Below are 144179 nucleotides of genomic sequence, written 5' to 3'. Positions count from 1 at the left end.
ACTTGCAAAAGAGATTCTCAGAAGTGTAAAAAGCCAAACCTCCAACTACGGATGAGTGAGAAGTGTTCATTTCCAGAATTAGAACATGAAGTGGAAAATGTTTTGATGTCAACATATCTGCACTTTCCCAAAGACTGTGACGCAGTTCACAAGCACACTCTAGAAAATGTATATATTTTGGAAGGTGTGAGACAAAAAGGGTATGCGTATGTGTTGATAAGGGGAAAAACATATGAAATATCTCGGTTCTTAGTTTGGTGAGAAAAATGCTTACGGAACATTTAAAAAATATATAGACATTTGTATTTGCAAAGCATAGACAAAAACATGCATGTGACAAAGCATTGTGCAGAATAACTAAAACAAACCCAGCAATTTAATGAGGGAAGAATATGAAATGAATTTCACATTGGAAAAAGAAGACGGTGAGCAAAATCAAGCATGACAGATTCAGCCATCTCTGCCCTCAACTTGGATGTTTCTTAGTTCTTTGGAATAACAAGATAGCAAACAAAGAGAACAAGTGTGGTGTATTGCTGGATTTAGATCAAGGAACTCTAGGAATAAATCGTCCTTCAGCCATTAAGCCCACTATCTGATTTTTGTGTTATTTACCATGGTCCTATTTGCATGACAGTTCTGTACTGGCTTTAAATGTCATGGATTCTCTAATGACATGCTGACAGCTATAGGAAGATAAGATCAATGAAAACTATTTGTCAGATCCTTAGTCTATCTAGCAGGACTAACACAAAGGGAATAGATAATATGTCGTCATAGACCTGCATGTGTCTGTGCAAAAGGAAGTTCAATAAAGTTCAATGACACTCCTCCCCAGAAAAGTGTATTTGGCACCATAAACTGTGATCCTTAACACACCTACTTTAGAACAAATCCCATCAGGCTTAAAAGGATTGCTGCTATCTATATATATAAAAGAGTGATGGCATCAGGGCAGCGGACAAAACAACAAAACTACAGGCCCCCCAACCTCGAAATTTGACAACACAACCCATCACTCACGGCTCTAGGTTGATACAACAAAAAGAGAAGAAAAATAAAGTCCTAATTACAGGGAGAGGAATAATAGTTTTTATCCAATTGCTGCCAGTTAGAAGGCTAAGCTCCGCCCACTTGGTCTCCTAGCAAATCTACTCAGCCCAGGGGACAGGCATAGTTAGGCCTCACTTAGGCCTTTCCCACAGATTATCAGATTTTAACTGGATTATTTGGCAGTGTAGACTCAAGGCCCTTCCACATCTATATAATCCATTTAGAATCTTATATTATCTGCTTTGAACTGGATTATCTTGACTCCACACTGCCATATAATCCACTTCAGTGTGCATACTAAACATAAAGACAACCATACAATAGACATTCAATACCACCACTACCTCAACAATTTCTCACCAACACCACCAGACAACGCCACAGCAACGCGTGGCCAGGTACAGCTAGTGATACCATATTTCTGTTGTGTATATATGTGCTAGTTCTCAATCTCACCGCCATCAAAGGGATGTTGTGAAGCATTGGGCAACCACATACATATATCAGAACTGGGGAATGTGTATTCCTCTAAACATCATTTGACTACATTGCCCATCACCCATACCTGATATAGTTCAGTTAACATGACAGATGGGAGGATTTACAGTCCAACTAAATCCCAACAAACATACTATCCCTATCAGCATTACATATGTTACCTCAGGCATCCTGAAAGCAGCCACCAGACACCAAGTGTCACAAAATAAAGAAATGTACGCACTGAAGAACTTGGAAGAAGAACAAAATACAAATGGAACAGAAACACATTCTCATTCATTGAAAATTACAGCCAGTTTTGGATCAACAGCTACGTTTTTTCAATGCTTTGAAAGGGACCGGATTCTTTTAAAATGCTTTGAAAAGGACTGGATCCAGAGTATATACAGTAGAGTCTCACTTATTCAAGCCTTGCTTATCCAAGCTTCTGGATTATCCAAGCCATTTTTGTAGTCCATGTTTTCAATATATTGTGATATTTTGGTGCTAAATTCGTAAATACAGTAATTACAACATATTTATAACATTACTGCGTACTGAACTACTTTTTCTGTCAAATTTGTTGTATAACATGATGTTTTGGTGCTTAATTTGTAAAACCATAACCTAATTTGATGTTTAATAGGCTTTTTCCTTAATCCCTCCTTATTATCCAAGATATTCACTTATCCAAGCATCTGCTGGCCCGTTTAGCTTGGATAAGTGAGACTCTACTGTATATTTTCCCCTGTAAGGAACTTTTATACTCTTGCTACCATCAGGCATCACCCTATTCCTCCATGTGAAAGATTTGAGAGCTCCATTTGCCATGGTCACTTTAAAACATGATTTATTCTCTGTTGTCGCAATTCTCAGATGAATGGAAACTGGGGGTTGGCAGGTCTCCAAAGCTAATTAAAGCTCCCAATTTGAATATAAGAGCTTCCTTTGCATTTCCCCTTTGAATACACAGCCACAACACACACAAAAAATAGAGTATACAACATGCTTATGTATTATTCTGACTTGTTTAACATCTGACTTAGAATGCTTAATAATCAGAAAAGAAAACGTATCTAAACCTTCAGGAACAATTACCCCCCTCATTGGGATACATCCTGGCAAATGAAAATCCATACTGAGTTTCCTTGAGGTTTCACCTCCAAATGCAGAACACCGTATTATTACTTGTTCAGTGCCGTGACTATTTATGTAAAGTGTGTTTTTGTTCAGTCTGGAGTCTCATTTTAACTGTGTGTATCTACATCAATTTATCTATGCCTGCAGCTTCTATTTGAAACAGGTAGATTCATTTTTATTTTTTCCCAAGTAATTACTCAGTATACGAATCAGTATGAGTGAGTGTTGATGTTATAATTACAGTAGGGAAACACTACTGTTATTTACATTGCTGGGTCTCTTATTCATTTAGTTCAAATATGTATCCACAGCCGCTTCTTTCCCTCCATGATATCAAACAAAAATCCATGCAGAAGCTAGATTCACACATTCACTGGATAAATCTTTTCTTTTAATTCAATGAAGTCAGTGCCCAGATATTTATGGTATAAGCAATATAACAAAACTTGATTCCTATATCTTTTCTTATTTAAATACCATCTCAGTTTCCATAAATGTAACAAATGACATAATAAAGTGATGGAAAATAAATTATTCTATAATTCTGATTCTATAAAGAGGACATTTGGGAAACCTGAATTTAGACCTTAGATCTGTCCTGGACTTGTCACAATCCTTGTCTGTAGGTACACAAGTTTTAAATGTTTACTACAGTGTATTTTGACCACAGTCACTCAATCATTTTTAAGCTGCCATTTGCTTAGTCCTATTTTTCCATCCAAAAAGCGGAGACAGTAATGACATGCGTCATGAATGAATCAAAGGTCAGTTAATACAATACGGATGAATTAGCTACAACTGCCAAACCTCTTTGTCCATGAAATACATTAAAATACATTTATAAAAGCTAATAACACAACAATCATCATAGTCATCAATCAAAAGATAGTTATATAAGTTTAGCATTCACATATCCAACATTTGCTCTAACATATAATATTTGATGTATATGCCTGTACACCTGATCTATCTATCTGTCACACACACCCATATACACAACTTCTGCACACGCACTAAGTTGGCATATTTTCTTCATTTCTTTTTAAAGTCATTTACTAAATTTGAATTTACCATTCAAGCAACTATTTTACATCACTTCTTGCAAAACCAACCCAGCTTTGGATATAAACCAATCCTAAGCCATTGAAATAGCAAGTAGTTCAGACAAAAGTAACAGCTTGGTTCAGACAGCCTAGTAAGAAGTGCAATTCCACTTAGCTCCATTAAACAACATTAAGAGACGACCTGATCCATCATATAAAAGGAACTGCCTTTCAAAATCTATCCAAAACAAGCTAACCATTCAAGCACAATTTTCAAAACCCATACACGTTCCAAAAGCAGACAACTTTACCATGTTTATGATAATAGGTGACTTCCACTTTCCTCTCTTCTGACCCAAGCAAGGCCTGGGCTATTTGGGCAATGTGATGCCGTTTGGTTTCTGGTCCATGAAGAAAGTCACAGGTACATGGTTTCTGCATGACATCTGGCCTGGAGAACCCGGTCATCTCACAGAACCCATCGTTGCAGTAGATGATGGCGCAGTTCTGTACGCGAGCATTAGCAATGATGAATTTTTTATCTGCAATAAAAGATAATGCATTTTTCAGTCATCTTACAACATTTCATAAAGTCTCACAGCGGCAGCCTTGATGGGAGCTATTTCTGCATCGGATTTCTGTGGGTACAATGTGCTTTGATAGAAGTCTAATATCATTCAGGTGCATAAGAGCTCTTGAAGAATGGCTATAAAAAGGAGATTTAAAAAACAAAACAAAGATAGACCAGCCTAGAAAGTTGTGTTGCTAAGCTTCTCACTTTGTGTAGCTATAGTTTTATTGCACGGGAAATGCCCAACAGGCAGTGGACTGGCCAGAACTGATTGCCAAGTCGCTGAGGGGCTTAATTTTAGCTGCACCAGCTTGCCAAAGCATATGAAATAAGTTTCATAACACAGGTCCTGAACTTTGTGGAACAGCTCCAGCTCGAGTGAATACGTGGGTGAAAATAAAGGGTAGTGGCAAAAACAGAATCAGGAACTTCAACTAATAATTAAATTGGACCTTTCAAATTGGTCTGCTCAATAACTAGTATATTAAACCCTCACTAGCCTTTTTTGCTTCTGTGATAATTAAACTGGTCATGAACTTGTTCAGTTATATGAAGAGTACGAATGGCCTTTAAAAGGTTTTCATATTTAGAGATAAATATAAATGTCCCCGTCAGTTAACTATAGGGCTCTGCTTGGGAGTGAAGAAGTTGCTTTATTTGTTGTTGTTACGTTCCATCAAGTTGACTCCAACATATGAAGATCACATCAATTTTTTGCTAAGGCTTTTTTTGTGTGTGTGTCAGGAGCAACTTGAGAAACTGCAAGTCGCTTCTGGTGTGAGAGAATTGGCTTTCTGCAAGGACGTTGCCCAGGGGACGCCCAGATGTTTTGATGTTTTTACTATCCTTGTGGGAGGCTTCTCTCATGTCCCTGCATGGAGCTGGAGCTGATAGAGGGAGCTCATCCGCACTCTCCCTGGGTTGGATTCGAACCTGGCAGCCTTCAGGTCAGCAACCCAACCTTCAAGCTACAAGGCTTTAACCCACTATGCCACCGGGGGCTCCATTTTGCTGAGGCTGGGAGAATGCAACTCACCCAAGATCATCCAGTACGTACAAAGTCTAGTCTATTTTTATAAATAGGGCGCAGCCTGTCGCGCAGGCTGTTGAGCAGCCAGCTGTAACAAATCACTCTGACCAAGAGGTCATGAGTTCGAGGCCAGCTCGTAGCCCCGCGTTTGTCTTTGTTCTATGTTAAGGCATTGAATGTTTGCCTTATATGTATAATGTGATCTGCCCTGAGTCCCCTTCGGGGTGAGAAGGGCAGAATATAAATACTGTAAATAAAATAAATAAATAAATAAATAAATAAATCCTAGTAAAATACACAAACCACTACTCAATACTGAGATACGTTCACTTCTACCAGGTCTTTAACTTGCCAGGTATTAGGCAGACACTTTTCTGATAATCAGATGACCAAACCTTTTATCTGGAGCAACCTTGGTTTCAATCTGGGACCTTCCATGTATAAAACACATATTCTTCAGGTTCACAGTAAGCTATGGGCCAATCTAAGAATGAACGTTACCAGTCAATGCTAGGCACGTACATGTCAGTTGAGAAGCCAGATTTTTCCCTTCTTTATTTGACATGCTGTTAGGTTTTACACAGGAGAGCAACTGAGTTGTGAGAATATAGGGTTCCTAGTAGGATCATTCCTGGCCCCTGGTGCCTGCCTACATTATAATGCCAGATCACTATGAGGCTTTCTGTATACATTGATTGCTGCAGGGGTCCCCAAACTAAGGCCCGGGGGCCGGATGCGGCCCATCAAAGCTGTTTATCCGGCCCCCATGGCACAAGGGCAGAAGGGGGTTGGACTAAATGACCCAAGGGGTCTCTTCTTCTCTTACAACATTATTATTATTATTATTATTATTATTATTATTATTATTATTATTATTATTATTAGCAACATTGAGGCTGGGTGGCCATCTGCCAGGGGTGCTTTGCTTGTGCTTTCGGTGCACAAAGGCAGAAGGGGATTGAACTCAATGGCCCAAGGGGTCTCTTCCAACCCTCTTTATTATTATTATTATTATTATTATTATTATTATTATTATTATTATTAACATTGAGGCTGGGTGGCCATCTGTCAGGGGTGCTTTGCTTGTGCTTTTGGTGCGCAAAGGCAGAAGGGGGTTGGACTCAATGGCTCAAGGGGTCTCTTCCAACCCTCTTTATTATTATTATTATTATTATTATTATTATTATTATTATTATTATTATTATTGCTCAGTGGCCAAATATAGTCCGGCCCTCCAACGGTCCAAAGGATCGTGAACTGGCCCCCTGTTTAAAAAGTTTGGGGACCCCTGGATTGCTGTATAACAAAAGAATCATAGAATCATAGAGTTGGAAGAGACCTCATGGGCCATCCAGTCGAACCCCCTGCCAAGAAGCAGGAATGATGCCTCAATGCTCACAACCAGGTCAAGACATTTTGTAGCCTAAGGCGCTCCCTTCCCATTACCTGCACAAAGCCCATCTGGACTGGCAGCTGAACCTTACATCAGCACTGGCAAAAGCAGCAGGCTATCCTAGGGCACACAGTGACAGATGGAGAGCATACAGTTATCTGAATTTTCCTTCAACACTATGCTGCCACCTCTCTGTTTCTGCTGTCTGAGATGACTGTGTCGCTTTGCCTAATGGTATGTGCATGTCCTGGTTGTCAACTTATGGTGACCCCGAGTATTTCACAGGATTTTCATAAGTGGTTTTGCCAGTTTCTTTCTCTGAAATATAGCATACAGTCCCTGGTATCCCTTGGCAGTCTCCATCCTATTCGTAACCAGGGATTATTAGGTTTAGCTCTCAAGATCAGAGACAGGATCTGGTGCCTTAGGGTATTTAGAGTCTTTGCCTAACAGCAGGGCTGGCCAAATAGTAATAATGGTTGCAAATGGTGATTGGTGGCTTACATGTCAATGGGCTGGCAAACTTTTAAATCTGAACATTAGAGAAGATACCTAGAGTACTAGATCTAGTACTCTAGTTTTAGCCATATGGTTTCAGCACCTTGGAGAGCACTTTTGACATCACAGCCCCACTGAAGCACCCAGTGGCCTCTGTCTGTGCAATTCTTGTTTCATAACAATCAAAATACAAGATTCAAACACTGTCCACTGATGGGTCTATGGACTGTAATAAATATTGTTGTTGATGTTGTTAAAAAAACACTTTGTATTTCCCTACCCTGAACAGCCGACCATGAAGCAAGTTTCCTAGAATTGACAGCTACTATATCAACTCCACTATATCTAAAGAAGGTAAATAGAAATGCAGAACCACAAGAAGTTTTCTCACTGGAGAGCAGCCTGTGGTCGTGTCCTTCTATTATTACTAAACAACCCAGGTGTAACAATATGAAATAGAAATGGTTTTTCTCTCGAAAAGGTTCTCACTCTACCAAAGACGCTTTGCTTGCTTATTTCTGATGAGTTTCTTATTTTTAGTCTTAGTGCATAATAAGGGGCCACGATGGCGCAATGAGTTAAACCCTTGTGCCGGCTGAACTGCTGACCTGAAAGTAGGCAGTTTGAATCCGTGAGACAGGGTGAGCTCCCATCTGTCAGCCCTAACTTCCATGTGGGGACATGAGAGAAGACTCCCAGCAGGATGGTAACACATTTGGGCATCCTTTGGGCAACGTCTTTGTAGACGGCCTATTCTCTCACACCAGAAGAGACTTGAGGTATGTTCTCAATTCACTTCTGACACTATAAAAATAATAAATTCATAATACGTCATATTATGAATTAAGATGAGACCCACATGGTTCACAATTTGCCTCCAAGCTTCGGTTTGGCATCATTCTTTCCACTGATGAAGAGATTGACATATTTGGTTAGGTCTTGCCAAAAAAATAATTGAACAAAATCCTTGGTCATCTACAAGTCACATTAAAAAGACAACTATTCCCAGCATGGAGAAAACTATGTTGTGCCTGCCTGCCTCATAACTGTTAAAGACCTGGATCTTCTTATGGGAGGAATATTGGAGATAATAACACTCTCAGTCCCAGAAAAACAGTATGATAGGTTGGCCTTAGTGTTGCCGTAAGTCAGAAATTACTTGAGGGGAAAAACAACAAAGAGCGCAAATCATTACGGCAATGTGGTTTATACACCAACCCTCAAAGCTGACTAAGATATAAGTACCGTATATACTCGAGTATAAGCCGACCCAAATATAAGCCGAGGCACCTACTTTTACCACAAAAAAACCTGGGAAAACATTGACTCTAGTATAAGCCGAGGGTGGTAAATTTCAGAAATAAAAATAGATGCCAATAAAATTACATTAATTGAGGCATCAGTAGGTTAAATTTTTTGAATATTTACATAAAGCTCAAATTTAAGATAAGACTGTCCAGCTCTGATCAAATCATTATTCTCATCTTCTTCAATGTAAATGTGCTTATGTATCCTTTTAATAATAATAGAGTAAAATAATACATGTAATAATAATAATAATAAATACAGGAAAATAATACAAGTAATAATAAATAGAGTAAAATAATAAATGCAATAATAAGACCAGAGTGAAATAATAAATGTATTAATAATAATAATAAAAATAGAGTAAAACAAATGTAATAGTAGCAACAATAATAGAGAAAAATAATAAATGCAATAATACCAATAATAATAGAGAAAAATAATAAATGTACCATATATTCTCGAGTATAAGCTGATCCAAATATAAGCCAACCAGGACCCTCACCCGAGTATAAGCCAAGGGGGGCTTTTTCAGTCTTAAAAAAGGGGCTGAAAAACTAGGCTTATACTCAAGTATATACAGTACATAAAGTCTTCTTCCTGAAACACGATCATTTTGTTTCCTTTCCCAAACTGTTTTGTTTTCTCCTACTTCTTTCTTCAATCTCAAATTATTTCTGTTGAATTAATGAAAAAATCAACCATTTCTCAAAAGATTTAAAAAGAAAAACATCCGAAACAAACCAAATTTTTCACTCTACAAGTGCCACAAAAACGCCACATGAAGGCATGATCTGGGAAATCTATGCAGTCGCCTACAGACTGTGTAATGCCTTCCGGGATTCCCATCGCCACTTTCACATCCTTCCAAATGTTCATTTTTATTTAATGCTCCTCAAAGGGAAGAGGAGCCTGATTATTTCCAAACTAACTTTGCAGCGCCAGTGTTTCTGGTGCAAGTCAAGGGCTTCCTTATACACTCTCTTCGGGAGGTAAATAAGTCTTTCATGAGCAACTTGCATCTCAAAAGGCAGCATGATCTGACCCTCATGTATCTGCTGGGAACTAGATGGAGAGAAATGGTATCTACCCATGAAGACAGAATGGCATTTTGATTTAAGAAACAACCTTATTCTGAGATTATTTGTCAACACATTCAGATTGTAGTAAGTACTTAAGGGAACACATTCAACATCGTACTCGACTGTATGTTTTTCATATCCACGCAAGGCCACGTCTGCTTTTCTTACAATCTTCATACTATCCCTCTATACTGCCTTGGACAAACCACAACTGGAATACTGTGTTCAATTCTGGGCACCACATTTTGAGGGAAATGTAGACAAGCTGTAATGTGTCCAGAGGAGGGTGGCAAAAATGATCAAGCCCTATGAGGAGCGGCTTAAAGAACTGTGCTTGTTTAAACTGCAGAAGAGAAGGCTGAGAGGAGACATGATGTAAGGATAAGTCACAGGGAGGTCGGAGCAAGCTTGTTTTCTGCTGCCCTGGAGACTAAATGCAGAACAATGGCTTCAAACTACAGGAAAGGAGATTCCATCTGAACATTAGGAAGAACTTCTCCTGAACTGTGAGAGCTGTTCAGCAGTGGAACTCTCTGCCCCAGAGGCTCCTTCTTTGGAGGCTTTTAAGCAGAGGCTGGATGTCCATCTGTCGGGGCGCTTTGAATATGACTTTCCTGCTTCTTGGCAAGGGGTTGGACTGGATGGCCCATGAGGTCTCTTCCAACTCTATGATTCTATGATTCCACTAGTATCCAAAAGATAGCAAGGTTGTGTTGCCAAGCACTCTTCCCCAAAGAACACAACATGACTTGCGCCCAAGAAAGCCATGCCTAAAACTATCTCTTTAAACACAAGGATGGATCTAAATTGTAGAACGAATGCAGCTTGGCATCACTTGAACTGCCATGGCCACTCTGAGCCAACCAGCTACAAAGACATTAAGAAGGCTTTTGGCAAATCAGAAAGCAAACTAATGCCAGGTTCAGTAATATTATCCTCATGTTGTCGAAGCCTTTTATGGCCGGAATCAATGGGTTGCTGTGGGTTTTCCGGGCTGTATGGCCATGTTCCAGAAGCATTCTCTCCTGACATTTCACCCACATCTATGGCAGGCATCCCAAGAGGATGTGGGGTATATTTGAAACTAGGCAAGGGGTGTTTATATATCTGTGAAAGGTCCAGGGTGGGAGAAAGAACTCTTGTCTGTTTGGGGCAAGTGTGAATGTTGCAATTAATCACTTTGCTTAGCATTAAAAAGCCTTGCAGCTTCAAGGCCGGGCTGCATCCTGCCTGGGGGAATCCTTTGTTGGGAGGTGTTGACATCCACAATAATGTGGACAATGTCACATTATTGTCCCTGCAGGCATGTGGCGGGGTGGGGGGCTGGGGGGGCTTGAGGGGCTTCAGCCCCCCCCCCCCCCGAAATTCTCACGGCGGTCCACGAGAAGGCCTTACATTTATTATTTAAACTGTTATGTCTATTCATATCATGAGCTGATCACCATGCTCAATATATCCCATATGCATGGGGGCAGGACCGTAGCCAGAAAAAAATTTCGGGGGGAAGGGGGGTTGAACCCCTAACCCACCCACCTCCCTTACAGGCCTGTCAATATCTGCTTGAGTTAGTGCCTGGAGAGACTCTTAATTTTTTGCATCTCATAGACTTAGCATGGGGATTTGGTTAGGTAAAGGTAAAGGTTTTCCCCTGATGTTAAGTCCAGTCATGTCTGACTCTGGGGGTTGGTGCTCATCTCCATTTCTAAGCTGAAGAGCCGGCGTTGTCTGTAGACACCTCCAAGGTCATGTGGCCAGCATGACTGCATGGAGCACCATTACCTTCTGTACGCAGCGTTTTGGCGATGATGCACAGCTGCGGGAAGGGGTGACCGGCTGGTTGAGGATGCAAGCGGCAGAGTTTTGTGGGGGAGGAGTTACCAAACTCATTCATCGCTATGATAAGTGCCTAGATTTGAATGGTGACTATGTTGAGAAGTGGCATTTGGGTGTGGCTTTCAACTGCATATGGTAAATGCTTTCTCCTATACTTTGTTCATTTTTAATTCCAAAACTGGATAACACTCATACTTGGATGGGAGACAGCCAACAAATATCAGATGCTGCAAGCTGTGTTTCAGAGAGGAACTAAACCCTCATCCCACTAGAGTTTGGATCCACTTTAAATCCACTTTAGGAGGGGCCTTTAAACAGCTCAGCCAGACGGATCTTGGGCTTCATCAAACTACAAACCCCAGAATTCTACTGGAGGCAGAAACCGGATTTAAAGTGTGATGAGGCCCTGAGTATTCCTTGACCTACCCTGTTTTCCCCAAAAGAAGACATACCCATAAAAAAAGCCGTAGCAGGATTTCTGAGCATTTCTAATCATACCCCGAAAATAAGACACATTTCATAAGGTCGCCATAAGTAAACATGTGACTTGAACATAATAGGTGTCTATTGTAATAGACAATATGCTATGCTACATATACATACTAACATATGTTAGGCAGCACAATAGTTGACTAGTTCAGTCTGTAAAACTCTGTAAACTGGCAACATGGTTGAAATACACTATTAGATATCTATCAAACCAATCTGTTTCATAAGAAGACTTCATCAGGTGCAAGCTGCCACAATATGGCCTAAGCCCACAAAATACCCAAGCCCACACAACATTGTTCAATTGGGAAGCTAAGGTGCTCCATACCAATTAATTAAGAACCATCTGCTTTTGTTTGTCTATCAAACGTCACTACTACCTGCATTTTCATAAATTTATTTCTATCTTACCATTCCTTGAATATTTCTATCTTACCATTTCTCTAATATCCAGTTGAGAAGCCAGACTTGGCCATCATAGTCCATGCTCTTGTTACATCTCAAATAGACCACTGCAATGTGCTCTATGTGGGGTTGCCTTTGAAGACTGTTCAGAAGCTCCAAGTGGTTCAACAGGCAGCATCCAGATTCCTCACCAGAGCGGGGTACAGGGAGCATACAACCTCCCTGTTACGTCAGCTCCACTGGCTGCCAGTCTGCTACTGAGCACAATTCAAAGTGCTAGCTTTAGCTTATAAAGCTCTAAATGGTTCTGGCCCAGCCTACCTGTCTGAATGTATTTCCCTCTATGAACCACCTTGGAAGTTAAGACCTGCTGCGGAGGCCCTGCTCTCATTCCCACCCCTGTTGTAAGCTTGACTGGTAGGAATGAGAGACAGGGGCTTCTTAGTGGTAGCCCCTTGGCTGTGAAACTCCCCAGTGAAATTAGATCAGTCCCCTTCCTCCTGAAACTAAAAGTGTGGCTTTGGGACCAAGCTTTTAGACAGCAAACTTCAGTGCAATAAGTGATACAGAATAACTGCAATTACGGCAGGAATGGCTCCTGGATTATGAGTTTGGATTGTGTGGTTTTGAGAATTGTTTTAATGGTATATGTTTTAATGTTATGGCTTTTAATGTATACGTTTATTTTATTTTTATGTCTGTTTACATGGCATTGAATGGCCTACTGGTAAGCCGCTCTGAGTCCCCTTCAGGATGAGAAGGGTGGGGTATGTAAAAGTAAAGGTTTTCCCCTGACATTAAGTCCAGTCGTGTCCGACTCTGGAGGTTGGTGCTCATCTCCATTTCTAAGCCGAAGAACCGGCGTTGTCCGTAGACACCTCCAAGGTCATGTGGCCGGCATGACTGCATGGAGTGCCGTTACCTTCCTGCCAGAGCAGTACCTATTGATCTACTGACATTTGCATGTTTTCAAAGTGCTAGGTTGGCAGGAGCTGGGGCTAACAGCGGGCGCTCAATCCGCTCCCGGGGTTTGAACCTGGGACCTTTTGGTTCACAAGTTCAGCAGCTCAGTGCTTTAACACACTGTGCCACAGTGTGTTTACATGGCATTAAATTGTTGCCTACTTGTAAGCTGCTCTGAGTCCCCAGCGGGGTGAGAAGGATGGGGTATAAATACTGTAAATAAATAAATAAATATTGTTGCTCACAAAATATAAAACATATGCAGTTAAAAATAGTTACTAGAAGTAAAAACATATTGAAAGTCATGGCTAAAATACAAAGAAAATACCTAACAATAAAATAGGAGTATCAAAGTCTGGGAGCAGCCACTGAGAAGGTTCTCTCCCATGTTCCCACAAAATGAATCTAAGAAAGGGATGGGACTGAAAGTACAGCATCCCCTGAAGATCTTAAAACTTGAGTAGGTTTGTAGACAGGATCGATAACACCTAACTTGACAACAGTAGATGTGAAAGCGCTCTAGGAGACCACAAGCTGGATATGAGTCAAAAGCTAAAAAAGCCAATGCTGCAGCAATAGAAGTTTAGTGTCTAGACTGATAGAAGTGATACTCTATTCTGCTTTGCTCAGACCTCACTTGGAATATTTTATCCAGTTCTGGGCACCACAATTCAAAGAGGATACTGGCAAGCTGGAACGTGTCCAGAGGTGGAAGACCAAAATAGGTCTGAAAAAAGGTCTGAAAGTCAAGCTCTATGAGAAGCTGGGTATGCTTAACTTGGAGAAAAGAAGGTTGCGAGAGGATATGATGGCCATTTTTAAAAATGTGAAATTTTGAGGAGTTTCCTAGGACATAAAACAATTGGTTCAAATTGCAGGAAAATATATTCCATCTAAATCAGGGGTCCCCAAACTTTGTAAACAGGGGGCCAGTTCACAATCCTTTGGACCATTGAAGGGCCGGACTATAGTTGGCCACCAAGTAGTAATAATAATAATAATAATAATAATAATAATAATAATAATAATAATAATAATAACAACAACAACAACAACAACAACCAGTACAGGTGGTCCCGGTGGTGATCGGCACATTGGGTGCCGTGCCAAAAGATCTCAGCAGGCATTTGGAAACAACAGACATTGACAAAATTACGATCTGCCAACTGCAAAAGACCACCCTACTGGGATCTGCGCGCATCATCTGAAAATACATCACACAGTCCTAAACACTTGGGAAGTGTTCGACTTGTGATTTTGTGATACAAAATCCATCATATCTGTTTTGTTTGCTGTGTCATACAATATTGTTATGTCAATAATAATAATAATAATAATAATAATAATAAAGAGGGTTGGGAGAGACCCTTTGGGCCATTGAGTCCAACCCCCTTCTGCCTTTGTGTACCAAAAGCACAAGCAAAGCACTCCTGACAGATGCCCCCCCGCCTCAATGTTAATAATAGTAATAGTAATAATAACAACAACAGTAATAAAGAAGGTTGGAAGAGACCCCTTGGGCCATTTAGTCCAACCCCCTTCTGCCTTTGTTCACCAAAAGCACAAGCAAAGCACCCCTGACAGATGGCCTCCCAGCCTCAATGTTAATAATAATAATAATAATAATAATAATAATAATAATAATAATAATAATAATAATAATAATAATAATAGAGAAGAGGAGAACTCTTGGGTCATTTAGCCCAACCCCCTTCTGCTTTTGTGCCGTGGGGGCCGGATAAATGGCTTCGATGGGCCGCATGTGGCCCCCGGGCCTTAGTTTGGAGACTCCTGATCTAAATGTTGTGACAAAAAAAACCCCAGTAAGATTGTTCCACAGTGGAAAATGCTGCCTTGGAATGTGGTGGAGTTTTCTTCTCTGGAGGTTTTAAAACAGGCTGGATGGCCATCCGTTGGTCTCTTCCAACTCTATGATTCTATGAAATGAGGAGGGATGGTGTTCCAGACAGCCTGGATCCAAGCTATATAAGGCTGTATAGCTCATCAGCAGCACCTTGAATTGCACCCATAAACAGTAGGGGAGCTGGTGTTAAAAGGCAGTTGTGTGCTCCCTGTAGCCAACCACAATTAACAATCTAGCTGCAGTTCCTTTCACCAGCTGAAGTTTCTGAACACTTTTCAAAAGCAACCCCATGCAGAGTGCATTACAGTAACTCAAGCAGGATGGAACAAAAGCAAAGATATACATGTAAGATATCAATCTTTTCAAATCCTGGTGATCTCATTCTTAGTCCCACACCAGGGATAGGAATCATGTGGCACTTTACAGATATTATTGACTATTTACCGTATATACTCGAGTATAAGCCGACCCGAATATAAGCCGAGGCACCTAATTTTACCACAAAAAACTGGGATAACTTATCGACTCGAGTATAAGCCGAGGGTGGGAAATGCAGCAGCTATGGGTAAATTTCAAAATAAAAATAGATACCAATAAAATTTCATTAATCGAGGCATCAGTAGGTTAAATATTTTTGAATATTTACCATATTTTAAGAAAAACAATAAACTAGCTCTATAAGTGGAAAAGTAGGGGCAACAAAAACAATATGGTATCAACAACAACAACAACAACAACAATAAAAACTTCATTTGGATCCCACCCTATCTCCCCATGGGGACTCAGGCCGGCTTCCAACATAGTAACAGGCAAACATTCAATGCTTATATAAACAATGCAGAGCTAGATATAGATCTATAATTATAGACACTAATTTCACATATGCATTTCCCCCTGAAGCGTTTGCAAATCCCCTCTGTGTGTGTGTATTCATATCTATCTAGACATGTCTATATATATTTGTGTATTCATTTCCCCCCTGTAATATTTGCAAGCCCTATATATAGGTAGGTAAGATTATATTCATATCTATCCAGACATCTCTCTTTATATAGATATTTGTAGAGACTTACAAACATATGAGGGTAAATTCATATATAAAAATAATGTGTATGTATGGCTACAGATACACAGGTACATGGATTATATGTATAAAGGATTTGCAAAGACCTGCAGACATATGAGGGGAAATTCATATATAAAATTAATGTATATAGATACACATATAAAGGTACATAGAGATGGCAAAAGCTTACAAGGGGTTAATGCCTATATATCTGTAGAAGAGTTTAATAAATATTTCAGGGGGAAATGCTTTCATAAGATTAATGAATATATATTTTTCTTCTTCCTGACTTGCAAGGGTGTCTTTCTCTTATCAAAACATTCCCTTGATTAAGAGGGAGGGAGGCTTTGCAGAAGAAAACACACAGATAAGGTAGAAGAAAGAAATAGATCACATATTGCAAGCAATATCATGCAGGCTCCTTGCTGGCCTTGACCTTGACCCAAGTATAAGCCGAGGGAGGCTTTTTCAGCTCATAAATAAGGGCTGAAAAACCCAGCTTATTTTTGAGTATATATAGTAATTCCCAGTCTTCCTTGCCACTGACATGCTGGCTATAGGGTTTCTGTGTACTGCTTTTTAACCATTGCTGGAAGGCTACATGATTGCTGGCCCAAACCTAATGTGTATTCAGGCTTTATCTAAGTTCTAGATAAATTCCAAACTTTACATCATACATAGTGGGTCTTTTAATGTGTACCTACATTGTAGAATTTATGTAATTAGACACCACTTTAATTGCTATGGAATCATAGAAGTTATAATTTTACAAGATCTTTAGCCTTCTCTGCATAAGAAAGCTGGTGTTTCGTCAAGGTATTAAGCCTAGGATCCCAAAGCTTTCAACTATGGCAGTTAAGTAGTGTCAAATTACCGTATATACTCAAGTATAAGCCGACCCGAATATAAGCCGAGGCACCTAATTTTACCACAAAAACTGGGAAAACTTATTGACTTGAGTATAAGACGAGGGTGAGAAATGCACCAGCTATGGGTCAAATTCAAAAATAAAAATAAATATTAATAAAATTGCATTATTTGAGGCATCAGTAGATTAAATGTTCTTGAATACTTATATAAAACTGTAATTTAAGATAATAATAAGACTTTAAAAAGATAAGACTGTCCAACTCTGAATACCTATATACTCAAGTATAAGCTGACCTGAAGAAATCTGTTATTAATCCCTGCACAGGCATATGAAGCATATCTTCTCCTAGGCAAGTCCCCAGGCTGTGTGTCCTCAGTGATACTTCAAATTACAGTTGGCCCTCCAAATTTGTAGGTTTAACTTTTGTAGATTTGATTATTCGTGAATTTGAATAATACGTTATCTCTAGGAATCCCTAGTGTAGATTATATAGTGTGGCTCTGTGGTTGGCTTCCACAAAAAGCCATGCTGATGGAACTAAAGATTTAGAGAGGGAACTCTTCTTTAGGCCAGAAAGATGTGTTTGATCACTCGTAACACCCAAATCCCATTTGATTTGACAAAGGATGGTGGCCTGGAGGGTAGCCATCACAAAGTTGATTCAATGCCTTTGATACTTAAAGCTTTCATGAATTCTCTGCCAGCTGAAGTGAGAAGTGCAAGAAAAAAATGTTTCATTGAATCTTCTTGGCAAGGAAAAATATGCCAGCCCTTCAAGATTTTGACTGATTCCAGAGGAAATCCATCTATGCTCATATTCTTAATCTCCTGGGAAGTGCTAGAGCATGTGTGAAAACATGCTCTAGCTGTGCAGAATCCCTGTAATACCTCAACATGGAATAATATAGGAGTAACATCAGCACCATCTTTAGTCCATAATATAATGCAATCCAGATATACTGGGTTAAGCGTTCATCATTACGAGAGTCCAAATGAGGTCATTCAACACATCTGGAGGGCACCAAGTTCAAGAACAACTCTGTGGAAAAAACTTAGTCAAAAATGTTGATTAATGGAGCCTAATGGCCCAAGCCAACAAAGAATTACATGGATTCATTAACATCCTTCATGGCAGTGAAGGAAATATTGGGGTATCAAGGCCTCTCTTTCCATATACAATCTTCTAAGTAGGTAAAGGTTTTCCCCTGACGTTAAGTCCAGTCATGTCTGACTCTGGGGGTTGGTGCTCATCTTCATTTCTAAGCCGAAGAGCCTGCATTGTCCATAGACATCTCCAAGGTTATGTGGCCAGCATGACTGCATGGAGCGCCGTTACCTTCCCGCCGGAGTGGTACCTATTGATGTACTCACATTTGCATGTTTTCCAACTGCTAGGTTGGCAGGAGCTGGAGCTAACAGCGGGCGCTTATTCCGCTCCTGGGATTTGAACCTAAGACCTTTCGGTCTGCAAGTTCAGCAGCTCAGCGCTTTAACACACTGTGCCACCAGAGGGTCACAATCTTCTGCATGACCCTAAACATACTGATTCATCAAAAGTGAGCTTCACTATTTTCAGTGAGAACTGGATCTTGTTGAAGTAAAGAAAGGGAAGCACTGATTTAAAAAAAAATGCTTTTAAAGGAAAAAGAAAGAATTCAGCATGTTTATAGTCCAACCACACTACACCAAAATGAGGCATTCTTCTTTCCTCATACATATATCATTTTAATGTGAACATTTTTCACATTCCAGCTGTACTATTCCCATTTCACAAATGTGGAATCAGAAACTGAAAATTTGTGTTCAGGATCTACAACTATTAGGATCCTAAATCAACATGGCCACTTTGGAGTAGATGGAGCTGGGAATTTTTCTGAGCTTCCAATGACCTGGTGAACTCATGACAGAGATCAAATATCTTCTCATGGTGGTGATGGATTCACCACCCAAAGGTAGGTTATCTACTTCTCAATTCATGGCTGCTAGCTTTATTTGTTCCTTAGCAATTTTTCTGATAGGTAACAGGGAAAGCTCTCAACTATATTATTTCCTCCCTCTCCCAGAAATCAAGAAATAAATAAACATTAAAAGAGGAATGTTGATTTGGGAGCTTGCTAAACCATTTACTTGGTTGATGAACAAGGTGCCTACAAGTCTTCCTGTGAGGAGGAGTTTGAGGGAGATCAAAAGACGCAGAAAGGATAAGAAACAAAAGAGAAGGAAGAAGACAGGGAGGAGGAAGAGGACAGTAAGAATGATGAAAGAGAATTAAAATATCCTTTGCAGATAATTGGCCAGAGACAGACCAACAGTGTCATCCTAGGGACCTTGGCACAGTTGCAGAGTTATTGTGCTGTAATTTCACTTTAAATGCTCATATGGAATTATACAGTTTATAGTTTGGTGAGGCACCAGAGCTGAGAATCCAAATTTGGGAGATTCTAAGAGGCTCCTTCCTTAATTGTAAATACTGGCATTCCATACGATGGTACCATAGCCATTATTATAGTGATATAACTATGTAGTGTGGAAGGTTTTTGTGGATTTGCCCAAGACAAAGGAATGGAAAAGAAAAGAGATCAGGGGTACAGAAAACTGAAAACTCCTACTTGCTTTTCTGTTTCCCCTGAGTAGAAGAAAATATCTCCTACAGGGGATTTCCTCATTCAAAATCACAATGTCTTCTTTTCACTCTTGCCAGTCCCATGACAGCACTATGATAGATTTGTCTTCGAAAGAGGGCGGAGAAATTTCATTTCTCAAAAGAGTAAAAAAGCAGTTGCTCAAAAGACATGAATAGAAAGATGAAATTTCAGAAATGTGTCCCATATCCCTATGATAAGGGACAGAGGGTGAGAGTGAACTAACTCTGGCTATCTCCTTTAATATTCTCCTTGCCTCTCTTCCACTTCAAACAAATTATTCTGCCACAATTTCCACCACTTTCCATTTGCTAGTGGAGATGGGAGATACTCCCTCCAGATGAAGTATCTTACAGCGGCTAGAGTGGGGAGGAGTGTGTCTAGTGGGGAGTACCTAAGGATACATACTCTGTCTGAGGTTGGAAGGTAAGTAGGGCCATCCCCGGTTAATATTTGGAGGGGAGACTGCCAAGAAATAAAACAGGCAATATTTTAGAAGAAAGAACTGGCAAAACTATCTACCCTGCAAAATGAATGCAATTGGTCAGCACTTGTAACTGTCATGACTCAATGCTACAGAACCTTGGGAGTAGTAGTTTTGTATGGTTTCAGTCTTCTCTACCAAACGGTGCTGGTACCTCACCAAAGGACAAGCCCCAGGATGGCATAGCATTGAGCCATGGCAGTTAAAGTGGTGTCAAATTGTATTAAATCATCAGTGTGCATGTTCCCTGAGTATCCCTTGCCTAAGGCAACCCCCATGACATTCACAGGGGACTTGGAAGCACAAACACACAAACAACTGATGGCTGAGTTGGTTAAAAAACACACCAAGCCAAAACAAACAAACATAGGCGACATGGGTAGAGTATAGGAATGGGCATAGAGTTGAGCCTAGGAGCTATCCCTTGTCCTGGGAGCTGTCCATGGTGCTGATGCACCAATCCCTACAGGAGATGGAGTTCGTTTTTTGCCTCAGCTACAGCATTTCTCCTTCAGCTGATCTAAACCGCCTCCACATGAAGCCAGATGAGTTTTCCTCCCTTTTCCTCCCTCTGGCCCAGTCACAGCTTTTCCCTCAAGAAAGAGAGACAGCCCTGGCTGTCATAGGGAAATGGGAAAGGGTGGGTTTAGATAGTCCAGGCTCTTGGAACCAGACTTCTCTATCTTTGGCTGCATCTACACTGTGGAATGAATGCAGTTTGACACCCTTTGAACGGCCATGGCTCAAAGCTATGGAACGATGGGAGTTGTGGTTTAGTGAGGCATCAGCCCTCATTGGCTGAGGCTGCTCAGTTGCATAGTCGTTTCCAACTCTTTGTGACCTCATGGACCACTCCACGCCAGAGCTCCCTGTCGGCCATCACCGCCCCCAGTTCCTTCAAGGTCAAGCCAGTCACTTCAAGGATACCGTCCGTCCATCTTGCCCTTGGTCGGCCTCTCTTCTTCCATTTTCCCCAGCATCGTGATCTTTTCCAAGCTTTTCTGTCTTTTCATGATGTGGCCAAAATAGTTCAACTTTGCCTCTAATATCCTTCCCCTCAGTGAGCAGCCGGGCATTATTTCCTGGAGGATGGACTGGTTGGATCTTCTTGCGGTCCAAGGCACTCTCAGGATTTTCCTCCAGCACCAAAGTTTAAAAGTGTCTTATCTTCCTTCGTTCAGCCTTCCTTATGGTCCAGCTCTCGCAACCATAGGTTACTATGGGGAATATCATTGCTTTGACTATGCGGACCTTTGTTGCCAGTGTGATGTCTCTGCTCTTCACTATTTTATCAAGATTGGCCATTGCTCTCCTCCCAAGAAACAAACATCTTCTGATTTCCTGGCTGCAGTCTGCATCTGCAGTGATCTTCATGCCTAGAAATATAAAGTCTGTCATTGCCTCCACGTTTTCTCCTTCTATTTTCCAGTTATCAATAGGTGTAGTTGCCATGATCTTGGTTTTCTTGACGTTTAACTGCAACCCAGCTTTTTCACTTTCTTCTTTCACCTTGGCGATAAGGCTCCTCAGCTCTTCCTCACTTTTGGCCATCAGAGTGGTATCATCTGCATACCTAAGGTTGTTAATATTTCTCCTCTAAATACTAAAAGTATTTATTAGGCTAAATACTTTTTCAGCTCTCACAATTCCATAGCATTGAGCCATGGCAGTTCAAGGGGTGTCAAACTGCATTCATTCCACAGTGCAGATGCACTCTCTGAGAAAAGAGTTTTTTCAGAGCACATATGTGTCTAAGGGGACTCGCTCTTTTTAATAGCAAGTGTGGTGCTCCTAAGCCACCAGCAACTTCTGCTTTCCACCTATTCTTTGGCAATCCCCACATGTGTTCCCTTGTGCTCAGGAGTTGCTTAGATTAACTGTTTTGTCATAATCAGCAGTGTTGGCTCGTGAATGATGGCTCTCTGTTATGCTTCGATTTACAATGGGAGGCATTTCCACAACCATATAGTGCATTGCTTTTTAAACTATGAATCCCAACCTCAAATTGGGTTCCCTTAGCTAAATGTTAGGGTCCTGAAAAGTTTGGCAACAATAAAGGTTTTCTGAATGTAAGCTAGTGGCTGCTTTAGACATTTACACACATCTGTTGTGCAGTGTTTACAGTGGACTTTGCAGAAAACGCTTCAGCTGTACTTCATAAAAAAGAAAATATAGCCTGTTTAGCAAGTCGTAAATGTTTGATTTTTTTATACCTATTTTATATAATAATACCTTAGTAATACGTTTTTTGTTACCTGCCTCTTCTCAAGGTTCATGTAAGGGTGCAACATTGTCAAAATACATAAATAAAAACACAAGATTAAAAACACAGATTCTAAAAGACATGGACCTAAAATTAAAAAGATATTGAAATAATTCATACCAATAAAATGTATGTAAGTTTAAATTCGGGTGTAAATTTTCTGTGGTGCGCTGACCACTAGAGGGCCCTCAAAAAGTCCTTTTTATTAGGACATCTGGTTCTCCAAAACATTCAGCCATTTGCAACCAATGAGTAGGAATGTCTTTAAGCCAGTGGTTCCCAAACTTTGATCATCCCAGTGTTTTGGAGTTCAACTCTCAGAAACCCAAGCAAGGTACATCAACTGCCAGAAATTATGGGAACTGAAGTCCAAAAGATTTGGTGGACTAAAGTTTGGGAAACATTGCTTTAGATAGACAGGCATTTTATATAGATTTGGCAGGGAAAGAGCAAGCCAAAAATAAGTCCAAGAGAACCAGTAAGTACGTTGGTATCAATTACTTTATTGGCTCCTTCTTTCTATGGATGAAAGATGTCAGTTAATATTTATCAATTTAATTTATTTCTTCTCTATGTTATTTATTTATTTACATTTATATCGCGCTCTTCTCACCCTGGAGGGGACTCAGAGTGGCTTACAAATCAAATGTACTTACAATATATTATTAGCATAGCACAAAGTAAGCATTAAATTACTATATTGTACTCTATCATTATATGGTAATACTATTAGCAATATTACATTTAATATATAATATAGAATTAATATTATTATATTATTAGTATAATATTGTATTACATTATAATATTATTATCAATATTGTAAGTATATATATTATATATTTATAAATTATTGTATATTATATGTGTGTGTGTGTGTAAAATTAGCATAGCATGTTAATTTAGACATTATGTTGTCCCACTACTGTGGTTATTTTCTGTGTTTTTTTACCTCTCTCTGTTTGTGGTTCTCTTTGATATATTTATTGAAGCATTAAATAAATCTGCATAGTGTTTTTTATTTTAAAAGGCAGGCAATAATAATGCTATTGTGTAGTTTTGGAATATGCATTTTGATGGGCAGATAGAAAAGTATTTATTTATTCATAGCCGAGTATCAAAAAAATTACCAGTAGCCATGTTGATTTGGAAATTCTAGTAATCAGAGTCCAAAAATAAATATTTTTCCAAGTTTTGAGCTACCAACAATTCCTTTCCATGCCCCTCTATGTGTGTTTTACATACATGAGCTATTGACTTCCTCTTGTACCATATTTCACATTATTCCCAAGAGCTTTTACAGTCCTCATATGCAGACATTCCAGGAGGGCAGTGGCTAGCAGGAAAGCTGTGTTTCCTCAATGTTACTCTGTGGCATCAACAAATTACGCTCCAAGTCATGCTCCTTATAACTAACAGGTGTCATACTAAATAAGCATAAAAACTGGTGCAAAAGTAGCAAGACCAGATTCTTATTTTTTTTTCAGAAATGTTCTATGTCAGAATGAGAAAATGTAGGAAGGGGAGAAAATGAGTGTGTTTATAAGATGACATTTTTTGCAAATAAGGTTGAGGTTCCAAAGATAAAATCCAGTTCTGCTCTAGAAACATGTACTCTAGAAGGGACGCATTCTACATATAAGGTAAAGGTAAAGATTTTCCCCTGACATCAAGTCCAATCATGTCCGACTCTGGGGGTTGGTGACCATCTCCATTTCTAAACTGAAGAGCTGGCGTTGTCCGTAGACACCTCCAAGGCCATGTGGCCAGCATGACTGCATGGAGCAATGTTACCTTCCCGCCGGAGCGGTACCTATTGATCTACTCACATTTGCATGTTTTCAACCAGCTAGCTTGACAGAAGCTGGGGCTTATAGCAGGAGCTCACTCTGCTCCCCGGATTCAAACTGCCAACCTTTTGGTCAGCAAGTTCAGCAGCTCAGCAGTTTAACCTGCTGTGCCATTGGGGGCTATAGCTTCATGGGAAACTTAATTACAAAAAAAGTGAGATACCAGTTGTTCCTGGGTGGAAGTCCAAAATGCCTGGAGGGCCGAAGTTTGTTCATGCCTGAATTCTAGCATTTAGGAGCCTCTGGTGGCTCAGTGTGTTAAAGCGCTGAGCTGCTGAACTTGCAGACCAAAAGGTCCCAGGTTCAAACCTGGGGAGTGGAGTGAGCGCCCGCTGTTAGCTCCAGCTTCTGCCAACCTAGCAGTTTGAAAAACATGCAAATGTGAGTAGATCAATAGGTACCGCTCCGGTGGGAAGGTAATGCCTTTCCATGCAGTCATGCCAGCCACATGACCTTGGAGGTGTCTATGGACAATGCCGGTTCTTCGGCTTAGAAACGGAGATGAGCACCAACCCCCAGAGTCGGACACGACTGGACTTAACGTCAGGGGAAACCTTTACCTTTACCTTTACCTACCAGTTGTTCCATCAGGAATGTGTATCAAGAGCATGATCCTGTAGACAGAATTATGTCCCATTAGTTCAAAGGGAGTTGCTTCTAGGTAAAGTCCCAAGGTTTGTTCATTTCAACTGAAAAATTCATGTGTGCGTGTGTGAGTGAATACACAGACTCACATAAAGACTACTCTGATGCTTCCTTTAAGCAACCAAGCCAAATTTCTATTTAAATACTGATTTTTCAGTACCACTGAAGAGAGAATTAATGCTCTCCTGTTAGCCAAGATAGCTTTGTTATACAACTGAAATTGTATAATTTCTTTGCAGTCTGGAGAACTCAGCCATTTCACACTTACAAATAGGACTTGCAACAAAGTGTCGCTGCATATTTTCCACCTTTCGAAAGGCATGCTTCTTGCCTCCTAGCAACTTTACAACTGTTCAGGCCTTGTAGGTGGAACTGAAGGCCCCTTTAATCTTCTATCGTGCTTTGTTTCCACGGAAAATGTCATGACTACATCCTAAGGAATCCTGGGTTTTATATTTTAGTGAGGGAATTGCCTGCCAAAGAACTCTAGTACAAATCCTAGAATTCTCTCGGAGGTAGCCATGGCAGTTACAGTGTGATTATAATACAGTAACTGTGTGGGTGAAAGGCCCACCTCCATATCTTTTCCTTGCCAAGCAATGTAACACCACAGTAGTCCATCATGTGTGTATTGGATTACATTTCCTAGTATTCCTCATCATTGGCTAGGCTGATTAGGGCTGCTGGAATCTATAGTCCAGTTACAACTACAGGGCTTCGAAGTTCCCAGCCCCGCTGTGTAGGGTTTATAATCCCAATCATGAATACATTTACATGATGGGGAGCACACAGTTGTGCAAATGGAAAAGACAACCCCAAACTTAATCTCCCACTTCCAAATAGTTATTATAAACTTATCTGCAACCTACCTTGAGCCACGGGGAGATGTGTGTAAGAAATAAAATATTATTATTATTATTATTATTATTATTGACACAACAACGTTGTATGACACAGCAAACAAGATAGATATGCTGGATTTCATATCACAAAATCACAAGTCGAACACTTCCCAAGTGTCTAGGACTGTGTGATGTATTTTCGGATGATGCGCGCAGATCCCAGTAGGGTGGCCTTTTGCAGTTGGCAGATCATAATTTTGTCAATGTCTATTGTTTCCAAATGCCGACTGAGATCTTTTGGCACGGCACCCAATGTGCTGATCACCACCGGGACCACCTGCACTGGTTTCTGCCAGAGTCTTTGAAGTTCAATCTTGAGGTCCTGATAGCGGCCGAGTTTATTATTATTATTATTATTATTATTATTATTATTATTATTATTGGTATCAGCAGGACTATTTTGATGTTTTCCCTACCCATCACCATAATCTCCTTCATTTCAAATGGACACATCGGAAAATCTACTGTTTAAAGCTGCTCTTTTAGTCACAAAGAGTATCCCTGACTTTGGGAGCTTGAAACCAGTGTTTTAAACCAGATATATTAGACTACAAGCTTCATCATGTCCAGCTAACAGGTCTGTGTTGGCCAGTGCTGAGAACTGAAGTCCAGCACACTGGGGTAGCAGAAGGCTGCTCTAGTAAAGGTAAAGGTAAAGATTTTCCCTGACATTAAGTCCAGTCATGTCCGACTGGGCATTGGTGCTCATCTCCATTTCTAAGCCGAAGAGCCGGTGTTGTCCACAGACACCTACAAGGTCATGTGGCTGGCATGACTTCATGGAGCGCTGTTACCTTCCCGCCAGAGCGGTACCTATTGATCTACTCACATTTACATGGTTTTGAACTGCTAGGTTGGCAGAAGCTGGAGTTAACAGCGCTCACTCCGCTCCCCGAATTCTTTCAGTCTGCAAGTTCAGCAGCTCAGTGCTTTAACACACTGCGCCACCGGGGACTCTGAAGGCTGCTTTAGATACCATTTACCTCCATCTCATGTTGGGTCAACTCTCCTCAATGTTCTAGAAGTACACAAATACTTCCTTGCTGTGTTGTCGAAGGCTTTCATCGCCAGAATCACAGCATTTTTGTGGGTTTTCTGGGCTGTATGGCCATGTTCCAGAAGTATTCTCTCCTGACGTTTTGCCCACATCTATGGCAGGCATCCTCAGAGGGTGTGAGGTATACACACACACACGCATCTCTCACAACCTCTGAGGATGCCTGCCATAGATGTGGGCAAACCGTCAGGAGAGAATACTTTGAAACATGGCCATACAGCCCAAAAAACACACAACGTCCTTGCTATTAGAGTGAATTATAATTATCCGTGCCTTGAGGAACCCAAATTTGACACACTTAGATAAGCAGTAAGCACTATAAAGCTTATAAAGCTGCTGAAGAGTTCAACAGTTGTACCGTATTGAATCACTCTTCAACAGTCAAAAGTGAAAGGAGTCGTGTTTCCATCTCCAATTTAGAAAATTGATTTCTGGATAGTAGAGGCGTTTCTGGCCTCTATCGTGACCAGGATCACAAGTCCAGTCACAAAGAAACTTGGAGTTTCATCCAACTCTGCTGATGAAAGATAGATGAGCTCTGATCTAGTGTTCATACTGAACTTTTGATTGGTATCACCTTATGACTTTCAGCTCATTTTCAGAAGCAATTTCAAGCATTGGCTATTCATTTGAAATAATGTGCACCCCTCACTCCCAAAGGAGGTCAGAGAGGCACAGATTAAAAGTGGTAAAGCGCAATAGCCAACAGTAAAATTCACATCAGCCAAAATATGTACTTACGTGGATTCAAAAACCTGCTTTAAAAAGAGAAAAAAAAGAAAAGCAATCTTCCTCCTGAAGGCACAGAAAGAGGTGCAAAAATCAGATGCTCCTAATGTGAACGATCTTTAAACAAATTTACCCAGAACTGGAGTTAGCTAAGAAGATTTACTGAATTTGAGGTCATTGTGATGATTGCTCAGTTGCATACATTTTTTTTTAATCTTCTTGAGCTCTGTTACTTGGAAGGCAATGGCTTTGGTAGCCATTATACCATCAAAATCACATAGAACAATCTTCTCCCAACTTGACACAGCCAGGTATATTGAGCATAAATTGGGAATGAGAAATTGGAAAGTAGTGCAGTAGTGCTAGAAAGTAGTGCTAGAATGCCTTTACGATGGCTCATATGGACCTAACTGCTCATGAAGATCTACCAGGGAGGGGTTTTCTTCTCCATTTCACATTGAAAGTTGAGCAGATGCACGTAAGAGGACTCTAGAGGTTAATTTAATTTCTCTATGGTCATATTGAGTGCATGCAACTTCCTACTTCGAATGGCTCATCTTGTCCCTGTTTCTCATGATGTTCTATCATTTCATTTGGTGCAGTTTCAGTCTGTAAATCGAATGGTCTCTTTGTTGAACCCTTGAATTTATGTCTGGCTTTAATCCACTCTCTTTTAATTTTGCAGTTTTAATTTATTATTGAGCTGCTGGTATTGTTTTATATACATTGCAAATCACCCTTGGCATTTATTAAGGAAAAGGTGCTCTGGCATTAATCCTTTAAATAAATTAATATGGTGGAGGGTTAAGGGAGAACACTGCACATTGTGAACAGTTGAAGATATGAATGATCTACAGTTCTGAGACTTTCATAATTCTTCAGTCTGCTTGTCCTTTCCTACCCCCTGATTTTTTTGTTAAATTGTAGAATACATTTTGCATGTAATTTTGGCTGAGGCATTCTAGCTTAATGCCACAAAAGATTAATTATGAATGGTAAGACTATAATTACTTAACTTTCTTTTGTTCATTCAAGCTCTGAAAGTGGAAAATAAAGAGTAACATCACATGGTAGGCTAGCTAAGCACCAGCTAGTATAATTTCTTTGGAAACGTCAAGTGGGATTAAAGGTTGTTATTGTACAGAATGCCAGCCAAACAGATTACTCTTGTTTCTTGTACACATCACAGGAGTGAGCTGCTAAAGGTTAGGGAGCAAAACCTAATTACTGTAGCTCTATTAGTGCATTTCATGCATGAACAGGGTTGTCCTTGGTGGGTGGTAGGATTGTAAAGGTGAACATTCTCAGTGGTAGTATCTTAACTTTGAAATGCTACCCTTTCCCCCTCAAAGAAAAGAGAGATTGGTTAGCACAATTCCTGCTTTCTTTTAGACCAAATGTATTTAACTCTACAGATGTGGGCAGGCTGCAAATTCCATCACTACCAGTTAGTAAAGTTGTAAATGAAAGATGAAGAGAGTTATCAACCAACACCTGGAAGGGCATACTTAGATCACCACTGGTTTACATTACAATTTGGGAGTGGTGTGTGTTAGTTCTCAGATCAATTGTTTGGAGGGAGTAATGTTGGGATGGAAATGTTCCTCTACTGGCAGAGAGAAACCTCTATAATAGTGGTTCCTATCCTTTGGGCCTCCAGGTGTTTTGGACTTCAGCTCCCACAGTTACTAATAGCTGGTAAGCTGGCTGGGATTTCTGGGAGTTGAATTCCAAAACACCTGGAGGCCCAAAGATTGGGAACCACTACTCTATAATGTGGCAGGGGCATAGCTCTGGTTGGTCTATTGGCAAAATAGCCACTTTGAGTCCCCTTTGGGGTATAAATAAATATAATAAAATATTATTATTATACTTATATTATAAATTTATTATATTATTATGCATCTGGCATAAATCTGCCCATGCGAATCAGGTGAATATAGCACTGAATGAGACATGTAGAATAATCACAGGTATTGCCTCCCTGATGTGCATTGGGAAATTTGATTTATTTATTTATTTATTGCAACATTTGTATCCTGCCCTTCTCACCCAAAAGGGGACTCAGGGCGGCTTACAATAAAACACATGTATATAAAAATATAAAATGCAATTCAAATCAATTAAAATAGTTAACTAATTAATTACAGCAACATTCATAAAATACAATACAGTAGAGTCTCACTTATCCAAGACTCGCTTATCCAATGTTCTGGATTATCCAATGCATTTTCCTAGTCAAATGTTTTCAGTACATCAAGATATGTACTGTGATATGCCCGGGCTGTGGTGCAGGCTGGAGAGCAAGCCAGCTGAAACCAGCTGCAATGAATCACTCTGACCAGGAGGTCATGAGTTTGAGGCCCGCTCGGAGCCTATGTTTGTCTTGTCTTTGTTCTATGTTAAAAGGCATTGAATATTTGCCTATATGTGTAATGTGATCCACCCTGAGTCCCCTTCGGGGTGAGAAGGGCGGAATATAAATGCTGTAAATAATAAATAAATAAATATTTTGGTGCTAAATTCGTAAATACAGTAATTACTACATAGAATTACTGTGTATTGAACTACTTTTTCTGTCAAATTTGTTGTATAACATAATGTTTTGGTGCTTAATTTGTAAAATCATAACCTAATTTGATGTTTAATAGGCGTTTCCTTAATCCCTCCTTATTATCCAAGATATTCGCTTATCCAACATTCTGCCGGCCCATTTATGTTGGATAAGTGAGACTCTACTGTACTAAATAGCAGATAGGCGCAATTGCGAGAGAAACAAGGCTGAACACTGTGAAAGCCACCTATTGTATGGCTATCAATCTCCTCCCAGCAGACTTCAATCCAGGAAAAGTTCCATGAGAACCACCAGTCCTCTAAATGTTCCTCCAGCAACAGCAAGAATATCCCCTTGGGCAGCAAAATCAGGCAATTCCAAAAGAATGCCCCTTCATAAGGGTCTTCCTCCAGGGGTAAACCAAGAATGGGCTACTTGAAAGCCCCTGAACTGACTCAGAAGTGGAGTTGGCAGATCAAAAGACAACCTGGCAAAGTGGCACTACCTTGAAGAATCCTCCACCTTGTGTGACTGTGGAGCAGAACAAACAACTCAGCATCTGTATGCTTGCCCACAATGCCCTGCCTCATGCACAGAGGAAGAACTGTTTAAGGCTACAGACAATGCAGCCGCTGTTGCCAATTTTTGGTGAAAAACAATTTAGCTGCCTGTGATCTCTTTATTTTATCAATTTTAAACTTATTTATTTATGCTTTTGACAAGAAATAAATAGTAGTAGCAATAATAATAATAATAATAAACTAGAGCTTACAGCTGGCACAACAAAGCATTGCATGGAAAGTTTCTTGACAAAACTGAAGGAAAAGCTGATAAGGAGAAGACCTGGCTATGGCTCACAAATGGGACCCTGAAGAAGGAGACAGAAGGCCTGATCCTTGCAGCCCAGGAGCAAGACATCAGGACAAATGCAATTAAGGCCAAGATTGAAAAATGAGCTGATGACCCAAAATGCGGACTCTGCAAGGAAGCTGACAAAACCATTGATCATATCCTCAGCTGCTGTAAGAAAATCGCACAGACGGAATACAAACAGAGGCACAACTATGTGGCCCAAATGATTCATTGGAACTTATGCCACAAGTACCACCTCCCTGCAGTAAAGAACTGGTGGGATCACAAACCTGCAAAGGTAATGGAAAATGAACACGCAAAGATACTGTGGGACTTCCGAATCCAGACTGACAAAGTTCTGCAATACAACACACCAGACCTCACAGTCATGGAAAAGAAAAAGGTTTGGATTATTGATGTCGCTATACCAGGTGCCAGTCGGATTGATGAAAAACAACAGGAAAAACTCAGCCGCTATCAGGATCTCATGATCGAACTTCAAAGACTCTGGCAGAAACCAGTATAGGTGGTCCCAGCGGTAATCGGCACAGTGGGTGCTGTGCCAAAAGATCTCAGCCGGCATTTGGAAACAGTAGACATTGACAAAATTACGATCTGTCAACTGCAAAAGGCCACCCTGCTGGGATCTGCACGCATCATCGAAAATACATCACACAGTCCTAGACACTTGGGAAGTGTTCGACTTGTGGTTTTGTGAAACGAAATCCAGCATATCTATCTTGTTTGCTGTGTCATAATATGTTGTTGTGTCAATAATAATAATAATAATAATAATATAGTGGGGGAAGAGGTAGTTTTGCATCTGCTGAATCTAAATACCTCCCCCAGTACCAGATTTCTTTTACAGAATGGCTCTACAGTTGCTTCTCTTAGAATTCTGTCACTTGCCCTGTCCTTTTTTTACCCTTCTAAATCCTTTTCTTGATTGAGCACTTGGGCCTCAGAGTGACATCTTATCTGTGCACTTCACTGCTGTGTTGTGGTGATGGGTTTATTATGGTTGGCATGACTAGTCCTCCATGAAATAAATTATACATAGACAGGGACTGTGGTAGAAACAAACAAACAATATTTATTAAGATACTAGCTTTGCCCGGCCACATGTTGCTGTGGCTTATGGGAATCATTTGTTGGCCAGGTGGAATAGCAGTGAATAGCCTTACAGCCTGAAAGCCTGGCCATTTTCTTCTTATGGGAATCCTTGTTTGGTGAGCTGGAATGCAGCAGAATAGGGTTGCTGTGCCTTGGCATTCTGGGTTATATAGCTGTGTGGAAGGGCCTTGAGTCTACACTGCCATATAATCCAGTTCAAATTAGATAATCTGTATTTTATAGACAGTGTGGATGAGGCCTAAGTGCACTCTGCCTGTCCCTTGGGTGACATTTTGGACTATTTTTCTAGGTTTTTTTCATTGAAAGACATATATTGGATGACCCAGCACCATCCAAGACAGCCAAAGAAGACCTTAAGATCATGATGGGAGGGAGGGGGAGGGGAGGGGGGCTAGTAGGGTGTATCTAGATGCTGTTTTAAGTTTTAATATATCAATGGTTTTAAATTGTGTTTATATGTTTATTGTTTCTATTATTTTATGTTTTTTTATTTTCTTTGTATAATGAGGCATTGAATTTTTGCCTAAATGTATATTGTATGCCGCTCTGAGTCCCCTACGGGGTGAGAAGAGCGGGATAGAAATGAAGATGATGATGATGATGATGATGATGATAATGATGATGACTATGTCTTTTGTGGCCAAATTTGGTGTGATTTGGTTCAGTGGTTTTGTTGTTTACTCCATGGGAAAAACGCACATTATATTTTTGTATATATAGATATAATTCATATATGAATCCTTGAATTTTCAATCAATCGCACCTCCCTAAACCCATGGCCAGTTCTCATATCCTTCTAACTTTCATATCTCTGTACCAACTGTTTCTTATTTCTCTCCAATCTAAATCCTATCTCTGACAATCCAATGTTTCTTAGGCTCCTACAGAGGCAAGCCTCTGTGTTTTTAGCATTGTTTTCTCATTCACAGCATTACTTCAGCAGTGATTGTCTGCTTTCATTCAGTCTTGCTCAATTCCTCTCTTGACATCACCATGCAACCCAAAGGTTCCAGGATTAGGCCCATGAGCTACGTAAACCCAAAAGTGGTGTAAACAACGTTCTTCCATACTGAAATAAACGGGAATAACTCAGCCTGCTGAAAAAATTGGGACTCTGCACACCCATGTTGGTTTGAACCATCAGAGCTTGGGAGATGCTGGATCATTTACTATATAAACTTTCTCAAACATGATCATACACACACACATACAGCTTCTGAAATTTTTCTATAGTCCTACTGTTTCTTGATTGTTTTTTTTTCTCCAGTCAAGGTCTGTTGTACAAATCCATTGCTGGTTACATTTTTAGATATTTGGATTGGTTAATATTTTATGGTGTTATGATTCCATGCAAGCCACTTAGAGCACTGAGAAATGAAAAAAGTCAAGACATTAATGTTTAAAACAAAATAAGCAGTCATTACATATGTTCTACTCTACAAAAGAGAGGATCTATGCTGGATCAGACTAAAGGTCTGTCATCAGCTAGCTATAGCATTCTTTCACACAGTAGCCGCCAGCTGGCTATAGGAAATCTCTAAAACATAACACAGGAGGACAATATATGTATATGTAGAGCCAAGCATGATGTATGAGAGCCATTGTCATATAGTGGTTCAAGCATTGGACTATGACTCTGAAGACCAGGGTTCAAATCCCTTTTCAGTCATGGAAACCCACTAGGTGAATTTGGCCAAGTTTTAGAGGGAAGCAAAAACAAAGACCCTTCTGAACAGATCATGCAACCCAAAACCCTGGGAAGGTTTTACTTTGGAGTCACCATAAGTCAGAAGGCCGTCGCCAACAACAACAACAACAGCAGCAACAACAACTCTCACTCATGTTCCCAGCAACATAATGGAATATTTTGCATACAATACACATCCATATCAAGAAGAGATCTGCGCTATACTCTTATCCCCAAAGTGCTAGATTTTTTACAAACCACTCTATCAACTCATTATGTGTAACTGTTAGACATGCTTGTATTAATTTCTGGGTTCATCTATTGCAGTTTGATACCTCTTTAATTGTAATATCTCAATGCTATGGAATCATGGGAGTTGTCACTTTACAAGGTCTTAGCCTTCTAAGCTACCTATACTGCAATATAATCCAATTTGAAGCAGGTAATCTGGATTCAGAAAGTGGATTTTATGGCACTCACCGAACCAAAACTGCATAATGTTAACTAACCCATAGCAGTTAAAGTGGTGCCAAACTGCATTAATTAGACAGTGTAGATGAACCTCAAGTCTGGATTAGAGCTTGGAAAAGGGAGTTATTTGAACTACAGGTTGTAGAATTCCTCAGCCAATTTGGCCTATGCAAGGAACTTGAGTAGTTCCTTTTTAATTTTTTATTAATTTATCAATCAAAATGTATAAGTTTACATTCTTTTCTCAATTTACAATATCTTAAACATATCATATTGTATACAATCCAACAGTAAAAAAAATCAAGAATATCTTTAAGCATGTTTATCAGTTTTCAACTTTTCCATTACAACTTTACTACATATTTCTCTACTACATACCTTTTATCTACTTATACATTTAATAATAATAATAATAATAATAATAATAATAATAATATATCAATCAAATGTATAAGTATACATTCTTTCCCCATTTTAAAGTATCTAGACATATATTGTATACAATCTGACAGTAAAAAAAATCAAAAACAAAAACATCTTTATGCATATTTCTTATCGGTTTTAAATTTTTCCATTACAACATATCTCGTTACTACACCCTTTTTATCTACTTATACATGTTTTTATTTATTTATTTATTTATTATTGTTATACTTTTCCCCCTCTTCCCTTACCCTTACTTTGTGCCACCTTCACCAGGACCAACCAACTCATACTGTTTCACAGGTCCAACATTTCATTGCCTCTGTTACTGGCTTATACCCCTTTCCCTCATTAAAAATATACTCAATAAATTTTTCCAAAAATCTGTTTGTTTTGATATTCCCTTTTTAATTTTAATATTGCATGCCAGCTTGTCATTAATAGCTATGTTCCACATTTCCCTGTACTATTCTTGTAATTGAATTTCCTTTTTTTCTTTCCAGTTTTTTGCTATTAGCAAATTTGCTGCCGTTATCAAATGAGAAACCAGTTCTTTCTCTTGTGAGAATATTGTTATGCATACGTAATAATGCTGATTTAAGTGTATTCTCTATCTTTATTTTTATTATTGCTTTTATTTCTTTAAATATCATTTCCCAAAATTTTTGTATAATTTTACATGACCACCACATATGAAGATATCACCCTATTTCCTGACAGCCTCTCCAGCACTGATTTGTGTATTTTTTATCAATCTGATTTAATCTAATGGGAGTTAGGTACCACCTCCATACCATTTTGTAATGGTTTTCCTTAATTCTTATGGACATATTTTTTAAAATAATCTCATACTCCATATCCTACCTCATTCTTGATTATCCATTTGCCACCAAATCTACTTCCCATATTTCCTTCAAATGAACTTGTTCCTGTTCGTCCGTTAGTAGTAGTTTATAGATATTGCTTACTGTACCTTTTAATTTTACATTCTCTTCTTTAGTCACCATTAGAGTTATCATCTTTTCTATTTTTGTATATTCCCTACCCCCATTATACTTTTTCCTTAAATCACTTGACCATTTCCCCAATTGTAAATACTTGTACCACTCAAAGTCTCTTCCTCTTAATTCATATTTCATCCTTTCCATATTTACAGTAGAGTCTCACTTATCCAAGCTAAACGGGCTGGCAGAACCTTGGATAAGTGAATATCTTGGATAATAAGGAGAGATTAAGGAAAAGCATATTAAACTTCAAATTAGGTTATTATTTTACAAATTAAGCACCAAAACATCATGTTATACAACACATTTGACAGAAAAAGTAGTTCAATAGGCAGTAATGTTATGTTGCAATTACTGTATTTACAAATTTAGCACCAAAATATCATGATCTATTGAAAACATTGACTATAAAGATACCTTGGATAATCCAGAACCTTGGATAAGCGAGTCTTGGATAAGTGAGACTCTACTGTACCATCTTCAGATCCCAATCTTTTACTTTCATTACTCCTCTTCCATTAAATTTTGCTTCAAGTTGTTTTTTCAAATTTGCTGGGAAGTTTTCTGTCATTAGAACTGGCATGATAGGAGAAATGCCTGGCATTAGGGGTTTTTTTTTTTGTATCTTCCCCAAATCTCCAGAATATTTTTTTAAAAGGGGTTGTTTAAATTACTATACCATTTCCTTTTATCCTTTCCTCTATTATCCCTATAAAATATATTCTAATTTCAATTCTAATTTGTTATTGTCTTCTTCTAGCCACTCCAAGCTCTTTTGTTTTGCTAGGCAGTCTACTATGTATCTTATTTGATTGGAGTGATAATACAGTTTAAGGGTTGTTGTATGTTTTCCAGGCTGTATGGCCATGTTCCAGAAGTATTCTCTCCTGATGTTTCGCCCACATCTATGGCAGGCATCTTCAGAGCTTACCTCACAACCTCTGAGGATGCCTGCCATAGATGTGGGCGAAACGTCAGGAGAGAATAATTCTGGAACATGGCCATACAGCCTGGAAAACATAAAACAACCCTGTGATCCCTGCTATGAAAGCCTTCGACAACACATACAGTTTAAGATTTGGAAGTCCAAGACCTTTTTCTTTCTGTGGTCTATATCATAAGCTTTTATTTATTCTAGCTTTTTAAATCCCATTACAATATAAATTTAACATGCTTTGCTAATTTTTTATTTCTTTTTCTGAAATTTCTACAGGTAGCATTCTAAATAAAAAATTTAGTTTGGGTAATATCTTCATTTTGACTAATGCTATCCCACCAAACCATGATAATTTGAGTTTATTGTACTCCACTAATTTCTTATTAATTTCCTTTCTTAATTTGGTTAAGTTGTGTATTTCCAATTTTTAAAAATTCTTTAGGTATATTTATCCCTAAATATTTAATTGTTTCTTTAGTTTAGTTTTTGATTTTCCCCTCCTGAATTTCATCACAAGGAACTGGAGAAAACTAGGGAAAGCAGGGGAAAGGGTGGAGTTTCATGGAGTTCTGTCTTCAAAAAAGATGAAGGATTTACTCACTTCCATCACACAAAATCACCTCCTCCAGCTTCTAACTCAACCATCTGCTTAATTCCTATCACATGGGCAGGGGATTACTCCTCCCACTTCAAGGATACCAGCACACTTTTTAAAACATGCATCCTTTAAGGCAGCACTGAAGCAGATTTAAGGCACCTTTCTTAAAGTGCCACTTTCCCTGGGGTCATTTGCACTGAGATTTGTTCCCTCCCATTGTTGCTCCCCGGTGGCACAGCGGGTTAAACCACTGAGCTGCTGAACTAGCTGACTGAAAGGTCATCAGTGCGAATCCATGGAGCGGAGGGAGCTCCCGGTGTCAGCCCCAGCTTCTGCCAACCTAGCAGTTCGAAAACATGCAAATGTGAGTAAATCAATAGGTACCACTCTGGTGAGAAGGTAACGGCGCTCCATGCAGTCATGCCGGCCACATGACTTAGGAGGTGCCTATGGATAATGCCGGCTCTTCAGCTTAGAAATGGAGATGAGCAGTGATTTCTGATGAAATAAATTCCATTTTCACGAGTAATCTATATATATAAAAGGGTAATGAAATTTCAGCCTAGGACAAAACAAAACTACACATCCCAGAAACACTAAACTGGCGACACAACCCCTCATCCATGCCTCTACGTTCATACAACAAAAAGAAAAGAAAAATAAAGTCCTAATTAGAGGGAGAGGAAGAATTGTTTTTATCCAATTGCTGCCAGTTAGAAGGCTAAGCTCCGCCCACTTGGTCTCCTAGCAACCCACTCAGCCCAGGAGACAGGCAGAGTTAGGCCTCACTTAGGCCTCTTCCACACTGCCTATAAAATATAGATTATCTGATTTTAACTGGATTATATGGCAGTGTAGACTCAAGACCCTTCCACACAGCTACATAACCCATTTATAATGGACTTAATGTCAGGGGAAAACCTTTACCCTTTACCTTAACTACCACCAATTCCTCAATACTTTATTTCCCATACCACCATACTTCGCCACAGCAACGCGTGACTGGGCACAGCTAGTTTCTATATAATTAAACAGAAATGTGTCAACATTGGTTCAGAGTATAAAATTCGGTGGCAAAATAATTTACTTTGATTTCTTTCTCTTAGGCGTATTGCTTTTAGCATTAGTGGAAGGAAAGAGTCACGTTTTATGTTACAGGTGATAGAGGCAAGCCTGTACGCATTGCTACAAGACAAGTGCTAGCTTTATTCCATAGCTGGGAAAGAAATGCCATGTGAATCCTATTGAAATAAATACCATTTGTTCAATGCAGTGCTTGATAGGATCATACTGAGCGTGAGACCTAACAAAAATGATTACTCCTCCAGTTCTGCATCCATGTTAAAACTGGGGATGTGTTAATTGTGATCAAATTTGCACTTTTGATAATTTTTTTGTGTGTGTCAGGAGCGACTAGAGAAACTGCAAGTTGCTTCTGGAGTGATAATGATATTGATAGTACCATATTATGTTGGGTATAAATAAGGATTTGTTGAATACACATGTATCTTTGACGTATTATATCGTTAAATGATCAGTCATATTCTCAGCTCCCATTAATATTACATTCATGTCTTAAAATATATCACAACTCACTGTCGATGCATGACTAAATCAAATTATTAAAGCATTTTGCACAACTTAAAAAAAAGAAAAGAAATGGAGATGAGCACCAACCCCCAGAGTTGGTCATCACTAGACTTAATGTAAACCTTTACCATATTATCCCTCCAGGACTTTGATTATCTTTTTTTTAAAAGAAAAATCACCCCAGATCATAGGAAGTGATTTTAAATTAACCTTCATCTTTCCCAGAGCATTTGCATTGGTGATCGTTGAAGAAGAGTTCTTTCTCCCACCTTGGACATTCCACAGATATATAAACCTCACTTGCCTAGTTTCCATCAGACCTCACAAACTCTGAGCATGCCTGCCATAGATGTGGGTGAAACATCAGGAGAGAATACTTCTGGAACATGGACTGGACTTACAGCTCAGAAAACTCACAGCAATCCTTAACAATAAGAGTTGAGTTGGGCAGAGATGGAGAAATCAGTCTCTTTGCTCAAACTGGGACCTATTGGCAGGGGGGGGAGTGAAAGCCGCCAGCCCCAACAACTATAGATTTTGGGTTTGCAAATTGCAGGACACAATAAAGGAGAGTGTCAAGTGTTCAAAGGGACGAGTGTCTTTGTCGTTTGCCACATTTGGAAACCGATACGAGAGAACACAGTTGGGGCACCCAAAGGCCATCCAGTCCAACCCTGTTCTGCCAGGCAGGGATACCCAACATCTGTTATAGAACTCCAATATGCCGATGACAACGTAGTCTGAGCGCACTCAGAAGACGACCTACAAGCCACTCTAAATACCATCGCAGAAGCATACGAGAAGCTTGGCCTCTCACTGAACATCGAGAAAACCAAAGTGCTCTTCCAACAGGCACCAGCTCATCCCTCTGTAAGACCAGGAATACATCTTAATGGTGTCACATTAGAAAACGTTGACCATTTCCGCTCCCTTGGCAGCCACCTCTCCACAAAAGTCAACATCGACACTGAAATACAACACCGCCTGAGCTCTGCGAGTGCAGCATTTTTCCGTATGAAGCAGAGAGGGTTTGATGACCGGGACATCCGTAGAGAGACCAAGGTGCTTGTTTACAAAGCCATTGTCTTTCCAACTCTGTTCTATGCCTGCGAAATGTGGACTGTCTACAGACGTCACATTCAACTCCTGGAGCGTTTCCATCAGCGTTGCCTCAGGAAAATCCTGCAAATCTCTTGGGAAGACAGGCGGACAAATGTCAGCGTGCCGGAGGAAGCAAAGACCACCAGCATCGAAGTGATGCTCCTGCGCCATCAACTCGGCTGGACTGAAGGCCACGTTGTCCGGATGCCCAAAGATCACCGTCTCCCAAAGCAGTTGCTCTACTCCAAACTCAAGAACGGGAAACGTAATGTTGGCAGGCAAGAAAAGAGATTGAAAGATGGGCTCAAAGCCAACCTTAAAAACTGTGGCATAGACACCGAGAACTGGGAAGCGCTCTAACTGGAGGTCAGCTGTGACCAGCAGTGCTGCGGAGTTCGAAGAGGCACGAACGGAGGGCTTAAGGGAGAAACGTGCCAAGAGGAAGGCCCGTCAAGCCAACCCGACCGGGACCACCTTCCATCTGGAAACCGGTGTCCTCACTGCGGGAGAACATGCAGATCAAGAATAGGTCTCTTCAGCTATCTACGGATCCATCCCCAAGACCATCATCCTCGGCCTACGAGGGATTGCCTAATACAAATAATAGCCAACTAAAGCACTCCCGAGAGATGTATAGTAACCCAGACCATTCCATTTAACCTCCATCAAAATCTCTACAAAGGAGTGGCATCCTATTCAACTTAAGTTTGGAAGGGGCACCCAAAGGCCATCTAATCCAACCCCTTCCTATCAGGAAAGAAGACACAATCCACTCTACAGTATGTTGTCCAAGGCTTTCATGGCCGAAATCACTGGGTTGCTGTGAGTTGCCATGTTCCAGAAGCATTCTCTCCTGACATTTCGCCCACATCTATGGCAGGCATCCTCAGAGGTTGTGAGGTCTGTTGGAAACTAAGCAAGCGGGGTTTATATATCTGTGGAATAATGTCCAGGGTGGGAGGAAAAAAAAACTCTTGTCTCTTTGATTAGCATTGAATGGCCTTACAGCTTCGAAGCCTGGCTGCTTCCTGCCTGAGGGGAATCCTTTGTAGGTAGGTGTTAGCTGACCCCCGATTATTTGTCTGGAATTCCACTGTTTTCTGAATGTTGTTCTTTATTTACTGTCCTGATATATATACACTAAACCCCATTTGTAGGTTCCTAACAGATCTCACAACCTCGCAAAACTAACAGCAACCCACTCTACAGTAGATACAACATATAGTAACTCGGACCATTCCAAAGGCAGTAGAAATCCACCTTTCCAGCTATTTCTGTATTGTCAGTGGGATTAGGGTTGTTGTATGTTTTGTGGGCTGTATGGCCATGTTCCGGAAGCATTCTCTCCTGACATTTCGCCCACATCTATGGCAGGCATCCTCAGAGGTTGTGAGGTCTGTTGGAAACTAGACTAGACTATATCTCCAGGGTGGGAGAAAGAACTCTTGTCTGTTTGAGGCATGTTGCAATTGGCCACCTTGAATGGCCTTGCAGCTTCGAAGCCTGGCTGCTTCCTGCCTGAGGGGAATCCTTTGTAGGGAGGTGTTAGCTGACCCCCAATTATTTGTCTGGAATTCCGCTGTTTTCTGAATGTTGTTCTTTATTTACTGTCCTGATATATATACACTAAACCCCACTTGCCTAGTTTCCAACAGACCTCTCAACCTCTGAGGATGCCTGCCATAGATGTGGGCAAAACGTCAGGAGAGAATGCTTCTGGAACAAAGCCATATAGTCCAGAAAACACACAGCAACCCATTCTACAGTAGATACAACATATAGTAACTCGGACCATTCCAAAGGCAGTAGAAATCCACCTTTCCAGCTATTTCTGTATCATCAGTGGGATTAGGGTTATTGTACGTTTTCCGGACTGTATGGCCATGTTCCAGAAGCATTCTCTCCTGACATTTCGCCCACATCTATGGCAGGCATCCCCAGAGGTTGTGAGGGATTAGGGTCATTTGAAACGTGATGCTGGAGGCGTTTTTGGGAATCCATGGGCCGCTAGAAACAAATGAAAGGACCTTAGAGCAAATCAAGCCTGGAATAAAACCAAATGACTGAGCTGAGACTTTGGCTTTAAGATCAAGTTAGGTGGTAATGTGGTTTTAGCTTTGAACCTATTTTAAAATACCGTATATTTTAAAAGTATAAGCTAACCCGAATATAAGCCGAGGCACTTAATTTTACCACAAAAACTGGGAAAACTTATTGACTCGAGTATAAACCGAGGGTGGGAAATGCAGCAGCTATTGATAAATTTCAAAAATAAAAATAGACAACAATAAAATTACATTCATTGAGGCATCAGTAGGTTAAATGTTTTTGAATATTTACATAAAACTATAATTTAAAATGAGACGGTCCAACTCTGATTAAATCATTATCTTAACCTTCTTCAATGTAAATGTGATTGTGTATTCATCCAATAATAATAAATCCATTAAAATGTTAAAAGTAATAATAATAGAGTAAAATAATAAATGTAATAATAATGACAATAATAGAGAAAATAAATGTAATAATAATAGAGAAAAATAATAAATGTAATAATAACAATAATAGATAAATCTAATAAATGTAATAGTAACAATAATAATAGAGTAAAATAATACAGGTAATAGTAACAATAATAATAGAGAAAAATATAAATGTAATAATAATAATAGAGAAAAATAATAAATGTAATAATAATGACAATAGAGAATAATAAATGTAATAGTAACAATAATAATAGAGTAAAATAATACAGGTAATAGTAACAATAATAACAGAGAAAAATATAAATGTAATAATAATAGAGAATAATAAATGTAATAGTAACAATAATAGAATAAAATAATAAATGTAATAATGACAATAGAGAAAAATAATAAATGAAATAGTAACAATAATAATAGAGTAAAATAATACAGGTAATAGTAACAATAATAATAGAGAAAAATATAAATGTAATAATAATAATAATAATAATAGAGAATAATAAATGTAATAGTAACAATAATAGAATAAAATAATAAATGTAATAATAATGAAAATAATATAGTAAAATAATAAATGTAATAGTAAAAATAATGCATAGAGTAAAATAATACAGGTAACAGTAACAATAATAAAAGAGAAAAATATAAATGTAACAATAATAATAATAATAGAGAATAATAAATGTAAATAGTAACAAGAATAGAATAAATAAATGTAATAATAATGAAAATACAGTAGTCTCACTAATCCAAGCCTCGCTTATCCAAGCCTCTGGATAATCCAAGCCATTTTTGTAGTCAATGTTTCCAATATATCGTGATATTTTGGTGCTAAATTCATTAATACAGTAATTACAACATAACATTACTGCGTATTGAACTACTTTTTCTGTCAAATTTGTTGTATAACATGAAGTTTTGGTGCTTAATTTGTAAAATCATAACCTAATTTGATGTTTAATAGGCTTTTCCTATTCGCTTATCCTATTGGATAAGCGAATATCTTGGATAATAAGGAGGGATCTAGGAAAAGCCTATTAAACATCAAATTAGGTTATGATTTTACAAATTAAACACCAAAACATCATGTTTAAAAAAATATTTGACAGAAAAAGCAGTTCAATACACAGTAATGTTATGTTGTAATTATTGTATTTACGAATTTAGCACCAAAATATCACGATATTTTGAAAACATTGACTACAAAAATGGCTTGGATAATCCAGAGGCTTGGATAAGCGAGACTTGGATAAGCGAGACTCTACTGTATATATATAATATAATCTATATATATAAAAGAGTGATGGCATCACGGCGACCCACAAAACAACTACAGGCCCCCCAACCTCGAAATTTGACAACACAACCCATCATCCACGCCTCTAGGTTGATACAACAAAAAGAAAAGAAAAATAAAGTCCTAATTAGAGAGAGAGGAATAATTGCTTTTATCCAATTGCTGCCAGTTAGAAGGCTAAGCTCCTCCAACTTGGCCTCCTAGCAACCCAATAAAAAATAATAAAAAACACTAAAAATTAATACAATAAAATACTATAACAGAAAATAACTAAAAATAATACAAGAAAATAATAAAATATAATAAATAAAAATATAACTTACAATAAAATTAATAAAAAATTGCAAATAACGTCAAATAAAAATTACACAACAATTTTTAACCAATACCACCACCACTTTGCCACAGCAACGTGTGGCCGGGCACAGCTAGTATAATATAATATATATTATAAATAAAATATACAGTAGAGTCTCACCTATCCAGCATTCGCTTATCCAACGTTCTGGATTATCCAACACATTTTTGGAGTCAATGTTTTCAATACATCATGCTATTTTGGTGCTAAATCTGTAAATACAGTAATTATAACATAACATGACTGTGTATTGAACTACTTTTTCTGTCAAATTTGTTGGATAACATGATGTTTTGGTGCTTATTTTGTAAAATCATAATCTAATTTGATGTTTAATAGGCTTTTCCTTAATCTCTCGTTATTATCCAACATATTCGCTTATCCAATGTTCTGCCGGCCCGTTTACGTTGGATAAGCGAGATTCTACTGTATAAATATATGAATATAAATATATATAAATACAAATAATAAATAAATATTAATTATGAATATAAATACAGTAGAGTCTCACTTATCCAAGCTAAATGGGCCGGCAGAAGCTTGGATAAGCAAATATCTTGGATAATATTTGCCCATGCTTGATATATAATATGGTATCTGATTTGTTCCAGAGTCAAATCATATATTATTATTTAAACGGCATGGAAATAAATGAGATTATAATCATCCGATAGAGAGTGGGAGGTCTGCTGATGCCTTTTTGTTTTGGGCCCGTGTTTTGTGCCTGTTTTCCCCCGTGATTTATAAAAGCCACTTTGTTGCATCCCTGTAGGAATAGATAGTGTGTCGTTAATTAGGCAAAACAAGAAAACAAATCAAAATGTGGAAGTAAACAGGCTGCATGATGAGATTATATTTTCCTCCCTGTTCCACCACAAGGCATTCGGCCCGAGACCCATATCATATGCCTTCGAAACTTTTCAAAATATGAACACATTCATGCACTGAGCCAGGAAAAAACCCTTTGCCCCCATTCACTCTTAATATCCTCAAAAAATACCTTTTTAAAGGGTTGTTGTGTGTTTTCCGGAGCTGTCTGCCATGTTCCAGAAGTATTCTCTCCTGACGTTTCACCCACATATACTGTATATACTCGAGTATAAGCCGACCCGAATATAAGCCGAGGCACCTAATTTTACCACAAAAAAACTGGGAAAACATTGACTCCAGTATAAGCCGAGGGTGGTAAATTTCAGAAATAAAAATAGATACCAATAAAATTACATTAATTGAGGCATCAGTAGGTTAAATGTTTTTGAATATTTACATCAAGCTCAAATTTAAGATAAGACTGTCCAACTCTGATCAAATCGTTATTCTCATCTTCTTCAATATAAATGCGCTTATGTATCCTTTTAATAATAATAGAGTAAAACAATATATGTAATAATAATAATATAGGAAAATAATACATGTAATAATAAATAGAATAAAATAATAAATGCAATAATAATAATGATGATAATAATAATATCAGAGTGAAATAATACATGTATTAATAATAATAATAATGGAGTAAAATAATACATGTAATAATAATAATAATACAGGAAATTAATACATGCAATAATAAATAGAGTAAAATAATAAATGCAACAATAATAATGATAATAGGGTTGTTGTATGTCTTTCGGGCTGTGTGGCCATGTTCCAGAAGTATTCTCTCCTGATGTTTCGCCCACATCTATGGCAGGCATCCTCAGAGGTTGTGAGGTATAGAAAAACTTTTTCTATAAAAAAACTTTAGAAAACTTTTTCAGTTTTTCTATACCTCACAACCTCTGAGGATGCCTGCCATAGATGTGGGCGAAACATCAGGAGAGAATACTTCTGGAACATGGCCACACAGCCCGAAAGACATACAACAACCCTGTGATCCCGGCCATGAAAGCCTTTGACAACACAATAATGATAATAATAATAAGAAGATCAGAGTGAAATAATAAATATATTAATAATAATAATCATAATAGAGTAAAATAATACATGTAATAATAATAATAATAATAATACAGGAAAATAATACATGTAATAATAAATAGAATAAAATAATAAATGCAATAATAATAATGATAATAATAATAAGATCAGAGTGAAATAATAAATGTATTAATAATAATAAAAATAGAGTAAAATAAATGTAATAGTTGCAACAATAATAGAGAAAAATAATAAATTTAATAATACCAATAATAATGGAGAAAAATAATAAATGTACCATATATTCTCAAGTATAAACTGAGCCAAATATAAGCCAACTAGGACCTCACCCGAGTATAAGCCGAGGGAGGCTTTTTCAGTCTTAAAAAAAGGGCTGAAAAACTAGGCTTATACTCGAGTATATACAGTATACTCACAACCTCTGCCATAGATGTGGACAAAACGTCAGAAGAGAATGCTTCTGGAACATGGCCGGAAAACACACAACAACCCTGTGATTCCGGCCATGAAAGCCTTCGACAACACTTAAAAAAAAAACTTTGGGAAATAATAAAAATGTATCCACCCAGAGTCCAATTTCTCCACTCCTGTATTATCATTATTATTATTGAAGAATCATAGAGTTGGAAGAGACCCCAAGGGCCAAGCAGTCCAACTCCTTCTTCTATGCAGGAAAAGCACAATCAAAGCACTCCCGACAGATATGGGTTTCAAAATGTGCATTTTTTTAAAAAAAATGTTGTGAGTGGATGCAGGTTGGGTGTTGTAGTCCCATAAGGTGAATGTATTCAGACTTTCCAAGATAGTATTTGGTCAAGAAGGGAACCATTTCCTTTCTTCCTGATGTGCTGAGCGTATGTGTATATATATATGTGTGTGTGTGTGTGTATATATAGTAGCTTTGGGACCCGGCGATGCCCGGGTCATTTGAGATAGGCATTGTTTGCCTGTGTTCCAAGTTTAGTCTAGGTCCAGGATCAGTGGGGTTCAGTGGGTGCAGGTGAACTACAACTCCCATATGCAAGTCCCATCATCCATGGTCTAACCCACTCCAAACAGCGCCAGGATGTATAGTAGGTCATGGGGACTGTATGTGTCAAGTTTGGTCTTGATCAGACATTGGTGGCAGTTGCAGTGGTCTCAGGAAGTGAATGAAGGTACTGCAAGTCCCATTATCCTTCGTATGTCCTCTCTCAAACTGTACCAGGACATAAATTGGGTCATGGGGGATATGTGTGCCAAGTTTGGTCCTGATCCGTCATTAGTTAAAGTAACAGTGGTCTGTCAGAGACACAGTGTTTGAAAGTACTGCAAATCCCATAACCCTTGGTCCATTCTCCCCTGAAGTGGTGCAGCATGTAAAGTGTGTCATTTGGGATATGTGTGCCAAGTTTGGTCCAATTCTGTCATTCCTGGTAGTCGCAGTAGTCCCAGGAAGTGAGTGAAGGTACTGCAAGTCCCATCATCCATGGTCCATTTCCCCCCAATCTGCACCAGGATATAAAGGGGGTCATGGGGGTTCTGTGTGCCAAGTTTGGACCAGTTTCGTCATTGGTGGGCATTGCAGGACTCTGTAGGAGTCAAAGCGTTTCAAAGTACTGCAAATCCCATCATTTGTGGTCCATCCTCCCCCAAACGGCACCAGGCCATAAAGTGCATTATGGGGGTTAAGTGTGTAAAGTTTGGGCCATGTCCGTCATTCCTGACGGTCACAGTGGCCTGTGGAAGTGGCAGCCAATCAGAAAGCTGCCACATACACACATATATAGAAGACAGATATGTGGGAAAGGCATTGAGAGGTCCCTCCTCTTGTGGCTCTTTTTATTGAACAACAAAGAAAAACCACATGAGAAAGTGGGAGAAAAGGGCTCAGTCCCATTCGCCCCCGTCGCCCTCGGGGTTCTCGTCCCGTGGCGGCTCCTGGAACTGGATGTTGGCCAGCATATCCCGCATGGCGGCCATCAGTCTGTTCACGCCTTGGTTCAGATTCTGCCCGGCAACGGGGCCTTCCTCCCCACCGGCCCCAACTTCTCCCTGAAACAGTGTGCAACATGTGTATACATACATAAGGTCTACAGAGATACTAGTAGGAACACTCCAGCAAGCGAGAGTCCAAAAGTGGCAGGTTAAAACCCGGAACCTCAACCCATGGCTGATACCTTGGGCACACAGAAGACTGGGTGACTTGGAAGGTGCTGAACAGACCATGAAATGCAGAGCTAATCTTAGGAAATGGGGCTACAAAGTGGAATCCACAACGTGCAAGTGTGAAGAAAAGCAGACCACAGACCACTTGCTACAGTGCGGCCTGAGCCCTGCCACATGCACAATGGAGAAGCTTCTTACAGCGACACCAGAGGCACTAAAAGTGGCCAGCTTCTGGTCAAAGAAAATTTAGGATAAATGCCAAATTCATGGGGATAGGAGACTATACAGGAACCAATGTTGATACAAGAGTCCAACTTGTTCTTGTTGGAAGTAAACGAGTATCAATAATGGTATATATGGAACAATGAGGGACAATGGCTACTGATTTTTACTGTTTTCTAGAGCTATGTAACTTGAGGTGTTTTGTAGTGGTCACTTCCCCCTTCTTACTTCCCAAAAGTCTTTTATTGTGCCTTTATATGTTTGAGAAAGGAGCATCATGAGGCTTCTCTCTTATATAAAAACACTAGCTGTGCCTGGCCACGCGTTGCTGTGGCGTTGTCTGGTGGTGTGTGTATTTTATAGGCAGTGTGGAAGAGGCCTAAGTGAGGCCTAACTCTGCCTGTCCCCTGGGCTGAGTGGGTTGCTAGGAGACCAAGTGGGCGGAGCTTAGCCTTCTAACTGGCAGCAATTGGATAAAAACAATTCTTCCTCTCCCTCTAATTAGGACTTTATTTTTCTTTTCTTTGTATCACCTAGAGCAGGGGTCCCCAAACTAAGGCCCGGGGGCCGGATGCGTCCCTCCAAGGTCATTTACCTGGCCCCCGCCCTCAGTTTTATAATATAATATTTTTATATCAGTTTTAATAATATAATATATTGTATATACATATAATATTGACAATAATCTTATGTTATACAATATAATACTAATAGTAATACCATATAATAATATTAATTGTATGTTATTTATTACATATTATATAATAGTATAGTGGTATAGTTCAATACAGTAATATATTATGCTAATAATATAATATATTGTATGTTCATACAGCTGCTCTGAGTCCCCTTCGGGGTGAGAAGGGTGGGATAGAAATGTAGTAAATAAATGCAGTAAATAAATAAATAATTTTAGACTTAGGCTCGGCCAAAGTCTGACATGACTTGAAGGCACACAACAACAACAACAACAACAACAACAACAACAACAACAATCCTAATTAACTTGACTATCTCATTGGCCAGTAGCAGGCCCACACTTTCCATTGAAATCCTAATAGGTTTATATTGGTTAAAAGTGTTTTCATTTTTAAATATTGTATTGTTCTTTCGTTGTTGTTGTTGTTGTTGCACTACAAATAAGACATGTGCAGTATGCATAGGAATTTGTTTGTATTTTTTTTTCAAATGATAATTCGGCCCCTCAACAGTCTGAAAGATTGTGGACCGGCCCTCTGCTTAAAAAGTTTGGGGACCCCTGACCTAGAGGCATGGATGAGGGGTTGTGCTGCCAATTTTCGAGGTTGTGGGGTGTTTAGTTTTGTTGTTTTGTCGGTCGCCAGGATTCCATCACTCTTTTATATATATAGATAGCCTTAGGGACTCTTCTACCAAAGTTAGAAAACTCTTTCTTTTGTCGATCTGCTCTTTTATCTAATAATAATAATCATCAGTAATAATAATCATTATTATTTCCTTGCTTTTTTCTCTAAAAAAAAGTTATGTTACCTGCAACAATAAATTTTGAATATGGTCTTATGGAGACTTAATGCTGCTGTTTGTCCTCTTATGCTTAATTGTGTTTATACAGATTCTTGTATTTTACGATGTTATATTATTTTATTTTAGTAGCTGTTTGGTTTTAATGGATTGGTTGCTTTTATGCCTGTTGGACTTTCTGCCCCATATGTAAGCTGCCCTGAGTCCCTTCGGGGAGCTGGTGACAGGGTATAAAAATAAAGTAGTGGTAGGTAAAGGTAAAGGTTTCCCCTGACTTTAAGTCCAGTCATGTCTGACTCTGGGGGTTGGTGCTCATCTCCATTTCTAAGCCAAAGAGCCGGCGTTGTCCATAGACTCCTCCAAGGTCATGTGGCCATAGGCATGACTGCATGGAGCACCATTACCTTCCCGCCGGAGCGGTACCTATTGATCTACTCACACTGGCATGTTTTCAAACTGCTAGGTTGGCAGGAGCTGGAGCTAACACCGCTCCCGGGGTTTGAACCTGGGACCTTTCGATCTCCAGCTCAGTGCTTTAACGCACTTTGCCACTGGGGCGAAGTTATTATGGTAGTTGTTGTTATTATTTTCACTTATCCAGAGACTTCTGGATATATCCCAAGGGGAAGGAGAAGGGAACATGGAGCCCCGATGCCTGAAATCTGCCCCAGTTGTAGATCAGGACCTACCTGCAAGTTGTAGTTTGGCAACAGGGAGCGAAAGAAGAGTGATAAAGTGCTTTCGTTGGCGGGGTGAGATGGCCTAGAAAGGAAGAAGAAAGGAAGGAGGAATGAAAGGAAAGAAAGAAAATCTGGAATTGTATTACAGTAGAGTCTCACTAATCCAAGCCTCACTTATCCAAGCCCCTGGATAATCCAAGCCATTTTTGTAGTCAATGTTTCCAATATATCATGATATTTTGGTGCTAAATTTGTAAATACAGTAATTACAATATAACATTACTGCGTATTGAACTACTTTTTCTGTCAAATTTGTTGTATAACACGATGCTTAATTTGTAAAATCATAACCTAATTTGATATTTAATAGGCTTTTCCTTAATCCCTCCTTGTTATCCAAGATATTCGCTTATCCAAGCTTCTGCCGGCCCGTTTAGCTTGGATAAGTGAGACTCTACTGTACCTGCCTTTTGTCACCATTTATCCCTGGTTTCCAGAAGAAGAGATTGGCCACAGGTGTTTGAGGTCTTTGTAGGATGAAATGTTGGCAACCGACAAAGACGAAACCCAGCAAAAGAAGCCCACAGAATGGAAGAGAGAAATATAGAATAGTGTCCTTACCTTTCTGGCCTTGTGTAGGAAATGATAGAGTCCAGCGGCGGGAGGGGATCGAAGCCCATGATGGGATGGGAGGTCACTTCCTGGGAAGGGGCAAAAAGACAGAGGGTCAAAAGTCAGGTCTCGGTATTGTATAGCTGTAGTTGTGCACCTCAAGTCCCATATATGGATGGATGTGTTGGAAACCGCAACCTCCCAAGCCTTTCACTGTTCATTTGTTAAAGTATGTATTTGCTAACCTGTATTCTATGTGTATGTTGATTTGCCAGTTTGACTGTACCTCTTTGGTATGAGAGAGGTTATAGACATGTGCTTGTACTGAGCATGTTCGGACACAGGACTCCATTTTGTATTGTGTCTACTTTATACCTCAGTGGAGGTGGATGCATATTTTTGCATCAGACCTCAGTGGAGGTGGATGCATGTTGCAGTTGGGACTTCAATAAAGTAGTATGCTTATGGACGTCAGTGAGTGCAACTACTATACTTAAGCACTATAGATTATTATAGTTTAAGGAGCCCCGGTGGCGAAGTGGGTTAAAGCACTGAGCTGCTGAACTTGCAGACAGAAAGGTCCCAGGTTCAAATCCCGGGAGCGGCATGAGCGGCCGCTGTTAGCCCCAGCTCTTGCCAACCTAGCAGTTTGAAAACATGCCAATGTGAGTAGATCAATAGGTACTGCTCTGGCGAGAAGGTAACAGCCCTCCATGCAATCAGGCCAATGGCCACATGACCTTGGAGGTGTCTACGGACAACGCCGGTTCTTCGGCTTAGAAATGAAGATGAGCACCAACCCCCAGAGTCAGACATGACTGGACTTAATGTCAGGGGAAACCTTTACCTTTACCTTATAGAATAGATTATTGATTAAGAATGATACCCTATGTACTCAACACAGAGAACTACATCCTTTCTATAACTGAACCTTAATGAGAAATGTGTTTGTATGGTGAATTGTATGAATTGTATGGTGAATTTTCAAAGAAGGCTTTGTTTTTTAATCTCCGAGTGCATATTTTAAAGTAAGAGGTTTTAAGGGAGTGTATATCTTTTGGGCAAATGCAATTTCAACTTCAAAGAAACAACCATCCTCTGTTAACCAAATATATTTTTGTAGTGGCTTGTCTTTGTCCTTGGCAGTCCAAAGACATGATTCTTCAGTTTAACAGCTGAGTCACCCGTGTGCCATTATAGGAATGCTTATGAATATCACTTGTTCAAACCAGGTCATGCTTTTTTTTGATTAGTGGGTTTCAAAAGGCGGTCTCCACATGTTCATGGAGATTCACATTTGCCGAATGGATATGACATCATTTTTCCTTTTCAGTAAGGTTATGATTGCCATTTATTTCCAAAAGGATATGTGCCCAGAGACTGGGTGCAGTTATTTCCAATAGGACACATGTGAGAACACACACAATGCCTTTGCCACTGTGGAGATAACCCCCTTCCACTCTGGCTTGACAACTACATGTCCCATAATCCTCAACCCAGCCATATTTAGAGTGAAAGAAAAGACAAGTTTTTCCAAGTTACTCATAGGTTCCATGCCATCCATTCCGTTCTACCCAAGGGGCCAGCAAGACCGGGCTAGGTTTGCTGGAGTTGCAAGAGCCGCAGCCTCATGGACACCAATGTGACTTGCTCCTCACCGGAGGCAATGCTGCCGTCGCTTCCCGGATCTCCGAGAGGATCACATGGCGGTAGACGTTCCTGGGAGCGTTCTGGTACCTCACTTTGCGCCTGAGAAAGTGAAAGCGAGGCAGATGACGACCACTTTGCACCACCTTTTGAGCTCAGGGTGGCTCAGCAAAGCAGTGGCTACCATTGGAAAAGGAACTCCATATTCCTCCCCACAACAGCTTGAATGGCATACATACCAGGTCTTAGGGAGATTAACTTTTGGAACTACAAGCCCCATAATCCCCAAGCAGTTGCTATTCAGTGCAAACAGCATTCTCCACATTCCAGCATTGATACTGTGTTTCTTCAATTACAAGCTGGCATCAATTGTAAGACATGCCACCAACAAATATACATAATAATAATAATAATAATAATAATAATAATAATAATAATAATACTTTATTTATACCCCGCCACCATCTCCCCAACGGGGACTCGGGGCGGCTTACATGGGGCCATGCCCAAAACCATACAATATGACAAAATATAAAACAACATATCATAACACAACTTAACAATACAATAAATAATAACATACATTACAATCCAAAATTCAGAAAAAGCAATAAAAACCAGGGCAGGCCACATGAACACTAAATTAAAACTTGGTGAGAAAGACATATGAATAAAACCACGGGGAGCAGGGACATAAAATAGGGAACAGTCTAGAGGATAGATATCCCAAGGGAATAACCGAAGGAAAATATGACAGTTACTCTCCAAAGGCACACCGGAAGAGCCATGTTTTTAAGGCTAGCAAAGTGGGGGCCTGCCTAATCTCAATGGGCAGTGAATTCCACAGTTGGGGGGCCACAGCAGAAAAGGCCCTCTCCCTTGTTCCCACAAGACGGGCCTGAGATATCGGCAGTGGTGACAGGAGAGCCTCCCCTGACGATCAAAGAGATCGGGCGGGTTTATGATAGGAGATATGGTCACTATAATGTAATGTGTCTTACAACTGATGAAATACAGTGCTATATCTTGTAGTCATTCTACTGGGTGGGGTTTTTGGGTTTTTGGGTGAGGGAATCCAGCAAGGTAACTCCCCCCCCCCTTTTTTTAAAGGAATTGTGAGAGTTGAAGTCCAAAACACCTGGAGGAAGGGCCCAGGTTGACCCATGCCTGCCAGAGGTGGTCTTGGTCACTCACTTCTGCTCTGCCTCGTCCAGCGCCGGGTCCTTGGAGTCCACCCTTCTCAGCACCTCGTGGACGTTGGTCTCCAGCCAGGACATGACGGAGGGGTCCTTCCAGAGGGAATGGGTCCTCCCCAGGTAGAGAGAGACGAGCTGGTTCAGCGCAGGAGGAGAGCTGCGGGAGGAAAGCCAACGTGAGAGGTGCATTTGCTGGGAAAATAGGAGGATATTTATTTATTTCGTGTCAAAAGCATTGTACAATGAATACATTTCAAAATGATGGGGGGGGGGGGGGAGGAAATCACAAGCAACTAAATAGTTTTGGACCAAAAGCGGGCAACAGCAACCGCATTGTCCATAGCTTTAAACAACTCCTCCTCCGTACATGAGGCAGGGCATTGTGGGCAAGCATACATATGCAGAGTTAGGAGGATAAAGCGATGGAAGAACCAAGGAGTCTAATGAGAAACGTCCCTTTGAGTTCTTGACCTGGGCATCTCCATTCAGGAATTGCGCAAGAGAGAAGCGGCATGAAGGTCACTTGCATTCCCATTTGGAAATAAAGACATGGAATAACACAAACGCATAGGAAAGTCAGCATGTGAGAGAAATTGAAATTTTCATTCCTAGTCAAGATGTACCAACTCCTGAAGTGCTTCAGAGATTACATATCTATAAATTATAGAAACCAAACCCAACCCAGTTAGTAAAAACTACTGTTGTTGTTGTTACTATTATTATCATCATCAAAATCTTCATTTGGGAGCCTTGGTGGCACAGTGGGTTAAACCGCTGAGCTGCTGATCTTGCTGACTAAAAGGTTGGTGGTTCAAAACCGTGAAGCAGGGTGAGCTCCCGCTGTTAGCCCCACCTTCTGCCAACCTAGCAGTTTGGAAACATGCCAATGTGAGTAGATCAATAGGTACCGCTCTGGTGGGAAGGTAGCAGCGCTCCATGTAGTCATGCCTGTGGCCACATGACCTTGGAGGTGTCTACGGACAACACCAGCTCTCCGGCTTAGAAATGGAGATGAGCACCAACCCCCAGAGTGTGAGTAGATCAATAGGTACTGCTCCGGCAGGAAGGTAACGGCGCTCCATGCAGTCATGCCCATGGCCACATGACTTTGGAGGAGTCTACGGACAACACCGACTCTTTGGCTTAGAAATGGAGATGAGCACCAACCCCCAGAGTCGGGCACGACTAGACTTAACGTCAGGGGAAAACCTTTACTTTTACCTACATCCTTATTTCTAGACCGCCTTTCTCCCCATGGGGACTCAATTCATCTTACAACAACATGTAAGCAACGCCAGACCTTAGGAAAAGTCACCTTTTCTTGATGAATACTCCCCAGATCCTCTCCATTGAAGGAACTCTAAAAGTTCCCATCTGTAATAGATAACAGTTCCCAGGTTCTGGGCAGACTTATAATGTTTATGCTATTTTATGCTGTGTTATACTGTTTTATTGTTTTATATTGTTTTAAATTATACTGTGTTTTAATGTAAGATGCTGGGCTTGTCCCCACGTGAGCCGCCCCAAGTCCCCTTGAGGAGATGAGAGCGGGATATAAAAATAAAGTTGTTGTTGTTGTTATTATTATTACCCTCAACATCTTTATTCCACCCTGCTTTCCCCCAAAGATTGGAACTCCAAAGTGACTTACAAATGAAAAGGATTACAAAACCCCACGTGAGCCGCCCCAAGTCCCCTTGAGGAGATGAGAGCGGGATATAAAAATAAAGTTGTTGTTGTTGTTATTATTATTACCCTCAACATCTTTATTCCACCCTGCTTTCCCCCAAAGATTGGAACTCCAAAGTGACTTACAAATGAAAAGGATTACAAAACCATATTCGTATGACTCCCTAGGTCCCAGATTTAACACAGGGCTCCTTCACCCCAAAGGGTTCTCCCTGCCCCATGCTCCTGACCTTAACTGGGCCTCTAGTCCAAAGAATGGGTGGGAGGACACCATGGCATCGGTTGAATGCTGCAGCGATCCAGCAAAGGCATCAGGACTGGAAAAGGAAGGGGAAATGCGTCAGGTCTGGAGTTCGAGATTGGAGGCACCAGACATCAGCATCTCTTCTAAACATTCAAGTAACATTACAACTTTTTATAATCAAGTACAGTAGAGTCTCACTTATCCAACATAAATGGGCCAGCAGAACGTTGGATAAGCGAATATGTTGGAAAATAAGGAGAGATTAAGGAGAAGCCTATTAAACACCAAATTAGGTTATGATTTTACAAATTAAGCACCAAAACATCATGTTATACAACAAATTTGACAGAAAAAGTAGTTCAATATGCAGTAATGCTACGTAGTAATTACTGTATTTACAAATTTAGCACCAAAATATCACGATGTATTGAAAACAATGACTACAAAAATGCGTTGGATAATCCAGAACGTTGGATAAGCGAATGTTGGATAAGTGAGACTCTACTGAGACTGCAGTTTTTTTGCTTCTTGGATCTCTCAGCCTCCAAGAAAGCCCCTTTTGTAATTTGTAATTAGGCCCGGGATGGAGAGCAAGCCAGCTGCAACCAGCTGCAATGAATCACTCTGACCAGGAAGTCATGAGTTCGAGGCCCGCTCGGAGCCTGTGTTTGTTTTGTCTTTGTTCTATGTTAAAAGGCATTGAATGTTTGCCTATATGTGTAATGTGATCCGCCCTGAGTCCCCTTTGTTACCAGGTGAGAGTATAGCGGAATCAGTAGCATCCAGATAACACCATGTGCAAAAGACTCAGACCAGGCAGAGGAATTGAAATGAACAAAGGAACTTTACTCTTGCTTGTAGAGTTGAAATATAAAACAGTTCTGCAATCGTACAATGCCCATGTAGTTGCATAAGATCAATGACTAATCAATCAGCATCAATATATACAGCATAGCATATTCAAATTACTACTTGACCGTAGCCAGAGAGAGCATGTCTTTTTCTGTGCTCTCTCTTGAAGCTCAAAATTCCCAACTGACAAACTCAGCCACCTGCCATCAAACAGATACATTGTTTTAGGCGTGGCTTTGCCTCTGCAAAGCTGAGCTCTTTTGCAGAGTTCCCTTTGCAAACCAACTTTGCAAGGATTTCTTTACACACACACATATAGCAATTTGGCGCAATACCCTTTGGGGTGAGAAGGACGGAATATAAATGCTGTAAATAAATAAATTTTTCCAGGGTACTCATTTGATCTCAGAGTAATAATAATAATAATAATAATAATAATAAATAAGTTTATTTATATCCCGCCTCCAGCTCCCTTGAAGGGGACTTGGAGCGGCTTACAGCAAAATCAAAATACAAGCAATGATAAAATATGAAACATCAAAGGACAACAACAGAAACCAATAATAAAATATACACAATAGGCAAAAAAAAAAAACACAACACAGAATTAAAACATCAAATTAAAAACAAGGAGGTTGCAATAGTGGATAAGCAAGGTGCACATTATGAGTAACATAAATAGATAGATAAATATTTAGATGAGTAACATAAATAGATATTCATAAATAGATGAAGTGCAATAGAATCATTTAAGGTCACATTAGGTAGGGAGGAGTCCTGAATAATATCAAGGAATCAGGAATCAAGAGAAGAGCGACCAGTACAAAAGGTCGAGGAGCATAATAATTGTGATGGAGAAAGGCGATCTTAACCAAAGGCCTGGGTGAAAAGCCAAGTTTTCAGACTCTTCCGAGTAATCCTCTTTGGGAAGACACGTCAGTTAGCTCAGGAGCCTGGCTTTTGGTTACAGGATTGCTGCTTAAATGTCTTAAGCCTGACCCAGAGCAAAACACCTGTACTATTTTGAACCTTTCATGCTGCCACACTCACCGCTGGGGAACATGATCAGGGCCTGTTGGATGAGGCTGGCCGCTCTTTCCTGGGCCTGGCTCAGCTCCACTTCAGGGAGATCCTCCTGCTGACTCAGGAGGAAATGCGCCAGCGGCACCGAGAAGGCAAAATTGGGGAGCTGGGAGAGGTTCCGATGGCCCTGAGAGGAGAGACAGGTGAAAAGGAGACAAGGCACTGCTTACTTTTCAACAAGGTGGAACATATCCAGAGAAGGGCAACCCAAATGGTCAAGGGAAACTAGGGATCCCTCTGAGGAGCGGAAGAGGTTTAGTTTGGAGAAGGCTGTTTAAATACTGGAAAGGATGTCCCATTGAGCAGGGAGGGTGTTTTCTGTTCCTCCAGAGACTGGGCCAACATAGAGCCAGAGACTCAAAGTGAAGGAAAAGAGCTTCCACTTATTTATTTATTTTTGGAAAAACTTTCTGATGGTCTTTGTTGCTTGACAGTGGAATATACCACCTTAGGGTTTGTAGGAATCTCCTTCTGTGGAGGTTTTTAAGCAGAGACTGGATGGCCATCTCTTGGGAGGGCTTGGATGTTGTCTTCCTTCATGACAGAAGGGGGATGAAATGGATGGCTTCTGGGTGGCCTTTGGGGTTGAACTGGATGGCCCTTGGGATTTCTTCCAACTAGAATTCTATCTGTCTGTCTGTCTGTCTATCCATCCATCCAGCCATCCATCTCTTAGGGGATTGAACTGGATGGCTTTTGAGATCTCCTCCAGCTCTAAGATTCATTCTGTCTGTCTGTCTGTCTGTCTGTCTATCCATCCAGCCATCCATCTCTTAGGAGGTTGAACTGGGTGGCCTTTGAGGGTGAACTGGATGTCCTTTGGGATCTCTTGCAACTCTAGGATTCTATCTATCTGTCTATCTGTCTGTCTATCCATCCAGCCTTCCATGTCTTTGGGGGTTGAACTGGGTGGCCTTTGGGATCTCTTCAAACTCTAAGATTCTGTCTGTCTGTCTATCCATCCAGCCAGCCATCTCTTAGGGGGCTGAACTGGGTGGCCTTTGGGGTTGAATTGGATGTCCTTTGGGTTCTCTTCCAACTCTAGGATTCTATCTATCTATCTATCTATCTATCTATCTATCTATCTATCTATCTATCTATCCATCCATCCATCCATCCATCCATCTTTCCATCCATCCATCCATCCAGCCAGCCTTCCATGTCTTTGGGGGTTGACTGGGTGGCCTTTGGGATCTCCTCCAGCTCTAAGATTCTGTCTGTCTGTCTGTCTGTCTGTCTGTCTATCCATCCAGCCATCCATCTCTTAGGGGGCTGAACTGGGTGTCCTTTGGGGTTGAACTGGATGTCTTTTGGGATCTCTTCCAACTCTAGGTTTATATCTGTCTGTCTGTCTATCTATCCATCCAGACATTCATCTCTTATGGGATTAGACTGGATGTCCTTTGGGGTCTCTTCCAACTCTAGGATTCTATCCATCCATCCATCTATCCATCCATCCATCCATCCATCCATCTATCTAACTAGCCAGTCAGCCATCTTTTAGGGGGTTGGACTGGATGGCCTTTGGGATCTCTTCCAACTCTAGGATTCTATCTTATCTGTCTGTCTGTCTATCCATCCAGCCATCCATCTCTTATGGGATTGGACTGGATGGCCTTTGGAGTCTCTTCCAACTCTAGGATTCTATCCATCCATCTATTTATCTAACTAGCCAGTCAGCCATCTTTTAGGGGGTTGGACTGGATGGCCTTTGGGGTCTCTTCCAGCTCTAGGATTCCATCTATATATCCATCCACCTCTTAGGGGGTTGGGCCGGATGGTCCTTGAGGTCTCTGTCCCCTCTGATTCTATAATAAAACTGAGCAAATTGCTCAAAGCAGATGTCCTGGAGTGGGAATTTTTTTAACATAAAGGCGTATGGAAATGCACCCCCTTAGAGGTTTCAAGGCATAATTCCGCTCTTGTCTGAACCAGAAATGTTCACTTCGGGGCAAAAGGAGGGGTCTTAATGAGGCACAGAAGCAGCCCTTGTTTTGAGTAGGATCCACGCCCCAATGTTTGCTTCTTTCACGGAGGGGGCAGGGTCGGACCCTCTGGAAGCGCAGCCCTCGCCCGCCCAGGCCTGGCACCAGCAGGACCACTGTCCCAAGAGACCTTGGACCCTTCACTCGCCTCCTTACCTCCCATTCACGGAACAGGCGGGTCAGAAAGGCATACTCTCTCGCTCGGAGCGACAGCAGATCGATGATCAGCAGCATGCAGAGGGGGTCGTTCTCCGGATCGAGGCTTTGGGAAGGGGAAGGAAGGGGAGAGAAATGGAAAGGAACAAGTCCAATTACAAAACCAACGTGCTGAAGACCGCACATGGCACCTTTGGATTTGCCTCAAGATTGGCCAGCAGCAGGCACACAGTCCTCTGTGCATGAGCACCAAACTCAATTAAAAGATCATAAACAGAGAAACAGATCACCCCTTGTAATAAAACAAAACTAATACACCATTTCATCTTAATGTGGAAACACATCGTCCTGATCATGGAGACAGGAGACAGCTAGGTCACCCTGCCTTGCTTTTGCGCCCCCAAAAGAGAGTCCAACATCCTCAGAATTGGTTGTTACCTCAGGATGAGTTTGCAGAACTCCAGGGCCGTGCGAGGGCAGCCTCTCCTCTCAAGGAAAACCATGTGCTTGAAGAGGGCCAGGTAGAAAGCTCTGCAAGACAAGGAAAAGGCTTGCTGTTAATGCAGTAGTTCTCAACCTGTGGGTCCCAACTTTCAAAAATCCTAACAGCTGGTAAACTGACTGGGATTTCTAGGTGTTGTAGGCCAAAACACCTGGGGACCCACAGGCTGAGAACCAATGTCTTAGACACAAAGAGAACTGGAGGATGGATGGCCATCTGTCTGGAGGGCTTTGGTTGTGCCTTCTTGGCAGAAGGAGGATTGGACTAGATGGCCTTTGGGGATCCCTTCCAATTCTAGTGAAATCTGGTCTGCCTAGGAGTCTCATGGAGTCTCCTTCCAAAAACTCCATCAGGCTGGATGGCCTTCTGTCTGGAGGGCTTTGGTTGTGCCTTCCTGCTGGCAGAAGGGGGGTTGGACTAGATGGCCCCTGGGGGTCCCTTCCAATTCTAGTGAAATATGGCCTGCCTAGGAGTCTGGTGGAGTCTCCTTCCTTCTCTGGAATGTTTGAAGCAGAGGCTGGATGGCCATCTGTTGGGAGGGCTTGGATGATGTCTTCCTGCAGAAGAGGGTTGGACTGGATGGCCCCTTGAGATCTCTTCCAACCCTCTATGATTTATAAGACTCTATGAAAAATATGGTTTCACAATAAACTAAGATTATGTTAGTGGCAGTGAAGTCCAGTACAAATCCAGGTCTCTTCTCCACTAGGAATGACTGAGAGCTTCTGGGAGTTAGCGTTCTAAAAAGCAACTTTATCAAGCTCTTTATTAAGCACAAGCACTATTGCTGGTTGGGGGATCGTGGGGTTTGTAGTCCAAAACATGAACATTTCTACATTCAGCTCAGCAGTGGCATGCCTGGTACTCCACTGCCCATTGTCCTTTGATGGGCGGCGGTGGGTGAATACCTGTTCTCTGGCCTCCGGTAGTCCAGGCGGCAGGTCCCGCTGGTGAGGTGGAAGGCGCACTCCAGCGTGTAGAGGGCCCGCTCTGGAAAAGAAGGGGCCAGAAGGAAGCCTTGCTGAGCCTTGGCTCCATTCACCATCTTTATATATAACACTTTCTCCCTAAAGGAACCTGAGGCCATGCATTCCCTTTACATAATGCACATCCCAGGGCAAGATGAGAAAACAACAAATGGCCCAAACCAAGGAAAAACCCCAGTGAGGCTATTAAGAATGCCTCGATTTGGGTTTGGCCTGGCCAGAGGCAGAAGGCAACCACACTCCTGCAGAGATTTCACTGCTTAAGACATTTATTTCCATCGGCAACACAGTTCCATTTGTATCAGGTGGGAATCATGCGGACCCCTGGCTGCTCTTGGAACGCAACTCCCAATATTCCTTATCAATCTATATATATAAAAGGGTAATGAAATTTCGGCCTAGGACAAAACAACGAAACTACACATCCCAGAAACACTAAACTTGGCAGCACAACCCCTCATCCATGCCTCTACGTTCATACAACAAAAAGAAAAAAAATCCTAATTAGAGGGAGATGAATAATTGTTTTCATCCAATTGCTGCCAGTTAAAAGGCTAAGCTCCACCCACTTGGTCTCCTAGCAATCCACTCAGCCCAGGGGGCAGGCAGAGTTAGGCCTCACTTAGGCCTCTTCCCCACTGCCTATAAAATACAGATTATCAGATTTGAACTGGATTATATGGCAGGGTAAACTCAAGGCCCTTCCACACAGCTATGTAACCCATTTATAATCTTATATTATCTGCTTTGAACTGGATTATCTTGACTCCACACTGCCATATAATCCACTTCAGTGTGCAGTTGGACACAACTGGACTTAATGTCAGGAGAAAACCTTTACCCTTTACCTTAACTACCACCAATTCCTCAATACTTTATTTCCCATACCACCATACTTCGCCACAGCAACACGTGGTCAGGCACAGCTAGTGGCTTATAAGGATGATAGGACATGTGCTCCAACAACATGGCCTTGTGTTACAGGCCAGAGAAAAGGAGTTGTCGCTTTAAATGAAGCTAGAAGGGAAAGTTGATAAAAGTGGGGAACCAGAAAAGGCAGTGAAAGGAACCTCCTGATCCAAACATGGATCAGGACTGTTTCCAAAGACTAAAGACAACTGTTTCATCACCTAATCAATCAATCAATTTATTAATGCTCCGACCAATGGTCATATGCATTTACAGAAACAACATCAAACAAACATCTATGCAAAACACTGTAAAATCCAACAGTTAAAAGTAGGATGCAAGCAGGATGAAACAGAGAATGCAAAATATACATTGTGATATAATGTTGGCATTTTAAAATAAAAGTGATGCCAACTGTAAGAGTTATATGGAACATATCCCGGCAGGATGCATTTCGCAGATCTATAACTTTCCCAGTTTCTGAGCAATACAACAATTGACCTTTTATTTTGGTCCAATGTTATAGACTCCAAACTAAAATGAGATTTGTAGCAGGGCTTTTTTGTTTCAATTCTATTGGTTCTCCAAAACACGACCAATAACTTAATTCAGCAATCTCTCAATACAGAAACATCTGAACTATATTCTTAGGTAGCTGCCTTCTTTCGCATCAAGAAAGGCCCAACTTCACACATTCTGTAGGTCATACTTGTTCTCACAATATGGACTTGCAAAGATGACAATAGCCACTAAAAGGGAAAGGAACAAAGCAACTATAGACAAAGCAAAACAGATTCCCAAGAAAGGAAATGAAAGGGAGGGTCCCTTGATATGAAAGTATGGCGTCTCACTCCAAAAGGTTCTCCCAGTCAACTCCTCTGGAAGCCGCAACCTGAATTAGAAGGCTCCTTGACTACTTCAGAGATCCACAATGCAAGGAGCCATATTTTCTTTGGAGGGCTGTATCAGCCGCAGGGTGGGCCTGCTTCTTACCAATGAGGTCCCTGGCCATCTCTTGGTCTTCCTGCATGTGGCACACGTCGCTGAGCTGCAGGAGGGAGTCCACGTGCGAAGGGTTCATCTGGAGCAAAAGCTGTCGGCAAAGAAAACAAAGCTGGTGAGTGGATCAGGAGAACTCATGGAGAGACCTTGGTGAGTTTGAAGAGGAGATAGAGGCTGGAGAGAGCAAGTGCCAATTGGGAGATTTATTTATTTTATTTATTTGCCACATTTATACCCTGCCTTTCTCACCCCGGAGGGGAATCAAGGCGGCTTACACATGGCACAATCCGATGCCCCAAAACACATATAAAACCAAAGCTTAAAATATTAAATATTTAAAAATTTAGACATAAAATTTAAACATTACAACAGTTAAAAATCACGCCACGCTTGGGCAACCGTGGGATGTTAGGGAGCTATACTAACACCTCAGGAATACGATTATAGAGGTGGAAGAGACTCCAAGGGCCATCCTATCCAACCCATTACTTATCCAACACTCACTTAGCCAACGTTCTGGATTATCCAACGCATTTTTGTAGTCAATGTTTTCAAAACATCGTGATATTTTGGTGCTAAATTCGTAAATACAGTAATTACAACATAACATTAATGTGTAATAAACTACTTTTTCTGTCAAATTTGTTGTATAACATGATGTTTTGGTGCCTAATTTGTAAAATCATAACCTATTTTGATGTTTAATAGGCTTTTTCTTAATCTCTCCTTATTATCCAACATATTCGCTTATCCAACGTTCTGCTGTTTATGTTGGATAAGTGAGACTCTACTGTAGACAGATAGATCATAGAGCCATCCAGTCCAACCTCCTTCTTTTTTTTGGGAAGACACCATCCAAACCCTTCTGACAGACGGCCATCCAACCTCTGTTTAAAAACCTCCAAAAAAGGAGATGCAATGATAATAATAATAATAATAATAATAATAATAATAATAGTAATAATAGGCATTGACAAAATTACGATCTACCAACTGCAAAAGGCCACCCTACTGGGATCTGCACGCATCATCTGAAAATACATCACACAGTCCTAGACACTTGGGAAGTGTTCGACTTGTGGTTTTGTGAAACAAAATCCAGGATATCTATCTTGTTTGCTGTGTCATGCAATAAAACAATAATAAAACTTTATTTCTAGACTGCCCTCTCTCCCCAGAGGGACTCAGGGCGGTTAACATACATATAAATGGCAAACATTAAGTGCCACAATTTCTTCATTAATGTCAAAAGTATAAAATGACAATAACATACACATTATAATAAAATTCCACATTAGAAAAAAACAAAGAGTTGTACAGTTGGAAGGACCACCTAAATCCAATCCCAATTCTGTCATAGAGGACTGAGCAACTGAAACATTCCTGGAAAATGTTCAGTCTTGTTTAAAAACCTCCAGAGGAGACTCCAACTGCCAAGACAATTTATTCCTCCACCAAACAAACTCTTGCCACCAGGAGTTCTTCCTAATGTTTAGGTGAAATCTCTTTTCCTGCTCTTTGAATCCATGGCTCTGCCATGTCCTATTCTCCAAGAGCAGCGGAAAACAAGCTTGCTCCCTTGGTTTTTCCAGCAGGCATTTGAAAATGTTTAGACAGTAACCAGAACTGATTGCTAATCACTCAGCACTTTATATTTACATTTTGTGCATTCAGCTGGGCTGCTATATTGATTACATGGATCTTTTAACTGATTCTATTTTAATAGAGGTTGTTTTATGCAATTTATATACCTGGTTTATGTAATGTTATTTTTTTTTCATGTTGATGTATTTTATTTTATGTATTATGTATTTTATGCATGGCATCTTTGTGTGCTATTTTGTAAGCTACCCCAAGTCCCTATGGGAAATGGTGGCAGGGTATAATTAAAGTTGTTCTTGTTGTTATATTATTATTATTTTATTATGACACAGCAAACAAGATAGATATGCTGGATTTCGTTTCACAAAATCACAAGTCGAAACCTTCCCAAGTGTCTAGGACTGTGTGATGTATTTTCGGATGATGCGTGCAGATCCCAGTAGGGTGGCCTTTTGCAGTTGGCAGATCGTAATTTTGTCAATGTCTATTGTTTCCAAATGCCGACTGAGATCTTTTGGCACGGCACCCAATGTGCCGATCACCACCGGGACCACCTGCACTGGTTTCTTCCAGAGTCTTTGAAATTCAATCTTGAGGTCCTGATAGTGGCTGAGTTTTTCCTGTTGCTTTTCGTCATTATTATTATTATTATTTGAAACACAACAAGATGAGTTTTTCCTGTTGTTTTTGTCATTATTATTATTATTATTATTGACACAACGACGTTGTATGACACAGCAAACAAGATAGATATGCTGGGTTTCGTTTCACAAAATCACAAGTCGAACACTTCCCAAGTGTCTAGGATTGTGTGATGTATTTTCGGATGATGCGTGCAGATCAGGGTTATTATTATTATTATTATTTGAAACACAACAAGAAACACAACTCTGCTGGCTGTTGTATTCGATCACACATCGGACACTTCCCAAGTTGTATTATTATTATTATTATTATTATTATTATTATTATTATTATTATTATTATTAGTTCTTGCTAACATTATAACTTGCTAACAATATAACTTGAAACAGAGTTGGTATCTGACAGCAACAGATTGTCCTGAGCATCCTGGGTGTTTATATAGCAATGGTGAGATGCCTTCATTAAATGGACTCAAATGGAAAATATTATTTCCAGCATGGCAGGCCTGTATTCTACTTTCTATGTGTTGCCTGTATCTCGGATCCTGCTGATGGATCGTCTGCTGATTACTTGTGTATCTCTCTCTTGTGCTCCCTTTATCACCACCAATTTCAGGGAAATTTATCACAGGGCTATTTCCGTACATTCATGCATGGTTGAGCCAGAAAAAGAATATTTCATCCAAAAAAAACAAAAAACAAACAAACAGGACAACAAGCTACATAACACTCTGGCTATAAAAGAAAGCCATTGTTCGCCAGACAGAAATAATCTCTGAGCTCTGAATAGAAGCTTATGAAACGCTCTCAAGAAGCCTAGGGCCAAGGCTGGCTGAAACACGATATCCATCATGTTATCTTTGCAAGTCTGCAGATCTTTCCCTTTGGATCAAATAAGCATTTAACGACTTTTAAGATCCACTTTTCCATCTCCACCAACTAGCATCTTGCAAGCATCTTCTTCAGATCTTCAAAGCTGATATGCACTTTGGTAAATGTTTAAGTTGGCTCAGAGACAGTGCTCTGATTATAAGGATTTTTTAGATATGTGTTTTATGGGCATCGGGACTACTTTCTGGCATTTTTCATAATGGTTATTCCAAGCAGCTGGGTTTTCTGAAACGTGTAACCAAACTAAGCCCCTTTTGAATGAGCTGATCGAGAGTCGGAGAAGGACTTCAAGGGAACAGATAAGAACCAATCAGCTTTCTAGGTATCATTGGACTCCAACTCCACAAATTTCCCATCAAGGACTGCTGGAAATTGCAGTCCAACGATATCTGGATAGTCTAAAACAGGGATCCCCCAACTTTTTAAACAAGGGGCCAGTCCACAGTTCCTCAAAATGGGAACAGCCTCAATGTTAATAATCCTAATAAAAATAGAGTGGGTTGGAAGAGACTCCTTTTAGTCCAATCCCCTTCTTCCTTTGTGCACCAAAAGCACAAGCAAAGCATCCCTGACAGATGGCCACTCAGCCTCAATGTTGTTAATAATAATAATAATAATAATAATAATAATAATAATAATAATAATAATACATCACACAATCTTAAACGCTTGGGAAGTGTTTGACTTGTGATTTTGTGATACGAAATCCAACCTATATATCTCATTTGCTGTGTCATACTGTGTCTTTGTGTCAATAATAATAATAACAACAACAACAATAAAGAGGGTTGGAAGAGACACCTTGGGCCATTTAGTCCAGCTCTCTTCTGCCTTTGTGCACCAAAAGAACTAGCAAAGCACCCCTGACAGATAGCCACCCAGCCTCAATGTTGTTAATCATCATCATCATCATCATCATCATCATCACACAGTCCTAAACGCTTGGGAAGTGTTTGACTTGTGATTTTGTGATACGAAATCCAACATATATCTCTCATTTGCCGTGTCATACTATGTCTTTGTGTCAATAATAATAATAACAACAACAACAATAAAGAGGGTTGGAAGAAACCCCTTGGGCCTTCTTCTGCCTTTGTGCACCAAAAGCACTAGCAAAGCACCCCTTAATAATTATTAATTAAATGATAATTAAAATACCATTATAAACAAGCAGAGCTTTGGAATGAGCGCAAGGGAGGAAGCAGGAAAGGCGCGCACATTTATTTTCTCCCTCGTGCCGCAGTTTGGGGACCCCTGGTCTAAACAATCGTTTTTCAAAATTTAGAACCACTTTTTCCGGGGGAGAGGAGTAAGATTCCTCTCCAGCTCCGGGCTCCCCCCAAAGAGCAACTAAAGGCCAAACTCCACAAACATTTGACCAGGACTTGGGGAATCATCCAGCATTCATTACTGTGTTGTTGTGTCTTATCTAAATAACTGCTTTCTTAATTTGATTTCTGCTTTTGGGGGGAAAAACCAAAAATAGCCTTTGTCAACTGTATGTTTCCAGAGAGTAAAGAGCAGGCCAAAAACTAAGCTCTCTGGGACAAAGGCTGCTCTATCTTCAAAGAGCCTAATCGGAAGGGAGCGAAGGGGGGGTTTGGGGTCTTTCCAAAACTTCAATGCCCCAATTGTGCTAACATTAGGTCAAGAACATTTTCTGCCATTTGCCTGATCTTCTGTGGACCATCAAAGTTGGTGCTCGGCTTAACCAGTTCCGATACGCTTCCATCAAGACCTCAAAGCGGGGTCTGTTCTGCTAATTGCCAAGGAAAATTAAGCATCTCCTCATCCAAAGAAGGAAAATGCTTATAAATAGCTACAGCAAACTCTGTAAACCCTGATTTTTTAAAAGATCCATGATGCTCCTCTGCACCCCACAAAAACCATCCTCAAAACTAGAGGCTTTTCCTAGACTGGAGCTTGCAGAAGCTACTACTTTTGGACTACTAATCCCAGCAGCCTCCAGTAGCAGCATGACCCTTTTCCTAAATCAAGACATTACTTGAAACAATTTTATTAGGGTTTTTTCCCTACGCTTTATGCCATTCCTATCCATTCAAAGTGGCTTTTCTCCAGATAGGTAGACATTAAAGGTAGAAATTAAAATATGGCTTCTGCTAGAGCAGTGGTTCTCAACCTGTGGGTCCCCAGATGTTTTGGCCTTCAACTCCCAGAAATCCTAACAGCTGGTAAACTGGCTGGGATTTCTGGGAGTTGTAGGCCAAAACATTTAGGGACCCATAGGTTGAGCGCCACTGTGCAAGAGCTTCAGATGGGCTCCTTCAATCCTGCATAACTGAAGTCCACATATACTTTATGGCATAAGGGTTAATACTGCTTTAAAACATTCTTATTTGGGGCTTTCAAGTCAACTCGGATTAATCGCGACCTTTTCCCAGATCTTTCTTGGCAAAATTATTATTATTATTATTATTATTATTATTATTATTATTATTATTATTATTATTCATTTCTATCCCGCTGGGATTCAAAACGGCATACAACATATAAAATTCATACAAATACATCAGACAGCAATGCATAATCAATTGAAACATCATATCCTGATATAAATACCCAATCAACATATCAAATAAAACAAGTTTAAAAACTTGTTTTGATCACAGAGATGTTGCCATTGCCTTCCTCTGAGGCTGAGAGAGTGCGACGTGCCCAAGGTCACTCCTCAGGTTTCTAGGGCTGAGCGAGGGTTTCAAACTGATGGCCCTCCAGGTATTTTGGACTTCAGCTCCCAGAATTCTTGACCATTGGGCAGGCTGGCAATAGGGGCTTCTGGGAGTTGGAGTCCCAAACACCTGGAGGGCCACAGGTTGTGCACTGGTTTAAATCCTAGTTTCCTAGAGCCTTAGGCTCGACTCAGAACAGGTTGCTTGGGAACTCAGCATGTATTGCTTCCAACAAACAACACTCCACCCTAATCCAGGAACTCCATAAAGAGAAAATACAATGGGCATTAAGACCATCTGGGTCATTGCCCTGGGATATTGTGATGACTCCAACATAAAGAGCTTTTGAATAAAACCACTGTACAAAAACATGGGCGGAAACTTCATTCAGAATCTGCAGGATCAAATCATGTTTGATGTGGATCTCTTTAGGAAAGGACTTCTAAGCCCAAATAGGACAGGTTCAACACAGTGTTGTTATTGTTGTTATTGTTATGGGCCTCCTGGTCATTTTTTACTAGAAGGTGAACTGATCCTTTCTGGGGCTGAGAGTGTGACTTGCTCATGGTCACCCAATGGGTTCTTAAGTGGGGATTTGAACCCTGGTCTCCAGAGTTGTCGCCCAAAGGGCAAACTGTGTTGATTCTCCCTTGACAATATCTAAACTTCTGGAAAGATGTTTTCAACCACTTAGAAAGAGAACCATACCAAAGCTGTAATGATGCTGTTGATGGATGAGGCGATGCGGGGAATAATAATAATAATAATAATAATAATAATAATAATAATAATAACAACAACAACTTTATTCTTGTATCCCGCCACCATCTCCCCGAAGGGACTCGGGGTGGCTTACACAGGGACGAGCCCAACAACATACATAAAACTTACATAAAACAATAAATAAAACAGTGAAACAATAATTAAAACAATAACAATAAAATGTAAATATCACTTAACAATTCTTAAAAACTTAGCATCAATTGCCTGTGGTCCTGTCTCAAGGAACCATTGTGTGATGCTTTCTTGCCTATTTGTCCTCCTACAGGACCAATGGGACACCCACATACGTGCATTTCTCCTCCTCCTTTTGCAGACATTGTAGGTCAGTAGTGTCAAACTTACAGCCCTCCATGAGTTTTCGACTCCAGCTCCCAAAATTCCTGGCCATTAGACAAGCTGGCAATAGGGGCTTCTGAGCGTCGGAGGCCCAAACAGCTGGAAGGCCACAAGTTTGACACCTCTGCTGTAGAGATTGGCATTCTTTTCTTCTCTCTTTGAAACACCCAAAACTCACTCTCCTCTGACAAAGAAAACGGTGCCTGAGGCTGTCCTGCAGGACTGTTCTGTGCTTTGTGATGAGAAGCTGAAATATCACGTGAGGCCTCCATGTCCAGACGTGATAATGGGATCAGAACTCTGGGACCCTCCGGAGCTTTGGAGGCACAGTCAGATGGTTCTGCTTGCCACAAAGCACAGAATGGTTAATCTGAGGGGCCTTCCATGGGTTGATAGATGGCTCAGGCTTACATAGATCTCCAGACGCAATTGCCACAGGCTCCCCCTGCAGTAGCTGGATCATCGGCCTGATCTTCCCCATCAAGCATAGAAACCAGGTGCTAACAAGGAGAAAGCAGCTGCATATGTTGTTGCTGCAAACTGGCCAAGTCAAGAACTTACGACAAGGTTATTAGGGTCCATGGACTCCACAGCGTCCAAGAACTTGAACTGGACTTGCTGGTACTCTCTGCTGTGCTCAAAGGCAAAGTGCTGGATCCCCCGCTTGGTCTCCAGCAGCGCCATAGAGATACCTGGGCAACAAGGAGAGAGAGAGAGTTCTGTTGGAACCAGAGGGTGCTGGCTATCATTATTTGCTTGTCATAAAAAAAATCCTGCTGTTTTGTTGACCCACATCTTGGATGCAAAGCTGGTGATCTGGGTGGGTTAACTCTTGCTCCCAGAATCCCCACTCCCAATGAAACCGAAAGGGGCCAGAAAACCACTTCCTTGTTGGTCATTTGGGATATTTTGCATGGAAAGGGAAGAGCCGTAGAGAAGCTTGTATATTCAAACAACCATTTTGAGAAGTTTCTACCAGCAGCAGTTCTTTTCTTTAAAAAAATTAATTAATTTTTATTCAATGAGACAAGCACATCATACAAAGATATATGCGACAAACAAAATGCATCAAACACATAAAACAAGTATTTTTTTCTTAATATAAAACACTAACTCACAACAGCTAACAAAACTACTAAGTCAAATCAATACACAAAGCACACAAAAGCTAATGAACAAACGTAAAAACTAATCTAACTAATCTACAGATCTCTCACTCTCGGCCTGATTTTTTTAGTTCTGACTAGTCTACTCCCTTTAAGAAATATTATACAATCACCTTTAGTGGCATGTTGCTTGTCAATCCCACAATCCTATATTAATCAATACATCTCCAATCTCTCTTAAGGTTAGACAGATACTTCTCCTCCATCAACTGAATTAACTTGTCAATCTTCATTTACCATCATCATTGACTCTAGACATTTCCATTCAAGCAGCGGATCTTTTCAAGAGGGACTAGCCAGCCAGCAATCTCTTGGGAAGAGACCCGTACCTTGAGAAAGCCCTTTGTGCTATCCATGTGGTGGAAAACATTGCACACTAAAGCCTCTGCTAAGGAAATCAAATCTCAGGCTGCTTGTAACACAAGCTTTGGAACCAACAGGAATGCCCCAGTTACCTGAGAGATGTGGCAAAACTGCTCACCTGTCTTGCTGTGGCGAGGCCAGGTGCTCTTGGGGACTGTCAGCCATGTGCTGCGGACGTACTGACGCTGCCTGAGAAAAAGAAAACAGGGGTCCAAGCAATGAGAAGGGGTGGAAGGGCAAAGGACAGCGAGAATTTTCCTGGAGTATGAACATCATAATGGCTGTACTCATGCTGTGCTTTATATTCTACATGGGTCCTTGAATCTTTGCATTTGACCCCATATGGCTGCAATATGTTTCCAACCAGGAAGGCCCTCTTCCTCACTAGCAAAAAACAACTAAAGAGAGGGACTCCTTCAATTATGGAGGCCCCAAGGAGCTTGAGGGTTAAAATGCCATCACAAGAACACTAAGAAGAAAAATACTGGCATGTTGATATTTTGAACAGCCAAAAAATACCTTAAAACTTCTATTTCTGGCCACTCTGTTTACAGCATTGAATGTTTGCCTTTTTTGTATGTAAACTGCTCTGAGTCCCCTCAGGGGGACTGGGCGGTCTATACAGTATTTATTAATTTTATTATTTACTTCGATTCCTTTGCTCTCTTTTGAAGCTTTTGCAATCATTAGGGGGTGTTCCTACTCGCGAAAAAATGGCCCCAGCCTGGCCTCAGCTGCCCACCCTACAACCTAGACAGAGCAACAGGAGGGAAAGGGCAGCTGTTTTCCCTCTGTCCCTGCCTGAGAAGTTTTTTGAACTGCAACTTTCAAAATCTCCTGCCCAGAATTGGTACTGTCTGTGCTGAGTGATGGATTCTGGAAATTGTAGACCCCAAAAGGCACTTTCCCCAAGGGCGCAGGACATGACATTTGAAATCAGGACTCAAAACTATCAGTGGAACTTATTGCCTCAGAGTATGGTACTGGATGGTCCCTGAGGATTACTTTCAACTCTACGATTCTATGCTTCTACAATTATTACATTCATACAAGTACAAATTAAGGTTAAAAGTTGGCAAGAAGAGCCTTTTGAAGAATGGCCTCTCTGCTAGTGTTTACTTTTTATCATGCACAATCGCGCCATGCCCCTCCCGCCTTTGGGGCTTCGTGTGGCCTTTTGCTTTCCCTGGGAACTTCTCTGACCGGAATCCTGTCCTCAGAGAAGCTGCCACCACAGTCTCCTCCTTTCAAACGCATCCACATCACCTACGAGGACAAACCCACATCCAGGCCTCTCATGGTGGCAGCTGGGTGCACAAAGGAGCACAAGCATATATTTAAGAAAAAGCAAAACTCCAAATCAGACCCTCTTTCTAAAGAGACACTGATGCTTTTGTGGGAAAAAGACTCCCTTTGAGCTTTTGGGGACTGCCCAGCTTTCTGTCAGTTCTCTCTCTTGGCTCAAAGTTCACAATTCCTCAGCTTTGAACATCTCAACTCAATTGTGTGTTTTCTAAAGCACAACAAAAAACGTGTCTTCATTTCCAGGCTTGGACTCACCTCTGATCGCCAAGAACGGCTCGGGCCCCAAAATATCTCTTCAGCTCAGTTTCTGGGTTCAGGTTCCTGGAAAAGGCATAATACAAACCCATCTTATTATTTATTTAGGAACAATGGATTAGTTACAAATGTGCCGTCAGCACTGCAAGGAAGAGAAGGACTGGGTCCTTGCTCTGAGACTCTTACAGAGTAAAATGGGCATCAAAGGGGGGCTTGTTTTGAACCGCATTTCCCAGCAGGCCTACCCTGTTTCCCCAAAAATAAGACAGTGTCTTATATTAATATTTGCTCCTAAAGATACAGTAGGCCTTATTTTCAGCGGATGTCTTATTTTTCCACAGAGAAGAATCCACATTTATTGTTGAACAAAAAAATGAACATTTATTATATACTGTACAGTAGTTGTCATCACAAACAAGCATCACCAAACTGTGAATCCTATCAGGAATTTCTTGTTACTACCATTATTTCCATATACAACAATCTATGGTATGTACATTTAATGATCCTGCATGCTCTGGTGGTCTGTTTGGTGGGCATGCTTCCAAACAAAAACTTGGCTAGGTCTTACTTTCAGGGGAGGCCTTATATTTAGCAATTCAGCAAAACCTCTACTAGGTCTTATTTTAAGGGGATGTCTTATTTTCGGGGAAACAGGGTAGTAGCCAATTGTGGGATGTTGGGAATTGCAATCTAACAAGCCTTGGACGGGATTACTTTCACTTATTTCAAGGTGGAAAAAGTTGGGAGAAGGCCATCTGAGAACAAGCATAGATTGGAGATGTTTATCTTAAAAGCACTGGCTGCCTCTCTGGATTGTTTTCGTTTTATTTATGATTGTCTGATCAGAGAGTTTTTCATTCTCAAAGGCAACCTATGCCACTATTGAACAGTTCTTATAGGAAAGTTCTTCCCAATGTTTATGCGTAAGCCTTTTTCTTGCAATTCAAATTATCTTCTGATGGTATTCCCTTCAGATGTTTAAAGTGGGTTGCATCACATCACCTCACATTCTTCTCCGAGATCACATACTCATCCTTTTGTTCTTCTTCAGGACCTGGTGATTTCTTTCCAAGACCTTTCCAAACTAAGCATCTCCAGATCTTCAGGCCACTTCTCATAGTTTCCAGACCTTCTGATATTTTGGTCAGCCTTCTCTGGACTCCTTACATCTTGTCCATCTCCTTGAATGGCTTTGCCCAGAATTGGAATCGGGTATTATTCTGGGGACAGAGTTGGACTAGGACTAGCCTCCTCTTCATACAGCCTAGAATCACATTGGGCTTTTTTGCTACTATATCACAATGTTGCCTCATGTTGAGCTTGTGGTCTAAGAAGACTCCTAGATCCCTTTCAGATAGACTGTTTTCCTTCTTGAATAGCTTTGATCAGAGCTGGACACAGAAGTGAGGTCTGGCCAAAGCAGAGTAGAGTGGGACAAGGACTTCTCTTAATCTGGTCACTAATCTCCTGTTGATGCAGCCGGGAATTGCATTGGCTTTTTTTGGCTGCTACATCACATTGTCCACACATGTTTAGCTTGTGATCTTCTAAGAACTCTGGATCTATTTCTAATTTAAAGCCAAATGCTACCTTAAATCATTTAGAACAGAACAAAAACAACAACAAGGAAGGGCAGAGCCATCAACGAAGCCACACGCCTTGCAACTGATGATCTCCTTCCCTTGATCTGGAACACTGGTTCTTAACCTGGGGCTCAAGGAGCCCTGGGGGGCCCATGAAGAAATATCATGATCTTTTACAGATAAATCTGAATAAACAAACAAGTGAAGGAATGAAAGCAAGCCAGAAAGGGAAATGGAACATAATCTTCATTTTCCACACCTCTTTTGGAAAACTTGGCTGTTTTAACCTATTGCCTCTATTAAAAACAGTCAGAGCTGGAAGTCAGTTATGAGAGTAGCTGGGTGGGAAATGTACCAGTAGAAGTAGTAGTACAGTAGTCTCACTCATCCAACATAAACGGGCCGGCAGAATGTTGGATAAGTGAAAATGTTGGATAATAAGGAGGGATTAAGGAAAAGCCTATTAAACATCAAATTACATTATGATTTTACAAATTAAGCACCAAAACATCATGTTTTACAACAAATCAACAGAAAAAGCAGTTCAATATACTGTAACATTATGTAGTAATTAATGTATTTACAAATTTAGCACCAAAACATTGCAATGTATTGAAAACATTGACTATAAAAACACTGACTACTAAAAGGCAGACTGTGTTGGATAATCCAGAATGTTGGATAAGCGAAGGTTGGATAAGCATGACTCTACTGTAGTAGTAGTAGTAACATTATTATTGTGATAGTTATTGTTGTTACTGTTGACATTATCACTGTTCTGCTCTCACTACTATTAGTATTGTTAAATTATTAACTATTACTAGTGTTGATGTTATTATTTTGAATTAGTATGGAATAATTACAACCAAAATATTATATTACGAGTGTAGGCGTTAACAGATTAATTTATATCCCCTTCTCTATAAATTTGAAGGACCCTCATGGGAAAATTGAAATCATTATTTGATGTGGCCTAGTGCCTTAAATCTTGAGTTTTGGCGGGTCTGCGGCCCTAAAATGTATTTAAAAGGGGGGCCTTGGTGAAGAAAAGGTTGAGAACTACTGGTCCGGACATAAAACACTCCTACTGCCCCTTCTTGGACAAACAGTGTAGTAATTTACTAGGCCACTGAACTCAGATGGAGCTGCGCTTTCCTCCCGGCCTGCAGTTCTACAATTCCTTCTCAGAATTAAAACCACTTAAGACATGTAGGCTGGGAAGACAAACACTATCTCCCACAAAGGGAGGAACAGGTTCACACAAGCACAGACTGATAAAAGGGACTTCCTGCACTACAGTTTCCAGAATCCTTAGCCAACAATTGCAAAATATGGTAAGACTGTTGATGCCACAACCATTAGTTATTTGGTTATGACATCCCATGTGTAGTCTGCATGACACTGACAAAACATAGAATTGGAAGAGACGATACTGGCCACCTAGTCCAAGCCCTTGCCATTTACGAAAAGCACAATCAAAGCACCCCTGACAGATGGCCACCCAGACTCTAGTTAAAAGTCTCCAAAGGAGCCTCCACCAAACTCCGTGGCAGTGAGTTCCACTGTTGAACAGCTCTCATGATCAGGTAGTTCTTCCTAATGTTCAGGTGAACCCAAATGGATATTGACAAATGAACACAGGGCTATGTAGCGACCAAATGGGAAGGAACTGGGAAGTTTTATTGACATAAATAATCAATTGTTCATGGTTTGCGAGAAACAAAGGCCTGGGGATCAGAAGATCTGTGTGTCGTATGACCCTGGTATAATTACTGTATGAGCTATATATATATGTTGAGCCTTAGAGCAGTATTTGTTAGTATGAACAATAAATGCTTTAATACCAGCAAAATAACTGTGTCATCTCAGAGAATCCTTTAACAACAAAGCATCTCTCCAATAGAAACACAGCTGATCCTCTTCAGGAACCTGACAGTTTGTTCAGACTGACAGTTCATGAAGTGATGAAGTTTTCAAACAGGATAACGCAAAAATATCTTACCTGTGCTCTACGTACAACAGAGGCCGACTGTCTGTGGGCACCCTGCTTTGGCTCTGGCATGAAGGTCCATCAGGAGTCTCAATCCTCACCAGGATGCTCTCAATGTCTTCTGCATCATCTTCATCTCCAAGGCCCTGTGCACAAAAATTAGAACAATATAGGTGTGGTTTTTGCTCCATGAACAGATCTTTGTTTCTTTTTAATACTGTTCATGTTTAATTCTATTTTAATGTTTGTATATTTTTAGGTTTTAAATTGTATTGCTTTTACTGGTGGGCCACTTTTTAAAGAAAAAAGGGATATTAATATTATTAACATTAATATCCCTTTTTGATGATAATAATAATAACAGTAACAATAACAATTCCACTGCAGGAACTTCCTGGTGAATAGAGGTTTCTCCTTGGCTGAAACAATATTATTATTATTATTATTATTATTATTATTATTATTATTATTTACAACATTTATATTCCGCCCTTCTCACCCCGAAGGGGACTCAGGGCGGATCACATTACACATATAGGCAAACATTCAATGCCTTTTAACATAGAACAAAGACAAGACAAACATAGGCTCCGAGCGGGCCTCGAACTCATGACCTCCTGGTCAGAGTGATTCATTGCAGTTAATTGCAGCTGGCTTGCTCTCCCGCCTGCACCACAGCCATAGAGGTGTGGCCTCCCATTTATAAAAGCTAAAGTACATAAGATTGAATGGTGCTCAGGAGTGGGGCACTGCATAGCCCTTTCATAAATTTGGTGCCAACTTACCGGAGTCTCACCTAACACATTCTTCTTGTTCTTTCTTTTCTTCTTCTTCTTGCGCGATTTGCTATTTGGAAGAGGCTTTTAAAAAATTAAATAAAAGTAAACAGTGAGACATATGGTTTGCAGCATCTCGCCAAATGGACATCATAAGCAGCCTACTTAGACCAGACAACCTGGTTTAAAACAAGTGTTGCACTGCAAGAGGAACTGGCACAACTGGAAAAAAAATCCAGAGCTCTGCCTCCATCCTGTGGCTGAAACTTAAATAACAAGTAGTTTTTATGGGACTTTATTCCCTGAAAGGACTGGCATCTAAAAGCAAAGGCATTTCTAGTCTAGCCTACAAGTGAATTCACTTCTATATTTCACCTTAATAAATAGCAGCATAACAACAGTGCTTTCCAATCCTCTTAATTTAAATATTTTGAATTAAAAACCAACAAAAAATTAACATTTACAAGGTCAGAAATCTTAGTACTTCATTTTTTGGCTCAGACTAGGAGCACTACACATTTTTAAGTGGTATTTAAATCCTGGGGCATTTAGTACCTTATCACACAATTATACGTCATTATTATTATTATTATTATTATTATTATTATTATTCTATTTTACCCTACTTTTTCTCTATCATATCAAAGTGGCCAGCACTAAAAGCTGTAACAACATGTGAATCAACATCTAACACATAATAAATATTAAAATAGAAATAAACAAAATATTTTTAAATATATACAGTAGTTAAAAGCAATAAAATGATTAAACAAATCTATTAAATGACATCAAACACAGCATCCTGGGGCATTTACCGTTTGGTCCAGTTGTTTGGTCTCTGCTCCTCCTTTTTGCTGGTCATTTTCCAGACTCTCTTCGTTCTTTCGGTCACTTTCCTCCTTCAGCCTGGAATCATCTTTCTCCTCTTTGGATGTGAGATCATCCTCTATTTCTTCATTGGTTATCTATAGAAATTAAACAAAATTAGTCCAGCTCAGCCCATAGGACTGGTTTCTCAACCTTTTTCTGACATTAAAGCATAAACTGTACTTGTATAAATAAAGCAGAGGCAAAAAAATAGAGTACAAAAACAGCCATTTAAATAAAATAAAATATTAAAATGCAATTAAAACATTTAACTCCATACATTAGGGTAAATCACGGGAACCATAGGCTTAGCCCGGGCCGTTCCATTAGTCTGTTACACATCTTTCATACCTATTATTGCACCAAATAATAGTTCTCTATTATGCAATGCAGTTTGCCTTTTACCGTGTTTCCCCGAAAATAAGACAGTATCTTATATTAATTTTTTCTCCCAAAGATGTTCTAGGTCTTATTTTCAGGGGATGTCTTATTTTTCCATGAAGAAGAATTCACATTTATTGTTGAACAAAAAAATGAACATTTATTATATACTGTACAGTAGTTGTCATCATAAAACAGCATAACCAGACAAACTGTGAATCCTATCAAGAATTTCTTGTTACTACCAATATTTCCATGTACAGCACTTTATGGTATGTACATTTACTGATCCTGCATGCTCTAGTGTTCTGTTCGGCGGGCATGCTTCTGAACAAAAACTTTGCTAGGTCTTACTTTTGGGGGAGGCCTTATATTTAGCAATTCAGCAAAACCTCCACTAGGTCTTATTTTCTGGTGATGTCTTATTTTAGGGGAAACAGGGGTAGAAACAGTGTGGGCAGGGAATGGGAGACATTTGCCTCAGACACATTTAATAACAAAAATCCTAAAGACATTTTAGGTTGGTGGCAGCTACCATTTTAAAAGAAAATCTAAAATCAAACAGTATACCCTCGCCTCTCACATACGTGTGCTTGCGAAAGAGTGTGTAGAGTGGAGAGGTATCTGATATATTTGGTGTCTGTTTTTGTAGTCAACGTCTTCAATACATTGCTAGATTGTAAATACGGTAATTACTAGATAACGTTACCGTGTATTGAACTGCTTTTTCTGTCAATTTGCTGCTAAAACAGCAAAAGGATCGCTTAAGACAGGCCTGGGCCAACTTGGGCCCTCCAGGTGTTTTGGACTTCAACTCCCACAATTCCTAACAGCCTACCGGCTTTTTAGAAAGCATTTTGTTACAAAATAAATATTACTTTATTAAAGGAAAAAAGGGCAACACTGTCAGGTTTGGTTCGCTTTCAATTTTATTTACAATTCTATACAGTGCAGGCAGCGTATAAAACATCGGCTGCTGGGAGGACTTCTAAGGAAGAGGGAGGCAAGGAGGAATCTTCTCCTTCCGTCTAATTGTGGATTATTATTATTTCAGGGTCCGTAAGGCATGTGTTGAAGTCCAGAGGCAACGAAAACAGCGACAAGCTGGGCAAGTAGATTGGCACAAACAGCAATTGCTTCCTTTGAAGCCTGACCTGGCCAAAGCATGGGTAAAGTTTATTTTTATAGAGCATGGGCAGAGGGCTGGGGCCCAAGGGAGGGAAGGAAAGGAAGAAGAAAGGGGAATTTGACCAGAATCTCCATACGCCAATGAAAGGAATGCAGCCCATTTAAAACACTATTGGGTTGTTGTATGTCTTTCGGGCTGTGTGGCCATGTTCCAGAAACATTCTCTCCTGACGTTTCGCCCACATCTATGGCAGGCATCCTCTCAGGCCCTTTCCTTTTCCCTCTCAGCCGCTTAAGCCTGAGAGGATGCCTGAGAGGATGCCTGCCATAGATGTGGGCGAAACGTCAGGAGAGAATGCTTCTGGAACATGGCCACACAGCCCGAAAGACATACAACAACCCTGTGATCCCGGCCATGAAAGCCTTCGACAACACATAAAACACTATTCTTGGTCTTCTCCATTTCCATAGAGCATGTGCAGAGGGCTGGGGCGCAAGGGAGGAAAGACAGGAGCAAGTGGATCCGTGGATAATAAATATAGAGTGTCTATCGATATGTATATATATACACGGACGTATACACAGATGCAGGCGGGTGGGGATGATGGGTGTCGGAGTGGATGCAAGGAAGATAGAAAGCGGAGAGGTTGAGGCTTCCTTTCCGAACCCAAAAAAGAATTTGACTCCTTTCCCTCTCTGGTGCATTGGAGACACAGCACAGGCAGAGACGGGGACGATGGGTGTCGGAGTGGATGCAAGAAAGCAGAGACGTTGGCGCTTCCTCTCCAGCTCCTCTTTCGGTGCAGATTGTGACCCAAAGGCTTGGGGACGATGGGGGCCATGGTGTCGGGGGCCTAGCTGGAGGAGATGTAGAGGGACTGGGTCTTGCGGCTCCTCCGGTCGGGCGTGGCGGTGTTGAGGATGTCCACGCTCTTGCGGCTGGAGCTGACCACGTCCGTGACGAAGCCGGAGCAGTCGGAGCAGACGTCCTTGAGCACCGAGCCGTGGGCGTAGATGTAGGGGAACTCCTCCTCCACGCTCCGCCAGCGGGTGCCCTGCAAGGGGCTTTTGCAAAAGGAGAAGCGTTAGAACAGGGGTCCCCAAACTAAGGCCCGGGGGCCGGATGCGGCCCTCCAAGGTCATTTACCTGGCCCCCGCCCTCAGTTTTATAATATTATATTTTTATATCATTTTAAATAATATAATATATTGTATATACATATAATTGTTATACAATATAATACTAATAATACCATATAATAATATTAATTATATATTATATATTAAATGTAATATTACTAATAATAATATGGTATAGTTCAATATAGTAATATATAATGCTAATATTGTGCTATGCTAATAATATAATATATTGTATGTACATACAGCTGCTCTGAGTCCCCTTCGGGGTGAGAAGGGTGGGATATAAATGTAATAAATAAATGTAGTAAATGAATGAATAAATAAATAATTTTAGACTTAGGCTTGCCCAAAGTCTGACATGACTTGAAGGCACACAACAACAACAATCCTAATTAACTTGACTATCTCATTGGCCAGAAGCAGGCCCACACTTCCCATTGAAAACCTGATAGGTTTATGTTGGTTACAATTGTTTTCATTGTTGTTGTTATTATGCACTACAAATAAGACATGTGCAGTGTGCATAGGAATTTGTTGGTTTTTTTCCCTCCAAATGATAATTCGGCCCCCCCCCCACAGTCTGAAGGATTGTGAACCGGCCCTCTGCTTTAAAAGTTTGAGGACCTCTGCGTTAGAAGCTAGGCTGGAGGCTTTTAAGCAGAGGCTGGATGGTCATCTGCCAGGAGGGCTTCGATTGTCTCTTCCTGCCTGGCAGGAGCGGGTTGGACTGAATGATCTTTGGGGTCCTTTCCAACTCTGGACTACTATCATATTGATAGTAATATTATAATGTAATACAATATTTTTAATTTTTTAAAATGAGATTTTATTTCTAGAAACTTTATAGAGTTTCAGGGTTGTTGTATGTCTTTTGGGCTGTGTGGCCATGTTCCAGAAGTATTCTCTCCTGACGTTTCGCCCACATCTATGGCAGGCATCCTCAGAGGTTATGAGGCATGGATAAACTAGGCGAGGAAGGTAAATATATAATAATAATAATAATAATAATAATAATAATAATAATAATAATAACTTTATTTTTATACCCTGCCTCTATCTCCCCGGAGGGGACTCAGGGCGGCTTACATGGGGCCAAGCCCGAATAAAAACAGTAGCAGTATAAAACACAGCAATAGACAACAACTTGCACAATAAAAAAAATAAAAAATAAAATAAAACATTAGCTAATAAAAAACAAGAACTAATAAAAACATGGATTAAAACTGAGAGATTGTAAAAGTAGACTGGGTAAGGTGCACCATATAAATATTGTAAACACAAGGTGACTGATAAAGTGCTGCAAATTCTGGAAGTGCAAATTGGGATGGGAATAGACCCTGTGGAGAGTCCTATATCTGTGGAGAGTCCAGGGTGTGACAAGAGTTAAGCGCTAATGTTTCAGTTAATCACCCTAATTAGCATTGGAAAGGTTTGTCTCTTGCCTGGGGGCATCCTTTGTTCAGAGTCATTAGCCGTCCTTGGGGCTCCTCTGCCCTCAGAGTGTTGCTTCCCATCTACTGTTCTGATTTTTGCGTTTTATAATACTGGTAGCCAGATTTTGTTCATTTCATGGTTTCCTGGACCACCTCAACAGCATCCACCCAAACATCCAATTCACCATGGGGGGAAAAAGGAAGAAAAACTGCCATTTCTAGATGTTCTGGTCATCCACAAGGGCCCCAAGGACGGCTAATGATGATGATGATGATGATGATGATGGTGATGATGGTCTAGGACAGTGATGGCCAACCTATGACACGCGTGTCAGCACTGACACACTTAGCCATTTTTGCTGCCACATGCAGATTGATTGGATGACTATGTCTTTTGTGGCCAAATTTGGTGTGATTTGGTCCAGTGGTTTTGTTGTTTACTCCATGGAAATTATGCACATTATGCGCGCGCGCGTGTGTGTATAATATATATATATATAATTCTATTATTATTGTAGTATATTATCATATTATTGCTATTATATTATTATTATATTATTCATGACTACATTGAAATTAGAATAGAGAGAAGTAAGCGTGGAAACTGCAAGAGGTACCATAGATTGTGGTACATGGAAAAATGGTAGTAAATAGTTGTTTGATTTATTAAATACAATTATATATTAAAAGGTAAAGGTTTCCCCTGATGTTAAGTCGATTTGTATCCAACTCTGGGGGTTGGTGCTCATCTCCATTTCTAAGCCAAAGAGCCGGCGTTGTCCATAGACACTTCCAAGGTCATGTGGCTGGCATGACTGTATGGAGCGCCGTTATATATTACAATTATAATTTTTTGTTATTTAAACTATACATATTGTGAAATTATGGTGTTTTTTTTCTCAAAGTGACACACCACCCAAGTCATGCTAGGTTTTTTGGTGAATTTTGACACACCAAGCACAAAAGGTTGCCCACCATTGCTCTAGGAAGCTATCATTATATTTCATGATGATGATGGACCCCTTCTCTGGCGGTTTTTAATCAGAGGCAGGATGGCCATCTGTCGGGAGGGCTTGGATTGAGCATTCCTATAAGGCAAAGGGACTGGACTGGGTGGCGCCTGGTGTCTATCACATGAGTCAACAGTGTGATGCAGCATCTCAAAAGGCCAATGTGATTGTGCCTTCCTGCCTGGAAGGAAAGGGTTGGTTTGGATGACCTTTGGGGGTCCCTTCCAACTCTAGCAAGCCTTGCCGGTTTGTTAACACTTACTGGAAGGTCTCCTTCTTCCGGAAAGGGGGTGCCTTGGGCCCCAATGAGCCCGGCAGGGTCTCGAAGCCCAAGGCATAGACCGGGATGTGGGCCAGCTTCTTGGAAGGCATCTTGATCTAAAGGCAAAGAAATGGGCTTCAGAAGATGGAGCGAAGAAAAGGATTGGGGACAAGAAAGAGGGAAAGGAGTTGCTCTTACCTTCAGGCTGCAAGAACCACAGACAGACCTGAAAACAATAGAAGAAAATAAGATTGCGCATGGAAGGATAGAATAATAAGCGCCTTAGTCCCGCCCCACACCTGTCAATCCAAGGCAGGCCCCGCCCCCAGCTCACCTTTTGCAGAAGAGGCAGGTGGGCGGCCAGGAGAAGAGGGCAAACTTGGTCTTGCAGCAGCAACAGATCTAAAGAAAGAAGATCCAGAGGTAGCACAGTGGTACCAAACTGCATCAATTCTATAGTGTGGATGCATCCCTCTATACTCTTCTCATGATAAGACTATTTCTCATGTATAGCTATGTCTTTCAATATGCCTTCTGCACCTTGTTGCAAACCAGAAATAGATATAGAGTCTCACTTACCCAACACTCGCGTTGTAGATATATACTTATAACTGCATATATTTTATATTTACATGCAGTATATATTTTATATAATTTATAATTACAGTGGAGTCTCACTTATCCAACATTCTGGATTATCCAACGCATTTTTGTAGGATATTATTATTATTTTATTGTATGACACACCAAACAAGATAGACATGCTGGATTTCATATCACAAATTATTATTATTATTATTATTATTATTATTATTATTATTATTATTATTATTACAGTAGAGTCTCACTTATCCAAGCCTCGCTTATCCAAGCCTCTGGATAATCCAAGCCATTTTTGCAGTCAATGTTTTCTATACACCGTGATATTTTGGTGCTAAATTAATAAATACAGTAATTACTACATAGCATTACTGGGTATTGAACTACTTTTTCTGTCAAATTTGTTGCATGACATGATGTTTTGGTGTTTCATTTGTAAAATCATAACCTAATTTGATGTTTAACAGGCTTTTCCTTAATCTCTCGTTATTATCCAACATATTTGCTTATCCAAGGTTCTGCCGGCCCGATTACGTTGGATAAGCGAGACTCTACTGTAATCTCTTTCTTTTTACACATACACAGATATTTCCGGATTGTATATAGTGGAGAAACTTCCATTTGGGAAACTCTGAATAGTAGTTATTATTATTGTTACAGTAGAGTCTCACTTATCCAACGTAAATGGGCCGGCAGAACGTTGGATAAGCGAATATGTTGGATAATAAGGAGGGATTAAAGAAAAGCATATTAAACATCATTAGGTTATGATTTTACAAATTAAGCATCAAAACATCATGTTTCTGGCCAAATGGCCCTTGAGCTGACCTTGCCCTTCTTCATGCTGCTGTAGAGCTCCTTGCTTTGCTGGAACTTCTCCATCTCGGCCTTGACCAGCACCCGCCGGTCATTGACCATCTCCTCCACGGTCAGGGCCAAGCTCTCCGGGTGGCTGAACTCTTGCTGGGGAGGAGAAAAGGACCATAGGATTGGAGGGGTCCCTAGAGGTCATCCAGACCACCCCTCCCTCCGCCCATCCAGATTGGAGAAGTTCTTAGAGCAATGTCTAAAAGTCTATTTCCACCAGTTTTGGAACTTTTAGAATCCAATTATTCTTCGGAAGATAGTTCTTGATTTTTCCAACTGGGATTTAACTAGTCAAACGAGTCAAACTGGTTCCTACCTAGAAGATGGTTGTGTAGCCAAACACAGACACTTACCAGCCACAAGTATTTCATGCTGGACTCCGGAGGAGGGGGTCCCGATCCGGCCTCGGACTTTTCATCCACGGAGCTGAGGAAGCCCTGCTTGGCCGGGAAGGGGCTGGAGCCGCAAGAGACCGCCGGGTGGTAACTGGCCGGGACGGATCCTGCAAGGACATTGGCACCTAATGGTCAGCAACACCTGAGAAATAACACAACTTGGGCAAATGCCGTTGCATGCAATGAATTACCGTATTGACTCGAATCTAATGCGCCATCACTTCCAGCAATGAAAAGGAAAACCTTTCATAATGTGCACATATTAAATCATTTATATATATCTACACAAACATCTATTTTAGATTGCCTGCCTTTATGTTATATTTATGTATTATATGCACACATTATATTATTTATATATACAGACACACATATTTTAGATTGTCTGCCATATTATATATTATATTATTTCTATATACATACACAGACATATATTTTAGATTGTCTTCCTTTATATATACTATATTATTTATACACATACACATACATATTTTAGATTATCAATTTTACATTATATGTGATATGCACATATTACATTATTTATACACACATACATACATATTTGGGATTGTCTCCCTTTATATTATATTATATATTATTATTTATATATTATATACACACCTTATATTATTTCTATATACATAAACATACATATATTTTAGGTTGCCTGACTTTATATTATATTTAAATAATATAATATAAAGGCAGGCAACCTAAAATATATGTATGTCTGTTACATTATAACATTACATTATTTATTTATACAGACACACATATATTTTAGATTGCCAGCCTTTATATTATATTATTTATATATTATGTGCACATATTATATTATTTCTATATACATACACATATATGTTTGATTGTCTGCCTTATTATATATTATATTATTTCTATATACATACACACAGACATATATTTTAGATTGTCTGCCTTATTATATATTATTTCTATATACATATACACAGACATATATTTTGCATTGTCTACCATATTATATATATATATATATTATTTTATATATTATATTTTATATATTATATTATTTCTATATACATACATACACATATATTTTAAACTGTCTGCCATATTATATTAATACTATATACAGATATTATATTATTTATATATACATTTATGTGTTTTAAATTTTGCATAATATTTTTATTAAGTATTTAATTGATGTAATTGTGCTATTGATTTTATTGAATTCTGTTTTGGGGCATTGAATTTGGCCAACCCTTTAAGCCGCCTTGATTCCCTACAGGTGAGAAAGGCGGTGTAAAAATGTTGTAAATAAATAAACAAATAATAAATACATAAACACACACACATATATTTTAGATTGTCCACCTTTGGTAGGACACGCTGTTTTTGGTTGTTTTAAGCACCATGCACATTTGAGGGCACTCTATATATAAATAGACAAAGTTTATGCACCACCACAACAACACCAACAACATTGGTAAGGATGGAAAACACTATTGATTTCTGTCTAGGATTATGGCAATGGGGCAAGTCGTTCCAAAAAGTGTCTTTCTTGATTTTTGCTGTGATGCTGCATATCCAAAGTTAGGGGAAGTTGCTTTCAGGTGAGCATAGAAATGCAGCTTTGCTCTTTGCAATCAACATGGAGAGAAAATGCATGCAATAAATAAATGATGCTCCGGTCATTTTGCACAGAGAGAAGAGGGGTGGATTGGGGCGGAGGGGGAACTTGCCCGGGTTCTGGATTCTGGTCCATGCATCGGAGGGGGTACCTGAGCGGGGCCTGGGTTCGGACCCGCTGTATCCGTCGTTCTCGGCGTCCGGCGCATTGCTCTGGCTCTCGCTCTGGAACTGGGCCAGGTCCTGCTCCGAAAAAGAGCGGTCGCGCTTCAGCCCCAGACCTTGCAAAGCCTCCGACCCGGGAGAGTCCTCCTCCTGCGGAGAGACAGGGAGACACTTGAGGGTGCATCTACGAGGGCTATCCACAAAGTAGGTTACGTTTTGGATTTTAAAAAGGACAAAGTATAGGAGAAATCATTTACCATATGCAGCGGAAAGACACATCCCAATACTACAATCTCACGTAATCCCCATTGAAATCTAGGCACGTGTCATATAGATAAATGAGTTTGAAAAGGTCTGCCCCAGTAAATTTGCCGCCTCTCTCCTACGTTTCCAACAATGGGGGCATGGCTGGAAGCTGCAGGAAGGGAGAAGGGGGAAGGGCTGAGGACAAAGTGGGGAATTTACTGGAGCAGTAATTTTCAAACTCATTTATCTATATGAGACGTGCCTAGATTTCAATGGGAATTGCATGAGATTGTAGTATTGGGATGTGTCTTTCAGCTGCATATGGTAAATGATTTCTCCTATACTTTGTCCTTTTTTAAAATCCAAAACGTAACCTACTTTGTGGATAGCCCTTGTACACTGAAGAATGAATGCAGTTTGACACCACTTTCACAATCCCTGCCCTTACTTCGGAGGTGAGCATCTCCTCCATCTCGGCCAGCGTCGGGGCCTTCAGCAGGATCCGGGGTCTTTGGCGCTGCTGGACCGGGGTCCCCGAGTCCGAGGCGGAGAGGTTGATGCAGGAGGTGGACTTGGCGTCACCGGAGCAGGCCTTCACCAGGCAAGGCACGGATCCGAACCCTGGATGGCGGAGAAAAGGAAAGGCAATGCTTTGCACATGCTCTGCTACCCACCTTTGGGTCACTAACCCCAACTGACCTTCCTGTGGCCTAACGGACCCACCTTTCTGGTTCTGGAAGCGCTCTTCAACCGGACGAAGCTTCCTCTCCTGCTTGATCTCCTCCAAAATCTTTTCATGCAGCGTCCGTTGCCTCTGAGGAATCGGCCGCAGCCGCCGCTCCGAAGCCTGCAAAGAAGGAAGGGCAAGCAGGGTCATCATCATCATCATCATCATCATCAAAATAACAATAAAGTCTCATTTCCTGGAGGTTTTAAAGAAGAGGCTGGATGGTCATCTGTCGAGAGGGATTGGATGGTGGATGTTGTTTTCCTTCCAGGCAGAAGGGGGTTGGATTGGATGACCTTTAGAAGTCCCTTCCAGTTTTAGGATAATAATAATAATAATAATAATAATAATAATAATAATAATAATAATAATAATATCTTTCTGCCTGGCAGAAGGGAGTTGGATGCCTAGCAGGACTGGGTTGGACTGGATGGCCTTTAGAGGTCCAGCTCTATTATTATTATTATCATCGTCACTATTATTATTAGAATCCTAGACGTCCAGCTCTAGGATTCTAATAATAATAGTGACAATGGTAATAATAATAATAATAATAATAATAATAATAATAATAATAATAATAATACAGTAGAGTCTCACTTATCCAAGCTAAACGGGCCAGCAGAAGCTTGGATAAGCGAATATCTTGGATAATAAGGAGGGATTAAGGAAAAGCCTATTAAACATCAAATTAGGCTATGATTTTACAAATTAAGCACCCAAACATCATGTTATACAACAAATTTGATAGAAAAAGTAGTTCAATGCGCAGTAATGTTATGTTGTAATTACTGTATTTACGAATTTAGCACCAAAATATCACGATGTATAGAAAACATTGGACTGGATGGCCCTTGGGGTCCCTTTCCAAGTCTATAATCTATGAGAGGCTGGATGGCCATCTGTCTGGAGGGTTTTGACTGTGTTTTCCTGCCTGGCACAAGGTGGTTGGACTGGATGGCCTTTGGGGTCCCTCCCATGTCTAGCATTCTATGATTAATAATAATAATAATAATAATAATAATGATGATGATGATGATGATGATGATGATGATGATGATGATGAATCAAAACGGTAATAATTATAGTCCCCTTCTCTGGAGATTTTTAAGCAGAGGCTGGATGGTCATCTGTTGGGAGGGCTTTGACTGTGTCTCACTGCTTGGCAGCAGCAGCAACAACAACAACAACAACAAACAACAACAACAACAACAACATAGCCAAGGGATGCCTACCTGTCTCAAGGGTGGCCGGGATCTTATGAAGTCAAGGATGAGCGCATGAGCATCTTTCTTCACCCGCGGAGGGATGTCCCCATCCACCTGGCAGAAAAACACAAATAATAAACCAAAACGTTAAAATATTATAAATATCGTAACTGCTTCTTAAAGTGGTGTTGAACTGCATTAATTTTTTGGTGTAGATGCACCCTGAGAAGTAAGGGGGAAAGAAAGAAAAGGCAATAAATCCTTTCTAGGATTAAATAATCTTTCAAAATCTAGAGTCATAAAGAGGTTCAGCACCTTGGAGAGCTCCCTTAAAGCTAAGTGAAAAGCTGATATGAAAATAGAACAACAAAACTTGTATTAAAAGGTAAAGGTTTTCCCCTGACGTTAAGTCCAGTCGTGACCGACTCTGGGGGTTGGTGCTCATCTCCATTTCTAAGCCGAAGAGCCGGCGTTGTCCGTAGACACCTTCAAGGTCATGTGGCCACTGGCATGACTGCATGGAGCGCCTTTACCTTCCCGCTGGAGCGGTACCTATTGATCTACTCACACTCTGGGGGTTGGTGCTCATCTCCATTTCTAAGCCAAAGAGCCAGCATTGTCCATAGACACCTCCAAGGTCATGTGGCCTCTGGCATGACTGCATGGAGAACCGTTACCTTCCTGCCGGAGCGGTACCTATTGATCTACTCACACTCTAGGGGTTGGTGCTCATCTCCATTTCTAAGCCAAAGAGCCGGTGTTGACCGTAGACTCCTCCAAGGTCATGTGGCCGGCATGACTGCATGGAGCGCCTTTACCTTCCCGCCGGAGCGGTACTTATTGATCTACTCACACTCTGGGGGTTGGTGCTCATCTCCATTTCTAAGCTGAAGAGCCGATGTTGTCCATAGACACCTCCAAGGTCATGTGGCCACAGGCATGACTGCATGGAGCACCGTTACCTTCCCGCCGGAGCGGTACCTATTGATCTACTTACATTTGCATGTTTTCGAACTGCTAGGTTGGCAGGAGCTGGGGCTAACAGCGGACGCTCATTCCACTCCTGGAATTTGAACCTGGGACCTTTCGGTCTGCAAGTTCAGCAGCTCAGTGCTTTAACACACTGCGCCACCACCAGGGGCCTTAAACTTATATTAAACTTACTAGCTGTGCCCGGCCACGCGTTGCTGTGGCAAAGTATGGTGGTATGGGAAATAAAGTATTGAGGAATTGGTGGTAATTAGGGTACAGGGTAAAGGTTTTCCCCTGACATAATCTGAATTTTATAGGCCTAAGTGAGGTCTAAATCTGTCTGTCCCCTGGACTGAGTGGGTTGCTAGGAGACCAAGTGGGCAGCAATTGGAGAAAAACAATTATTCCTCTCCCTCTAATTAGGACTTTATTTTTCTTTTCTTTTTGTTGTATCAACCTAGAGGCGTGGATGATGGGTTGTGTTGTCAAATTTCGAGGTTGGGAGGCCTTTAGTTTTGTTGTTTTGTTGGTCGCCAGGATTCCATCACTCTTTTATATATATAGAAGATATTAAACTTATATTAAAGCAATGCGATCCACAATAGGGACTGGAGGCCAGCACTGACCGCTGCCCTGACCCCGGACTCACCATGACCTTGCGGAGCTTGTAGTTCCGAGCCCGGATGTCCTGCATCAGCATCTCGAAGGGGGTCAGCTGGTACTCGGTGGGCAAGGGGTCGAACTGCTTCTCCTGGACCTTCTTGAGCTTGACCCCGTTGCGCAGCTCCCGCATGAGCTGGACCCAGAGCCGGGCCTGGAAGACAGGGCCCAGCGGTCATCAAGACGCGGCCGGAGGTCAAAGCCTCACTGAGATAGGACCCCCAAACACCCCCGTGTCCCGAATCCATACCCAGTCGGTGTTCCTCAGGTTGTCCAGGTCTGCAACTGACCGGTCTCTCAGCTCCTCGTCTTCATTCTTCAGTTTCGTCAACATCTGCAGAGAAGAGGACATTGGGGAGACTATTTGTTTTGACTAATGCTACATTTAACCTCCAGAATTCTTCTGGAAAACTGGGAAAAGTTACTTTTGGGAACAAGAATCCTCCAGGATGGGCATATCTCCATAATCTCCATAACTGGTGGACCTCTCAAGGAAGGAGTATCAGAAATATAATAATAATAATAATAATAATATATTATTATTATTATTATTATTATTATTATTATTATTATTATTATTATTACACACCAGACATCACAGTTGTGGAAAAGAACAAGGTTTGGATCATTGATGTTGCCATCCCAGGTGACAGTCGCATTGACGAAAAACAACAGGAAAAACTCAGCCGCTATCAGGACCTCAAGATTGAACTTCAAAGACTCTGGCAGAAACCAGTGCAGGTGGTCCCGGTGGTGATGGGCACACTGGGTGCCGTGCCAAAAGATCTCAGCCGGCATTTGGAAACAATAGACATTGACAAAATTACGATCTGCCAACTGCAAAAGGCCACCCTGCTGGGATCTGCATGCATCATCCGAAAATACATCACACAGTCCTAGACACTTGGGAAGTGTTCGACTTGTGATTTTGTGAAACGAAACCCAGCATATCTATCTTGTTCGCTGTGTCATACAACGTCGTTGTGTCAATAATAATAACTTTATTTTTAATATCCCACCACTATCTCCACACAGGGACTTGGGGTGGCCCCAATCAATACAATTAAAATAAGGTAAACAAAAGACACGATATACAAAGCAACAGTATAAAATAGATAAAAACAGGGATACAGTATATAAGGATCGAGTGAGGCCAAAACTTAGAAAATCATACAGATTATACACATGGAAGGGACCCCCAAAGGCCAATGCAGAATGAGGTTGGACTAGATGACCTTTGGGGGCCCTTCCAAGTGCATAACTCTATTGACAGTGTAGATGCAACCTAAGACAAGAATAGGAAGCATTTCGGATATGGAAGGACTACACTTCCCAGCAGCTTCTGAGCCAGCCTTTGCTATGGTGGGAGATGCTGGGAGTTGTAGTCCGACATCCTCCATAGGCCAGCATGGTTCTCCTTCTTCCCTATGGGAACAATGGGGCTGTATTGCATTTTCTTTCCTTGCAAGCACATTTGATCTGCATTAAACCAGAGAAAAGGCCTCATCAGAAGGAAGAAGGAAGAGAACATCGGGACCTTCCCTTGGGTAAATATTTACCGAGAGGGAGCCTGAGATAAGACAAGCACATTATTTCCCAACGGACACTCCATTGTGCCGTTTGCACCTGGCAGGTGAGGAGGACGACCTTTGGAATAAGGAAAGCACGCTTTGCCCTTTCCTGGAAACTAGAACTTTCTCTACGATAAAGATTCACTACACACAATTGACCATAATTTAATTCATAATGGGACCGAAGGAGAGAAGCCAACCAGAATGAAAAGCAAATCGATTCCCAAATCCATAGATTGGTTGAAATAGAAATTTGGAAAAACAGACTCAAGCCTCAACTGTCTTCTAACTCCTAACACTGGCTTGTGTACTCTAACAGACTTAAGCCTCAACTGTCTTCTAACTCCTAACACTGGCTTCTGTAATCTTAACTGACTCAAGCCTCAACTATCTTCTAACTCTCTAACACTGGCTTGTGTACTCTAACAGACTCAAGCCTCAACTGTCTTCTAACTCCTAACACTGGCTTCTGTAATCTTAACTGACTCAAGCCTCAACTAACTCTCTAACACTGGCTTCTGTAGTCTAACAGACTCAAGCCTCAACTGTCTTCTAAATCCTAACACAGGCTTCTGTAATCTTAATTGACTCAAGCCTCAACTATCTTCTAACTCTCTAACACTGGCTTCTGTAGTCTAACAGACTCAAGACTCAACTGTCTTCTAACTCCTAACACTGGCTTCTGTTCTCTTAACAGACTCAAGCCTCAACTGTCTTCTAACTCCTAACACTGGCTTCTATACTCTAACAGAATCAAGCCTGAACTGTCTTCTAACTCCTAACATTAGCTTCTGTTCTCTTAACAGACTCAAGCCTCAACTGTCTTCTAACTCCTAACATTGGCTTCTGTACTCTAATAGACTCAAGCCTCAACTGTCTTATAACTCCTAAAAGTGGCTTCTGTTCTCTTAACAGACTCAAGCTTCAACTGTTTTCTAACTCCTAACACTAGCTTCTGTTCTCTTAGACTCAAGCCTCAACTGTCTTCTAACTCCCTAACACTGGCTTCTGTAGTCTAACAGACTCAAGCCTCAACTGTCTTCTAACTCCTAACAGTACATAAGCCAGTTTTAGGAGTTAGAAGACAGTTGAGGCTTGAGTTTTCTTGGAAGTAGACTGTTATAAAAAAAGAGCTGTACAGCGCTCTGATAAAGATTATAAGTTAAAGTTACAAACTGAAACGTTTTGAAGTTTAACCTGACAAGAAAGGTACCTGTATATTTAAATACATGACGTTGTGAGCAAAATAAACATGTTATTTTAAAGAAGCTTACTTGTCTGTTGAGAGCATGGAATCGAAACAAGAGTTCTACAGATGCAGCCTAGACTCACCCAATGGCCAAAGCACCCCAGCGTCCACTCTCTCCATCCCAGGTGCATCGGTCACTCACCTCCTTGGTCTCCTGGATCTTGGCCAAGGCGGCCTTCAGCTCCACCGTCTCCAGGAACAGGGCCCGGCAGACCGCCTGGTAGTGCGCCTGGGCCTCCTGGGGCTGGCTGAGCCTCGATGTGCAGAGCCGCATGACCTGGCGGAAGGTGCGCACGGCGCGCAGGGCCCCCCTGGCCGCCGCCGCCGCCTCTTCCTCCTCCTCGTCCTCCTCATCTTGGCCGCCATAGCCTTCGTCCGCCGTGCCGCAGCTGCTGTCCTCCGAGTCGCTGTTGACCATCAGGTCAATGAGGCGCTCCAGGTCGGGGCTGAGCTCCCGCTCCTCGTTCTCGTCCAGGCCCCAGTCCAAGGCCCGGTAGATTGCAAAGCCCAGCGACTGCACCATCTGCAAGGAGAAGGGACTGACCGTTAGAGAACGTGATCGTGGTCATCTCGGATCAAGCCGAACTGGCCTCCACCTTGCCCAGTGTAGATCCATATGAAGCCCACCGTCACAACTGTGACCCAAGCCTACTGTGCATGGTTGTTAATACATTTTCATTTTCATGGGTGTATCTGCACTGTGGAATGAATGCAGTTTGACTCCGCTTGACCTGAACTGGATTACATGGCAGTGTGGACTCAAGATAAACCAGTTCAAAGCAGATACTTGCCTTGGCATTGTGGGTTATATAGGTGTGCGTTAGGGCCTTGAGCCTACACTGCCATATAATCCAGTTCAAATAAGATAATCTGTATTTTATAGGCAGTGTGGAAGAGGCCTGAGTGAAGAGGCCCTGGGCGCCATTAAATGGCTGAGTGGGTTGCTAGGAGACAAAGTGGGTGGAGCTTAGCCTTCTAACTGGCAGCAAGGGGAATACACAGTTCTTCCTCTTCTTCTAATTTGGACTTTGTTTTTCTAGATTATTTTTGTTTGAAAGACATATTTTGGATGACTATGTCTTTCGCGGCCAAATTTGGTGTGATTTGGTTCAGTGGTTTTGTTGTTTACTCCATAATAAAACACACATTACATTTTATATATATAGATATAATACATTGTATGTTATGGTTGAGCCTTCGGGCTCTGATACTAGGAGACGGGGTCGTAAGACTCCTCGAGAGTCAGACTCTTTTGAGGAGCGTGAAAGGAAACGGCTCCGGGATCTATTTGCAGAACCAACAGATGAGGACTCATTTGAGGGTTTTACCGAGGGAATGGAGGAAGAGGTGGTTAGCTCAGAGGAGGATGACATGGAGTGGACTCGTGTGAGGGAGGATTTGGGTGTCACCGGCAATCAAAGCATGGGAGGCGACTGGCGGGTTGCAGGATCAGACCCATGGACGGGCTGGAGGGATGGAACGGGATCCACAGCTGGGGATGCTGTGGGGCGTAGTCAAAGGTGTTTTAGCTCTGATGAGGATGATGATGATGGGGCACCTGGAATTGGGAGGGCAGCTGACAGCCATGATGAGTTTGAACTGTGATAAAATGGGGTTTAGGATCAAGGTCTAATTGCGTTGGGCAAGGTAATCTGGACGAACGCTTGGGCTCTTGTTGGGGAATTTCCTGAAGACGGGTGTGATTCGTTGCTGGATACGTAAGTTACCAAGGACACTGGGCATAGACGGCGGGAGGTACTGTGTGGGGTTTTTCTGTGCAACTTGTGTTTAATCTTAATAGCTTGGACCTCCGTCGTCTTTTTGACGGACATTAATTGCCTACTCTGGATTGACGCTGACTGACTGACCTCGACCCCAGACTACTCCTTCTGTGGCTATCGTTGAGACTTGTGGAATTCTAGACGTCTGCACCTGGCTTTCGACCTTGGACTGGATTGGGACCCCGCTGACTGCCGTTACCCTGATTGATGTGCCTGGACCCGGATGTTGCTCGTTGCACGGAGGAGTAAACAGCCTGATTTACTCATCTGTAGTTTTTGTGTAGCAGAGAAGAATCTGCTGCCAGTTTATTGTTTTCATTCTGACCGCTGTTTATCCTCTTTTGTTTGCTTTGTTCGTCAGGCTGAAGTAAGCACTTTTGATTTAATCCGGATTAAACTCCTGTTTAATCCGGTTTATTACCTTTAACCGTTTTAGTTCAAACGGAACTGTTTTTGTTACTTTTTACACTGAAGTCAAGTGTTTGCCTTGTTATTTGTTTCTTAACGGGCAATTTTAGTTCTGTAACCTCAATAAACTGAGTTTTACTCTATTTGGTGGCGTTCTGTCTATGACATTGTATATACGTATAATATTGATAATACAGTAGAGTCTCACTTATCCAAGCTAAACGGGCCGGCAGAAGCTTGGATAAGCGAATATCTTGGATAATAAGGAGAGATTAAGAAAAAGCCTATTAAACATCAAATTAGGTTATGATTTTACAATTTAAGTACCAAAACATCATGTTATACAACAAATTTGGCAGAAAAAGTAGTTCAATAAGCAGTAATGCTATGTAGTAATTACTATATTAACGAATTTAGCACCGAAATATCAGAATGTATTGAAAACATTGACTACAAAAATGCGTTGGATAATCCAGAACGTTGGATAAATGAATGTTGGATAAGTGAGACTCTACTGTAATCCAGTATAAATAAAATAATCTGTATTTTATAGGAAGTGGAAGAGGCCTGAGTGAAGAGGCCCTGGGTGCCATTAAATGGCTGAGTGGGTTGCTAGGAGACCAAGTGGGCGGAGCTTAGCCTTCTAACTGGCAGCAAGGGGAATACACAGTTCTTCCTCTTCTTCTAATTTGGACTTTGTTTTTATAGGGTTTTTTGTTGGAAAGACATATTTTGGATGACTATGTCTTTTGCGGCCAAATTTGGTGTGATTTGGTTCAGTGGTTTTGTTGTTTACTCCATAATAAAACGCACATTACATTTTTATATATATACATTGTATATACAGTAGTCTCTCACTTATCCAACACTCGCTTATCCAACGTTCTGGATTATCCAACGCATTTTTGTAGTCAGTGTTTTCAATACATCGTGATATTTTGGTACTAAATTAATAAATACAGTAATTACTACATAGCATTACTGTGTATACTGTACTAAATAGCATTACTGTGTATTGAACTATTTTTTCTGTAAAATTTGTTGTATAACATGATGTTTTGGCGCTTAATTTGTAAAATCACCTAATTTGATGTTTAATAGGCTTTTCCATTATCCCTCCTTATTATCCACCATATTCGCTTATCCAACATTCTGCCGGCCCGTTTATGTTGGATAAGCGAGACTCTACTGTACATATAATATTGATAATATTATAATGTAATACAATATAATAACAATACACTATTATAATTGTATATTTATATTACATGTAATATTACTAATAATATTGCAATACAGAGGTATAGTACAATATAGTAATATATCATGTTTATTTTATGCTGTACTAATAGTATATATTGTATGTACATATAACTTGTAAGCCACCCTGAGTCCCCTTCGGGGTGAGAAGGGCGGGATATAAATGTCGCTAATAAATAATAATAATAATAATAATAATAATAATAATAATAATAATAATAGCCTGAGTGACTTAGTCTCAATTAAGAGATAAAAATGGGATATAAGGAATAATAATAATAATAATAATAATAATAATAATAATAATAATAATAATCTTGAACTCACCTGGGCTTCTGCAGAAGGCGTTAAAGTCAATGGGAGTTCTGCAAAAGGAAAAAAAATACACAATTAATATTCCTCTTTCTTGGAACCGGATGTGTTGTTGTTGTTGTTGTTGTTACTATTACTCCAAGTTTAAATCTCCTTTGTTCAAAATTCCTGGAACCAGAAGTGTTTTGGATTTTCATAATTTCCCTTTGTAGGAAACATTTGCATCTAGGTCACGAGATATCTCGGAGATGGGACCCAAATCTAACTATGACATTTATGTATCCTTCCTCTGCATCTGAAGGTTGTTTCAGACACAATATTTTTAATAATATTGTGCATGAAACAACATTTGTGTGCCTTGAACCACCAGAAAGCAAAGGTTTATCGTAGGAGGATTTTGGACGCCGAAAAAGGCACGTGCAACCTTTGTTATTGTTGGGTTGCTGTGAGTTTTGCAGACTATATGGCCATGTTCCAGAAGCATCCTCTCCTGACGTTTCACCCACATCTGTGGCATGCATCGCCAGAGGTGTGAGGTATGGAGAAACTAAGCAAGGAAGGTTTATATATTTGTGGAATTTCCTGGATGGGGGAAAGAACTCTTGTCTTTTGGAGGTCTGTGTGAAACCATGAAAATGAACAAAATCTGGCTACCAGTATTTAAAAACTCCTAAATCAGAACAGTAAATAAAAACACTAAAAACAGAAGAACTCCAGACATGGATCAATCAGGGGCAGCTAACGACTCTGAACAAAGGATTCCCCCAGGCCAGGATGTGAGGCTGGGAAGGCCATTCAATGCTAAACAAAGGTGATTAATTACAACATTTACACTGGCCTCCTCTTTTGGAGCCATGGCAGTCCAAGTGGTGTCAAAACTGGATTAAGTGTGCCGTATAGATGCCTCCTTCCTTTGTCCTTGTCCTGCATGCTTCTCTCCTCCTCCAAAGCGGCCACCCACTGCTGTCCATCTGGTCCGTCCAGGCACTTAACTCCATCCGCTTCCATCTGGCCGTCCATCTGCTTTGGCCTCGAGACGTTCCCCAAAGGGAGGAAAGGCCACCTGCCTCTCACATTTGTTGCTAGGGGTTGGGTGACCTTTTCCCTTTTAGTTGGACGGGGTCAAAGGCAGGAAATAGGTCTCCAGGGCATTTGGCCAAGTGAAAGGAACAGAGGTGGAGACGGGATCAACTTAATGCACATTTGCAATCTTTCTGGCTTCTGGATATTAATAAAATCCGCAGTATTGACAGAACTGTTGCTTCTCCAAGTGTTTCTGCTTTCCACTGGCTTCAGTTGTATTTCTACTTCAATTGATATGTTAAAATGTTAGTACTGTATAAATGTTTACCGATGTTTGTTCTAACTGTCGCAAGATGCCTTGAATCCCAGAGTGAGGAAAAGGTGGCACAGTAAGAACTATAGAAATAATAACAACAATAACAAAGTGTTGTCGAAGGCTTTCATGGCCAGAATCACAGGGTTGTTGTGAGTTTTCGAGGCTGTCTTGTCATGTTCCTGAAGCGTTGTCTCCTGACGTTTTGCCCACATCTATGGCAACCATCCTCAGAGGTTGTGATGTGTATTATATAGAATCATAGAATCCTAGAGTTGGAAGAGACCTCATGGACCATCCAGTCCAACCTCATTCTGCCCAGAAGCAGGAACATCACATTCAAAGCACCCCCGACAGATGGTCATCCAGCCTCTGCTTAAAAGCCGCCAAAGAAGGAGCCTCACCAGACTCTGGGGCAGAGAGTTCCACTGCCGAACAGCTTTTTCTCCTTCCTCCCTCACAACCTCACAACTTCTGAGGGTGCCTGCCATAGATGTGGGCGAAACGTCAGGAGAGAATGCTTCTGGAACATGGCCATACAGACCGGAAAACTCACAACAACCCATTATGGTATATATATTGACATAGAGAGAAAATGCTCTCATAGCATTTCTTTCTTTACAATTTATTTATTTCGTGTCAAAAGCACTGCATGGTAAATACATTTTAAAATGATGACATAAAGGAAATCACAAGCAACTAAATAGTTTTAGACCAAAAGCGGGCAACAGCAACCGCATTGTCCGTAGCTTTAAACAACTCCTCCTCCGTGCATGAGGCAGGGCATGTAAGACATTCCAATAAGAATGTCTCTCTGCAGCCAAGCTGTTAAAGAACTCTTGCAAATGTAAATCTAGGGAGATTGGAGAGATTCTTGTGTTTTAATTGTTGATTTTATTTGTTGTGTTGACACTGTTTTTAGTTATTTATATTGGTTTTAACTTGTCACATTTTGTTTCTGTTTTGGGCTTGGCCCCACGAAAGCTGCCCTGAGTCCCTTCGGGGAGATGGTGGCGGGATAATAATAATAATAATAATAATAATTATTATTATTATTATTATTATTATTATTATTATTTTATTTTATGACACAGCAAACAAGATAGATATGCTGAATTTCGTATCACAAAATCACAAGTCGAACACTTCCCAAGCGTCTAGGACTGTGTGATGTATTTTCGGATGATGCGTGCAGATCCCAGTCGGGTGGCCTTTTGCAGCTGGCAGATCGTGATTTTGTCAATGTCTATTGTTTCCAAATGCCGGCTGAGATCTTTTGGCACGGCACCCAGTGTGCCCATCACCACTGGGACCACCTGCACTGGTTTCTGCCAGAGTCTTTGAAGTTCAATCTTGAGGTCCTGATAGCGGCTGAGTTTTTCCTTTTGTTTTTCGTCAATGCGACTGTCACCTGGGATGGCAACATCAATGATCCAAACCTTTTTCTTTTCCACAACTGTGATGTCTGGTGTGTTGTGTTCCAGAACTTTGTCAGTCTGGATTCGGAAGTCCCACAGTATCTTTGCGTCCTCATTTTCCAATATTTTTGCAGGTTTGTGATCCCACCAGTTCTTTGCTGCTGGGAGGTGGTACTTGAGGCATAAGTTCCAATGAATCCTTTGGGCCACATAGTTGTGCCTCTGTTTGTAGTCTGTCTGTGCGATTTTCTTACAGCAGCTGAGGATATGATCCATGGTTTCGTCGGTTTCCTTGCACAGTCTGCATTTTGGGTCATTAGCTGATTTTTCGATCTTGGCCTTCATTGCATTTGTTCTGATGTCTTGCTCCTGGGCTGCAAGGATCAGGCCTTCTGTCTCCTTCTTCAGGGTCCCATTGTTGTTGTTGTTATTATTATTATTATTATTATTATTATTATTATTATTATTATTATTATATACACACATACATACATACAGAGAGAGGGAGATAGCAATAATAAAACCAACAATATCCATGCAAGAACTATTTCTGGTCTTGCATGTTTTGCTGCCAGTGGACACAGGAGGCATCAAGCAGGGAGCTGCAAACAGTATGGATGAAAGAAAAGCAATGCTCAATGTGTTGTTGACACATACAACAACCCCAAAAGCAATGCTGTTCTGCAGCGAATATACTTTGCTCTCTCCTGCCTCTGTTCCCATTAGTTTCCCTTCAGGGACGGTGGGAGTGACGCAAGGCTTTTGGTCCGGCCCGAGTGCCGCCTTGCAGGGCTGGAAACATCCCCGAAATGCACCAGGAGGGTCACCTTGCATTTGCAGGGCTGGATGGAAGTCAAGGAAGGAGCCCCAGGTGATAATAACCATTAAAGAACTGGGCAAACTGGTTTTTTTGTGTTGTCCTAAAACACCTTCTTGCGGTGCTTCTGAGCAAATATTATCAATTGCAACCGCTACCGGGAAAAACCTTCCTCTTGCAAATGTTTGGGTGCAACAGTCTTGGAACATGGACAGAGAACCAGCATTGGGTTGGGAAAAGACTCAATTGGCTTTTGTCCTTCTATGCATTTCTTATTTAGATGGGTTCGCCTTATGCACAAGGTAAACATCTCAAAATAAGATGCAAAGACCCTATAATAAAATTAATAATGATAACAATAAATAAAATAATATTAAAAATTTAAATAATAATAATAATAAAATGAGCACACAAAGATACTGTGGGACTTCCGAATTCAGACTGACAAAGTTCTGGAACACAACACACCAGACATCACAGTTGTGGAAAAGAAAAAGGTTTGGATCATTGATGTCGCAATCCCAGGTGACAGTCGCATTGACGAAAAACAACAGGAAAAACTCAGCCGCTATCAGGATCTCAAGACTGAACTTCAAAGACTCTGGCAGAAACCAGTGCAGGTGGTCCCGGTGGTGATCGGCACACTGGGTGCCGTGCCAAAAGATCTCAGCCGGCATTTGGAAACAATGGACATTGACAAAATCACGATCTGCCAACTGCAAAAGGCCACCCTGCTGGGATCTGCACGCATCATCCGAAAATACATCACACAGTCCTAGACACTTGGGAAGTGTTCGACTTGTGGTTTTGTGATACGAAATACGAAATCCAGCATATCTATCTTGTTTGCAGTGTCATAATAAAATATAATAATAATAATAATAATAATAATAATAATAATAATAATAATAATAAATTGTACTATGAATGCAGTCTGGCACCACTTTAATGGCCATGGGATTATGGGAGCAGTTGCCCTGGAACTATCCAAGGTGCTAGCCCACATTGAGGGGTTCAGAATCGTGGGTGTGTCTACATTGAAGGTTTAATGCACTTTGGCATCACTTTGGCTGCCATAGCTCAATGCAATGGAATCCTGGCACCACCTTTCTGGTCTTTCCAGGGCGGCACATGAGCCCTTGAATTGCACCACGTCATTAAATGTAATTACTCTGTCCTTGCAAGATACTTTGGCCTCTGTCCTCCTGCAATAATCTGCCCCGAAGACCCACCCGGATCAGTGGGGCAGAGGGCAATTGCACGCCACTTAAAATGCCATGTCGTAGCACAAAGCTCTGTAATGCTAGGAGTTGTCGCTTGAAATGGTTTTGTATGCCAAGAGGTGCTGCTGCCTCTCCAAACTACAACTCTCAGCACTCCACAGCATCTCAATCGAGAGATAAAAGCAGGATATTATTATTATTATTATTATTATTATTATTATTATTATTATTATTATTATTATAGAAGATCGGGGGCAGAGGACTCTTACTCTTACAAGTCAAACAAGCAGTCAAAGAAGAAGAACATGCCCTGGCAGAATATGCCAAGCAAAGTGAAGAACCTGCTTTGATTGAAGTCAAAAATCAGAAACTCCTCAGAACACAGCAGACAAAGAATCAGTACAAGAAAACTGCACTACAAACTAGAGCTGACAGCTGGCACAACAAAACTATCTATCTTGTCTCCTGTGTCATCATAATAATAATAATAATAATAATAATAATAATAATAATAATATAATCCAGCATATATGTCTCATTTGTCATACTATGTTATAACATACTATGATCCAGAAGCATTCTCTCCTGATGTTTCACCCACATCTATGGAAGGCATCCTCACAACCATGGCCAGCTAAAACGCACAAACTGGGTTGCTCTGAGTTGTCTGTCTGGCCATGTTGACTGTGTGATGTATTTTCGGATGATCCGCGCAGATCCCAGGAGGGTGGCCTTTTGCAGTTGGCAGATCGTGATTTTGTCAATGTCTATTGTTTCCAAATGTCGGCTGAGATCTTTTGGCACGGGTTTATTATTATTATTACTATTATATTATTATTAATTAATATCCTGCTTTTATGTCTTGATTGAGATGCAAATTGATCCAAAACATTTTTTAAATGTTAGCCAGGATATAAATACTGTTACCGGTACTATTACTACTACTACTACTACTACTAATAATAATAATAATGGTTCTTTCTTTCTTTCTTTTATTATTAATTAATATCCTGCTTTTATGTCTTGATTGAGATGCAAATTGATCCAAAACATTATGTTTTTTAAATGTTAGCCAGGATATAAATACTGTTACCGGTACTACTACTACTAATAATAATAATAATGGTTCTTTCTTTTTTTTATTATTAATTAATATCCTGCTTTTATGTCTTGATTGAGATGCAAATTGATCCAAAACATTACGTTTTTTAAATGTTAGCCAGGATATAAATACTGTTACCGGTACTACTACTACTACTACTAATAATAATAATAATAATGGTTCTTTCTTTTTTTTATTATTAATTAATATCCTGCTTTTATGTCTTGATTGAGATGCAAATTGATCCAAAACTTTATGTTTTTTAAATGTTAGCCAGGATATAAATACTGTTACCGGTACTACTACTACTACTAATAATAATAATAATAATAATAATGGTTCTTTCTTTCTTTCTTTCTTTTATTATTAATTAATATCCTGCTTTTATGTCTTGGCAATAACAGAGAGCAAGCATGCCAATATTGAGACCAATTGCAATGGGAATGGGCAGAGCAATAATAATAATAATAATATTAACAACAACAACAACACAGTCCAGTTTGCAATTGGCAAGGAGACAGGGAAAATTGCTGGTGCTGCTTTGATTTTTGGGAGCTTACTAAAGGATTGAGATGCAGTTCCTCCAAAGTTAAAGGCAATGTTTTGCTCCTCTTCCCCAAATAAGAAGAGGTCTCTCCAAGGATAAAATGAATCCCTTTTTAATGTTTGTATATCTGTAAATTTCAAACTGTACAGGCTTTGATGTAAGCCTGCTTTGAGTATCCTTGTTAGGGAGAAAAGCAGGGTATAAATAAATAAACAACAACAACAACAATTAGGTTGCTGTGAGTTTTCCAGGCTGTCTGGCCATGTCCCAGAAGCATTCGCTCCTGACGTTTCGCCCACATCTGTGGCAGGCACTCTCAGAGGTTGTGAAGTCTGTTGGAAACTAGGCAAGTGGGGTTTATATATCTGGGGAATGATGTCCAGGGTGCAAGAAAGAACTCTTGCCCGTTGGAGGCAAGTGTGAATATTATAATTGAGCACATTGATTATCATTGAATAGCCTTGCAGTTTCAATGCTTGGCTACTTCCTGCCTGGGGGAATCCTTTGTTGGGAGGTGATTAGCTGGTCCTGATTGTTTCCTGTCTGGAATAGTCTGCAAGGCTATTTGGTGCTAATCAAGGTGATCAATTGCAATATTCACACGTGCCTCAAACAGACAAGAGTTATTTCTCGCACCCTGAATGGCCTTGCAGCTTGAAGGCCTGGCTGATTCCTGCCTTTGTTGGGAGGTGATTAGCTGTCCCTGATTGTTTCTTGCCTGGAATAGCCTGCAAGGCTATTTGGTGCTAATCAAGGTGATCAATCGTAATATTCACACATGTCTCAAACAGACAAGAGTTCTTCCTCCCACCCTGAATGGCCTTGCAGCTTCAAGGACCGCCTGCTACCTACCTATGGGCAAGCATCCTTTGTTGGGAGGTGTTAGCTGGCCCTGATTGTCTGTCTGGAATTCCCCTGTTTTCTTGGTGGGGGTTACCCTTTATTGGGAGGTGTTAGCTGGCCCTGATTGTCTGTCTGGAATTCTCCTATTTTCTTGCCTGAATGGTACCTTTTGTTGGGAGGTGTTAGCTGGCCCTGATTTTCTGTCTGGAATTCCCCTGTTTTCTTGGTGGGGGGTACCCTTTGTCGGGAGGTGTTAGCTAGCCCCGATTGTCTCCTGTTTGGAATTCCCATTTTCTTGCCTGTGGGGTACCCTTTGTCGGAAGGTGTTCGCTGGCCCTGATTGTCTGATTGGAACTCCCCTGTTTTCTTGGCGGGGGTATCCTTTGTTTGGGGGAGGTGTTAGCTGGCCCTGATTGTCTGTCTGGAATTCCCGTTTTCTTGGCAGGAGAAGGGGAACCCTTTGTCGGGAGGTGTTAGCTGGCCCTGATTGTTTCTTGTCTGGAATAGTCTGCAAGGCTAAAACAGATAAGAATTCTTCCTCCCACCCTGAATGGCCTTGCAGCTTCAAGGACTGGATGTTTCCTACCTGGGGGGGTACCCTTTGTTGGGAGGTGTTAGCTGGTCCCGATTGTTTCCTGTCTGGAATTCCCAATACTCCTTCTAAAGAAGTCTCTTGTTTGGAAAGTCCTTTGATCTGTCATAGGGTCTTGGGGTGGCTCTTAAAGGGGACGCAGCCCTTTCAAAAGAGAGACCCCAACCCTCCTTTGGGGTGGGACTGGCGGGGCGCAGGGCCGGCCCCACCATAGAGGCCACGTGAGGCGGCCGCCTCGGGCGCAGGTCCCCGGGGGGCACCGTCAGGCTTCCCCCGCCCCTGCGGGGGGGGGCACTTTTCCCCACCCCCTGCGCGGCGGGGGCGCTTTTCTCCACCCCCGCTTAATATTTTAAATTATCTCCGGCCGGCCCTGGCGGGGCGGCTCCCTTCCTCCCGGTAATAGGCAGGCGAGACTCACCGGCCAGGCCGCTCTCTCCTTTGGCGGCGACGGCTCCGTCCCGGCGGAGGAGGAGGTCGGCGGGTCCGGCGAGGCGCCCCTGGGGCCCCCGGGCGGGCCCGTCCTTCCCGGCGCCCTGGATCCCGCGGCAGACCTGGAAGGCCACGGCCCAGGCCTGCTCCTCGTTGAGCGGCTGCTCGTAGGCCTTCAGCACCTCTTCCAGGGACAGCTCCGGGGGTCCCGCCGGCGCCGAGGCTCCGCCGTCCTCTGTCGGGGCCGCCCGGAGGGACATGGCGGGCCCTGCGCCATCCTCGGAGCCCGCACCTGCCGCAGGAGGAACAGCCAGACCCGTCAGGGAGGAGGCGGAGGAGGAGGACGGAGGAGGAGGAGGAGGGCCGGGCCGGGCCGGGCGGGCATCCCTCCGCCCCCGCAGCCAGGAGAGCAGCCAGGAGGAGGAGGCGCCAGGCCCCGCCAAGCAGCAGCCGCAGCCGCCCAGGGAGGGGCCCCGGCAGGCCAGCGCCACGAAGAGAAGAGCCCCGGAGGAAGGGAGGCAGGGAGGGAGGGAGGAAGAGGCTGCTCCGGAGCCAAAGAAAAGGAGGAGGAGGAGCCCGCCTTCACAAGCCCACCCACCCACCCATGGGACAAGGAGGGCAAGGGGACTCTGGGCATGTGCAGAGTGGACCCCAACACAACCATAAAGCCCACCCACCCACCCAGGGAAACAAGGAGCGCAAGGGGACTCTGGGCATGTGCAGAGTGGACCCCAAAGCAACCCAAAGAGGGGGAATAAGAAGGGCAAGGGGCCTCTGAGCATGTGCAAAGTGGACCCCAACACAACCAAAGGAGGGGGAATAAGAAGGGAAAGGGACTTCAGAGCATATGCAAAGTGCCCCCCAAAGCAAGCATAAAGCCCACACAGGGGAATAAGAAGGGCAGCTGGCCTCTGAGCATGTGCAAAGTGGCCCCAAAGCAACCATAAAGCCAGCCAGCCCACCAACCCACCCACCCAGGAGAACAAGAAGGGCAAGGGGCCTCTGAGCATGTGCAAAGTGGACCCCCAAGCAACCAAAGGAAGGTGAATAAGAAGGGCAAGAGACCTCTGAGCATGTGCAAAGTGGGCCCAAAGCAACCAAAGGCTCACCCGCTCACCCAACTAGGGGAAGAAGAAGGGCAAGGGCTCCCTGAGCATGTGCAAAGTGGCCCCAAAGCAACCATAAAGCCAGCCAGCCCACCAACCCATCCACCCAGGGGAACAAGAAGGGCAAGGGGCCTCTGAGCATGTGCAAAGTGGACCCCCAAGCAACCAAAGGAAGGTGAATAAGAAGGGCAAGAGACCTCCGAGCATGTGCAAAGTGGACCCCAACACAACCAAAGGAGGGGGAATAAGAAGGGAAAGGGACTTTCTATCTCAAATATCTATATATGTATATCTATATAAAATTTGCAATAAAAGGAGCTATTCTAAAGGATGGAGAATAATACAAAGAGGCAAGCCTACCTAGGAAGTTGTCCATTAAAATCTTGCTCAGGTCAAAAAAATGCTGCTGGGAAAATGCATCCAAAGCCTTTCAGGTGAGTCAGGTGAGCAAACCTGGCTCACCTGGGCAACAGGTAGGAAGGGGAAAGCAGGGAATACTGTATATACTCGAGTATAAGCCTAGTTTTTCAGCCCTTTTTTAAGACTAAAAAAGCCCCCCTCGGCTTATACTTGGGTGAGAGTCCTGGTTGGCTTATATTTGGGTCAGCTTATACTCGAGAATATATGGTACATTTTTCTCTATTATTATCTATATATATAAAAGAGTGATGGCATCATGGCAATTCACAAAACAACAAAAGTACAGGCCCCCCAACCTCAAAATTTGACAACACAACCCATCATCCACGCCTCTAGGTTGATACAACAAAAAGAAAAGAAAAATAAAGTCCTAATTAGAGGGAGATTTAGGCCTCACTTAGGCCTCTTCCACAGATTATCTAATTTGCACTGGATTATATGGCAGTGTAGACTCAAGGCCCTTCCACACAGCTATATAACCCATTTATAATCTTATGTTATCTGCTTTGCACTGGATTATCTTGACTCCACACTACCATATAATCCACTTCAGTGTGCATTTTATCCAGCTGTGAAGAAGGGGCCTCATATAATCCAGTTCTCAGCAGATAATATAAGATTAGAAATATACAGTAGAGTCTCACTTATCCAACGTAAACAGGCCGGCAGGATAAGTGAATATGTTGGATAATAAGAAGGGATTCAGGAAAAGCCAATTAAACATCAAATTAGGTAATCGTTATACAAATTAAGCACCAAAACATCATATTATACAACAAATTTGACAGAAAAAGTAGTTCCATGCGCAGTAATGCTATGTAGTATTTACAGTAGAGTCTCACTTATCCAACACTGGCTTATCCAACGTTCTGGATTATCCAACGCATTTTTGTAGTCAATGCTTTCAATATATCGTGATATTTTGGTGCTAAATTCATAAATACAGTAATTACTATATAGCATTACTGTGTACTGAACTACTTTTTCTGACAAATTTGTTGTCTAACATGATGTTTTGGTGCTTAATTTGTAAAATCATAACTTAATTTGATGTTTAATAGGGTTATCCTTAATTCCTCATTATCCAACATATTCGCTTATCCAACGTTCTGCCGGCCCGTTTATGTTGGATAAGTGAGACTCTACTGTACTGTATTTACAAATTTACCACTAAAATATCACAATGAATTTAAACACTGACTACAAAAACATTGATTATGAAAAGGCAGACTGCGTTGGATAATCCAGAACATTGTATAAGCGAATGTTGGATAAGTGAGATTCTTCTTTAATATGAAATAATTACTGGGATAGAATAATGCAGAACAATATAATCTCTAAAACCAGGACAGTAAATAAACAGGGGAATTCCACACAGGAAACAATCGGGGCCAGCTAACACCTCCCAACAAAGTATTCCCATCATCAAAGTCTGGCAAATCCTGTTTTCTCAGGGCCACAGACGGTAGAAGCACATAAAATATCGCAAACAACACCACTCTGAAAACAAGGGAATTCCAGACAGGAAACAATCAGGGCCAGCTAACACCTCCCAACAAAGTATTCCCATCATCAAAGTCTGGAAAATCCTGTTTTCTCAGGGCCACAGACGGTAGAAGCACATAAAATATCGCAAACAACACCACTCTGAAAACAAGGGAATTCCAGACAGGAAACAATCAGGGCCAGCTAACACCTCCCAACAAAAAATTCACTCAGGGAGGAAACAGCCAGGCTTTAAAGCTGCAAGGCCATTACATCCTAATCATTTTTCCTAATTGCAGCATTCATACTTGCCTCCAACAAACAAACAAAAAAACCAATCAGAAATATTGTATATTCACAACCTTTAGGAAATAATATCCCCTGATGGCGCAGCGTGTTAAAGCGCTGAACTGCTGAACTTCTGGACCGAAAGGCCACAGGTTTGAATTGGGGGAGCGGAGAGAGCCCCCACTGTTAGCTCCAGCTTCTGCCAACCCAGAAGTTCGAAAACATGCAAATGTGAGTGCATCAATAGGTACTGCTCTGGCGGGAAGGTAACACCGCTCCATGTAGTCATCCCACATGACCTTGGAGGAGTCTACGGACAACGCCGGCTCTTCGGCTTAGAAATGGAGATGAGCACCAACCTCCAGAGTCAGACACGACTGGACTTAATGTCTGGGGAAAACCTTTACCCTTGACCTTAACTACCACCAATTCCTCAATACTTTATTTCCCAGACCACCAGACTTCGCCACAGCAACGCGTGGCCGGGCACAGCTAGTACATTATAAAATACTTGAGCCATATACTGAACAAAATCTGGCTACCAGTATTAAAAAAACTCAACAATCAGAACAGTAAATAAGAAGCAACACTCTGAAAACAGAGGAGTTCCAGACATGAATTAACCAGGGGCAGCTAACGACTCTAAACAATGGATGCCCCCAGGCAGGAAGAAGCCAGGAGATGAAGCTATTCAATGCTAATCAAGGTGATTAACCTGTGAGTTTTCCAGGCTGTATGGCCATGTTCTAGAAGCATTCTCTCCTGACATTTCACCCACATCTATGACAGGCATCCTCAGAGGTTGTGAGGTCTGTTGGAAGGTTTGTTGGTGGCCAAACTGGGAAGTGAGACTAAACAAGGCAAACCTCTTGCATCTTATTGAGCCTGTGCTGATGCTGTGTAAGTTGGATTTATTTTCTCTGCTGCCAACACAATATTTCATGCTGCAATTCATTGCACTTGGCTATTGTGTTTTGACTATGGTCTTTTTAAATATTTTATGGTTTTGTGAGCTGGCCATAGAACATTGTTATTGGGAGGCCTATATAAATAACGATTTAAAAAACAAAACAAAACAAGGGCTTAAAATCTTAGGAACCCAAAACTGCTTTAGGCTCAGAGCCAGTGGTAAGAGACTAAGGCAAAATCCTATTAAATCAATTCCTGAATGTGATGTAAACACATATGCAAATCTTGCTAATTAAATGGACTTACTCTGGTTTGGAACAGAAAAAGGCTTGAAACAAAGAAGTTACAGTGGACCAGCTGTTTTTTCACAGCAAATTGCCCATAGCTTTTTGAAAATGATTAAGGAATGTGCTGTATATACTCGAGTATAAGCCTAGTTTTTCAGCCCTTTTTTTAGGACTAAAAAAGGCCCCCTCGGCTTATACTCGGGTGAGGATCCTGATTGGCTTATATTTGGGTCAGCTTATACTCGAAAATATATGGTACAGCCCGAAAGACATACAACAACCATATGGTACATTTATTATTTTTCTCTGTTATTATTGGTATTAATACATTTATTATTTTATTCTATTAATTATTATTATTACATTTATTATTTTACTCTATTATTGTTGTTACTTTTACATTTATTTTACTCTATTTTTATTATTAATACATGTATTATTTTACTCTATTTTTACATTTATTATTTTACGGCATTTATTATTATTATTATTATTATTATTATTACATTGATTATTTCACTCTATGATTATTAAAAGGATACATAAACACATTTACATTGAAGAAGATGAAAATAATGATTTAATTAGAGTTGAATATCTTAAATTCCAGTTTGATGTAAAGATCCCAAAACATTTAAACGACTGGTGCCTCAATTAATGTAAATGTATTGGTACAGTAGAGTCTCACTTATCCAACATAAACAGGCCAGCAGAATGTTGGATAAGCGAATATGTTGGATAACAAGGAGGGATTAAGAAAAAGCCTATCAAACATCAAATTAAGTGATGATTTTACAAATTGAGCACCAAAACATCATGTTATACAACAAATTTGACAGAAAAAGTAGTTCAATATGCAGTAAAGCTACGCAGTAATTACTGTATTTACGAATTTAGCACCAAAATATCACGATGTATTTACCACCCTCGGCTTATACTCGAGTCAATGTTTTCCCAGATTTCTTGTGGTAAAATTAGGTGCCTTGGCTTATATTTGGGTCGGCTTATACTCGAGAAAATATGGTAATTTTATTGGTATCTCGGCTTATACTCGAGTCAATGTTTTCCCAGATTTCTTGTGCTAAAATTAGGTGCCTTGGCTTATATTTGGGTCGACTTATACTCGAGAAAATACGGCAATTTTATTGGTATCTCGGCTTATACTGGAGTCAATGTTTTCCCAGTTTTTTTATGGTAAAATTAGGTGCCTCGGCTTATATTCGGGTCGGCTTATACTCGAGTATATATGGTAAATCTCCAGACAGCATAGGGACTGGGCCTTTTGCACATGGCATAAACAACAAGGAGCATGTGCAGAGTGCTTTCCCTTTCATCCCATTGAGTCGTGGGCTTACACCCAACAAGCAAAGCCGTGCCAGATGCACCGGGATCCTGTGAGTTAAGAAACTGTCAGCCACAGATCCATTCAGGGAGATTTTTAGCATGCACATTTCCAGTGGATGATGAATGACTCAATTCGTGTGATTTATTGGTTCGTTCTTCCAGACCAACATTATTCATCTTTTAAATCCTTATTACGAACCTCATTTGGAGCATTTGCAAATCTGCCCCCATGGAAAACAAATCCTGTGAGAAAATAAACGCTGGAAGAATATTTAGACTGGAAAAGAGAAGATGGGGGGAGTGGTATGAGATATAGGGGTGGGGAAGAGAGACCTCTTAGGGTGCCTCAAAAAGGATTTGCACATGGCAGAGGGGAAAAAAACTGTTTTCTTTTTGCTGTGAAGAACTAGACCAAACAGAGTTGAATTATACGAGGGTTGAATGAAAAGTAATGCCTCCACCTTCGTTACTTCAGTTTGGATGGGAATATTTTAATAAATCAAATGCAGAAATAATCCTTAGAATGTGGTCTTTAACTATCACTATTCACTTTTCCACATAATCACCAGACAATTGGATACATTTCTGCCAACTATGAACACGTTTTCTGAAGTCGTCACGGGAAGATGTCAACACTCGGTTTCCACAACCGGCGTCCCACAGTCCCCATTGTGCACAGATCTTCCGATCACCATGCAAAGCAATAATGTGACCCACACATTCTTGTGAAATGCCAATTGTGCTTGAAATTTCTCTCTGAGGGATACAACGATCGTCCTAAATCAATCTGTCAACCTTTTGCTTGTGAAACTCAGTGGTTGCTGTCACAGGACGTTCAACTCTTTCTTTGTCACGCAAGTCAGATGTTCCTACCTCAACCTCTTTAACCTCACATCAACACAATCACCATAAACAGCTTGCATTCTCTGCTGAATCTCCTTTGGGGTGGCACCTTCTGCGGTGAAGAATTCAATGACTGCACATTGCTTAAGTCGCATTGACCGACCGTCTGCGCAGGGTTCCATACTTTGCACTTTAACAACACAACCGTTCAATGCTCAGGCTTCCCCATCTGCACTTGGTTCCATAATTTGCACTTTAACAACACAACCGTTGAATGCTAAGGCTTCCCATTCTGCACAGGGTTCCTTACTTCGCACTTTAACAACACAACCGTTCAATGCTAAGGCTTCCCATTCTGCGCAGGGTTCCATACTTCACACTTTAACAACACAACCGTTCAAGGCTAAGGCTTCCCATTCTGCGCAGGGTTCCATACTTCACACTTTAACAACACAACCGTTCAAGGCTAAGGCTTCCCATTCTGCGCAGGGTTCCATACTTCGCACTTTAACAACACAACTGTTCAATGCTAAGGCTTCCTGCCAAATGGAACTGTAGAGGAGAGTCTACTGAACAAGCCAGTACCTGCCGCAGACCAGGACTGTCATCTGTTGAGGTGTTACGAAGGTGGAGGCATTACTTTTCATTCAACCCTCGTACAACGGTGCTTTGGTTTGCAACTATCTGGCTGCCTCCTTCCTTTGGCCAAAAGTTTAGGCCTTTGGAAGAAACACTGGGCCACTATGGCCGCTGCACTCCAGGCCCTAAGCGATGACATTGTTGTTGCTCTTGTTGTTGCTGTCAAGTATGAAATGTATTTGCTAATTGCTTTCCGCCCACCAGGACTTCCCCAAGTGATGCCAATAGACTCTATAAATTACACCGTTCGAAAGCACAGCGCTCGCAGTTTTATAAACCAAAGGCCATGCAAAAGAATAACAGTTTTGACCACTGCAATGGAAGGTCAACAAGAGGCAGCACAAACGTACAAAAGCTGCATCTGCAGCGTCTATGACTTGCTGGCTCACTTATGGGATGGGGTGAAAGGGTATGGAATATAGGATCCTGAAAAAGGGCTGGCAGCCAGAACAGAAGTGATCTATGTGGCAGTGTTATGCTATGTTACACAGAATGTCAGACTTGTGAAAAAATTCATCAACTTGTAAAAAGAGGAGGCATGGTGAGAAGGAGTTCATTTCCCTTCCCTCTTTGGAGTCTCCCTCTCCACTGCATTTTCTCCCTAGAGAAGGAGTCTCCCTTGGCTATCTTTTCAGCACCAAAAGAAAGTTTTTAACTGCTACAGGCTATTTAATCATCATATCCAGACTTAGGTTTTGCGTGTGCATATTTGCGCTCAATTTTGTGCTTTAAATTGTTCATGTAAATAGCATGCCCACAGGGGCGGTTCAACCGTGAGGCAAATTAGGCAGTTGCCTGTGGCACCATCCTCTAGGGGGCGCAATTGAGGTGCTCCCACATGCGCACATCCCTCCTTATTATCCAACATTTTTGCTTATCCAATGCTTTTATTTTTCAGTGATTGGTTTGGGGTGGTGGGACGCCAAAATTCTGTTCGCTTACACTTGAAAATTACCTAGGGCCGGCCCTGTATGCCCACACTTGAAATATCTATCTCAGTATGATATTATTTATTTATCATGTCAGAAGTAAATTGAGGGTACAGTTATCATGTATTTAAAAATACAACATTAAAAACTTGGCATTATATTACGTGTCCTTGGACCAGAAGCTGGCCACTTGGGAGTGCCTCTGGCGTCACTGTGAGAAGGTCCTCCGCTGTGCATGTGGCAGGGTTCAGGCTGCATTGTAGTCAGTGGTCTGAGGTTTGCTCTTCTCCACACTCGCATGTCATAAACTCCACTTTGTAAACCCATTTCTTAATATTGACTCTTCACCTCGTGGTGCCAGAGCACGGTCTGTTCAGAGCCTTCCAAGTCGCTCAGTCTTTTGTGTGCCATGGAGGGAGTCTCTCATTCTGTATCAGCCATGGATTGAGGTTCCAGGTTTTAACCTGCCACTTTTGGACTCTCACTTGCTGAGGTGTTCCTGCGAGTGTCTCTGAAGATCTTAGCTGTTTCTTGATTTAAGGCGTTGGCATGCTGGTTGGTATCCGAATAGAGGATTGGCCAGAGATGTCAATGCCTTGGTCCTTTCGTTATTGGCTGCTATTTCCCTAGGGATGTCAGGTGGTGCAATACCAGCTAAACAGTATAATTTTTCCAGTGGTGTTGGGCATAGACATCATGTGATGATGCAGCATGTCTCATTAAGAGCCACGTTCACTATTTTAACACTGGGCATTCGTATTCAGCAGCAGAATGGCATAGCGCAAGAAATCTTCACTGTGTCCGGTTGTGATCTCCGGGTTGTGCCAGTCAGCTTTCGTATGATATTATTTCTAGCACCCACTTTTGCTTGATATTCAAGTCAGAGAGTGATCCAGAGTTCTGTTATTATCATTTAGCAGATGATATGTACTTCGTGGGGTGGTGTATATTCATAGGAAAGCTGTGGCAATGCTGGGAAGGGAGGAAGCATTTGTTGTTGAAACTTCTTGAGTCAACCGAGTTGATATCTTTTGGCATTTTCCATCCTTGAACTACCGTATGTGACATCTTCCAAATCTATGTTTTCTTAAAATACAGTGATATCCTCCATGTTAGTGGGACATTCAATCTGCTCCAGGTATTACTCTCAACTTTAAAGGAGCCGTTCAAAGTATTCCACCAGATACTTGCAATATTTTTGATAATTCCTTTAAATATCAGACTAAAACCCAGAGCGCAGTCAGTGCTCCTCTGACATGGGAGCTACCAAATCTTGAGATGTTCTTCATTCACCATTTCCATTTGAAAAGTTTTTTTGTATAACCTTGCTCAGAAATCCATATATATTTGTGCGCACATTCCTCCTGTGACTATTTCTCAAAAACAATTTTCCTAATACTGTATATCACATTTTAGTGTCAGTTTCAAGAATATATGCATTTCAACGTCATGGTTCCAGCGAGTGACAGACAAAATGTATCCAATTGGTGTTGTCTCCTTTTCGCAATCATTTTGTCCCATTTGCACATCAGTTGCTGTTTTCTTTTATTTTCTTTTTTTAAAAACACTATTCAAACCGGAACTGTGAATTTTAGCATGCACATTTCTCCTAATGTACATCTACGTACATAATTATGCCTTAACACACCTTTTCAGGCAACCAGTTTCACCCACAAAGACAATGTTATTTTTGCAAATGTATGCTTTTTTGTACAGGCCCCCAGTGGCACAGCATGTTAAAGTGCTGAGCTGCTGAATTTGCGGACCGAAAGATCGCAGGTTCGAATCCGGGGGCAGGGTGAGCTCCTGCTGTTAGCCCCAGCTTCTGCCAAACTAGCAGTTCGAAAACATGCAAATGTGAGTAGATCAATAGGTACCGCTCCGGCGGGAAGGCAACAACGCTCCATGCAGTCATGCTGGCCACATGACCTTGGAAGTGTCTACGGACAACACCGGCCCGCTCATCTTGGAAATGGAGATGAGCACCAACCCCAAGAGTCGGACATGACTGGGGAAATCTTTTTTAAAAAAATATTTTTATTAAGGTTTTTATCATATGAAATAAAGTAAATTAACATCGGAAGAGTGGGAACATTTTGATTATATAGAAAGTAGGAAAACAGAAAAGGAAGAAAAAGAAAAGGAAGAAAAATAAAAAATAAAAGAAAATAAAAATAATTAAAAATTAAAAAAATAAAAATTTGTTGACTTCTTACTTTGATAGTCCTATAGTCCATTTTCAGTCAATGTGTTCTTGTTTTAAATCTACTGTATATACTCGAGTATAAGCCTAGTTTTTCAGCCCTTTTTTAAGGCTGAGAAAGCTCCCCTCGGCTTATACTCGAGTGAGGATCCCGGCTGGCTTATGTTTGGGTCGGCTTATACTCAAGTATATAGGTAATCAGACAGTCTTATCTTATTAAAGTCTTCTTCTTCTTCTTATTATTATTATTATTATCATAAATTACAATTTTATGTAAACATTCAAACACATTTAACTTATTGATGCCTCAAATAATGTAATTTTATTAGTACAGTAGAGTCACACTTATCCAAGCCTCGCTTGTCCAAGTTTCTGGATTATCCAAGGCATTTTTGTAGTCAATGTTTTCAATATATCGTGATATTTTGGTGCTAAATTCGTAAATACAGTAATTACAAGCTAACATTACTGTGTATTGAACTGCTTTTTTGTCAAATTTGTTGTAAAACATGATGTTTTGGTGCTTAATTTGTAAAATCATAACACAGCTCGGGCTGTGGCGCAGGCTGGAGAGCAGCTGCAATGAATCACTGCAATGAATCACTCTGACCAGGAGGTCATGAGTCCGAGGCCCGCTCGGAGCCTATGTTTGTCTTGTCTTTGTTCTATGTTAAAAGGCATTGAATGTTTGCCTATATGTGTAATGTGATCCGCCCTGAGTCCCCTTTGGGGTGAGAAGGGCAGAATATAAATGCTGTAAATAAATAATAAATAAATAAAATAATTTGATGTTTAATACGCTTTTCCTTAATCCCTCTTTATTATCCAAGATATTCACTTATCCAAGCTTCTGCTGGCCCGTTTAGCTTGGATAAGTGAGACTCTACTGTATCTATATTTATTTTTATTTTTGAAATTTTCCAGTAGCTGCTGCATTTCCCACCCTCAACTTATACTCGAGTCAATAGGTTTTCCCAGTTTTGTGATAAAATTTGGTGCCTCAGCTTATATTCAGGTTGGCTTATACTTGAGTATATACGGTACTTCTCCTCTGTTTTCTTCTTTACCTTCGGATTGCATACTTTCAACAAAAGAGGAGAAACCTTTACCTTCCGTACTATGAATGAAAAAGAAAATTGCATTAACTTATTTTGCAGCCCAATAAGCAGAGTTCAAGTCCAGATATAAACTGGGTGCTGGGAATTCTTTCTGCTTGAAATACATGGCTGAGAAATACTATGGAGAGAAAAATGCAGTTTGCAGCTGCAGCCAAGAATGGAGATCGATGCTTGCAGCAAGCAATCTGCCTTTACTAATACCATTACTCATTGTTTCCTACACAAACAGAGACTGAGTAACCTATGCATGCAGACACCTCCTCATTGCCAACGAAACCCTCTAATCAGAGAAGGAGGGGAAAGCAGACGGAAGGCTTGGGAGGCAGGCAGAAAACCATCTTGTTGTGACAACATTGTCACAACACAAGTATGACACAACTGAAACAAAGGAAGCCGCGTTTGTATTGGGTCAGACCATTGGTCCTTCCAGCCCTGTACTGTCTAGTCTAGAAGGCCATGCTTTCTTTCCCAAGATCTCAGAGAAGGGTTTTTAAAATAGCTTTAGGTAAAGGTAAAGGTTTTCTCTTGATGTTAAGTCCAGTCATGTCCAACTCTGGGGGTTGGTGCTCATGTCCATTTCTAAGCCGAAGAGCCGGCGTTGTCCCTAGACACCTCCAAAGTCATGTGGTCACTGGCATGGATGCGTTGTTACCTTCCTGCCGTAGCGGTACCTATTGATCTACTCATATTTGCATGGTTTTGAACTGCTAGGTTGGCAGAAACTGGGGCTAACAGCAGGCTATTCTTGGAATAGTGTAATAATAGAGTAAAATAATAAATGCAATAATAACTGTGGGACTTCCGAATCCAGACTGACAAGGTTCTGGAACACAACACACCAGACATCACAGTTGTGGAAAAGAAAAAGGTTTGGATCATTGATGTCGCCATCCCAGGTGACAGTCGCATTGACAAAAAACAACAGGAAAAACTCAGCCGCTATCAGGACCTCAAGATTGAACTTAAAAGACTCTGGCAGAAACCAGTGCAGGTGGTCCCAGTGGTGATGGGCACACTGGGTGCCGTGCCAAAAGATCTCAGCCGGCATTTGGAAACAATAGACATTGACAAAATTACGATCTGCCAACTGCAAAAAGCCACCCTACTGGGATCTGCACGCATCATCTGAAAATACATCACACAGTCCTAGACACTTGGGAAGTGTTTGACTTGTGATTTTGTGATACGAAATCCAGCATATCTTTCTTGTTTGCTGTGTCATACAATAAAATAATAATAATAATAATAATAATAATAATAATAATAATAATAATAATAATAATAATAAATCACACAGCCCTAGACACTTGGGAAGTGTTCGACTTGTGATTTTGTGATACGAAATCCAGCATATCTTTCTTGTTTGCTGTGTCATACAATAAAATAATAATAATAATAATAATAATAATAATAAATCACACAGCCTTAGACACTTGGGAAGTGTTCGACTTGTGATTTTGTGATACGAAATCCAGCATATCTATCTTGTTTGCTGTGTCATAATAAAATAAAATAATAATAATAATAATAATAATAATAATATCAGAGTGAAATAATAAATGTAATAATAATAATAATAATAATAATAGAGTAAAATAAATGTAATAGTAGCCACAATAATAGAGAAGATTAATAAATGTATACCAATAATAATACAGAAAAATAATAAATGTACCATATATTCTCGAGTATAAGCTGACCCAAATATAAGCCAACCAGGACCCTTACCCGAGTATAAGCCGATGGGCTTTTTCAGTCTTAAAAAAAGGGCTGAAAAAGTAGGCTTATACTCGAGTATATACGGTATATATTGCATATTTGCATGTTTTCGAACTGCTAGGTTGGTAGAAGCTGGGGCTAACGGTGGGTTGGCTTATACTCGAGTATATACGGTAGCTTTTCCAAGCTATGGTACCCAGTGCAGTATTTCAAACCTCTGCAGAGGAGTAATTTCAGTTTATTTATTTGATGCATTTATTCTGCTCTTCATCAAAAGGATTTTCAGCACGCTTATGTTGTCAGTTAGCAAACATAAAACAATAATTACCCTCCAAAACCATTAAAACTCTTACCAGCAAGCAAATTAAAAGCAGCATTAAAACAATAAGCGCAGGAACAGGCCTCCTCACAAGTAAGGACTGCCGCCTACTGCTCATCTCTTTAATTATTCCTGCCTTGTCCTCTCCGCAGCTGCTGGCATTGATTTGTTGGAATAAGTACATTTGTTAGTATATCTGCCATGACTTTGGAAAAGTCAACAACAAACACATGCTGGAAAATGTCTGAACAGCAATTAATGTTTTAAACAATGCAGGACAGTTCCCAGCCTGCCCTGTTAAATGCTGACATCTACTGATAAATGGGTGGAAAGAAGGAAGAGACAAAATTAATCCGTAAAAAAAGAAATTGGGGTGGTTGAGATGTACCATACCGTATATACTCGAGTATAAGCCGACCCGAATATAAGCCAAGTCATCTAATTTTACCACAAACAACTGGGAAAACATTGACTCAAGTATAAGCAGAGAGTGGTAAATTTCAGAAATAAAAATCGATACCAATAAAATTAAATTAATTGAGGCATCAGTAGGCTAAACGTTTTTGAATATTTACATAAAACTGTAATTTAAGATAAGACTGTCCAACTCTGATCAAGTCATCATTCTCATCTTCTTCAATGTACATGTGCTTACCTAGCCTTTTAATAATAATAGAGTAAAATAATAAATGTAAGAATAATAATAAATACAGTCAAATAATAAATATAATAATAAATGTAATAATATCAGAGTGAAATAATAAATGTATCAATAATAATAAAAATAGAGTAAAATAAATGTAATAGTAACAATAATAATAGAGTGAAATAATAAATGTAATAATAGAATAAAATAATAAATGTAATAATAGAATAAAATAATAAATGTAATAATAACAATAATATCAGTGAAATAATAAATGTATCAATAATAATAAAATAGAGTAAAATAAATATAATAGTAACAATAATAATAGAGTAAAATAATAAATGTAATGATAAATAGAGTAAAATAATAAATGTAATACAGAAGAGTCTCACTTATCCAAGCCTCGCTTATCCAAGCTTCTGGATAATCCAAGCCATTTTTGTAGTCAATGTTTTCAATATATCATGATATTTTGGTTCTAAATTCGTAAATACAGTAATTACAACATAACATTACTGCGTACTGAACTACTTTTTCTGTCAAATTTGTTGTATAACAATGTTTTGGTGCTTAATTTGTAAAATCATAACCTAATTTGATGTTTAATAGGCTTTTCCTTCATCCCTCCTTATTATCCAAGATATTCACTTATCCAAGCTTCTGCCGGCCCGTTTAGCTTGGATAAGTGAGACTCTACTGTAATAATATCAGTGAAATAATAAATGTGTCAATAATAATAAAAATAAGATAAAATAAATGTAGTAGTAACAATTATAATAGAGTAAAATAATAAATGAAATGATAATAATAGAGTAGAAAAATAAATGTAATAATATCAATAATAATAGAGGAAAAATAATCAATGTACCATATATACTCAAGTATAAGCTGACCCGAATATAAGCCAATCAGGACCTTCACCCGAGTGTAAGGCGAGGAGGGCTTTTTCAGTCCTAAAAAAGGGCCGAAAAACTCAGATTATACTCGAGTATATACGGTAATAATAATAATGATGATGATGATTATGATGTACTAGTAAATGTTAGAAATGACTGGATTGTTTTCAACTATTTTGTTGACTGGTTTCGGAGGAAAGGTGGTTTGTAAATAAGGTTAACAACAACATTCTCACTCAGGCTGTGAGATGTTGGATACTTTGGTAAATGATGAAAATGATGTCAAAATTTGGTGCTTTATATCAGTGATACCATAGTTTTCAAATTTTCTCTGCTATGGCAGACATTTCTGACAATTGCCTACTGTTCTCCAACAGCGCTAAGAATTACCATGAAATGTCAACAATTGCTAGTCATAAGCTTTTAGATTCATACTAACTGTGCCTGGCCACGCGTTGCTGTGGCTTATGGGAATCCTTTGTTGGCTAGATGGAATAGCAGTAAATAGCCTTGGAGCCTCAAAGCCTGGCTGTTTTTTTCTTATGGGAATCCTAGTTTGGTGTGCTGGAATACAATGGAATAGGTTTGCTGCTTGGAAGTCTGGGTACTTGCGTTCTAGGGTAATAATTTTGGCCAAATTTGGTGTGATTTGGCCCAGTGGTTTTGTTGTTAACTCAGTCCTACAACATACATCACATTTATATATATATAGATATCACTTATCATCTATATATATAAAAGAGTGATGGCATCACGGCGACCCACAAAACAACAAAACTACAGGCCCCCCAACCTCGAAATTTGACGACACAACCCATCATCCACAGCTCTAGGTTGATACAACAAAAAGAAAAGAAAAATAAAGTCCTAATTAGAGAGAGAGAGGAATAATTGCTTTTATCCAATTGCTGCCAGCTAGAAGGCTAAGCTCCTCCAACTTGGTCTCCTAGCAACCCAATAAAAAATAATAAAAAACACTAAAAATTAATACAATAAAATACCATAATAACAAAAAATAACTAAAAATAATACAAGAAAATAATAAAATATAATAAATAAAAAGATAACTTACAATAAAATTAATTAAAAAATAGAAATAACGTCAAATAAAAATTACACAACAATTTTAACCAATACCACCACCACTTTGCCACAGCAACGCGTGGCCGGGCACAGCTAGTAGATTCCTATAATCCTAGAATTGGAAGGGACCTCATGGGCCATCAAGTCCAACCCCATTCTGCCAAGAAGCAGGAAAATCGCATTCAAATCCCCCTCAACAGATGGCCATAAAGCCTCTGTTTCAAACCTCCAATGAAGAAGCCTCCACCACACTCCGGGGCAGAGAGTTCCACTGCTGAACAGCTCTCCCAGTTAGGAATTTCTCCCTCATGTTCAGGTGGAATCTCGTATATATGTATGTGTCAGAGTATTTGCAGCGCAGCAGTAGTTGGATGGAAGCAGTGGAACGCAGAACAAAGAGACACTCAGAGACATTGGTAAAACTATTTACAAAGTTTTACTGTATGCAGCAGTATTCAACACAAACAGACTTGCAGACGACAGATGAACACAGGACTGTTCTGTTCTCCAACAGAACTTGACTCGAACTCTAGGCAGACAGAACTCAACTGAATTGAACTGAACTGATGCAATCGTTATGCACAAACACTTGTGTCTGGATACTCCCTAGTTCCAGCCACACATCAAGTTCATCATAGCTTCTTGGCAATTAACTCTTTCCACACTATGGTACATTCTGGATGATGCAATCAGTTGCAATACAAGCATGGCACAAATTGCATTTAAACACTATAAACACAAATCCCACATTAACAGTATGCACACATGTTTGAAGATTTCCAAAGCAGCATTCGGGCTTTCAGAGAAGAGGAATCCACTATGAACCAAAGCAGACACTTCTCTCTTCCATCTCTGCTGCTGCCCACCTCTTTTCCTGGCAGCAAACTGCTGGAGAAATCAGAAACAAAAGCCTGCATCACAATACAACCCCACGGTGTAAAGATGCAGTTGCTGCTTGAGCTAAATTACCCCCCAACGAGTGCAGCTGGCAATTACGCCTGACATACGCTCAGCCAGCCGTGCCAGGAGGAAAGAAGAGTTACCGTCAGGATGGTTGCAAGGTTCAAGATCATTCAAAGGAAAAGCCTCCTGAAGCTTCTCTCTCTCTCTCTCTCCCCGCCTTCATTCGATTCCTTTCCCCCACCCACATCATTTTATTTTTAAAACGATTCCTTTGAAGATAGTTTGGAAACTACAGCTAGTTCAGCGATCGGCAGCCAGGTACTAACAGGGAGAGAACCACTCCCATGCTGCAGCAGCTCCACTGGCTGCCGGTCTGTTTCTGAGCTAAATACAAAGAGCTGGTTGTTACCTATAAAGCCCTAAACAGCTCAGGTCCAGGCTATTTGTCAAATCGCATCTCCCTGTATCGACCATCTCGGGCACTTCGGTCAGCGGAGGAGGCCCTACTCTCAGTCCCACTCCATAGCAGCTATGGTCCAAGTGACTGAACATTTTCAGCAACTTGGTCACTTAAATCGGTCCAGGTATACACTCGCTCTGTGCAATAATATTTTTACTGACTGTTTAAATATATATATTTTTTTAATGTGGGATTTTTATGAAAACGTGTATGTTATTGTCATTTTATACTTTTGATATTAGTGAAGTAGTCGTGGCATTGAAAGTTTGCCGTTTATATGTATGTTAACCACCCTGAGTCCCTCTGGGAATAGAGGGCAGTCTAGAAGTAAAGTTTTTATTATTATTATTATTATTATTATTATTATTAATGACACAACGACATTGTATGACACAGCAAACAAGATAGATATGCTGGGTTCCCTACTTCACACTTTAACAACACAACTGTTCAATGCTAAGGCTTCCCCGTCTGCGCAGGGTTCCATACTGCGCACTTTAACAACACAACCGTTCAATGCTAAGGCATCCCAACAAGATGAGTCCACAACAGACACTCTGCTGGCTGTTGTATTGGATCACACCTCGGACACTTCCTATTATTATTATTATTATTATTATTATTATTGACACAACGACATTGTATGACACAGCAAACAAGATAGATATGCTGGATTTTGTATCACAAAATCACAAGTCGAACACTTCCCAAGCGTTTAGGACTCTGTGATGTATTTTCGGATGATGCGCGCAGATTTCAGTCGGGTGGCCTTTTGCAGTTGGCAGATTGTAATTTTGTCAATGTCTATTGTTTCCAAATGCTGGCTGAGATCTTTTGACACGGCACCCAATGTGCCCATCACCACCAGGACCACCTGTACTGGTTTCTACCAAAGTCTTTATTTATTATTTATTTATTTACAGCATTTATATTCTGCCCTTCTCACTCCGAAGGGGACTCAGGGCAGACCACATTACACATATAGGCAAACATTCAATGCCTTTAACATAGAACAAAGACAAGACAAACATAGGCTCCGAGCGGGCCTCGAACTCATGACCTCCTGGTCAGAGTGATTCATTGCAGCTGGTTGCAGCTGGCTTGCTCTCCTGCCTGCGCCACAGCCCGGGCCCGCAGTTCAATCTTTGCAGTTCAATTTTGAGGTCCTGATAGCGGCTGAGTTTTTCTTGTTTTTTATTATTATTATTATTATTATTATTATTATTATTATTATTATTATTATTATATTGTATGACACAGCAAACAAGATAGATATGCTGTATTTCGTTTCACAAAATCACAAGTCGAACACTTCCCAAGTGTCTAGGACTGTGTGATGTATTTTTGGATGATGCGCGCAGATCCCAGTAGGGTGGCCTTTTGCAGTTGACAGATCTATTATTATTATTATTATTATTATTATTATTATTATTATTATTATTATTAACTGTGCCCGGCCACGCATTGCTGTGGCTTATGGGAATGCTTTGTTGGCCGAGTGGAATAGTAATGAATAGCCTTGCAGCCTAAAAAGCCTGAACTCTGGCTGTACCCTGGTGCCATTGTGACCGAGGGGGTTGCTAGGAGATGAAGTGGGCAGGGCCTAAAGGGGGCGGGGCCTACCCTTCTGATCAGCAACCAGGGTTGAAAATAGCTCTTCCTCTTTCTCTAATTTGGACTTTATTTTCCAGGGTTTTTTTGTTTGTTTGAAAGACATAGATTGGTTGGCTGTCTTTTGTGGCCAAATTTGGTGTGATTTGGTTCAGTGGTTTTGTTGTTTACTCAGTCCTACAAATGTACATGACATTTTTATATAGAATCACTAGCTGTGCCCGGCCACGCGTTGCTGTGGTGTTGTCTGGTGGTGTTGGTGAGAAATTGTTGAGGTAGTGGTGGTATTGAATGTCTGTTGTGTGGTTGTCTTTATGTTTAGTATGCACACTGAAGTGGATTATATGGCAGTGTGGAGTCAAGATAATCCAGTGCAAAGCAGATAATAACCCTTGCTGTTGACCTATGCAGCCCCGAAAGACAGTTGCATCTGTCAATTAGGGAAATTTAGGTACGCTTTATGCGGGAGGCTAATTTAACTAATTTACAACATCATAAAAAACTGCCAGCAAAACACGAGGAAAGGAATGAGGAAGTACAGCCACTAGTGGACAGTGAAGCAACAGCTCCCCCTGTGGCCGGAATCGTGAAGCTGGAAAAAAATGTTAAAAATGCCTCTGAGTCTGTCTATATATGTTGTTTGTCTGTTGGCATTGAATGTTTACCATATATGTGTTCATTGTAATCCGCCCTGAGTCCCCTTCGGGGTGAGAAGGGTGGAATATAAATACTGTAAATAAATAAATAATAAATAAATAATATAAGATTATAAATGGGTTATATAGCTGTGTGGAAGGGCCTTGAGTCTACACTGCCATATAATCCAGTTAAAATCTGATAATCTGTGGAAGAGGCCTAAGTGAGGCCTAACTGTGCCTGTCCCCTGGGCTGAGTAGGTTGCTAGGAGACCAAGTGGGTAGAGCTTAGCCTTCAAACTGGCAGCAATTGGATAAAAACTATTATTTCTCTCCGTGTAATTAGGACTTTATTTTTCTTTTCTTTTTGTTGTATCAACCTAGAGCCATTAATGATGGGTTGTGTTGTCAAATTTCGAGGTTGGGGGGCCTGTAGTTTTGTTGTTTTGCGGGTTGCCCTGATGCCATCACTCTTTTATATAGATAGATTATTATTATTCCTTTCAGGTCAACTTTCTATACATTTAGCTGCATTACAGGCACATAGCAGTTTTAAATAGGCATTCCAACCACTGCAATGAACCCAGTGGTTAATTCAGTTGTCTGTCCAACCCCTTGATCCAGAGGTCGGGCTTATCATGGCCTTTTCTGCTGTTCCTCCTGTTGATTCTGTGCCACGTGGAGACGGTGGCTGCCAGAGCACAGCATTCATCTCCAAGAAAAATTACCCTCTGCGTCGCCTGGAGAAGGAGACCTGAGATTAAACCCCCGCCGGCGCCGGCGCCGTGCACTCCATCACCTGCTCTTATCTTCCACACATTCCTTTCTTCCTTGTCTTTTTGGTGGCATCTTGACTCCTCTCGCCAAGAAATCGGCCGGCTCTCTTGTTCAAACAGGCAGAGCAATTTTTAAAGGAGAGGCCAGGCCGAGCTGCTGATGTCACAGATTTCCCTCTCTGCGAATCTGCATTCTCAGCACACGCTGGGTTAACTTTGATGGTGCCCCTCCGCCTTCGCAGTTACCTCTCATCTGAAATCAATGCCCCTTTCATCCTTGCTACAGAGCTTTGGTTCCTTATTGCTTCTAAAAAAAAATCATTTTTATTGAGTAACATTTACATGGAATAAAAACTGAGTCAAACATATAACAAAAAGCAACTACAGTACGACCCTTGTGCCCACAGTTTCATCTACCTGCATCTGACAAAATATGTCTCCTCTAGGGATTTTCAGAGTGGCGGGCGGTGGCACAGCGTGTTAAAGCGCTGAGCGGCTGAACTTGTGGACCAAAAGGTCGCAGGTTCAAATCCAGGGAGAGGAATGAGCACCTGCTGTTAGCCCCAGCTTCTGCCAACCTAGAAATTCGAAAACATGCAAATGTGAGTAGATCAATAGGTACTGCTCCGGCGGGAAGGTAGCGGCACTCCATGCAGTCATGCCAGTGGCCACATGACATTGGAGGAATGAGCTCCCGCTGTTAGCCCCAGCTTCTGCCAACCTAGCAGTTCGAAAACATGCCAATGTGAGTAGATCAATAGGTACCGCTCCGGCGGGAAGGTAACGGCGCTCCATGCAGTCATGCCAGTGGCCACATGACCTTGGAGGAATGAGCACCCGCTGTTAGCCCCAGCTACAACCAAGCTGGTGTAGGGACCATAAGCCAGAAAATAGTAGACTATTGCCTATATAGCTTTGCCTCTGCATATATCATATAGCCTTTATATAGACAATATAAGCACTTTGTATGAACCAAAGTAGTACAGTAGTCTCGGTTATCCAACGTAAATGGTCCGGCAGAACGTTGGATAAGCAGATATGTTGCATAATAAGGAGAGATTAAAGAAAAGCCTATTAAACATTAAATTAGAGCCTATTTTGGAAAACTATAGGTCAGTTCCTGTAACTTTAGATAAAAGCCGGGGATGGTTACACTGCATAGTTAATATTGGAGCAAATGAGCTCCCTTTTTCTAGTATGAATATGACAGCAAAAATAAGTTTGGTGCAAGCTCTATTGCTTTTCCTCCCTTTCCAGCTGGATCTCATCCAGGTCTTGGTACCATGGCTCAGCTCCAAAATATGTGCAGTAATAACAGCAGAGGATAATAATGGGCATGTGCTAAGTGTCTATCTTTCTATTTTTAAAGCGGCTGACAAGCTAAATATCAAACCCCCCTCAGCTGCCAATGTATTAAGGATAGCCGGATCCTTTTTCAGCGTGCTTTCTGTAGCCAGATTTTGTTCATTTTCATGGTTTCCTCCTTTCCGTTGAAATTGTCCACCTGCTTGTAGGTTTCAGTGGCTTCTCTGTGTAGTCTGACATGGTGGTTGTTCGAGTAGTCCATCATTTCTGTGTTCTCAAATAATATGCTGTGTCCAGGTTGTTTCATCAAGTGTGATGCTATAAACCCCACTTGCCTAGTTTCCAACAGACCTCATGACCTCTGAGGATGCCTGTCATAGATGTGGGCGAAACATCAGGAGAGAATGCTTCTGGTTGTGAGTGGTCCATCATTTCTGTGTTCTCAAATAATATGATGTGTCCAGGTTAGTTCATCAAGTGCCCTGCTATAAACCCCACAACAGACCTCACAACCTCTGATGATGCCATAGATGTAGGCGAAACGTCAGGAGAGAATGCTTCTGGTTGTTACAGTGGTCCACCATTTATGTGTTCTCAAATAATATGCTGTGTCCAGGTTGTTTCATCAAATGTGATGCTATAAACCCCACTTGCCTAGTTTCCAACAGACCTCACAACCTCCGAGGATGCCTGCCATAGACGTGGGTGAAACGTCAGGAGAGAATGCTTCTGGTTGTTAGAGTGGTCCATCATTTCTGTGTTCTCAAATAATATGGTGTGTCCAGGTTGGTTCATCAAGTGCCCTGTTATAAACCCCACAACAGACCTCATGACCTCTGATGATGCCATAGATGTAGGCATTTTCGTCAGGAGAGAATGCTTCTGAAACATGGCCACGCAGCCCGGAAAATTCACAGCAACCCAGTGATCCCGGCCATGAAAGCTTACAACATTTTACTAGTTGTTTATTCCCATTTTTCAAACATTGCTGTGCTGCTTTGTCATATCAGAACATTGTATCAATATTTGCTTTTTTGTTGATAATAGCTGCAATCAGAGTCTGAATAAACACATGGGTGAGAACACTTGTCAAGAACGAAAGAAACCACATATATTTCCGTACCAAGAGACAGTATGTAGTTGCTAGAGTTCAGGCAGGGATTTGGCATATCTGTGGGCTGGTTCCCAAATAATATTTAGGGAACCGTGGGAGAGTCACACCTTCCCCGGCTAACAAACCCAGTAGGTTTGCTGGGAGAATAAAGAGTCACCACATTAGGATTTGGAGAGCAAGGTTCGGATCTCTACTTGGCCATGGAAAATCACTCACTTATCCAACGTTCTGGATTATCCAACACATTTTTGTAGTCAATGTTTTCAATACATCGTGATATTTTGGTGCTAAATTCGTGAATACAGTAATTACTACATAGCATTACTGCGTATTGAACTACTTTTCTGTCAAACTTGTTGTGTAACATGATGTTTTGGTGCTTAATTTGTAAAATCATGACCTAATTTGATATTTAATAGGCTTTTCCTTAATCCCTCCTTATTATCCAACATATTCACTTATCCAATGTTCTGCCGGCCCGTTTATGTTGGATAAATGAGACTACTGTATTACTATTTGTAGATTTAGCATTCTATTGATTTCTCCTTCAACCATTCTCCAATATTCTTGCACTTGATCGCACTCCCATATCATATGATATAAACACCCCTCTTTGTTCACGACCGTGCCAACACTTATCCTTCATCCCTGGTAAAAAACGTGAAAGTTGTGAAGGAGTTCTGTACCATTTTTGTAACTTTTTCCTTCTTGCTTCCCTTAATACATTGGGATTCCTTCCAAGGTGATCCTTGGTGCTCGAGATGCTTGTCTATTCTTAAGGTGAAAAGCACATGTGTGCATGGATTAGGAATCAGCTGGTTTTCCCTGTAATAGGCAATAAGAGCACCTAAAGCTTCAGAGAGCTTCTGTTCAACCATTTCAAAGCTCCCTGAGCAGTGATGGCACGATTGTCAGTATAGTGATGGATTAGGAATCAGCTAGTTTTCCCTGTAATAGGCAGTAAGATCACCTAGAGCTTCAGAGAGTTTCTGTCCAACCATTTCAAAGCTCTCTGAGCAGTGATGGATTAGGAATCAGCTAGTTTTCCCTGTAATAGGCAGTAAGAGCACCTAAAGCTTCAGAGAGCTTCTGTTCAACCCTTTCAAATCTTCCTGCTTGAGCAGTGATGACACAATCGTCAGCATAGTGATGGATTAGGAATCAGCTGGCTTTCTCTGTAATAGGCAGTAAGATCACCTAGAGCTTCAGAGAACTTCTGTTCAACCATTTCAAAGCTCCCTGCCTGAGCGGCGATGGCACGATCGTCAACATAATTTAACTCAAGGAAGTAAAAAAGGAAGAAAGGAGGACAGAAGGTACGAAGTCATGACTAAGCTACACGTAAGGGCTATTATGAGGAAATGACTTCGCAATAGAGAAGTTTTACATGAACTCCTCTTGTTTTTGCTTTAGAAACTTATCAGTGACATCTGGCAGCTTCCATACTAGTGAAATGGAGCTCTAGTCCAACTTCAATGATTCGTTCAAAATGCAGATACTATTTTGTGAAGCACCTTGGATATACGTAGCTGCATTAACATTCAGACTGAAAACCAGAGCAGATTCTACACTTCCTCAGACGCAGGAGCCACCAGTTGCCATAGGAAATTAAAGACTGCCAAAATACAGTAGAGTCTCACTTATCCAAGCCTCGCTTATCCAAGCTTCTGGATTATCCAAGCCATTTTTGTAGTCAATGTTTTCAATATATCATGATATTTTGGTGCTAAATTCGTAAATACAGTAATTACAACATAACATGACTGCGTATTGAACTACTTTTTCTCTCAAATTTGTTATATAACCTGATGTTTTGGTGCTTAATTTGTAAAATCATAACCTAATTTGATGTTTAATAGGCTTTTCCTTAATCCCTACATATTATCCAAGATATTCGGTTATCCAAGCTTCTGCCGGCCCGTTTAGCTTGGATAAGTGAGACTCTACTGTAGTTCCAATATTGTTTTGGGATGCTCCCTGGAGAATACCTCCTTTGGCAATGAGTTGCCACTTTACACCATGCGCCAATTAGGAATGCTGTATTGGTTGTGTGCGCACACTATTACCAATGAGTCTGCCTTCTGTGTGTGTGTGTGTGTGTGTGTGTATGTGTGTATGCTCACACTTTGCTCACTGGTCCTGTGCCTTCCAGCTCTCCTGCGTAGCAAGTGGTATTGGTAGGGGAACACAACAGGCAGTATCTGTGCCGGCGAGATAAGATTCTGTGCCTTGCGCTGTGGCTTTGACTTTGACTTGCTCTTGATGTCGTGACTTCCTGGAACAAAAACAAAGGGGAAAGTGAAGCTGGAAGGGGTGGCAGGAGAGGGGGAGAGAGAATGAGGTGTGCGAGGAAAACCAGTTGCCCAATTTCTTTGCTCCCCTCTGAATGAAAGGGGGCTGCAGACCCCGGTCGGAAAACAAAGACAGCGTGGGAAGTAATTGTGGGCGAGGGTGTGATGTGTGCATGCCAAACAAAGCCGTGCGCGTCCAGATGTCAATTCTGGCTCCAGGAATGGATGCATTGCAGAGGAGGAAAGGTATACCCACACAATATACACACAAGCAATCTGTTAAGGGTTAGCCATGCTGGTTTGTTTCAGTATGGGAAGTAAAGGAAAAAAAGCCGTTCTGTAGAACCTTTAAGACCAAATCTACGAGGGTTGAATTAAAAGCAATGCCTCCACCTTCGTTACTTCTGTTTGGATGGGAATATTTTAATAAATCAAATGCAGAAATAATCCTAAGAATGTGCTCTTTACCACTATTCACTTTTCCACATAATGACCAGATAATTGGATACATTTCTGCCAACGATGAACAAGTTTTCTGAAGCCGTCACGGGAAGAAGTCGACACTCGGTTTCCACAACCAGCGTCTCACAGGACCAACTGTGCACAGATCTTCCGATAGCCAAGCATACTTCACACTTTAACAACACAACCTTTCAATGCTAAGGCTTCTCCGTCTGCACAGGGTTCCATACTTCACACTTTAACAACACAACCGTTCAATGCTAAGGCTTCCCGCCAAATGGAGCTAACTGTAGATGAGAGTCTCCTGAACAAGCCATTACCTGCCACAGACCAGGACTGCCATCTGTTGAGGAGTTACAAAGGTGGAGGCATTACTTTTCATTCAACCCTCCTGTTTTAGTATCAACTTTTGTGGCTTGCAATCCACTTCTTCAGATGAAATGATGGAGTACCGTATTCATTGATTTGAGGAGCTGGGGAGGGGGCGAAATGGGATACGGAAAAAACGGGATTGTAACATTAGGCACTTAGCATAAACATGCTGGCACCGTTAAGCGAAAACACGGGTCTGCTTGGCTGTTAATTGGCTCTGAAGTGTGAAACTAATACGTTCTGCTTTCAGGAAAGTTTGGTGCTGTTGGAAGCAGAGCCTTTTCTTGAAGGCTTTTGTTTGTTTGTTTGTCATACGCACAACTATCATGAAAGCCAGCCTATTAATATATATAATGGGCTGAAAAGCCATTTTCTCTGTTCAAACCACTGGTAATTGACTGGAATTTGCAAATGTATCCCAATTACAAAAACATTTAACCTACTGATGCCTCAATTAATGTAATTTTATTGGTATCTATTTTTATTTTTGAAATTTACCACCCTCGGCTTATACTGGAGTCAATGTTTTCCCTGTTTTTTTGTGATAAAATTAGGTGCCTTGGCTTATATTCCGGTCGGCTTATACTCGAGTATATATGGTAATTGGAATGTATTTTTATTTCTGAAATTTACCACCCTCGGCTTATACTGGAGTCAATGTTTTCCCAGTTTTTTTGTGATAAAATTAGGTGCCTCGGCTTATATTTGGGTTGGCTTATACTCGAGAATATATGGTATTATTATATTATCATATCATCCATTGAGTTTCAGAACTAAACCCCATTTTTTTGTGACCCTAGCCAAATATCCCAGCCATGACATCAAAGTGTGACCTTTCTGTTCTGAGTGATAATTGTCTACAAAAGGACTTTTAATCTGGGTTTATTATAAGGGTTCTTCACTCCAAATGAAGAAGGAGAGCTTGAAAGCATTGGCAATGCAATATGTGGATTCCTGGGGTGGACTCTTTGGGGTCAAAGGAGGGTCCATGGGGCTCCTGTGTTTCAAAGAAAACATTCAGAAGCCACGAAAGTCACTCCCAGAGTAAGATCTAAGCTCCGTGCAGTCCTGTGTGGTTTAAAATCCTTTTTAAAAAGCTTCAAGTAAGCTTGTGTCAAGACTGGCATGGGCGAAAGAGGCTTAAACCTTGTTCCTCTGCAGCTGGTTTTTTGTTGCAAAATTGGCCCCCCTGTGCCGGTTAAGGCAAAGAAAACCCCGTTTCTGCCTTTGGAGCTCCTACGCAGAGAGGGAATTTTGAAACAAAAACCAGTCAGGGGTGCAATGGAAGGTTAAGCCTCCCCCGCCCAGAGATGGATCGGTCCCCCAACTCTTATTAGAGAGGAAGAAAGAAAAGAAAACGATTTTAAATTGCACAATATGTGTTTTATCATAATGTGCCTCATTTTGCCACAGTGGAGTTTTTTTATACCAAATATACATTGAGGGACTCATTTAGACCAGCCTTTTGTAGTTTAAGCAAGGATTTAGATTTCCTTCAATTTGAGATATATGTTTATATAAGCTCCCTGCTCTGTATTGTGTGGTTGTGTTACGATAATATATACAGTAGATACTCGAATATAAGCCAACCCAAATGTAAGCCGAGGCACCTAATTTTACCACAAACAACTGGGAAAACATTGACTCAAGTATAAGCCGAGAGTGGTAAATTTCAGAAATAAAAATCGATACCAATAAAATTAAATTAATCAGTAGATTAAAATTTTTTGAATACAGTAGAGTCTCACTTATCCAAGCTAAATGGGCCGGCAGAAGCTTGGATAAGCGAATATCTTGGATAATAAGGAGGGATTAAGGAAAAGCCTATTAAACATCAAATTAGGTTATGATTTTACAAATTAAGCACCAAAACTTCATGTTATACAACAAATTTGACAAAATGTAGTTCAATACGCAGTAATGTTCTGTTGTAATTACTGTATTTACGAATTTAGCACCAAAATATCACGATATATTGAAAACATTGACTACTAAAATGGCTTGGATTATCCAGAGGCTTGGATAAGTGAGGCTTGGATTAGTGAGACTCTACTGTATTATTACATTGTATCACATCATAATATTATTATTAATATTACATTAGTGAGACTCTACTGCATTATTACATTGTATCACATCATAATATTATTATTAATATTACATGATGATAATATTATAATGCAATGCAATTTAATACTAATAATAATACAATATAATAATATTAATTATATATTATTTATTTCACGTAATATTACCGGTAATAGTACAGTATAGTGGTGTGCTGCAATATGCTGGTATATTGTGCTAGTGTAGTGCTGTGCTAATATAATATAATACACTGTAGATAAATATTATTTGTAAGCCACTCTGAGTCCCCTTTGGGGCGAGAAGGGCGGGATATAAATGTAGTAAATAAATAAATGAAGCCCAGATACTGTGGATGGGATTGCTTTCATGTGCAGATACATGTGGTGCCAGTCCTAACGGCATAACCCGAAAAACTCCATCAGGTTGTGGATGAACTACAACTCACATAATGCCAGGTTAATCCCAAAAAACTTCATCAGTACTTAAAGCTTGTTATGTTGGGCAAATTTGCTTTGTATGCATCATTGGTAAGGTTAAGTGCTCTCTTGCTGTAGGGTAAACTACAACTCCCACTATGTTTTCGGACCCCTCAAACCCCTCCAGTAGGTCAAGTTAGTTATTATGATTCTGCGTGCCAAGTTTGGTTCAGGTCCATCATCGGTGGAGGTCACAGTTTCTCTGGTTGTGGGTGAACTACAACTCCCAGAAAGGAAGGTCAGTTTCCTAACCCTAACCCAAACACTCCAGTAATCCAATTTTGGGATATAGGTCTGTGTGCCAAATTTGGTCCAGATCCATCGGTGTTGGGGTTCACAGTGCTCTCTGGATGGAGGTGAACTACAACTCCCCCAAATCAAGGTGAATTTTCCCCAAAGACCTCCAGTATTTTTTCTTGGTCATGGGAGCTTCTATGTGACAAGTTAGTTCCAGTTCCATCATTGGCAGAGTTTAGAGTGCTCATTGATTGCAGATGAACTATACATCCCAGTCCCTACAACTCCTGTAAATCATGGTGAATTATTTCATAGGCTGTTTTTTCCCATCTTGTCTGAATTAAGCCTCAGCCTACTGCATGTAGAACTGCACATAGCTCTCAGTGCTTCCCCATCAAACTTTTATTCTTAATTAAAGAGCTGTGGATGTCATAGCCTTTCATCAGAGGATCCTGCTCCGTCCCCTTTGTTATGAATTGATCGGAGCTGCTTTGATCACAACCACTCCACCAAACCAGATTACAGACTGATGAAATTAAGGCAAAGCCATTTGATAAAAGCAGATTTATTTGATGATGGATGGATCATGTAGCCACGGCTTATGACAAGTATACACTGTTGTTGCAGTGGATTGAAACCCACTTTCTTCCTAAATCCAGGTGTCCCAAAAATACAGAATTTCCCCCAATACTCTCTCCCTCCATGTCCTAGGTAGGCAATAGTTTCCTCCTCATCCACACTGGCTCTCATTTAGGATACTAATTTATGTTAATACTCTGTGGCATGGAATGAGGACGTTTTCTGGGGTTAATGAATCTGGAGTACTGTATATACTCAAGTATAAGTCAAATGGGTGGAAAGAAGGAAGAGACAAAATTAATCCGTAAAAAAAGAAATTGGGGTGGTTGAGATGTACCATACCGTATATACTCGAGTATAAGCCAACCCGAATATAAGCCAAGTCATCTAATTTTACCACAAACAACTGGGAAAACATTGACTCAAGTATAAGCCGAGAGTGGTAAATTTCAGAAATAAAAATAGATACCAATAAAATTACATTAATTGAGGCGTCAGTAGGTTGGATGAGCAAAGGTTGGATAAGCAAAACTCTACTTTACTTTGTATTGATGATGTTAATATTGAAACTCAGTAATTCAAAGCAAATAAAGACAAACGGCACTGAATGGAACACAGCAGGAGGATAACACACCTGGGCATCTCCTGGGCAACGTCTCTGTAGACAGTCAATTCTCCTATACCAGAAGCAACTTGCAGTATGTTCCCAAGTTGCTTCTGACACGATTAAAAAAAAACCTTTTTAAAATGTCCTGGTTTCTCTCTTCTCCTAAGGCAAGAGGCCACTATAACCAGATATATAATATAATAATATAAACTATAAGACAGTATTTCCTATAAATGCTATAGTCATAGAACATACAATATACAGACAAGGATTATAGAGATTCAGAATATACTAAATGCTTCAAAATACATGTCTCTAAGCCAAAATCTTCCTTATATAGGAAAGCAAAGAAATTCACAAACCTTGAATATAAGAGTTTTGCTTTCTGTGAGTGTATGTGTGTTTGTAACACATTGATTACCGATATACTCAAGTATAAGCCGACACGAATATAAGCACCTAATTTTACCACAAAAAAACCTGGGAAGACATTGACTCAAGTATAAGCCGAGAGTGGTAAATTTCAGAAATAAAAATAGATACCAATAAAATTACATTAATTGAGGCGTCAGTAGGTTAAATGTTTTTAAATAGTTACCGTATTTCAAAGAAAAACAATAAACTAGCTCCAGGGGGATTCCTTCCCAGGTAATCCTCAGAGCTCAAGATGCTTGTCTGTTCTTAAAGTGAAAAGCACATGTCTGCATTTTAGATGGATTTGGAATCAGCTGGTTTTCCCTATAATAGGCAGTAAGATCACCTAGAGCTTCAGAGAGCTTCTGTTCAACCATTTCAAAGCTCCCTGCCTGATCGGTAATGGCACGATTATCAGCATAGCTAAATCAAGGAAGTAAAGGGCCTGGGCTGTGGCGCAGGCGGGAGAGCAAGCCAGCTGCAATTAACTGCAATGAATCACTCTGACCAGGAGGTCATGAGTTCGAAGCCGCTCGGAGCCTATGTTTGTCTTGTCTTTGTTCTATGTTAAAAAGGCATTGAATGTTTGCCTATATGTGTAATGTGATCTGCCCTGAGTCCCCTTCGGGGTGAGAAGGGCGGAATATAAATGCTGTAAATAAATAAATAAATAAATAAATAAATAAGGAAGGAAGGAGGACAGAAGGTACAAAGTCATGACTAAGCTACAAGCAGGTGATATTATGAAGAAATGACTTTGCAATAGAGAGTATCTCTGTAGATCTTAAAAAGCTGTTTCTTGATTTAAGGCATTGGCATGCTGGATGATAGGAATAACCCTCCCAGTCCATTCGTCCTCTCTCTTAGTCCTTTCAGGCACATCGAGGCCAGGAATAGTTTCCTTGTGTATGCCGGCTGAGATCTTTTGGCATGGCACCCAATGCGCCAATCACCACCGGGACCACCTGCACTGGTTTCTGCCAGAGTCTTTGAAGTTCAATCTTGAGGTCCTGAGTTTTTCCTGTTGTTTTTCATCTATGCGACTGTCACCTGGGATGGCAACATCAATGATCCAAACCTTTTTCTTTTCCACAATTGTGATGCCTGGTATGTTGTGTTCCAGAACTTTGTCAGTCTGGATTCGGAAGTCCCACAGTATGTTTGCATGCTCATTTTCCAATACTTTTGCAAGTTTGTGATCCCACCAGTTCTTTGCTGCTGGGAGGTGGTACTTGAGGCCTAAGTTCCAATGAATCATTTGGGCCACAGAGTTGTGCCTCTGTTTGTAGTCTGTCTGTGCGATTTTCTTCCAGCAGCTGAGGATATGATCCATGGTTTCGTCGGTTTCCTTGCAGAGTCTGCATTTTGGGTCATCAGCTGATTTTTCGATCTTGGTCTTCATTGCCTTTGTTCTGATGGCTTGCTCCCGGGCTGCAAGGATCAGGCCTTCTGTCTCCTTCTTCAGGGTCCCATTCGTGAGCCAGAGCCAGGTCTTCTCCTTGTCAGCTTTTCCTTCAATTTTGTCAAGGAACTTTCCATGCAATGTTTTGTTGTGCCAGCTGTCAGCTCTAGTTTGCAGTGCGGTTTTCTTGTACTGGTTAGGGTCTTCATTGCCTTTGTTCTGATGGCTTGCTCCTGGGCTGCAAGGATCAGGCCTTCTATTATTATTATTATTATTATTATTATTATTATTATTATTAATTGTGGGAGTTGAAGTCCAAAACACCTGGAGGACTGAAGTTTGCCCATGCCTGCGTCTATACTCTAGATGTGGGTTGGAGGGGAGGAGGATGCAGATTTGAGGGTCCCGGTCCTCGCCTCCCGTCTTCCAAGGCCTGTCAAGCGCCTGAGCCGAGCGGAGAAGGAAAAGGAGTCTGAGCACATTAGGATGCTGCTCTCTCCTCCCGTTGCCATGGAGACCACTCCAGTGGTCCCTCAGGCATGACGGCGGCGGCCATATTGCTCCGGCTGCGGCAGCCCCCACTAAGTGAGCCGGAATTGGCTCCGGTTAGGATCTTGCAGCCGGACAAAACCAGAGGGAACTTGGAGACGAAAGAAAGCAGGAGACATGTGCGCACCACCCGCATGGCTTTCCCCTTCCCTGCTACTATCACACCCCCTCTATTATTGAGAGCCTGCCCCGAACCCCTATGTAACCCTTCCTCTCTCTGAGTCCTTTCTGGCTCAAGGGGAGCAAAAGGGAGGGAGACTTGTGAGCAATGCACAAAGGCACACGTTCGCACACATCCGCCCACTCTCCGCGTCTACATAGTGAAGTGGAAAGGATAAATCCCAAAGGGCAGGCTGTGAATTCAGGCTCTGCCCGTCGTCATCCTCGCTGCTTCAAGCAAGGCAATTGGGGGCGGGGGGTGGGGGCGGAGGGGGGGTGGGGGGGGGGTTGCCCAAGGAGCAACCCACGGCAGGCGACCGAGGCAAGAAAATGAAACAAAGCAACAGTCTCCTTTTGCAGGGAGACTTGAGTGCCTGGTGCATCGCGCTCACCTTCACGTTTCATCATTTCACACCTTCAAGTGCATGCAATATGCATCTTTCCATAGCAGCTGCCTTGCATGCAGAATCGTAGAATCGCAGAGTTGGGCTGTGTGGTCTAATCCCCTGCCATGCCTTTCATTATCAACTGTAGTACTTCTCATGCATACCTGTGCATTGGGCCGGGCTGTGGTGCAGGCTAGTTAGCAGCCAGCTGCAACAAATCACTCTGACCAAGAGGTCATGAGTTCGAGGCCAGCTCGGAGCCTGTGTCTGTCTTTGCCTCGGTTCTATGTTATGGCATTGAATGTTTGCCTTTATGTGTGCAATGTGATCTGCCCTGAGTCCCCTTCGGGGTGAGAAAGAAGGGCGGAATATAAATGCTGTAAATAAATAAATAAAATCATATTACAACCAGTTCCAGAAATGCTTCAGGACCAGCCCCTTCCACACAGTCTTGAGCAGTTATCTTTGGGGCCAGGCTTTAGCACAGCAGGTTAAACTACCAGCTGAAATGTTGGTTTATTAGTCGAAAGGTTGACAGTTCGAAGCTTGAGTCAGGGTGAGATCCTAGCCTTTAGCCCAGCTTTCACCTACCTAGTGGTTCAAAAGAAAAATGTGAATAGATAAATACTGGGAGGTATTTAGGCACCCATAAGGAAATGCCAGGAAAATGCCGGTGACATTAAGTCCAGTCGTGTCCGACCTGGGGGTTGGTGCTCATCTCCATTTCTAAGCCGAAGAGCCGACGTTGTCCATAGACACCTCCAAGGTCATGAGGCCAGTGGCATGACTGCATGGAGCATTATTACCTTCCCGCCGGAGTGGTACCTATTTATCTACTCACATTTGCATGTTTTCAAACTGCTAGGTTGGTAGAAGCTGGGGCTAACAACTCTCACCCAAAAGACTCCAGAACTTCACGTGTGCGACCCTCCGTGTGGGGATCTTTTGGAGTCTTTGGGTGGGAGTTGTTTCTTCATCCTCATTCCAACAATGGGGAGGGTGGCTGACAATGCAGCGTTTTGGCGACGCTGCGCAACTGCGAAAAGGGGTGACCGGCTGGTTGAGGACGCAAGCGGCAGAGTTTTGTGGGGAAGGAGTTGCCAGGCTCATTCTTCGCTATGATAAGTGCCTAGATTTGAATGGCGACTATGTTGAGAAGTGGTATTTGGGTGTGGCTTTCAACTGCATATGGTAAATGTTTTCTCCTATACTTTTTGAGGGCGCAAGCAGCAGAGTTTTGTTGGGAAGGAGTTGCCAAGCTCCTTCATCGCTATGATAAGTGCCTAGATTTCAATGGGGACTATGTTGAGAAGTGGTATTTGGGTATGGCTTTCAACTGCATATGGTAAATGTTTTCTCCTATACTTTGTTCATTTTTAATTCCAAAACGTAATCTACTTTCTGGATAACCCTCGTACCATACACGCACCATTTCCAGCATCTCCTTCTCAAAAGCCCATCACTATGCTAGCAAATTTTTACACATGCCACCCACTACTAGAATCTACTCACAAGTCATCTATTTGGGGCTCCTTAGAGTACACCTACACTAGACAGTTACAACAGTTTCATACTATTTTCACTGCCAATGCATAAATCTAAGGAAGCTTTGGATTTGTAGTTTGGTCACGAATTCTTTACTAGGGAGCTCTAATGCTCATCTATGTAAAACTTTAAGCTGCTCACCAAACTACAAATGTGAGGGTTCTGTAAGATAAAGCCAAAATACTTACCGTATATTCTCGAGTATAAGCCGAGGGTGGGAAATGAAGCAGCTACTCGTCAATTTCAAAATAAAAATAGATACCAATAAAATTACATTAATCAAGGCATCAGTGGGTTAAATAATGTATATATACAGATACAGATATACAGATACATGGATCTATATGTATATAGGATTTGCAAAGACCTGCAAAGATATGAGGGGAAAATTCATATATAAAATTAATGTATATAGCTAGATAGATACAGGTATATAAATACATAGGGATTGCAAATGCATGCAGGGGGGTTAATGCCTATCTGTAGGAGAGTTTAACCAATATTTCAGGGGAAAATGCTTTTATAAGATTAATGGATATATATTTTCTTCTTCCTGACTTGCAAGGGCTTCTCTACCTTTTCAAAACATTCCCTTGGTTAAGAGCGAGGGAGGCTTTGGAAAACTAAACACTGCTAAGGGAGGATAAGAGAGATACATATATATCATATATTGCAAGCAATGTCCTCCAGGTTCTGTTGATCTTGACCCCATTATAAGCCAAGGGAGGCTTTTTCAGCTAAAATAAAAAGGGCTGAAAAACTCGGCTTATCTTCGAGTATATACGGTAGTTCCACAGAACTGTATAGCATAAAAACACTGCAAGTCACCGGGGATTTATCTATATGCATTCCTGGATGAACTCCTCATCGAAAAGCAGATTGGGAGCAGCGAAATGAAATTCCAGGAAGATATAGGATCCTAAGGCAGGTGCAGGCTCCACCTGGCAAGAACTGGGTGAGCCGGATGCTGTCGAGCATAAGACCTCACTGATTCAATTGAGATTTATAGAGATCTTGGTTGTCCTACAGTCCCATTACCCCCTATCTGATTGCGGAAGAAAGAAGCGCAGGAATGGCTGCAAACAGGTTGCAACTCAGTGGGAGGGCAACTCCTTTGCATGCAGACGCTGAGAAAGGCTGGGCTGAGAAAGATTTCTGTCAAGAAACTCTGGAGAATCACTGCTGGCCGATGCACAGAATACTGAGCAAGACAGGCAAGTGGTCCACTGCAGTGTAAGACAGCTTAAAATCTCAGAATGACAGAGTTGTAACAGAGCTCATGGGCGCGAGTGCAGCCTCCTTGCTCAAGGCAGGATTTCCAGCCAAAGTATCCACAACAGGGAACTGTCCAAGGTCTTTTGAAAAAGTTCACCTCCTTAGGAAATTGGTTCCACTGCTGAACCACACCTACTGTCAAAAAGTTCCTTCAAATGTTCAATCAAAATCTACTCTCCTATAACTACAAGCCTGGTGCTACCCTCTGTGACAGCCTATGAGCTATTTAAAGAATGATCCCATGTCCCTTCTCAGTCCTCTTCATGGAGCAGAACATGGCTAGCTCCTTCCAACTTTTCCATGTATAAGGTAAAGGTAAAGGTTTCCCCTGACGTTAAGTCCAGTCGTGTCTGACTCTGGGGGTTGGTGCTCATCTCCATTTCTAAGCCAAAGAGCCGGCGTTGTCCGTAGACACCTCCAAGGTCATGTGGCTGACATGACTGCATGGAACGCCGTTATCTTCCCGCTGGAGCGGTACCTATTGATCTACTCACATTGGCATGTTTTCGAACTGCTAGGTTGGCAGAAGCTGGAGCTTAACAGCGGATGCTCACTCCACTCCCCGGATTTGAACCTGGGACCTTTCAGTTTGCAAGTTCAGCAGCTCAGCGCTTTAACGCACTGTGCCACCAGGGGCCCCTTAAAATAATGTATAAATACAGTATTAAAATATATTTTCCGCAATAAGTGACAATCCGCGAAGTAGGGACACTATATTTATTTTTAAAATAATGTAAGGTAAAAAGGTAAAGGTTTCCCCTGACGTTAAGTCCAGTCGTGTCCGACTCTGGGGGTTGGTGCTCATCTCCATTTCTAAGCCGAAGAGTTGGCATTGTCCGTAGACACCTCCAAGGTCATGTGGCCATTGGCATGATTGCATGGAGTGCCATTACCTTCCCACCGGAGCGGTACCTATTGATCTACTCACGTTGGCATGTTTTCGACTAGGTTGGCAGAAGCTGGAGCTTAACAGCAGGCGCTCACTCCGCTCTCTGGATTTGAACCTGGAACCTAAACCCATCGATAAGTGAGGGAACACTGTATTCTTTCTTTTTGGGAGAACATCAGGCATTCTATCAGTCTGTGTGCTTTGCACCAGTGAGTATGGAATGGGCGCATAAGCTGTGGCCACTTGACAGATTGATTGCTGTGGGTGTGTGTGTGAGTGTGTGATAGAGAGAGCATGTGTGTTTGCACATTCAAGAAGGGAGTGCAAAGCCCTCATTTGCATGAAATTGGGTCCTTTTTCGGAAACAGCTGCCAGTGCCAGGTCGAAAGCTGACGCGATGATGAATGGTGACAGAAGGGCTGGTGCAAAAGGAATAGTAATGGCATTTTGATCTGATATCAACTGCACCCTTTAAGAAGCAGGAGCGAAGTATGTGGCCCCATATTGCTTATCCTCCTCCTAGTCCTCGGGATCCTGTTTTATATATCAAGACTGTACTGGGAGGTAATGAATGGGTAGGTGGTCTTAGCAGACATGGAAATCAGGAAGACTTTAACATGGGACCTCCGGCTTTGAAAACACTCCAAAGACCAATTCCTGATGCGTCAAAGGAGCTCTGAGCCAGAATGAAGAAGCAGACAGGAAGACATCATTCCACCATGTCTCCTGTGTCACTATAACAATATAATAATATATAATACCATATATACTCGAGTATAAGCCGACCCGAATATAAGCCGAGGCACCTAATTTTACCAGAAAAAAAACTGGGAAAACATTGACTCCAGTATAAGCCGAGATACCAATAAAATTACATTAATTGAGGAATCAGTAGTTTACATGTTTTTGAATCTTTACATCAAACTGTAATTTAAGATATGACTGTTCAACTCTGA

The 144179-nt window shown here is 41.0% G+C and overlaps 1 protein-coding gene and 1 pseudogene across 6 annotated transcripts; both read right to left on the bottom strand.

Moving 5' to 3' along the window:
- Positions 1-47895: 47895 nt before the first annotated feature.
- On the bottom strand, positions 47896-81106 carry LOC134294749 (ribosome quality control complex subunit TCF25-like; annotated as a pseudogene).
- LOC134294746 (protein spire homolog 2-like) lies at positions 80048-133281 on the bottom strand. Of its 6 annotated transcripts, XM_062966394.1 has the most exons (17): positions 131616-133281; positions 127491-127651; positions 106441-106743; positions 98160-98197; positions 94526-94906; positions 91814-91897; positions 91553-91717; positions 89959-90045; positions 88720-88843; positions 88445-88617; positions 87699-87900; positions 85933-86081; positions 85541-85675; positions 84447-84514; positions 84311-84338; positions 84113-84228; positions 80048-81329 (listed from the first exon to the last, which is right to left on the bottom strand). In XM_062966394.1, exons 3-17 carry the CDS (start codon positions 106709-106711, stop codon positions 81119-81121), a joined length of 2232 nt encoding a protein of 743 aa, XP_062822464.1. In that variant the 5' UTR covers positions 106712-106743; positions 127491-127651; positions 131616-133281; the 3' UTR covers positions 80048-81118. The 6 variants fall into 6 exon arrangements, with proteins under 6 accessions (XP_062822464.1, XP_062822463.1, XP_062822461.1 ...); XM_062966393.1 differs by lacking the exon at positions 127491-127651 and having other exon boundaries at positions 131616-133280; XM_062966391.1 differs by lacking the exons at positions 127491-127651; positions 131616-133281 and adding an exon at positions 107918-108376.
- Positions 133282-144179: the final 10898 nt, after the last annotated feature.

Source organism: Anolis carolinensis, unplaced genomic scaffold, assembly GCF_035594765.1.
Source record: "Anolis carolinensis isolate JA03-04 unplaced genomic scaffold, rAnoCar3.1.pri scaffold_19, whole genome shotgun sequence".
In the NCBI taxonomy this organism is placed as follows: domain Eukaryota; kingdom Metazoa; phylum Chordata; class Lepidosauria; order Squamata; family Dactyloidae; genus Anolis; species Anolis carolinensis.
Note: the sequence above shows the minus strand (reverse complement) of the source record. Positions and strands in the feature narration are given on the sequence as shown.

Coding starts and splice junctions, on each gene's coding strand:
- LOC134294746 (XM_062966389.1), bottom strand. CDS start 107,461: ATGCTCAGAGGCCCCTTGCCCTTCTTGTTCTCCTGGGTGGGTGGGTTG. Junction 91,718..91,813: donor ACCTGAGGAACACCGACTGG/GTATGGATTCGG, acceptor CCTGTCTTCCAG/GCCCGGCTCTGGGTCCAGCT. Junction 86,082..87,698: donor GACCAGAATCCAGAACCCGG/GCAAGTTCCCCC, acceptor ATGTCCTTGCAG/GATCCGTCCCGGCCAGTTAC.